The 141,095-nt window shown below is 52.0% G+C and overlaps 3 protein-coding genes across 4 annotated transcripts in view; 1 reads left to right on the forward strand and 2 right to left on the reverse strand.

The window, feature by feature from the left end:
- ELK4 (ETS transcription factor ELK4) overlaps positions 1–18,680 on the forward strand; it is a 21,108-nt gene extending 2,428 nt beyond the window's left edge. Inside the window, exons 2-6 of the mRNA XM_050911372.1 lie at positions 12,798–13,013; positions 14,438–14,839; positions 14,960–15,361; positions 16,552–16,668; positions 17,832–18,680. Coding sequence (XP_050767329.1) covers positions 12,807–13,013; positions 14,438–14,839; positions 14,960–15,361; positions 16,552–16,668; positions 17,832–17,930 — 1,227 coding nt within the window. The 5' untranslated portion in view covers positions 12,798–12,806 and the 3' untranslated portion in view covers positions 17,931–18,680. The remainder of the gene's footprint in view (positions 1–12,797; positions 13,014–14,437; positions 14,840–14,959; positions 15,362–16,551; positions 16,669–17,831) is intronic.
- An 8,499-nt stretch (positions 18,681–27,179) lies between these two features.
- On the reverse strand, positions 27,180–49,516 carry MFSD4A (major facilitator superfamily domain containing 4A). Of its 2 annotated transcripts, none has more exons than XM_050911346.1 (10): positions 49,405–49,516; positions 41,611–41,809; positions 41,237–41,476; positions 35,262–35,430; positions 33,440–33,555; positions 32,191–32,364; positions 30,113–30,260; positions 29,352–29,422; positions 29,017–29,137; positions 27,180–28,317 (listed from the first exon to the last, which is right to left on the reverse strand). In XM_050911346.1, coding segments are annotated over exons 1-10 (1,305 nt in total). In that variant the 5' UTR covers positions 49,407–49,516; the 3' UTR covers positions 27,180–28,252. The 2 variants fall into 2 exon arrangements, with proteins under 2 accessions (XP_050767303.1, XP_050767305.1); XM_050911348.1 differs by lacking the exon at positions 49,405–49,516 and adding an exon at positions 48,293–48,546.
- Positions 49,517–53,300: 3,784 nt separating this feature from the next.
- CDK18 (cyclin dependent kinase 18) lies at positions 53,301–93,435 on the reverse strand. The gene is made up of 16 exons (XM_050911370.1): positions 93,093–93,435; positions 71,956–72,110; positions 65,042–65,187; positions 64,547–64,672; positions 62,325–62,381; positions 61,964–62,078; positions 61,708–61,802; positions 61,535–61,597; positions 61,025–61,148; positions 60,817–60,937; positions 60,379–60,476; positions 59,911–60,016; positions 59,651–59,693; positions 59,045–59,135; positions 58,627–58,704; positions 53,301–58,275 (listed from the first exon to the last, which is right to left on the reverse strand). Exons 2-16 carry the CDS (start codon positions 72,077–72,079, stop codon positions 58,241–58,243), a joined length of 1,422 nt encoding a protein of 473 aa, XP_050767327.1. The 5' UTR covers positions 72,080–72,110; positions 93,093–93,435; the 3' UTR covers positions 53,301–58,240.
- Positions 93,436–141,095: the final 47,660 nt, after the last annotated feature.

Raw genomic sequence — 141,095 nt, forward strand, 5'->3', positions numbered from 1 at the left:
CTTTTCTGACTGGGTCGTCCTGTGTTTTCCCAGAACTGGCAGTTACGTATCGCTTCATGACTTTGTCCTTGCCTCGGAACTTGCAAAATCTGTTTCTAGGTGCCGCCGTCTGATTAACCTTCACCAGAAATCCCGACTGAAATGTGTTTGTTTGACTTCCTTTTTCTGCTGCCTCTTTCTCTTCAAAATGCCTTTGCACGCAAGTTGCTTTTTTAAAAGGTCTTTGCGTATGCGCTTTTTCCAAACCCTGCCTTGTTGCCTGCTTTATTTGATTCCATCCCTTTGTCCTATATTTTTTCCCTTGTGATGTTGTCTAAGATAGGAGCAAGCCCACGTTGGATTGCAAACCCACGGCAGGGGAAGCAGAACAAAGTGAGAGTTGCACAAAGTAGGAAATTTATTATTCCTCTAAAAAAGATGCTTTGGTTGTCAGTGGAGTTACCCCAGCTGACACAGCTGTAGCTGAAGCCCTTTAGGTCCTTTGGATGCTCGGGTGGAGTGGAGTTGATTTGTGTGTGCTGTCCCTCTTCCCCGGCAGCCTGCGCTGTCTTTCTGGGTTCAGCTCGTGCATTGTTTCCTGACTGAGTGCTAAGGAAATACGAAATTTTGGGGTGTGCTGGTAGGTTTTGCTGATGGCAAGCGGAAACAAAGCCCAGGAAGAATCTGGAGTCGTGGTGGTGCGCTCAGAGATGGGGCTCTGTTGTTTGCCTTGCAAAGCATGTTCAGACCCCACTTGAGTCTGGCACGCGTGCTGAACACCGGGTTTGTGTCATCACGTATCTTGTGAAATGTTCCTTTTCAGAGCTGTATCATTCTCCCACTTTGCAAGGAAGCGATGCTCGGTGCCAGATGAGGAAAAGATACTCAAAGAAGCGGCATGGTGTGCGCCAGTCCCGTAGGTTGTTCATCTCCGCAGAGGTTACAGGAGCTCCCGCAGAAACCAGCTGGTTTCGGGAGCGCTCCCTGAGCGAGTTGTGCAAACCCAGGTGCCGGTCCTCTCCCAAACAAATGGATTTAGCTCTGTTTGAGGTACACACATGGAGATGTTGGCAAACCTCCCACGTGTGACTCTACAGGAAGAGTCTGAGAGAGAGCACAGGGCTTTTCTTTATTTTCCCCTTTGTCTTTTTTTTTTTTTTTTGCTTCGGTGTGGGAGAAGGGAGTCCAAGCTCTAAACAGAGCGAGAGGTTAGGATGGAGCGCAGCAGAAGAAAAGAGGGACGGGCGCAGGGAAACGCTTGACCAAAGGCTTGTGGTGTTTGTTAGCAAGTTTGGCTCACCCGAGGAGCGTTAGTTGTGTTTGAGTCATCTGCAGTGCAGAAGACCAGGTAGAGGTGAGGAGGCTACTGCTCAGTGCCATGGGAAAAGGGGCTCCTGAGCTCCAGACCTTTGTTCCTGGGTCAGTGCTTCCTGGCTTGGGCATTCCCAAGGGAAAAGCAATACTGATAATGTGAAATGTTCTGTGGAAATAATGACTGATGCTTTCCACAGGAAAAAGAAAACAGCACATGCTTTCATTTCAAAGGGGCTTTAATTATTTTGAAAGCTGATGAAACTGACTCTGGAGTTTTGTGGAGGATTTTCTTGTCCTTTTTCCTTACCTTTTTCTTGTCCTTTTTCCTTACCTTTTTCTTGTCCTTTTTCCTTACCTTTTTCTTGTCCTTTTTCCTTACCTTTTTCTTGTCCTTTTTCCTTACCTTTTTCTTGTCCTTTTTCCTTACCTTTTTCTTGTCCTTTTTCTTTTCTTCCCCTCCCTGCCTGTGGTCTCTCACACTTTTTTTTTTTTTTTTGAAAGTGGAGGTGGGGAAAATGGAAACCATTCTCTTAATTTTATTTTAAAATGTGGTAGTTAACTTCTGTAAATAAATAAATAATGGTCAGCTTGGTTGAAAACTTCCTCTCTCCCAGTGACAGAAAGCATGCTTGGGGGGAAACCCCTGTACTTCTTCCCTGTAGTCAAAAGACATCTCGATTCCCTAAACTTCCTTACTTTCTCTGCTTTCATCTCCCTTCTGATCCTGTGACTGTGCAGTAAGTGCTGATAAAGGGTTATTTAAAGGTATTGTGAAATGCAAGGTTGTGTTCCCTGTCTTGCTCCCGAGTTTACAAGCCTCCTTTCACTTCATTTGGTTGTCATTTGGCTCCATGAAATGGGACCATCTGAAGGAGGTGACCTGGTAATGGTATGGAATTTGCCTTCATAGAAACAGCATTAACCGGAGCTGGAGCTGCTCAGGCTTCACCAGGCTCCAAGCTACAACCTCTGTGCTTGGGGATGATGGTACTTCCCAAACAAAAATGTACCCGGCTGCGCGGTGCTTTAGCTCGTACCCACGGATCGAGCAGGACTCAAGTTTGTGAGAAGGCAGTCGGGTGAAATGTGCAGAGACGACTCTGTACTAACGCAGCTAACCTTTTACCGGCATGTGTCTAGGAAACTGAGAGCTGCGTGTTTTGGCATGTGCAGTGTTTGACAGTGAAGTGCTGCTTAGATTTTTTTTTTTTTTTTTCCTTCTCTGCCAATGGGTGGGAATCTGATGGCGAGGCAGCGAGGGCTGTTTGCTCGTCGGAGGGACGTGGGAGAGCGCTGCCTTCTCGGCACTTCACCTTCTGCTCCCGATGCCTGATCCAATGGAAAATAACTCTGCTCTCAAACTGGTACGAAGAATGCTTTTTTTGGTAGATCCCTCGGGACTGAGACTGCTCATCTGTAGGCCAAGGCAGCGCACCTTAGCAATAAACAGTACCTGGCTGGGGATGAGCAGTTTCCTGGGGACCTGAGTGCGGGCATGGGCTGCTTTAATGAGCTTTCGGTGTGATTAAGGCTCCTGCTGCGTGTGCAGCCTCCCGTCTGCCCTCCTGCAGCGAGCCCGGGGTCGCCTCTCCCTTCTGCTCAGTCCGGGGAGCACGAAGGCATCGTGCCTTTGCCACCAGCGTGCTGGGATCGGGTGAGCCATGGAAAAGATCCAGGGACAGAGAACATCCACAGAGCCTTGGCTGAACCCCGTGGCCTTCTGCGGGGAGGACATCCAGGTGGGTTTCTTGAACCAAGAGGCCTGGTGCCGCCATGTTCCCCAGGGAGAGCACAAGCGCGTGGTAGTGCCTTTCGCCTAGGAAGAAGTATTTTTAGGTGCAAGTTTCTCGGTATAGGACAAAGCAGGGAGCTCTGCTTACAAGAGCACGTCAGCGCTGGCGTCTGAAGTGAGCGCTGGGTTGTCCCCCGTTCTAGCGAGCCCCGGCACTCTCCTCCCTCGCCTTCACCTTGCTTTGCCTGATAACCTCCCCCGTTTTGCAGGATTTCTCTTTTTATTTATTTATTTTAAAATTTGCTTTGTATTTTTAAAACACTTTAATGTTCCGCAGCTCGCTCCAGCCTGAACCCCTTCCCCTCTCGTGACGTGGCCCGTGCCCCGCTGCGGCTGGGGGACCCCGCCGGTGCGCAGCCCCGCTCTCCCCACGGTCCCCCGTGGACCGCAGGCTAGGGGTTCCGTGTTCTTCGTGACACGCGACACACACGTCTCCCGGTGAGCAGCCCAGGCCTCGGGCTCCGGGCAGGCCGGGGCCGCGGGGGCCGGGCCGGGCCGCGGGCACATGGCTGCGAGCGGCCCGGGCGGGCGCTAGGCCCCGCGGACTACACTCCCCAGCGGGCCTTGCGAGCGGTGGGCGGGCAGCGCCGTCTCATTGGTCGGCGGCGCCCCCGGTCCGCGCGGGGATTGGCCGCCGCCCGCGAGCGCCCCGCGCCCCTGCGGGGCCGTGGGCGGAAGTGTGGGGTACGGCGGCCGCGGAGGCTCCGCGGCGGAGGCACTGGCGTTCCGCGTCCCGCCATGTAACGCGCCTCCGCACCGCTGCCCTTCGCTGCTCGCCTGGCTCCTCCCGCCCGGGATGGGGGCCCGGCGCCCGGCCCGCCGGGGGGGCGCCCGGCCATGAAGGGCGGCGGGGGAGCCGCTCCCAGCACCTGCCCGCCGCGAGGGGACCGCGACGCCCGGGGACCGGCGGGGCTCCTCCTCGGTGAGTGGGGACGGCCCGGCCCGCCCGCGGCGGCCGGGCTCAGCGGCGTGGCTTCCGGGCCGGGAGTGAACGGGCTTCGTCCTGCGCGGGGGAGGCACCGGAGGGGACTCTGAGGAGGCCCCGGGCGGGGGGAGGCAGTCGGGGCTGCTGGGGCCGGCGGTCTGTGAGGGGATCGGAGAGGAGGGGGCTGGGGGCATCTCCGGGAAGTCGCCGCCTCGGGGGCTTCTTTTGACGGAGGGGCCGGGATGGGGCGTCGGGGCCGCGGGACCCCCCCCCCCCCCCCCCCCGGTGCTGGTGTGCGTGGGTGTTTGTGTGCGTGGGGGTCGGTCTGCGTGCGGGGCTTCGCCTGTGTCAGGAAGCCGGGAAACGAAGGCGACGGCTTTGAAGGGCGGCAGCCCGCCCCGGGACTTTGATCTGCGGGGCGCCCCGGGGCCGTTCCCCGCTGCCGCCCCGCTCCGGTGCCGGGTTCCCCGCTCCGCGCTGGAGACGCTCCTCGGGTCGGGACGGAGGAGGGAGAAGCCTTCCCGGGGGGCCCCTCGCCCCGTGTGCGCCTTCGTGGCGTGATTTGGGGTTCGGCCAGGCGAGCGGTCCTCGGGAGCAGTGCCTGAGCGCGGGCTGGAGGTGTTTCCTTCGTGCTGTTACCGGTTGGGACTGACTGCCTGGCCTCTCTCTGCTGATGTGAGATTAGAGCGAGAGACTGGCATCAAGTGGTGGTTTGGTTTTTTGGTGTTTTTTTTTTTTTCCCTTCCTGACTCTGCTACTATTTTTTTTTTTTTTTTTTAAATACTTATGTACTCATCTCTTTGTGAAATGGGTGGATGCCTACCCACATCAATAAGTGAGTCCATGGAGAAAGTATGCAAATACATGCTGTTACACTTTTATTATTTTGTATGCATATACACACACACACATACATACGTGTACCTGTGTGTTATTTCCACAATACTTGCCTTATTTTCACAGACAAACTTCTAATAATCCCCATTGTGCTGCTGCCTGTGGGGGGGTGGAATCCAGAGTTCTGGCTTTGGCGGTGTCGTTTTTAAGTAGCAGTTCCTGAGAAATACAGGAATCGCTTTGTAGGCGAGTGCTCTGTTCAGTGGGTGCAGGATCTAGCCATTAGCATTTCTTTATCTTCATCATATTCAGAACAAACACGATCCCTGCACCAGGCACAGCCTGCCTGACAAAGCTGCATGTTCGTGATTTTTGTCGGCCTGTTTATTTTTAGGGTCTTAGCGCCTGTTTGTAGAGAATAGTTGTTCCATCGTCATAGCAACCAGGCCGAGTGTATTATAAACACTATTAAAGGAAACCTTTTCCATCTTAAATGAGACTTCCTTTTCATAATAAAGTTAGGATCAACATAAAACATTTAACCTTTTGTTCAGGGTTTACTCCATAGCGTGATGTGGAGACCTGACCCCTTACTTTTAAACGAGGATGCTTTTACTTTCAGCAGATGTATTGTGCCCATTGAAGCTAATTTAATCTGCTGTTGGTAAACATTCCCCTCAGCCCATTGTGGTGGCAGATAAGGAGGAAGCGAGTGTAATCTACTTAGAGAGGAGCTTCCACGGAAATAAGTATTTTTGTGGCTTACTCAGAAACAAATCACATCAGTGTCAGAAACCAACCAAGTAACTGATGAAAGGCATTTCATTTTTGAAGTTTACCGTTCTCTCTATTTGTCCTAAACCTTCCCGTGTTCTCTTCGGTCTTGTATCCTATAAAAGGAGAGGTAGAAAAGGAAGATTCTTCATCAAGGTACAGAAAAGCAGGGAAATGAGGTCTGCTGTCCATACAACTAGCTACGCTGGGATGTCAGTCCTCCTTAGCCAGGGATGGAGGATCAGAATGATTGTAGCAGCTGGAGGAAGTACATGGACTGGGGTTTGAAGTCCCCTTATTGGCCGTGTTCAAACAGGTTAAACATTTTTAAGTGTCAGGGTATGCTAGTCAAAACCATATTAGATAAGAAAGTGGGCACCGTTGTCTCTGTATCAAGGTTCAAGAAACCCAAAAAGCTGTTTGGCTCATCTGCTTTTGCCAACTTGAGTCTTCAGCCATACGTACAATGAGAATCCTGATGCCGCTGTTCTCCTTCATGGCTTGTTTTCTATGGCTTGCTTGCTAATACAGAAAGGTGGAGAAGACTAGAAGATACCTACTAAGAAAAGGAAATACTTATTTCTCAGATAGGAGTTAAAAAGCTGAGACAATTTGCTCCTAAAACCCAAAATATTTACTAACACCTTAATTTCATGTCAAGTAACTTAATTTTTAAGCCAAGAACCCAAAATTTATCGCAGCGTTTGTTTTAAGTAAATAAAACTGTCAAACTTGGAGTGGGATTAGGCAATGAAAACTCTGGAGCAGCTCTTATCGTGAGGACATCCTCCAGCATTTCCTTCCAAGGAGCTTCCTGCCTTGATAACCACAGCTTCTCCTTCAGAACAAGCTGATTTTCCTGACTGGTTCGGAAACAACAGTGCAGTGAATGCCAGAGTCAAGGGGAAGACAAGAATTTATTGGAGTGTAGGGTGTGTTTTTCTTATTCTTGCCTGATTTTAGTATTTATTAGAGAAGGTGTAATTTAATTACTACTTGGAAAGCTGCCAGGGTTTGGGATTTTTAATGGTGGTGTTGCAGATGTAGAAGTCTGCATCTCTAGTTTAATTCCTTGTAAACAGTAACTTTATTTTACACCTCTAACAGGCTTTTAACTGGTAATTCACCTGTCTCTGGGAAGTAAGCTAACAAAACAAGTGAGAGTGACAGTAGTTAAAGTACTTTTACAATGCTCTGTGTGTTCTGGAAAAGGACTAAATACCCTTATGCGCTTCCCACCACATCAGAGCATGTCAACAGCTAGATACGAGCACCCTGAAGAGGCTGGTTTTTGGACAGTAGGTTTCATACACGTTGGGCAGCAGGCTCTTTCTAAAATGAACGAAAATTGATAAAATCCTAAAAGTACTAGTTCAGGTGAATCGCAGTCCCAGGATCTTAAAATATTCCATTACTAATAAACCTTTCGTAAAACATTTTCAAGTGCTGTGCAAATGAAATTGTTGCTTGGTTGTGTGTTGATAACCACTTAATTAGATACTTCGTCAGCAACGTTACACCTCTTTGTCCCTTTACTAAAATAAAAGGAATAGGACAGCCATTTAGTTAGTTGCCTGGACAAAGACACTGAAAAACCTGATCTAACTTTGAAGTTAACCCTGTTTTGAACAAGGAGTTGGGCCTGTGACCTCCAAAAATCTCCTTCAACCAAAGTTATTCTGTTGTTTATTTTCCTGGAACAACTGTCAAGGCCTTGTGTCCACAGGAATATTGCACAATGTAGCAGGAGTTATTGTCTACAAATTCCTTCTGTTCGCACACCATGGCCATCTTAAACTATTAAGAAACCGTGGGAATAGTTTTGCACAGTAAAGTCTGAACAGTTCAGCTTCGCTGCGCGTGTGCGGAGCGCTGGCGTGTTGCACGCACAGCACGTCTGGCTTTCCTGGAATTGTGTAAAGGCTTAACTTGCTCACCTGCTGGCCTGCTGAATGTCTGACTTGCACCATTAAGTGTGAGGTGCCCAAGACCATCTCTGAGTTACTGTTGCTGCCTTTTTTGTTTCTTTCTTTTTTTTCCACAAAGTGTTTGTGATCTGAGAAGAGGTTTCTGTGTCACCCTGTGTGTTTACCTCTGCTCTGTGCTGCTTCCAAAGTCATCTTTTGAGATGTCACTTCTGTGTAAATACCTGGACAGCTGTAACCATGCCATTTAAATATGTGGTAGTGATGATTTTGTCCTCTGTGTAACGGCTGTGTGACATCCTTTCTTTCCTTTGCACCATCCTTTGTTTCTGTGTGGGTTCTGACAAGGCTGTAGACCTGACTGCTTTATTCAGTCCATCTGCAGAAGTCGTCAGGCTGCAGATGCTTCTAAGAGGCTGTTGGAACAAATTGAGGTGAAAGATTACTTCAGCTGTTCTGGATGTTGAGTCAAAGCACAGGAAATCTGCCAGAAGACCTTGAAGATGGGGGTTAGGGCAGACCCCCCTCCCCGGTCCTGCCTCTGCTACCTTCTCAGGGCCTGGCTGGCTGCTGCCTTGCTGGGGCATAGCGAGGTGTCCCTCTCCTTTTTGAGCACAAAGAGATGAACACTTGAGTTTGTTTTGCAATAGTAAGTATAGCTGCCGGCCCCGGGAGAGATTACCATATGCCACTTCATAAACTGTTCCTCCTGTTTGCTGTGCCACCCAGTGATTGCGTACTCTCCTTCCACAGAAGGTGCAAAGCCTTGAGGCTCTGTAATCAAATGGATTGCGTGGAGCACGTTGTGGCACAGATGCATGAGGAGAAGTCACCGGAAAAGATACATATCTCGTGTCCTGTCTTTTTTGTAAACTCAAGGCCTCAAACAAAGCTACAGCAACCTCAGACAAAGCTGCAGCAACATGAGAAAGCTCAAGTTTGCAGCACTTGTATTTAGAGTACTGCAGCCAAATTCTGTCAGCTACTCGGTATACTTCAAGGGTCATCCGTAGGCGTCAGAGAAGATCTCAAGACAATAATAGTGCTCTATTTTAGCATGCTCATTACAAAGTATAACTGCCCTCTGCCTCTAGCAACTATTTTTTCCTCATACTCAAATGGTGCAGAAGTAGAAAGGCCGTCGTCATAAGCAGCAGTGTTGCCTCTGCCTAATTCCCTCATTGTCTTTTCAAATGAGACCTTTTTCTTTCTCCATGGACTCTTATAAGGAAAATAACCTTCAGCAAAAAGACTGTTTGCAGTGGTGTGCTTGTAATTATTGGTGTATTCGTCTTGAAGAAAAAGCAATCAAACTACTAGGCTTTTTATGCTGATGGGGAGCTGTGCTAGGAGATTGATGCCCTTTCATGAAAGGAGACGTAGGTTTGAAAGAAGTTGAAATGCGGCTTACAAATCATGAGAGACGTAACATCTCACCATTGTTAGCGTAGAGTGGGACAGTGGGTTCCTGTCCTCATCCTCATTTCTTTAGTTTCTCTAACTAATGGGCCTGTAACGTCTCTGAAGAGCGTGGGGTTTGCTGTATGTCTGAATAAAAAGGACAAGAGGATCTTCTGAATTCCTTCCAGTGTCAATGCAGGAGGGGGACGCTTTTGAGTAAGTGGCCCTGAAAATGGCTATGGTGTGGATGGGAGCCTCTCTACCAGCTGGGCCCCCCGTGCCAGGGCAGCTGAAGATGTTCCGCAAAATGCGGATAGCACAAGGAGCTTGAACCCCTGCTCAGTCCCTGTGGTTGCAAGGTAAAGGCTCATGAAAGGCATCAGCTGCCTTCTGCCCCGGGTGCTGAAGAAGGAAGAACCTTTTTAACATGTTAGTTCTTCTGAAACAAAGAGAAGTGCTCATCTCGCCTATACTGGTTTTAATTTTACATCTTGTGTGATTTTTTTTTTTTTTTTTTAATTCTGCTTTTTCCTGAAGGAGCAGCAGTTCTTTGATGTATTCTTACGCCGTATCAAAGCAACTTTAATAAAAAAGTTAAATGAGATGTCTTGATTCATAATACAACATTGTCTCCCATATACATATTATACTTTCCCAGTTACAGCTTACTCCTGGACTCTGAAGGGGCAAGATCCACCTGTGATCCCATTGCTTTGACCAATTTGGAGGGTTATTTTCTGGCCTTCCCTTTGTCTGTATATAATCTTCAGAAAAAACTCTCTACTCCCAGTTCCATTGAGGTATCTCTCCAGTGTTTTCCTGTAGATGCACGCAATAAATAATAAAGAGGGACAGTCGTTCTCTCGTATGCAATATAACCTATCCATTAACAACTCCAAAGTGCTCTCTGCTCCTGTTCTAGGACAGCCAAGGAATAAGTAAAACTTTTACACCCTGTTGTTGATGTGTCTAACATAAGACTTTTTGAAGTAGAGGGTGCTGAGGATATACAACATATCCTGCAAGTGATGGATGGAATCATGACACCCTAAAGGCTGTAAATGCCAGGAACATCAGTAGTAACTTGATCAATCTAACACTTCAGTACAGTCTGTAACTCTGCCCCTGGGAGAAAGATCCTTCCAGCTGGAAAGCTGCAGTATTTGGGATTTAGGCAGCATGAACTCTTTTTTTTTTTTTTTTTTTTTTTTTTTTTTTTTTTTTTTGGTAAATGCTCCTCAGAACAACATAGCTCATCACTGGGAAAGGTGATTTTTTTTTTTATTTATTTTTTTTTAAATCTTGTATCTTCCATCATTTTGGTCACTCCATGTGTCCTCTGTATTGCTGAACTTTGTTCTGTCAGAGTGCCGGTCTGTCAGCATTGTGCGTCTCCAACTCAGTTCAAAACCAGCTGTGACCTAGGCAGTAATGCTTGACTGTGGTAGAGGTTGGTGAGCTTTGAGATAATGGCAAGGTACTTCTTACTAAAGGGAAGCAGCCCAATGAAATAATAGCATTTTTTCTGGGATAGAAATAGAAATTCTGGGATGAAATCTGCATGGATTTTTAGGAGGAGAAAAAAAAAGCCTTTGCCACTCTGAAATTCTGCTGCTAATCTAATTTCTACGTGATTGCCTCCCATTGCATCAGTCAGCGCTATTTGGTGCAGTGCTGCTTATGGGTTTTTAAAGTGCTGTAGATAAATGTAGCGTGGGAATAATCACTCAACTTCATTTTCCTGCTCTTTCTCTGTTAACACGTATCACTAGTATTGACAGCTCTGCAGAATGGTAGAATCAAGTCCTTATGTCTACACAACACCCCATGCATGTGCATCATCCTGACAGGATAATGAGGCTCCGCTTGTGGTGCTCCGCAGCGTGCACGTCCTCTGTGTTGCCAGTAGGCAGATATGAAATGTTATTGGCAAATGCGAATACAAGTCGGAGGAGAAGTCCTGGAAGAGTTTTAATGTGGTTGCCTGGCCCTGAGTTCCCGTACGGTTCAGCTGGCATGCCACGGTGCAGTGTGGGAAGAATCTCAAAGCAGGGCGTTCAGCAGCTGATATTTTCTTAGAGTACTGAGCAATTAATTTGGGCAAGCATGGAGTTGTATGCATACAGTAATTAACAAGGAAAGCACCTTAGGCCAGCATAATAAGGTGGTGTGGGTGTCCTTCATTTTGAGATTGTTCCTTGTAATTGCAGCAATTTAACTGACTTGATCAATGTAACATCCCTGTGTAGTCACGTAAGCGTGCCATTAGGCAGGTATTCTTAAAAATAGGTTAAATGCAATGGGCTGTGCCCAAAAAAGTACCTGCCCTAGGGCACCTTATTTAAATAAGAATGTGGAGTCCTGTGTAAACTGTCAGCAGTAATCCTTTTACAGGGCTGACTAAATTCTGAAGCTCTGACATGTAGACCATTCTCTTCCTTATATAGGGCTGGATAAGTGCTGGGCAGTAATGAGATTGGAATAAAAGGCTTTGGTAACAAAGATGAACTGGCAGTCCCAACTGAATCTTAAACTTATCCCTGCGTATACATGGACTTCAAACAATATGGGCGTGGGTCCTGCTTGCTGAAGTTGGACTTGATGCCTCTCTTGTGGAGCTTCTGCTTGTGAATAGCAGTTGGTCACTCAGGCTGCAGATTCACTCAGTTGGAAACCCCTGTACTCTTTAGATTTGCCTTTATTGAGGTTTGACGGGGGGGTGGGGTGGGGTGGAATTTAGCACTTATGTGTATCGAAACATTTTTAGTGTAATTCATCGCGATGGTTCTTATTCCAGAGTAGCTGGGTTTGTTTTTATTTCATTGGAAGAAGTTTAATCTGCATTAATAGAAGCCGTTCTGTTCTGGAATAAGAGAATCCGTATGGGATACTGAATTAATATAATTTTATCTGGTTTAATTCACAGTGTATCTTATACTTCCCTTGTGCAGACAGGATTATTAGTGTTCTGCTTAAAAATATCTGTGGAAGTACTGTTTCGTGTAGTCAGATATGGTCAAGGAAAAACGTCATCTCTACTGCCTTGTCTGTCCTTGATGAATTTATACATCGACAGCTTCAGTGCAAGAAAACCACGCTGGAAGTGCGTGAATCAGCTGACAGATACTAGTCCTAGAAAGTCTCAGCCTAAATGACTGATGTAGGTAAGACATGGCAGGAATCGAGAGAAGAGCAAAGGCAGCATTTGAAATCATTTTATTTACTTTCACGTTTATTCTCTTAGAAAAGACAGGGATGATATCTGGAAAAGAAAGGAGATTTGAAAGAGAGGAGATTGGGGGTTGATTGAGAGGGCTGTTTACAAAGAGGCAGTAGAAATGTGAACTGAAGGAAAATTGAGTTGTTCTGCACTGGCATCTTCACGTAGCTTAAGCAGTTACTTGATCTGCTCTGTTTTCTTAAAGCTACCGAGGTTGGAGGTGGGTGCAGGTAAGGAAAGGAGGCAGCGAGTGGGTGGTTTGATTTTTACCTGGGTGCACCTGAGCTGTTTCTCATAAAGCAGTACAAGTCAGAGTGGGTGAACATGGAACAACTTAGAAAAATATTTTTTGGAGAGTGACTCATTGCAACTTACCCAAAGTGACCTGATTTAGTTAAATGAAGCTAAATATAACCCATGTGAAAAGTACTGACATGTGGGAGGAGACGGCAGCAGTTGGCTCTCAGCCTCTCTGTTCTGCAGGGAACATCTTTCACGACTGGTGACTAATAATTTTTACTCTTGCTGGCTTTGGAAATAACATCTCTGCTCCATTACCCCCTTCTAGGGAGACAAAGAAAATGCGCTGTTCCTAATCTGTTGCTTCTTATCTGCCTTTCTGAATTTCAGCTTACTGCTATGGACAGTGCTATCACCCTGTGGCAGTTCCTCCTCCAACTCCTCCAAGAGCCTCAGAACAAGAATATCATCTGTTGGACCTCCAACGACGGGGAGTTCAAACTGCTGCAGGCAGAGGAGGTGGCCAGACTCTGGGGAATCCGCAAGAACAAGCCCAGTATGAACTATGATAAACTCAGCCGTGCTCTCAGATACTATTATGTGAAGGTAACGAAGTCTGTAAATCCACCTCAAATCCTTATCCATCTTACCAGCTTCTGCCTAATGAGCTTTGTTTCCTTTTTCATTCTCTTCAAGGGGATAGGTGTCACTTCTGTCTCCCAGACTTAAGTAAGGTGTGCTAGTTTATGTTTAGAGGGTTTTTTTTTCTTTCGTTTATCATTGTGCTGCATTTCCTTCCCAGTGGTTATTTTATAAGGTTCTGGATAGTTTTGTGCAAAATGTTATCTTCTTTGATTTAAGTCTTTGCTAATATGAATCTGTCTTTGAATACTAATCCCCTTTCCAAAAATACGTGCCCCTGCAAGGGTTAAAATCCTCAACACTCCAGTTTAAGCAACAGAACGATTATGATGATTGAGATGGTGAATATTGCACCACCTTGAGATCTTTTCTGCAACTGTCTCTGCGAAGGGGCTCTCACAATGAGGATTTTCAGTGAAGCAACCCGAAGTATTTTTCTTTTTCTCCATGTATTCAGAGTTGCACCTCTAATGTGGTCAGCGAGTTTAGTCCAGCAGAGTAAAACGCTTCTCTTGTTAAGCTAATGTCTTCTAATAACTTGCGGAGCCTTTCATTAGTGCACAGGTAGTGTCAAAAAGCTGAACTAGAACCACAGTGTGGGAGCCTTACCTTCATTTCAATAAGCCATTTATCGCACAACTGTTACTGTGTGGGTGTACAAGATAAAAAATAAAACACAGTTTCTGAGGAACCTGTCAGTTTGTAGCAGGTGGTATGTTGCTTGGAGTTTATTATTGGGTAGCACAAATCTGACTTTGTACTGAGAGGTCTCGGTAATAATAATTGTACGATAAATAAGAATCTTCTTACATCCAAATTGTGTGTGGCATTTCACTTAGGAGCAAAACAAGTTAAACATATGCTATTTTGTGGTATTGAAATAGCTGATTAGCCTACATTCTGCTGACTAGTTCAGCTACTTTTTTCTTCTATTATCATCTTAATAAAGGTGGTTTGATTTGAAGTACTAGCTCTCAATTCTGCAAACCTGTAAGCTTTAATTCTGCAGGTTCTCCTGTTAGATTACACTTACTGTACCCAGGTCAGTGATCTTTGATGGGGGTAATGGGTTGTTTTTTTTTTTTTCTTAGCTGGTCTTTTAAAATATGTTAAACAGAATTGCTTGGCAGTTTTAAGACTATTGTTAGTATATTTAATGTCAGGTTAAGCTCACCTGTTCTAGTGTTTTGTCTGCGAGCTCTGGCAATGATACTTTGGGAGCATAACTGAATTGCAAGAATGCAGTGTGTTTTTAAAAAAGAAAAAAGAAACAATTTTTGATGAAAGATTACAGGCTATCTAATTCCTCAGTCTATTTTAGGCAGTGTTTGTAGGAAGAAAATTAATCTGAAGAAGGTCTAAATATATATATATCTTCTTACCCACAGAATATCATTAAAAAAGTGAATGGTAAGAAGTTTGTGTACAAGTTTGTTTCTTATCCGGAGATTTTAAATATGGATCCACTTGTCGTGGGCCGTATAGAAGGAGACCCTGAAATGACTGGTTTTGCGGAAGTTAGCAGTGCTCCAAAGGATGTGGAAAACTGTGGGAAGGAGAAGTCTCAGTCATGTGCTAAATCCTCCAGCCGCAATGACTATATCCACTCAGGCTTGTACTCCTCTTTTACTCTGAACTCCCTGAACTCTTCCAGTGTAAAGCTCTTCAGGTCCATTAAGATTGAGAATCCAGCTGAGAAACTGACAGAGAAGAAACCCGCTCAGGATCCAACACCCTCTGTCATCAAGTTTGTAACCATGCCCTCCAAAAAGCCTTCATCTGTCCCCCTGGTCTCTACCACTTCAGCGGTCTCTGCCACTTCCACTGCTTCTGCCACTTCAACCGCATCCTCTCTTCCCATGGCATCGGAAGAAACTCTCCAGACCTTGGAGACGCTTGTTCTACCCAAGTTAACTGTCCCTGAAGCTCCAGCACCTTTGCCAAACTTAACCACCAGCTTCACCCCAACTCCACCCATATCCTCAGTTTCTCCCACTCTGCAAGTTCCTTCCACACCCCCGTCGCCACCCCTGAGCTCTAATCCTGACCTGGACATTGACACGGACATAGAGTCCGTGGCTTCTCAGCAGCTGGAGCAGGCTCAGAGCCTTCAGCATCAATCCCCAGAGCCCAAAGAGCAGGATTCATCTGTGCTGGAGAAGGAATTTGCCAATCACCTCTCCAGATCTAAAAAACCCAAAGGGCTGGAGTTGGCTCCTACTCTCGTCATTACAGGCAGCGATCCAAGTCCACTGGGGATTCTGAGTCCCTCTCTCCCAACTGCTTCTCTTACTCCAGCACTTTTCTCTCAGGTAACTTAATTCCCTTCCTGTTTTGGGTTTGGTTGTTTTTTTTTTTTTTAGTAACAATAGTGGTTATGTTATATTTTAAAACAGTAAGGGAAGGCAAGTGGAAAATGAATAGTCAGTAGATTGTATTTGGAGTTCTGAAACTCAGGACGTCACTCCCATTTTTCTTATAAAACAGAAACTTTATTCATAATCGGTATTAGCTTCCACCCCAAAGTGTGCCCAAGTGGTACGTCAGCTGTACGTGTCTGTACAGCGTTAGCGTGTGGAGGCAAAACCCAAACCAGCACCAGCAGGATCCTTTGTAAATCTTGCCAGGGTGATATTCAATTATTTCAAAAACCCTAAACCCTGCCCTTATCCTTCAGGCTGATTCTGAAAATACTTTAAAAAAGAGAACCATGGAGGTGTCTGTTTAGCTGCTTCCTTTTACTTGAGTCAGTAGGTATTTACTTAAGACCAGAGTATTGTGACTTAAGAGCAATAAGAACGGCTGCTTAATTTGGTTATCTTTGTGGGGGAAAGGAAAGCTTTTATGCCTCATGGAAAATTTGGAAGAGAACTGAATCCAACTAGGCTGTGAAATTGTTCCGTATATATTTAATCTCTTTCCTGTAATAAATTTGAATTAGAGTGAAACTGTTGGGAAACCGCTGATTGAAAACTGAAATGTATGAAGACAGGAAAAAAAATCAAGTGGAGTTGCTCTTTTGGCACCCTTTGAAGTCTTTGGCCAGTGAACCTGGAACATCCAGAATATTCAGAAGCTGGATGTAAATTTCTTTTGTTGTGGCTTACATTGTCAATGTCACCCAGACCATGCCTGTGCCCGCTGTCTGCTCTTCTTAAATTCGTGGACTGAGTTTTCCAAAGTCACTTGCAGGTGCTGTATACTGAATTGCAGGAGGAGCCGATTTGCTGTAGGTTACAGCGGGGTTTGGCAGCTGTTGGGAAAAGAGGGCCAATTGCTCAGCAAGGGGAGGGAGAGCTGGATGGCTGCTGCTGCTGTTGTGGGGTTTGAAGGGAGGAGAAGGAGGTGGGAGGAGGCGGAAGGAGGGAATGGGAGTTCCTGAAATTTGGACCCAGCCCTCCGCAGCTGTAGGAGCTGAGATTATTGTGGCTGGATTTACATGTGCTATGTGTTACTCACAGTGCAGGTTTCACACAGCTGACTATCTTCATGTGTTTTGCAGACTCCCATCTTGCTGACCCCAAGTCCCTTGCTCTCCAGTATTCACTTCTGGAGTACGCTAAGCCCAGTTGCTCCTCTCAGTCCCGCAAGGTTGCAAGGTGCTAATACACTCTTTCAGGTAAGTTCCAGCAAGTTTAGCCAAGCTCTCCGTGCTTTTCAGTACCTTCCTCAGTAGACCTGCAGGAATCAGTTAGCCCGAATATCTGATGTAGAAACAAAATAGTGATCTTTCTGTTTTCTATCCCCTATGTTAGCTTTTGAGAGCGTTTAATTTTAGTGTTTACCCAGTTTTATTTAAGCATATTGTAAATGTTGGTATTTCAGAAATGTTTTAAATTAATATCAGTCTGTGCTATAGTTAGATATATTTTTTTTCTTAGGTCTGTCCTTCCTGTAAAACTTGCCTCCGTGTAACTTTACTGGTTGAGATTTTCCTGGAAATTGAATTTTGCTGCTGTATTGGTTGTTTTAATCATTTGTTAACAGTCTCTTCTGTTGAAAGACATTAAGTAAATCTCACCACTAGTAAGAGGGAAGATTGTGTGTGTGATCTCTGTGGCAATATGTAGCACAGTTCTTTATGATCTCTATGTTCTGCTGTCTTCTGTTGTTTGGAAATTCTCAGCTTCACTGTTTTTAATAAGTATGTTTGTTTAACTAATATATAAGAAAAAATGTCCCCTATGTTTAAAAAAAAAGAAGTCCTTTAGTTGTAATTACTCATGCCCTTCCTTCACCTTCCACTTCGAAATTGGAATAACCACATCTGTTGCCTGAGTCTGCTTAGGCAAAGGGTAAAATTTAACTAGTTGTCTTCTCGATTTATATCTGACATCTCCATGGAGATGAAGGAAGTAGCTTATATGTACCGTGAGGATAGGGAATAAACAAGTAGGCCTGAAAATGCACTGGGCATTTTTCTCTATAAATAGCTGATAATTAACTGAGGAATAACTTAGACCGTGGTTTCCCAACAACCTGTATTAAAGTCACTTACTAGTTTAGGACATAGGCAGTGCTCGGTGCAGAGGTTACAGACTGGGTCCTCCTGGTGACACTGGTTATAATAGCTGGATTGCTGCAGTCTGTGATGCAGTGGCGTTTAAAAAGTAAATTACTTGGGGGAAGCGAAGAAGATTCTTTGAAAGTTTGGGGTTTTTTTCTTTGTTGTGTTTTGGGTTTGTTTTTTTTTTTTCTAGGGGAGCTTCTACATGCACAGATATGAGAGGAACAGTAAATTAAAATGGCCTCTTCCCTAATAATTTTTGTTTTGTCTCTTAGTTTCCATCAGTGCTGAACAGTCATGGCCCATTTACTCTGTCTGGACTGGATGGACCCTCTACCCCTGGCCCATTTTCCCCTGATCTACAGAAGACATAGCACATGAACTCATGGAAGGGACATATTGGCAAGCAAGGGAAAGATATGACACTTATATTTAACCACGTTTTTTAAATGAGCAATTTATAATTCCACAGAGATTATCAACAATCATAGTTTTTGCCATTCCCAAATAAAATGCCTTTTTTGCAAAATTCCCTTTTTTGAAGACCTAGGTTGGGAATGTATATGCAAACGCCTTAATAGGAGCTGAAGCTCCAGTCTCTTCTCTTCCCTCCTTGGTTTGGAAGACTTCACTATGGTTAAAGGGAGTTTTGGTTGGTGTTGCAGTAACTGAGTCTGCACTGATTGCAGTGAACAGTATCAGAGAAGTCTTTTCTCTGTGACTCTTGGAAAAACCCTCTGTTCTTCTGCTTCCTGTGCTTGGCAAGAAGAAATCTAATCACGATCGAAGCTGGCATTCCAGGAAATGCTTGGGAAAGGAGTGTGTGCACTCAGCTTTGCCTTGGGGCCTGATAACTTCTGCAGCAACAAAACAGCCCGCGTCTTTTCTGCTGTAAAAACATCTTGTCTTTTTGCAGGGAGAAATTTTCAAGGAATATTCAATGATTGTGTTACTGAGATATGGACAATTTTTGAATGGCATTGTATACCGACAGTCCAGCCCCTCAGAGAAGTGGTCTGGCTAGCTTCTGGATGCTTCCCTGCCCTCCTTTCGGTGAGGAAGCAAGGTCTGGAGACAAACGAATGGTGGGATTAGTTCCTTTCAGTTCTCAGAAAGTTTGAATGCTGAAGTCCAAACATTTCTTGTGCCAGAGACCTGTTACAAAGCCTGTAATCTCACTGCTAGAAGATTAGCAGGATGGTGGATTTTACATGCGGTTTTGAGGGTGTGTCTGTATTTGGTGAGGTTGCTGCCTGATGCTAGAGTTTCAGACCCAAACAGTGGGTGAGAACACTAACGTCTAAGCATTAACGTTACTGCTCTTTTCCCAGAGTTGAAGTGGAGAAGCTTCTCTTCTGCCAGCTCTTATCTCAAGTTTTGCATTAGATCTATTGCTTCTTTTATTTGAGGAAGCACTCAGACCCAAAATAAGTTAGGCTCAGTGTGTACAGCTAGCTGAGAGGGGTACCACGGCATATCAACCTTATTGTAAATTTGTGCTTGCATTCCTTTTCTTGGTGGCCGTGTGTGTGTGGATTAATACAAGATTAGTTTGCAGAGCCATTTGAAACACTGATGAAATGAAATTTGTAGTTTGATTTTTACACCTCAGGAGGTCTTTTAAGAGAGCTGAGGAATGTAAGAAGAGAGACTCTCCTCTCACGGCTCCTCAGAGGCTGGATGTCGTGGTCTGTTGGTGCTGGGCGGCATGCCCTTCCACTTTGGGCATCTGATGTCAGGCAGCAACTTCTGTTTGCTACTGTGTATATTGAGTTGGTGACGTAAGATAATCTTTTCCATAAAATGCCCACTAGAAAACAGATGGAGACCATCTCTTTCCTTTGGCATCCTCACTGGCTGTCTTCAAAGTTTTAACGAGCAGAGGAAGATTGTACCTTTACAGCAAGAGGAGCTGACAGTGTACGCTGTATATATTGCACCTGTCTTATGGATAAGTGGTGAACTCGAGCTTTCCGGAGTTTCCTTTTGCCACTTTTGCAGACTCTGAATTCACTTTAAAGTGTATGACAATACCCAAGACTTAATAATACTGCAGTGACGTTATCTTTCTATATTCTAGCATTGAACTATGTAAACCACTTAGCATGTTCCTGACGTGACACCCCAGACAGGTGGATGTAATGGAGTTGCTTTTTGGGCATTGTTCATCCAGAAAGTCCCCTGCCCGGTAGGAGGTGGGAGAAAAGAGTATGCCTTCTTTAGGTGGAGATAGCAGGGAGTGAGCTCATGTAGTGAACTGTCTTCCTGTTCGGTTACGTCAGAGGCATAATACTGCTTCGCATTTTAGACATCAGCAGATGCAGGATAAAGTTCCTGTGCCAGTGGCTCTTAAAATGACAATGTGCAATATTGACCTTTTTTTTTTTTTTTTTTTTAAATGCAGAAAGCAAGCTGCAGATCATAATTAAGAGCAGGCATCTGGAATTTTCTGGTTTGCATGATGGCTTATGAGTCTGCTCTAGAAAATATATATAGCTATGTATAAATAGCAGCACTTTTAATGGTTGTTTTAGGTTGGCCAATTTTTTGCCCACCAAGTGTGTGGACTTGAGAGCAACATTGCAGACGAGGATTAGAGTTTAAAAATAATGAGCACTAAAGACTTGCAATTTAATTGCTTCCCTTTCCTTGTCCCCTATGGAGAAAAGCCAAGTTTATTTGTTTAAAAGTTGTGTATGTGCACACATGCACTTAATTATTTGTAAACTTTATCACTTTTAGCATAGGTATGCAAGAGAACCAAATGCTAACATAGCTTGTCAGTTGTGCTTGGCCTGGTTTCATACTCTTCTCCAAGTAGCTTTGTAAGATTGCACTGCCGTAGCACGTTGATGAGATACACATTCACCTTTGGGAATACCTTCTTCAGAGAAAGTTAATATGAAAACGCAGCCTGTGTGTGTTGGTTTCAATCTGGTAATATCCAACTTCCTGACAGATAGCACTGAGGAGATGATTGCTTTTGCTTCTTAAGCACCTGCCTAGGAAAATAAAAGTCCCGTATAGGATTATAATCTCAGGAGGCAGTTGGGAAAGCAAGTTGAAAGGGGAGGGGAGGTGGGAGAGGAGTGGCGTGCTCACCTTTTCTCCATTACAACTTTCAGGTCATTTAAGGTAATATTATCTTGTATATATGCTGCCTCATTAAACACACATTTACTAACGAGTATATAACTGCCAGCTTTTTTGGATCACATTCCTGACAGAGCACAGTGCCGCTGTGACTTCTTGGAGCTTGGTTATGTGAATTGCTGATACTCTACTAGCTCACTTCAGGAGCAGTTTGCAGCTCGTTGCAACTTGTGTTTAATTTAGTGTAGGGAAGGTGGGGGTTCATATAGGCTCTCCTTTAATTATCATGGTAGCAGTCTGTAATATGGGTATAGTACCGTGTTGGTTTTAAAAAAATAATAATGCAGCATTGCAGAAACATTTTATTACATTACAATTCGTGTTGCTGAAGTAGCCATGGTATTGTTGAATGCTTGATAATATTTGCATCGGTTAATCCATAGATGGTGGTAGAATTAGACTGGATGAGCATGGAAGCTGAACATCCGTCTTGCTTCTGGAAATCTCTTTTACATGTCACTGCTGCTGTATAATAGTACTGCAGAGTTAGAAAGCTTGCACTGCTGTTGCTGCGTGTGCTATGTCTGGCGCTTTTTTGAGATCCGGAACTGTCAGGATGCCACTAGCAACACGTGCTGCTAGCAGAAACAATCCATGGAAAGCAGAAATGCGTTGTTAATAGCCTACGGTTATAGAACCATACTTGTTCTGTCTTACCTGTTTTCAGAGAACGTGATCCTAGTAACGAGGGTGATGGAGGAAAGTTGTTTTGGTTTTTTTCTTAACAGCAGCTTAAGTCTAGATCCTTGTTTCAGAAATCAGTCTTCAGCAGTGATGGCTGAATGTAATTCCTATGCACTGTCTTTGGCACATTCAAGTTGCATTTTGCAATAGGTCAGAAGTAATAAATTTCCTTGAATTTGAGAATTCATTGTTTTAACTTAGAGCATCCTAAGACTTCAGTATCCATATACTTTGGTATAATGGAGCGTGCATTATAATATGAAAGGCTTTGGCTGTTCAGTGGTTTGTCTGGGATAATTTCTCCCTCTGATATGTTTTCAAACCTCAGCTATCTAGCAAATAGATTCTTCTTGTTTTTTACAGTGTTCACTTTAACCACAGTGAAGGCTGCTTATGTGCATATCTTCCTTTACACAGCTTTTCAAAATGCAGTGAGATGCATTAATGTCAGATTCCCTCATGACTTCAACTTTCATGCGAGAACTTCTGCAGGTTGAGATGCCTAGCGCATTGATGCAGTTTCTCAGGTGAGCACAGGCGCAGAGTTCTGATCCACTTCTGTTGCATTTTTCTAGCGCTGAGGTCAGACCCTACAGTTCTGACAGTCTGTTGGCTACCCATGGTTTATTCATGTATCTTTTAGTTACCTTCTGCTACTGTTTTATAGCATTTTTGTATGTACTCATGTTTTACTATACAATTTAACCTCTTCCATTTTTAATGCATATTTGTTTACAAGACACATCTCAGTGTTGTATCAAGAGGCTATCTTGGTATTGTCAGCTATGAAAATAAACTACATCAGTAGTTAAGGAACATTGTCAAAATTGACAGGTATTTTAAAACTTGATGTTTGAGTTTTGGGTGTCCATAACAATTTTGTTCTGTTTCGTTCCTTAGTTCTCCTGCGTGAGAAATATACGTACCTTCTGGCCTCTGAGGTCGTGGGTGTGGATAGTTTATTTGTCTTAATAATCACGGAGCATGGTATTGCAAACACACAGCCCGAGCCCCACAGGATCTTACACTCGGCAGATAAGTTGAAAATCCATTAGAATTGCAGTGATGTTGCTTAGAAGCTATTCGGGATGTTTTAATGAGGTATAGTATGTCTTGCCTAAACAGGAATTTTTATGGTTTGATTTGAATTTAATTAAACAGTAATTGGCAATGGCTGCTGTTTAGTCTGAACAGTGTTAGCAAATCTGCTTAATGTGGAAGCCTTTGGCTATTGCCATCAAGTTGAGTGGTGGTTAATATGTGACATGCTAAAGTTGATCTGCTGAAATCAGAGGCTGTCGGATGAAGATTAAAAGATAAAATGCAGTGACAGTTGTTTTACACAGTCCTTCAGGGCTATGACTGCAGAAGGCTTTGTCTTGGATCGACATCTGTGGACACAGCATTCCACTTTGTTTGAGAGAGTAGTATTGACTGCGTAGGAGCCCTTCGTAAAAGCTGATTCTGGACAGAGAAGAATTTTTGAAAATAGAACCAAATCTTTTCCCCATAGCCTGCTTTTAGTCATAAGGATATAATATAGGAGCTACAAAGCCGCAGTAACGGCAGTGCTGCCGTATTTCTGCAATCTGTGTTTATCATCAACAGACCTTCTATTGAAATTTCCTGACTGTCTTGGTGTCATCTAAAGCAGAAAAGTTAGGCTTTGGTTTTGGGTGTCTAGTGGATCTTGAACTGAGGAATACTATTCTTGCCTTTGTACCAAGAACAAACAAAAATAAGGGAGAATATGTTCACTGCAGAACGTTGATTCTTTTTGGAGGATGCAGCTTTGCTGACCGTAACCATGCTTTGCAAAAAAAATGTGACCTGCAAGGTAAGAAAGCTGGGCAGGGCCCAACGTTTCTTGAATATGTATGCTAATGTATTTCCCTTTCGGGATAGCAAGATGTCTGCTTCATATAAATTATTCCACAAAAAAAAGTAAAACCGACTAGAATTTATTTTTGTTTACCCCCTCCCAAAGAATGTAGTAGAAGACTTTGACTGTGGAGCTATTCCAGACATCTGATAAAAAACATACTTTGAGAGCCGAAAACTTGTTTTTAGATGCGTCGTTTAACTGAGTCTGGAATAGCTCTCTTCATGTGAACATGCGTGTGTACACATGCTCACTACCCGAGAGGATGTGTGTTCATTATGTAGTCTGGCTTCCAGATTTGTATCAATAACGCTTACCATGTACACTCAAAGCAAATACTGCACTGTGCAGTTGCCACTTTTAAATGTTTTGCACACGCTGGTGAGGTTTTTGGGGGCTTTTTTTTTTTCTTTAAGTACTCAAATGAATTATACCACAGTGTGGACTAATTAGTTGCCAAAGGATATTTGTAAATGCATCTTTGACATTGTTGTATGCCACATCTTCTAAAAAAAAGTGTCTTAAATGTGTCTTAGAATAGTTTTATGTTCATGGAACAAAAGTTTGGACTTCTTTTTTTACTTAAAACACTTGCTTCTCTGTTGAGACCGTGCGTTGCAGAAGGTTTTCATCTCAAAGTAGGGTTTTTGGCAGGGAGTGTAACAGGATAATTATGAACCTTCGGAAAACAGGGGTCTTTTAATGGAGACACTGAATGAACTGTAAGCAGCGCAGTAAGGAGAGGGGAGGAGAGGTTGGAAGGCGTTGTGTTTGGAGCCCATTTCAGTCCTTGAGCAGTACGTGCAGCAGTGCTGTACTAATAACTGGAAGCTGTTGGTTTTTATTTTTTTTGTTTGTTTGGGTTTTTTTTTTCTTTTCTTTTGTTTTTTTTTTTTTTTTGAACACAGGAAGGCTTTGAGGATGGCCTCTGCATGGTTCCTAGTGTGTGCTGTGTGCTGGGGGGGGTTTACAATACCTGGGTTTGCTCTAGGCTCCTTGAGATGTGTTGTGTTTTTTTTGGCTAGCATGTCTTAAATCTTCAGGCTTTGAAACTGCTTTATAGAATTGTGTTGACTTTTTGTTCTGCTGTTGTTCAGTTGCACAGAGTTTTATATATATGATGTACTAGTTTTAACGTTAATTCTCTGTGAACAGGGTTGAGATTATCCATTGTAGTTTAAAAAAAAAAAAAAAAGTTGTATTCTAAAGCTCCCTTTTAAAATCGTTTGTATTCTGTTGCAGTGTTACCAGATGGCCTTATGTACGTCACAGTGTTTTGTGATAAGTACAGTAGCACATTTAATGCTTATCTCCCCCCCCCTCTGTTTTTATAGCTGAGAAGTATATTCTTAATAATAGAGATGAATAAATGGGAAAATTCTAGCAACGTGTACGGTAAGGATAGTGGTTGTCTCCTCTAATATATATTGGGACAGCTGGAATTAATCTGGGACTAAAATGACTCTGAATAGGGATCGTTAACCAGCATGAGACTTTGTCTTGGGAATTCTGAGAATCTTTGAGTGAGCTGATGGCAGATGTAAATCGTATGCCAGAAGCTTGTAAATCAGAATAGATCTGTTGGCATCACTGCAACTGGTCTAACTTATACCGGCTGAGAATCTGGTCTTTGCAGCTTTTTGTCGATGGCTCAGATAGAGTCGGGGAGGGAGGTTTAAGTTAAATTTTAGAGAACTTAAGCAACCTAATCAGCTGTGGTAATGTGTGACAGTTGTTGTTCTGTTTAAAGTGCACATCTGTTTTGGAAAGTGACTTTCTGATGCCTTTAGTGTTTACTCCTCAATTGAATTTTTAGGTTAATTAGGTTCTTTGCAAATCGGCAAGATGATGTCTGCAGTGTTTTCTATAGTGAGATATGAAGCAGCTCTGACATCTCTACTTGGGGCAGACTGAGCAGACATCCATGTCAGTTAACTTACTCTTTAACTCTGGAATGGATTCCATTTTCCTTTCCTGTAATTTTAATAGAACCATCAGTGGTAAAAATTACATTGAATGCAGCAGAGATAACGTTTTCAGTTACTCTTTCCAGAACAGAATTGCATTTTTTATATATATATATATATAGTACCAAGTCAAGAGACAAAGCAAGTTATGTTGTAGTGAGTGTCTTAACTTCCTACACTGGAGACTTTTTCTAGACACGGTCTTTTAGAGACAACTGTAATCTTACACCACTTTGGTGCTCTCGTTACAGTTGGGTAAACTTGCCTGGGAGAGAATAGCTTCTCAGTCTAACTTTTTTTGAAAATAATACCTTATAATAAGAGTATCTTAATGCCATTGTGTTTTAAAAAAAATGCTGGTATGTAATGCAAGTACATAAATAGCCAAAGTTTTCGGTAATTGTTCAGTGTTACTAGATTTGCTTTTATTTAACCTTCCAAGATAACATATTAGGAAGACCTTCAGCGTGTTGATATCATATTGAAAAAAAAGTCTGATCAACTTGATTATAGCAGATATGCAGTAATGTGAACACATTTCAGGTTTGAGTACAATTTGGAGGCAAAGTGCTAAGAGGAAGTGCACTGTAATGACACTTCAAAGTAACAAATGCTGCTTTTAGAGTGGCGTATTGGCAGTTGTTATTCAGACATAATGAAGGTCGTTCCTGAGAAATCAGGTGACTTTTCTATTGCTTCAATTTTTGTGCAAAAAAAAAAAAATCAATGTATTGCAATCTTTTTTAAAAATGGGGTGGGAATAGTTAAAGAAAACTATTTTATGTAAGAACTGACAGAGGGATTTGCTTTGTATAATGCAAGCTGGCTTTAAAAAAGCATTGTAGCAAATTATTCAAGTCAATCATATGTTAATAGTTATGTGCAACCAGACATGCAAAACAATTGTATTTTTTTAAATAAATATTTTTAACAAAGTTTCTGATCTTTGGACTGTTTTTTTCAGTAGAGGAAATTGAAAGTTGCAGCTGCAGGCCAGCTCGCGCTGTGGTAATGAGGGAGTTCATCAGCCCTTGAGCTAACCTGGCCCTTTGCAGCAGCACAGGCTCTTTCACATCTTGCTTGAATGGAGACAGAGATGGAGCTGCTGTTGCTGGCTTTGTAGTGCTGCACAGTCCTTTTGCCAGATCAATCAGGTACCATTCTCTTCTGGGGAAAATTTCCTTTGGTGTGTAGCTGCATTCTATATATAGTGCTGATAGCAAAGTGGAGATTTGAATTATCAAATCACTTCTAACAAAAGAAATGTTATTCTGGCGATAGCATTATCAATCTGCAAGGACATAATAAGATACTTTTTGTTGTTGTTGTTCATAGCTGACAGTCCCTAGTGTGATAGATACGTAATCTGAGTGGACTTCTTTCAAAATAAACTCCCTCATTGTATTTTTTCATGCTCATTTCCTCTGTACAGGGATGGAGAGAATGCTGTCATGGTGGGAGGGGCTCTATTAATGACAGACTGGGGTTTTTGCTGCAAATCGGTTTTGCAGTACACACTTTTTTCATTCTGGGTATCTCAAGGAGAGTAACAGTGGCATCCTGTGGTGCTAGAGAAGAATTACAGCACATACTGCGCTGGATGCGAGGCAGGAGGGCTCCTGAAGTCCATGGATGAGTTAAGCCCAGAATTCAACTGCATTTACCTCCTTCCTGCGTTGGCCTAATACACACTCCACTTCAGGTATACAAAGTCAATTCAACAGGTCTACTCTCTTGAGACTTTTTCTACAGAACCACCTGTGGGAGCTTGTGAAGATACTACATGGAAGGTAAGATCTACTGCTTGGAAAAATAGAAATGCTAAAAACAGGTTAAGTTAGATTCAGTCTGAGTTTGAAAGCTAGAACTGGTGAAGGTAGTAGCTGATAGTCTTGGCCAGAAACAGCTTAAGTTACCTGAGTCCAGTCATGCTGAGAATCTAGCAATCAATCACCTTTAATTAAACACTGTTTTATATACACACACGTACATATGTACATCCACATACAGCAGTTAAAGCAAAAAGTACATGTCCGATCACTCACTGAAGAAATAGATGTATGTAGCTTTACACTCTTCTAAAGCCAGTCCTTTCTTCGTAGCTTGTAATGGGGCATGCGTGGGTTATGAGAGTACCTTACAGAAGGCACCTGTTATAGTAAGTATTGCACAGATGAAGCAGCTGGAGGCTGGCTCCCAAATACCTCTGTTTAAGCTTCAACTGGAAGCTAGAAATGAAACCACCCTAAAAGACACTGCAACTGTAGCAGCTAAACTAGTGACTTAAAGCAAAACAAACCATCACAACTCATTCTTGACTCTAAAAAAAAAAAAAGCTAATGATTTTAATAATCAAGAGGCCCTAGCATGCTGAATAAGACACTGTCTTAGTGAACATGTTTGATACTGTGTAATATACAAGAATCAACTGTGCAAATACAGATAGGTCCTGCTACCACTGTGCACTTGGTGGGTTCTACCAGTTGTGTAATTTTTCCCCTTTGGAAGTATACATGGAGGTGACACATACTTGAGTCAGTGTTGCACAAAAATGAACTCAAATCCAGTACTGTGCTGTAAATTATAGGGGCTTCTGTACGTTACAGGCCAAAAGAAAAATCTGTTAAGTTCAATGACTGAGTATCTCCTGGCTCAGTCTTACATATGGAACAGAAAGAACCTCTTCCTTCCCACCCTCCATCCTGAACTGGTAAGAAAGTTCATGTGCAGGAGTAACTGTTCTCCCGTCATCCCTGCCATATACTGTAGCCTTTCAGACACGGGGTCGGTCTGACGCTTACAGTCTTCTTTTTGGTACATGTGACGCGGGCAACTTGTGCTTAGCTTGACGCAGTGTTTTAGGATGTTTTCTTGATTCTGACTTACCCAATCTAATGTGCTTTTGATTGCAGAAAACTTGCATGATTCAGTCATTAAATGTGAAATCATCCTTAATAGTAATGCTTAATTGTGTGTTGTTTTATTGCTGGTCTAGGGCTTGGCCACTTCTTTAGCGCTGATACTGTCCAGTGTCATCCATTACTGCTGGTTTGTCAGGTGAGGCATCATCCATATCTGCAAAATTGACATTAGATACTTTATCTGAAGGTACCGATTCTACTGAGCTTTAAGGGAATGTGCATGAGCTCTCCCAAACACAAATGTGGCTATTCTATCACCCGCCACACTAGGTTGTTTACTTTGCTGGTCATGGAAGCAAGGCCTCCATTTCCAGTAACCTGGACAGGTTTTTTGCCCGTCACGCAGTGCTCCTTTTGTGAAAGACTCTTATAAAAAAACAAATAGCGTAAGCAGACTGAGGTGATACATAAGAGAAATCCTTTATCGGTGAGGCTTTTCTCAAGAGCCTGACAGCTGCCTTTGGATGGCAGACCCACTTGTTCCCTGGATTTGAGTCGGGGAACAGTGTAGCAAAGCTTGTGCAGTCTGTACTAGGAGGACTTACTCCTGCTAGCTCTGCAGTAGCACAGTAGTGCTTTCACAGCTAGCCTCCTATGTGGTTTATAGTTCCTCTGTGACCCACAGACCATTCCTACTTTTTCCCTTGCTTCTCCAACAGAAAAGAAAGCAAACCCTGAGTTGTGGCTGCCAAGGCTTTGTGGGCAAGTCCAAGCAGGAAGAGGGGACAGGAAGCAGCAGTAAAATAAACATTTCCTTGCATTTTGCTGAAGTGCTGCACCCTGGTTATGTACTGATGTATATGCCACTCTTCCTCTCATTATAAAGCAGGGCTGAGTGCTGGTGCTTTCTTACCTGACGAGGGCTTGGGGTACATCCTGTGGAAAAACAAGAGGAAAGCGTAGAAGGTAAAGGCCAAGCCTCCAAAGATCATCCCACAGACCAGGAAACTGTAGCTGCCCTGATCGTGTATAATCTGCAATTGGAAGGGGGAAAGAAAAAAAAAAAAAAAAAAAAAGAGCAGACATGTCATCATAAAACTCAAATACCTAATTAGCATTCAGCAAGAGCTTTACTATTTGATAGCTCACAGTTAATGCAGTGCTTTTTCTGGCAGCTGTCCAAAACCAGGACTAAGGTTTCTACTTAGAAGTTCCAATCAGTTGTTGGCATGCCTTGTCTACACTTACCGATCCCACCAGTAACTGTAGTACCATCTCTCCAATTCCGGCTCCAGTCACTAACACAGTTGTGGCACAGCCTGCAAAGAAATAGCGGGAGTCGTGTTGGCAGGGAACAGGTGAAACAGCCAGCAGGATCAGCCTGTAGCTTCTTTAAACTGCTCTCTCATGGATCTCTCCACACAAGATTTACAAATACTTAATGTATATTCCCATCTAATGTTGAGAATGCCTCTTCTAACCTGCAGTAGTGCAGAAAGGTAAAAGCTTAAGCCAGAAAACAGTCTCCTGTTCTGTCACTTGCCTCTGTCGGCAGAGGTGATGTTGCTTCTTGCTGGAAGGATTTTCCTTCTTCTGTATCACTGCCCCAGAGATGGACATTGGCCGAGACCTCCTGTAAGAACTGGCCAAACTCTAGGATTTTCAGTTCACTGATAATCTGGATGATATTTTCAAAACTAGCTCCCTGTAAGCCTCTAAAGCAGACATTCTTGTCAGTCCTCGAGAGCCCTAAAGCTGCAGAAGACTAAGAACCAATCTGGATCCCTGCCTGTAGAAGTTATTAGTACACTGAAGCCAGGATTTGTGCAGTCTGGTTTTCTGACTACAAGCTTGAATAAACATTGTATTCAAAAGCAGATCTTTCTTCCAGGCCTCCTAGGCATCCCTGAAGAGGGAAGGAGTTGCTAGGTGTGATGGTATCTGAGCTCTAGTCTTGAACACTCAACCTGCTTGCAAAGTCTGCCAGGCGTGCCCGAATCCCTGCTCACCTTTGTACTGCAGGATGTCCTCAGTGTAGGCCAGCATGCTGGGGAAAGTGCTGCTGAGAAACAGACCCAGAGATGCTGTCCCCACAAACAAGAAGACGACGCTGTAGGAGAAAATCAGGAGCAGGAGGAAGGTTATCAGGACTCCAACCTGTGAACAACACACACGCAGTCAGTAGGAAGGTAAATGCTGAGTTGCAATAGGCTCTAGATTTATTTTTTTTTGTAGAAAATAAACTATACTGAAAAATGATCATAATCTCTGAAAAACTGAAGTAACTAGCCAAATAAAATCCATCCACCTTTATAGTAAAGAAGTTGGTACTTTTTATAACAGGACTTGAAGTGACTATATACAATTCATCTGTCTCAACTTCATTAGGTAGAGACTTAAGATTGTATCTGAAAAAATACTTTCTCTGCAGCTTTAAATACTTATAGTACTGCTATTTCCATAATATTTACATGTCTCAATCACTAATAAGTCTTATTCAGCATGTTAAGGAATTAACTCACTCTCAATAACTGCTCAGAAACCAGTCACAGGAGTAAAACCAAAGAGCCAACTAAATCTAAACAAGCTTGCCCTCGCCTCTGGCTTGCTGCCGCATACAGGGAGTAGCACAAACATCCACGATGCGCTCAATGAGGCATGGCCCAGAGAGTCAGCAGAGGGAGCTCCGCAATACCGACTCAAGTTATTTTTTCTTAATTGTTCAGGCCCTGATGATGGGTGTGTGCATGTGCCCAAGAGCAATTCGGATTCTAAAGAAATTGAATTCAAACTGCAGTTTGCTACAACGCTGACATGACTGCCAAGAGCTGGTGTATCTTACTACATATAGCAGTACCAACGAGCAAGCATTGCACAAAAGGTTCAATGTTAGTCAAGTGAATTTTTGTCCTTGGATGATACTACTACCATTGCCTTTAAGGGGAAGTGAGAAGGCTTCCATTCAAGGCTGGAGGCTATTCCCTCTTCTCTCCAAATATTAGCAACAGCTAAAGTCATCCCGTACTCAGGTTTGTTAATAGAGCAATCATGCAGTTCAGACAAGTGCTTAAGCCAGTAGTATGCATCAAGGAGATGGACGGGACTGCTCCTATCAGATACCCGAGATGATCTGCTGATGCTGCGCTTTCCCTGCTCCCATGTAAGTAGTGACTATATGCTAAAGTAGGAGATTACACTCATTTTTAAAATGATTGCATTTCATTTGGCTGTAGCTATTGGTATCCAAGCTCAGTTTTTAAAGTGACCAGCAGCAAAGGGCCGAGCTGGCTGCCTCACCTGCCTCCTGTCTGCAAAAGACATCGGCCTGGATCTTCAAAACGTGTCCCAGTGTGAACTGCCACTCCTGTTTTCTCACCAGCCTGTTATATATTCTTGGCCTCGCAATATTAACTGTGAAACTTGCTACCAAAATAACTTTCGGTTTAAATAAATGGTGAATTAACTGCCTTCTCACTTGTTTCTTTTCTTCTTTTTTGGTAAGAAGTGTAAAGGGGAACAACTCCCTCCCTGTTGTCTGTCACATCCTTACATACATCTGTCTTATACATATCCATAAAGGACTCCTTCCTCTTTCTTCAAGTGAATGTGTTTTATTAATTTAAGCAACCTCACATCACATCATTGGTTTCTTTGACAGCTGCTACAGTCTAAGCAGAGCATTTACTGAACTATCTGCCTTCCCTTTCCCATGGCTAACATGGGCATTAAATTCCCTGTAAATGCCAGAGAAGACAGTGTGCAAAGTAAATAAAGTTGGCAGGCACTTTACTAGATGCTTTCACAAATCTAACGTTAAGATTAACTGAGGAGCAAGCTCAGAAAAGCAGTGCAATCAAGTTGTAAGTCTTAGCTACTCGTGCATCGGAGTCAGCTGCAGACATGCAGAGACAGCGATGCAGAGGAAGGCTAACGCAGCTCACACTGGATGGCATGCTTGCCAGGCCCTGCCTGGTGCAAATCTACCCTAGGTATGGCATGAGAGCAGCTGCAGCTCTGCACACCAAAACCAAAACTAGACAGCATCTTGGAGGCAAGCAGAAGAAAAACATTGTAAAAACAGCCTTACCACATTGATGAAGACCATAGTTGCCGGCTTCATTCGGTAGGACACAGGGATGGAGATGAGCCTGCCCAGCGTGATGAATCCCCAGAAGAGGCTGGGCAGGTAGCCGGCCACTTTATGTACCACGGAGAGAGGCTCTTCCACTGCATAGCTGTAAATGAAGCCCGAGTACTCTCCCTGCAGGGAAAACAAAACAGCGTGTCACACTGATGTGATGGTGACTTACAGGCTTCGCAACTTTAACTTCAACCTGTCCCTCAATTATTCACAATATTGTGATAGTGCTGAAGAGCCCACCTATGGATTTGCTACCAAATCTCAATGAACCTTGTTCCCAAGGGTTTGCAGCTGGAGACAGACTTCCACCAGAAATACAACACAGGATTTAAGCTCTCCTAAAAGGGCAAGACCTAACAGCATTACTAGGTAAAATGCATGCTAAGCTCTTATCTGTAGAGATGCTCTCTTCCCTAGGGACTGTCTTGTCCTTTTGGAATTGCATACTCTCAAAACGTATCACATTAAGAACCCAGAGTTGATCATCCTTGAAGGCGGAGGCCCTGGTAAGTTCCCGTATCTGATGGCTGCTTTGTGTAACCCCACTCATCTCTCAGGACCCTATTTAATGCCCTAGTAAGACCCAGCAGTATTTTACCATGAGGGGACTGAGACAAAACTGTTGAAAGAAAAAGAACAGCAACTTGCCAGCCAAGAGCGAGCCTTCCTCGCCTGGACAGAAGTGCCACACACGGCAAACCCCGTGTGACTGCGCCAGCCAGGGACACGGTGTCAGGCCGTGACAGAGACTGCACCAGCCCCGCAGGCTCTCATCTTGGATTTTGAGGGCTCAGGAGACCCATCAAACAAAGAGCCACCATTTCGTATGAAATAAAAGGAAGCTGTTCTTGCCTCTTGGCTGAAGTGAGAAGAGACCTCCACTGCGTACAAGTAGACAACATCAAAACCAGCTCTAAACTGGCTAGGTTAGTAGCAGTAGCAATCTAGCTGCAACACCACAGAGCCTAGGAGAAGCCACAAAACCCTCCCAAGAAGCAGGGCACACATCAGCCTGACTATGATATTAGCTTAGAATGAGCTACCTTGGGAACCAGACTGCTGCACCGGCAGACCCTCAGGTCCAGCCCACTGCACGCAGAGGACATGTGCTGGGTTTGGGCTGTTACAAGTGATTTGGAAGGAAGAAAGCCATATAGCTTTGCTCAGACAAGATCCCTCTATCAACTGAACTCACCACAATCCCATCAGTCATGAAGAGAACAAGAGCCCCAGTGATGTGGACTGCGAAGTAGGTGTAAGAAGCCCCTCTGAAGTTTTTGCTTTGGCAGCAGCTAAATAAGTCATCATGACCTGGTGAAAAACAATGCAAAGCAAACTTAGCCGGAACGTCCCCCTGGGGCTGGGTGGTAGCCAGCCCGCAATGGGGATTTGTTTTGCGCTCAGCTGCACGACAGAGATTCATGGAGGACTGTGAACAACGTGGAGCACCGCTAAGCTCTGCTGGCCCAACCTCTTTCTTTACCTACCTCTAAACTTTCAGAAGGAAGACGGATATGCTTGTGGGCTGCTGTCCACAGACCAGGATCCTAGCTCTCCAGGATACTTGCTACTTCTCTTACTGTAGCTGCTTGTGCTCCTCTTCCCATTTAGGAGCTCCACATTGCTGGCCCCGCTCTCACAGTCAACAGAAACAAGCCCATTCGACCATAGCACTCGTGCTCAGAGCCCCTCGTCCTTGGTACCACCACACAGGAGAGTCCTGCCCAGGATAGCTCACGTTCCTCAGATAAACGTTATTTAACCAAACAAGCCAACTTTGGGAAAGAGAGTGATAAACACAGAGCTAGTGTCGACTCCTCTGAATAGACCACTGGGAGCGACAGCCTGCCAAAGCTGGGGGTCAGGACCCCAGGAATTCCCGACTCTCCCGTCCTCATGCTTATATCACACCGCTCCGGGACGTGCAAAGGGCTGGTGTTAAGGTAACGGCACCTGGAGTCCTGTGCAAGTGAGACAGTTGCTCCTGCATGGCAAAGATGAAATTCTCACTACTTCTACGGGGAAGGAGGGATTCTGCCAGCACAGACGTGTCTGTCAAAGATCGCAGCAGTCAGCATACAGCCTTCCTGCTTCTCTAAGGATTAATCTCAACTGCATTTAAGAGGAAGATGGAGATCTGAAGAACATGAAGCTCCAATGGGTTGTACGAAAACGGGCAGCTGGGTTGAGGAAAGAAACCATCAGTGTCTCAGCTAAGGGAAACGCTATCAGATGAGCACAACCTTATCAGACACCAGAGAACCCACTCCGTTAGGGACACCTACGATCCTTCCCTGCAGCACCTCACCACACCTCTAGCTGCCTCCACCTTCAAGTATTCCCTAAAATTTCCTTTTATTGTTCAGGTAAAGCCATCTCTTCTGTAATAACACTAAACGCTCCTCTGATAACCCTAAAATATGATTACTTCCGAGATTCACTATTTAGCTGAAGAATTTACTTTGATACGTTTCTCAAAGAACAATGTTACTATTGTCCCCAAAACAGGGTGTAGTCGCAGGTTCAAGAGCAAACTATTGCTGGAGTTTAACTTTTCCCCTCAAACAAGGGCGCTGTCCTTACTCCTTTCAGATTTATAAAAATCAGCATTCTGCAGCATGATGACCACTTTTAAACAGCAGAGCCAGCTCAAAACCTGACCGAAAACCAGAAGGAAACGAAGGGGCACAACTTCCACGTGCGCTTAAAAGACTTGGGAGCCCCGGTTTAGTTTTAGGACAGCTTGGAGAAAAGCAGCCTGGAGTCCCAACAGCAGGATACTAATCTCTGTTCAGGGGTTATGGTCCCATCTAATTCGAGGGTAATTGGGCACCAAATTCTCTGTTTGGGTACTTTTGGATTACATTCACGTGCACATTTTGGATAGTTTCCTCCTTAGACAACAGGGATGGATCTCACTTGTTAAACTCAACGGAGACACTCAGAAACACGGCTTTTTCTGCCCCTGCTCATCCCCCCGTACCTCCAAACCCGTAAGAGAGGTGCCTCCAGCTCACCTCCTGCTGCGTGGGGTCTCTGCACAGCGGCGGAGAGATCGTCCTTCTCCGTGGGCCGCGTTTCCATCGCCAGCTCGTCGGCCGACAGCAGCGGGTGGCTGCTGCTGTTGAAGCATGGCACCATCCGCTCCTTGTAGAGCAAGAAAAACACCGCGATGGGGACTGGCAGCTGGGGAGGAACAGAGAGGGGCAGGTAAGCACGGCAAGCCTGGCACAAAACACAGTCTAGTTCCCCAGTCGCAACAGCCTTTCAGGAAGCTGCGCTCAGCATCTGCAGTAGATGTGCCTGAATTAACCTTCAAGAGCAAGGACAGAGGCTGGGAGCCACTGCAAGAGGGACGGAGGCTTGTTAGGAGAGCTAGTAGGGAGGGGGTAGGGGGAAAGCAAGTTGAGAGCAAAGACTCCCGATCCGGAGCACGGCTGGGGCATCTCCTGCCAGTCCCTGTGGGATGCCAGGTGGGCTGGGGACCATTCACCTGGGATGGGGGACAGGGACACTGGAACAGAAGGCACCTAAATACAAACCTCATGAAGCACCATACCAGCCCTTCAAAACCAAAACGTTCTGGTTTCCAAGCATTTGGCCACTTCTGCCCAAAGAATAAAATACTAAAGTAGCTTTTGCCTGTGGAGAGCAGAACAGTTTCAATGGGAGACCTGCTGTGGCTGAAATTCTTTGTGAGGGAAGAGCAAGCTGCTCCAAGACCTGCTTTGCCCATCTCCAGCCATTAGCAGAGGTTGCTCAGCATCTCGTAAGAGATGAGCTCATGGTTCCCAGGCCAACAGTGACAGCACCGCTACAGCCGAGCGGCTTCAAACAGCCCCTCAGTACAGCCCCTGCTGCGGGACCCGGGACTGAAGAGCAGCGAGCCTCCAGCCATCGCCCTCTCGCTTCCTTAGAGACCCCCACACACCCAGGGATGCCGCTGCACTGGCTGCTGCACAGGCTCCCAAGCACACAACAGTCCCACCGGCACCGTTCCCTGCAGTCAGGGCTTTCTGCCTGGTGCTCGCGCACACAGGCACCGTGGGCTTGTGCCTGCCCACTGGATCCATCACGCGGCAGCCGCAGCATCAGGCCCCCCGGCACCGTGCTCCCTCGCTGCCGTCTGCCTGGGGACGAGCCTACAGCCTGCGCGTGCCCACGACTCGGCGGTGCCTCCGAGCCCGGAGGGACTTGCTCTTTTTTTTTTTTTTTTTGGAGAGAAAACAGAGGGAAGCAAATGAAGCTGGGTCTGCCCCTCGCCAGCCCTCCCTTCTCCTCCTGCTGCAACCAAGTGGTGTTTATTCTGCAACAAACTGTGGGAGAAAGCCAGGAAATCCTAAGTGACAGCTCACTCTCCAGCCGCCGAGCGCTTGTTTTCTACATGTCTGTGAGCAAGTGTGAGCTCTAGCTCCAAATTTCCTGCCTTTTGTTGGCTCGTGGCATGATTTAAATGTATGGAGAATTCCCCCCGTCGCCCTGCCTCTCTTGCCTGAATTCATTTAGGAGGACTTCATTGTTCTGGGAACAATGGGAATAGGAACAGTTAGTTCGGTCCCATGGAAGAAAAACGCATTTGCTTGATAGTTCTAATCCTTCCGGAGGTCAGGACCAGATTTTATTCTTCTAAATTGCAGATTTTGCAAAAAAAATACCCACGCAGAGGGACTGGCTGTACAGATAACTTCTCCGGGCACTTCCAGCCTTAAGCAGCACTCGGTGCCTGTGCAGAAAAGGGCCCCAGCTCTGCACTCCCCGGATTCCCAGTCAAACTGTAGGCATATCCCTGCTCCCCAGATCCTCATCTCTAAAGCAAGCAGGTCCCTTTCGCTTTATCCAGACTGTACCATCTTGAAGCTGGCAGCACCTCGGGTGCACGAGCGCTCTGACCCCATCAGCCGTGAGCTGGTTGCCAGCGCTGGCCATTTCTGGTAGGAAATGCCCAAAAGCTGGAGACTCATCCACGGTCAAGCGCAGCCCTCACTCGTGGGCTGCCACCACAGCAAAGCAAGCTCAGGCAAGGGGGGAAAAGCAAAGGATCAAGCTCAAGAGACAGCAGGTTCCCAGGGCTGCATCCTGAGCCAGCCCCGTGTCCTGCACACCGGCTGGCAAATTGCCTTGGGGACAGTCACCTGTGGCCACAGGAGGGGCTGGCCATAAATCCGGCGTGTGTACAGGGGATGGAGGAGCAGTTCAGTTATTACACGGGCAGATGGGGAGAAGCAAACAGAGCCGAACACCAGAGCCCTGCCAGGGCATATTTCACCAAGCAAAGGGGACAAATCCATCCCGGATGAGCAGCCTGCCCCAACCACAGCACAAGGACAGCTCAAGGACTGTCCCTTCCCCTGCCCACGTGAGCACGGCCACTGCCACGAGCTGCTGGGCCCCTCTCCCCATCCGCAGCTCCCATGTGCTGGAGAGGTCGGGTGGTGACGAGGAGCCTCGCTGGCCCCTAGAGCCAGGACACATGCCAAGACACACAGGGGCAGGGCCACCGTGCTTATGACAGGATCTTGCTACTCGGCTGCTAAAGCAGCTTCAGTTTTCTTGGGGCCGACACCTCGGCTGCCCGGGCTGCTTGGCACGAGGCAAAGAGCTATCAAAGCCTTCCCACCCCGCAGGGAGCCCAAACAGCAAGAGCTAGAGATGAGCCGCAGCCACAGCCCCTAAAATAAGGACACTGGTCCTCAAAGCACCACCTTGCCCCGCAGAGTCCCCAGCCACACCAAGCTGGACACCTGCGGTGCCCATCTCTGAGCAGCCCTCCCTCTTGAGCAGGCAGAGATTTTGGTGCCATAACCATTTGCTCAGGGGCTTTCTTCCCAGGGCAACCCTGCTTTGCCTTTTTCAGCGGAAGGCTTTTCTTTTTCCAAGGCGGGAAGAGGAGGCACCCGAGCATCCCGCCGGGAGCCTGCACGGGCTGAAGGGCAAAGCGGGCAGTGAGAGCCCCGCTGCCCGGACCCGGCGCTCCAGCTCCGCTCGCCGAATTGCTGGGGATGTTCCCCTCCCCCTGGCAGCTTTTAACCATTATTATAAACTCAACAAGTTGCTGCATCACGCAGTTAAGCGTGGGTATAATCCAGGCTCCTTCCCTCCAGTTTCTATTTTGGTCTCTCCCCCCAGGAGCACGGGACTGTTCCCTGCTATTGTATCCAGGCTACTTTTAAGCAACCTAAGCACAATGGAGTGTCCCACACTTCCCCTGGGAAACCACCTTCCGGACAAACACATCCCTCTCGGAGAAACATTTTCCTGATTTCCAGCCCCTTGGAACGAGCTGGATGATGAAATTTCCGTTCCGTGGGAAAACTGAATTTTAAAATATGTTTTTGTTCCAAATCTGGATGAAAAGCCAAAATTCTCTCTTAGAATGAAACATTTTGGCCAGGAGTCATCCAAGCACTTCATTTCGATAATGTTGAACTGTTTAATTTTACCAAAGCAAAAACATTTTGCTTCAATAACATCGAAACAACTATGCTGTCAGCTTTACACATTGCATCTATGCCAAAGTCAAATTGAGACATTTCCACTTTAAACAAAGCAAGAAATTGAAATGAATCATTTCAGCTTGTGTCTTGTCAGGATACACACAGCCCTGTGAAAACTGGGATGGAAATGTGTTTTTGACCATTTTATAACAAAGTTGCTGGCCCTAGTTTCCATTTCTATAGCTTATTCATTTCATCCACTTCCCTGGGGTTTTAAATACCAATTGTCGTCATCCTTCTCTGACGTTTACACCTTAAAGAAGGGTCAGCAGTTTTGGAGCTGAGCTACTCACAGTATCTCCAGCCAGTGGGTTGGGTTATTTAGTTTAAATAAGGAATCAAGTCAGCTCCCTCAGCAAGGCTTCGGGAAAGACAATAACAGCTCGGCTTTGGCAAGGGGACACGCTCAAGAGCTGCGTGTGCAGCGTACATCCAACTCCCTGCTCCTCTTATGTTCGTTACCTAACCTTCATCCCAAAAACCAGCAGTCTCCCAGCACCCCGGGACTCCCTGCCGTATCCCTGGTGATCCTACGCAGTGTGTGCACACATGTGCAAACCACCCACACGTGCAAACAGCACTTGAGCGTGCAGCGATGCACAAGCCCAGCTCACGACCTGCTATGCATCAGCTGCTGGGCACAGCAGGACTCAGCCTAGGGTCCCATCCTGCTCCCAAAACATCCATGGGACACTGCTAGGAACAGAGAGGGGTCTGGCAACCATCAGTGCTCCAGATAGCAGACACATTGTCGTATTCAAAGCAGATATTAAACGCTGCCTTCAAAACTAAATTAGTTTGCTCAGGATTGACTGGCAAAATAGATAACGCTCCGGTGTAATTAAAAGCACATTTCCCATGGCATACGCAGAGTCAGAGGTAATTAAAGCTGGCTTCTCCTCCTAGGCAGAGAGCATTCTTTTTGGTACTTCTGCAAAGAAACTCATTACAGCATCTGCCCAGCTATTTCGGTTGCCTGTTCTCCTTGCCTCAGCGAGCTGTGCGGGCCTCGGTCTAATGAAAGCCCCTGGATGAGGTGCACTGGGGTATGTTTTAGTTATTCAGCAAATGGGAAGACCAAGAGCACAAAGAAACCTGTTCCCTTTGCCTAGCGCAGACGGAGTCGTGGAAGATCAAGGGCTGCTCGTTGGCCTGGGACAGGGAGAAGGAGCACCAGCGCATCCTTACGTTTTCGGAGAAGGGCAATGGCTGCACTTGCACAGGGAAGGGGCAGCGGGTACCGGGGCTGCGGGGCAGACAGGCGGGGAGAGGTCCTTCTGGCAGGATCACCCTTCGCTTCTCCTACAGGAGGTCTCCAGGTGAGCGAAACGGGCACCAGCTTGGCAGTCCCTGCCCTGGCACGCTCTTTATAAAGAGAGAATAGAGCACCTTATGGCAAGGGGTACACAGGCTGGGCTCTGCTCTGCTCACAGGGGGAACCTCGGGACCCCTGCCAGCAGGAGTGCCCATGCACGAAGCATAACCGGGCGCTCTACAGGTTCTGAGCAGAGCTGCCCTCAGCATCAATCCCGGCACGAACAGCACCACTCGGCAGGGCCGGCGCTGGCTGCAACAACACGTTCCGCTCTTATCGCTCCAGATCTACATGGACAATTACACACACGCTCGCAGGGCTCCTGCCGCCAGGGAAATGACAGTGGCAGCTTAGCTAGCTCTGCTGCAGAGGGACTGGGGATGGGCACGACGACGGCCACGACGACGGCCACAGCCCAGTGAGCCTGTGCAAGGGACCAGCTGTACTGAACCATGCTGGGATTCGGGTATTAACTGGGGGGTAAGGAACAGGGCTGCATTTCAAAGAAAGCCCACAGCCTGCAGGCAAGAGCAGCTTGCTGGAGATCAACTTTGGGACTCAGCAGGGCAGAGAAAGAGGATGGGCACTAAACCCCATCTCTCTCACAAAGGAAGGGCCACAGGGCTTTTACATCTGCTGCAAATCACCACGGAAACATAACAAATAGGTAGAGATGCCCCAATCAAGATTCCGGTCCCAGTAACTCAGTTCATCGATGGGCGCTTTCCTACGAACATCACTGCAAATCGCCCGCCCGCCAATCCATCCCCACCCCACCGAGCTCCCCCCTAGACCGACCACAGAGGAAGACCTTGTGGCTCTGAGTTGCAGTCAGCTGCTATAACTCCTGCCCAGGGGGATGCCGAAGGTACAACCCGCTTCCAGAGAGGTCAGACTAATCCCCGCAGGACGGCACATCGACCCTATCGCATCTGACGGTGCAGTGACCGCTGGCTCAGCTTCGCAGAGCCCTGCCCTCCTGCCCCAGGCATCTGCTGGGAACTGGGCGCTTAGCAAAAAACGAACCTTTGCCGCGGAGCAGCACAACGATCCTCATGCCTCCTTCCATCGCTGGGACCACCTAACAGGCACCAACACCCCCCAAACACCACAGCCGCCTGCAATGCCAAGAAGCAGGGATGTCCCTGGCAACAGCTCGGGCCACTCCGGCTGCAGCACTTACATTGATGAGGGCCATGATCCAGAAGGCGTAGGAGACGCGTGTGACCACCATGCCTTTCATCGGCAGGTCGTAATGAGACAGGTTGCCTGGATGGTGCGGGACCAGGGACTTGCGGATGTGAGGGAGGTTGCTGGAGGCGTTGGCCGTGGAGTTTGAGAGGATGCAGTTGGTCTCCGAGAGGAAGGGGTCAGCTATCAGCGGGCTTAGCAGCGCTCCAAAGCCCACGAAGAAATGAAGGGCCTGCAAGAGATGAGACACGTAAGTGGAGCGGGGGTTTTACTGCTGCTCTCTGCAGGGAGGCTGGCCAAGCCCCTCACTCCTCTGCCTCAGAGGAGGAAGCACAGCCAGAGGGGAGACGTGGGCTCCATGCTCACCTGCAGGAAGATGGCCGAGTCCTTCTGGTAGATCTTCACCAGCTGCATGTTGGAGATGGTGTCGATGCAACCCATGGCCAGTCCTGCCACAGCCATGACCACAGCCAGGACCACCACATTGTGGCACAGAGGGATGATGGCAAAGACCAAGGAGATTGCCAGTGACGAGGCAAAGAGTGCAAACAAGGACTGAGCCAACCTGAGACAGGGAAAGAGGAAAGACAGGACAGAATTACTACCATGAGAGCAGTATCCACACCACAGCCCTGCCTCCCATTTTCAGCCCCGGGTCAGTCGGTGGTGCAGGCATTAGCAGGAGGTGCACCCACAGGCTCCAACTAACTCAGCTCCAGCACATGCTTTTCTGACAAGACAAGGGAGATGCCACACACCCTGCACCCTCATGCCTCCACGTCACAGCCGTAGCCAGCCCAGGGCACTGCCATCTCCTGCATGGAGGGTGATGCCTCGAAGAGGCAGATCTTCCACCCAGCTTTTGTGGAGAAGAGTAACCATCCCTTCAAACCTGTGTTCTGCACATTTCAAGGCAGAATAAGGCCTGAGAATCTTCCCTTGTTAACTGGGCATGGGTATGTGCAGGCAAGGCCACACCACGACTTCTGAGCAGCTCCAGGGCATTTCTCATGCGGGGCTGTATTGCACGAGCAGGCTGAGCAGGCATGAGAGCTGCTGGGCAATCCCAGTTCCCGGCAGGGAGAGAACTGCTGGCATCCACATCACTGTGTCATCCCAGACCTGCCTGCATGTCCTGTCCCGCCTCACAGGGAGCACTGGGGAGCTGCTGCAGTTCCCTCTCCGTGCCCTGTGCCGTCTCCGTTCTGGCAGCATCATCCCTTCCCCTAGCACGACGGGGCGGGATGCAGCACTGCTGCCGTTCCCGGTGCAGGCGGCCACTTTCCAACCCATGCGGTCCGTCGGAGAAGCCCAAGGGATGTGTGTGGTAGAGGTAAAGCTGGTGCATTACATCGCGAGTCTGGCAGCAGCACAGGCAGGCCTGCCTGAGGAGGCTGCTCTCAGTGCGAGCCGAGCACTAGCCAGTTCGCTGGAGAACGGCGCCCAGGCTGGCACCGCGCTGCTCCGGAGCTGCCAAGTCGAAAGGCAGGAAGGAAGGAAGGAAACAGGGACCAGACAGCAGAACACCGAAACTAGCAGAGAGATGGGACTATCAAGTCACAGCAGAGAGTAAGTAGCAAAGGCACGTCCCCTCCCCACCCTGGGCTCCCAAACCCTGGCAGAAGCCCGTTGCAACAGCCAGCAGCTTGCTACAATGAGTTGCTAATTAGCAGTTGGGGTCTGCTGCTGGGGGACGTGGGGCACAGCCATCCGTCCCCAGCAAAGCACTGGCAACACACAGGTATGTCCCCAGCATAGACATGTAACCAGCAAGCAAAACACCTACATCTCTGCTTCATGCTCTGCCCAAGGGAGGAGAAGGCTACAAGGAGGCAGGGGCTGGAGGTGCAGCAGAGAGCCTCTGCGGCTGCCGGGCACCACGCTACCAGCCCTCCTGCCCTGCCTGCTCGTCCAGAACGGCCTGGCCTTGGGCATGTCACTGTGTTTCTGCGCGGCCCTCATTCATCTGCAAACCCAGAGCGATTTGGCCCTCCACATCCTGCTCGTTGCTTACACTGCACTTCAACAGCACCGGGGAGAAAAACGGGCCAAGGGCACGTCTCCTTTATTCTCCTGCCCGGTGGCACAAACCTGGCTGTACCAGCGCCTCGGTGTGCTCCCAGCCCAGCCTCACTCACCCATCAGTCAGAGGATGTTGGAGGAGCTAATATTTTGCAAAGCCGTAACTACGGATCTTCCTCTGACAGCAAAATGGGGAGCCAGCGTGGGATTTCTGGGGGAGGGAGGGAGCAAAGCGAGATGTGCACAGTCACGGCAGGAAAAACAACTAGCAAATGAGAGAGAAGCAGCTTCGAGCCTGGAGAGACGAGGCAGCACTCTCCAGGGTACAGCAGGAGGGAGAGAGGCAGAGGCACCAGCAGCTGGCGAATCCGAGGCCGGGAGCGACAGGGAAACACACACCGAGACATCCCAGAAACGCCTCTTCTCTTCTGCAGCCCTAGCAAAACAACCACAGCACCGCTTGCGCTTGGCTAGGGAGCACGTTCATGACTAGAGTTAAACATTAATTGCAGATGATGTTATGTCCTTAAAAAGCATTAAAAAGATCACCTCACTTTTCCCCAATGAGCAAAAATTCCTGCCTCCAGCCATAAGCTGTTAATAACACAATTGCACCTCCCCGCAAACACCAGCAGCCCACAGCCCAGGGTGGCACGCAGCCCTGGCTCTGGCATTAGGGGGGACCAAGAAATCGCTGGCTTCCCATGCCAGATCCCCAAGACGTCGTCGAAGGACACTGCTCAGCACCCAGGCAGGCACCGAACAACCAGCTGGGGGATTTCTTTAGAAACAAACCTCTTTGAAAGCATCCTTAAATGAGGTACGCCGTGACTTTCAGAGGGGGTCTGAACCCTGTGTCTTGATGATGCGAAACCAATGCACCCCTCCAAAGGGCTTAAAAAGCAACCCCGATGTTATGCCATGCTGCGGTTTCTGACATCGCTGTCCTCCCCATCACTAACCGGTCCCCACGTCCCCGGCTGAGCGGATGCACAGCACAGCTCTGCGCCAGCTGTGGCTGCGCCCAGGGCAGGCTCCGCTTCAGCAGCGTATGAAACGAGTCTTGTAATGTGAGGGACTCTGTTTCAGGACCACCCAGAGCATGTCCTGGCTCCATCACAAGGCTTAAGGGAACGTCTGCGGCTCCCCCCAAAGGTTTAGGCTGATCTCCTCTATAGGATTAGGATGGTTAATGCTATCCTGTAGTCACAGCCAGCAAAGCTTCCCTGCTCCTTCCCACACAGTGTATATAAACCCCCACCTCTGTGTTCCTGTTGCAGCAGGCACTCTTCAACTTAAAGTATGTTTTTTTCCCCACCCCAGGGAGCATTTTCTAAGTCCCTCACATCAAGAAGAAAAGTGATAACCAGGCTAATTCAGACTTGCAGAACTGATAATTAAAAACCCAAAGCCGTAAGGGGATGAGGTGAGGGCACAGAGGAAGGAGGCGGCATGGATTATCCCACATCTGCCTTCAGGTACCCTTGTCTCCAGCAGGAAGCACTGGCCAGGCTTGGGGAGCATTGCCTCCCCCGAGGAGCTCAGGCTCAAGTCACCGCGCTCTCTGCTCTCTCAGCAGCAAAAGGCTTTACTTTCCTTTGCCGTGAGAAGAGTCCTGCGTGCACCAGCCACATGCTTGAACAGAAACCTTCAGAAGATGGGAGTCTGAAGGGCAGGGAGAGAACAGGGTCATCCCCTCTCAGCTGACGTGCTCTGACACGCAAGGTGCCCAGGGGTAAAGATGAAAGAAGGGTAAAAGGGTCCCACGTCTTTGAGCGGAGCCTGCTCCAACGCAGCAACAGACCTGCCAGCCCTCTCCTCTCCTCTGCTAACACCAGCGGGACTAGCTCAGAGCTGACCCAAACGCTGGGGGCAAAAGTAAAACATACAGGAGGACACAAAAATGCAGTTTCTGAATTTCAAAAAAAAAAAAAAGCAAACTGGGGCACGCACGCTCGATTACTCTGGTGCTTCTGTCACAAACGTGTGTAGCACAGAGGGAGCGTGACTTTAACTGCACAATGCAAGCTTAAAATCCAATGAGGTGGGAAAGGAAAAGGGGAAGGCAAGGGAAGAAGAGGGAGAGCGGCAGGGGATGCAGGTGCACAGAGCTCACCCCTCGAGTTTGCAGTGCCAGGCGCTCAGGGGTGGATTCACTGAAGACCTCACCTCCCACTTGGGTTTCTGAGTCTAGGCAGGGTTTCAAGTCCTCTCAGCACTCCCACCCCAACGCTACTGGCTGGATTGGCAGTCTCACAACATGTCAGGCACTGCTGAGAATCTAATCCAGGTAATACCAGGAAACAAGAGTCTTCAGTGTGTTTCACACAAAGGTGCGCAGGGCTCCTTACAGAGGGCATCAGCTGCTGCCAGGGCTGTCTTTGCTCGAGGAACCTCTACCAACACCATGGCAGCACTAGGGTTTGAGCCAGGGCATGCGCTCCACCTAAACCCCAACTCATCCAAATACCCTGTAAAAAGCTGTGTTCTTCTGAAGCAGAGCTTGTAATTACAACCCAGCAAACCCCAAGCATGAGTTACCAGAGAGCAGCAGCCTGTCGTGAATCTGAGTGTGAGCTTAAACAACGCGCCTTGCAGCTACGTGGGGAGCTGCGCTTCCCACAGTGCCAGCTTTGCACCTCCCGACAAGCCTGGGAAAGGACCACGCAGCAACCCCAGGTCTCCAGCGCAGAGCACCGCAGGCGACAATTGCGTTTCTGCATCGCTCAGGGAAACTCGCAACGGCAAACTTTCTTCTTCCTTGAAATCTCACACAAGAGGGAATTCTGGAGCTAGTTCTGGCAGTCCAGGCTCGCGCTGAGTTACAGAAGGGACGGATGCCATCATTATGCTCTGTCCTCCCGGTGCTCCAGGACTCCAGCTGGGCCGAGAGAGGAGAGACTACGACCCAGCACTCAGCAACTGCTCTGGTGAGAGGAACCAAACCGTTATTTAGGTCCCACCACCCACTTCTGCCGCAGAATCCAGTAACACTGCTTTCCCTTGCGAGTCCATCATTCAGAGAAGACAGCTCAGACCAATACATATTTTAATCAAAAGTAAGCAACAAAGTCTATGTTCCTCAGGCATTAGAAATTAAACGCAGCTTGCAGCCAGACCCTGGCTCGGCTGGCTTGCAGGCAGGCGACGCTTTGGGATCCTCTACCAGCAGCTATCCATCTCCTCACCAGAAAAGACGAGCTGTCCAGTGCTCCTCCCTGCCTGGCACCGGGGCCAGCATAATTTGATTTATAAACCCGCAGCATGGCCCAGAACTGGAAATCCTTAGCAGGACAGCTCAATCTTGTCTGTCCCTGAAGAGGGGATAGTACAGGAGCTCTCAGAGTCTGAACAGTCAATATTCTCATCCAAACCCACACGTTTGCACGCCGCACCGCTCCGAGTAACCTCCTCACAACACTCGCAAGCTACAACTATCCGAAACATGCCCTCCTGCCTGGCAGGGCTGCCGCTCCTCAGCGGGGCTCGCAGACACTTTGCAAAAGCCCATTGCTCCAAGAGGCTGCAATCACAAACACATCCTGGTTCACAACCACAGCGAGCAACAAACACGCTCTTTTCCCCAACGTGCTGCTGCAGAGTTAAAAGTTTGGGAGTCTCGGAGCACGAAACCCCAGGCGGGTCTGCGTAAGCCACCAGCCAAGGGCAGGAGCTTTGGGTAGGAAGCTGACCGCAGGAAACAATTCTGCATTTTCCTTCGCCGCTCCTTCAAACAGACGTGAAGCAGACTGGGGGCTGGCAAAGGCACTGCCTGCTGACCCAGCACTCTCGGATCCCAGTCAGACCCAGGGCAAGGTTCCCACGTGCCGACCCCATTCCCCGTGCACCCCACCTCACACCTCCTCTCCTGGCACAGCCCGACAGAGAGCAGCTCCTGCTGCTCCACGAAGCCTTTGGGCTCTGTCCGGACAGGGGGACCAGGTCAGTTCAGTGTACCAGGATGGCAATTTAACAGGTGCTCCGATGCCATCTTCGAGAGCCAACACTCTCCACAATTCGCAAGACAAGAGTTTAACAAAACATTTTTAAATTGGCATTTGAAAGCAGCGAAGGATTCATGCAAAATTCTCTCATATACATATCAAACATATACATATGTATGATTTGTATATCAGACACACACACACGGAGCTGACACGTTACATCACTGCCTGAAGAATTAGTGACAATGTAAATAATCAGCTGATTCTCAGCAGAGCATAGCTGTCATCAAGCCTTTAATCAAACGCCTGTTTGGCGATCTTCAGGGTTGAGCCATCGTGTATTATTTATTTTAAACACATCCTGGACAGAAGGCTCAGTGCAAATCCCCGTTCGGCTGCGCCCAGGTTTCTCGCTGGCCCATGAAGTACGCTGCTGTCCCTGGCCACCCCGCGCGGCCGAGGCACTGCCCCTGCCCTCGTCCCCCGCCGCAGCAAGACCGCGAGCACCGCTGGCATCTCGCCTCGTGTTTGCCCAAACTCCTGGGGAGCACGACAATGCCTCAGTTTCTGACACTGAGGTTATTAAAACAGGCTTCCAATAATATTTTTATGATAAACAATCAGGTTAAGGAAAACACCCTCCAGGAAGTTCTGGCTGTAACTTCACGCTAAGGCTATCTCTGTCCTGAGCTCCAGGGGAACTGGCAGCTTCTCTCCAAGGGTACGAAACCGTGCAGAAGAGGAGAGCAGCAGCTCGCAGAGCAGCTCCTGCCCCGCACCTCCGGGGAAGCCCCCTCCCTCCGAGCCGCTCAGGCGAGAGGGCTGCAGACCCTCCGGGACACACACGGAGCGCTCCACTCGAGCAGGGTTTTCCCACGCAGACCGCAGCATCCCAGCTCAGCCACGCAAACCCGGTGGGAGAACGCGGGAGGGAAGCGAAGCCCGGGGGGGGTGGGGGGGGTGTTGTGGGGGGGTGGCTGGCGCTGCCCACCCCCGGCCCGGGAGGAAAAAGGGGGGGGGGGGAGGCTGCGGAGAGCTAAGCCCACCCGCGGGAGGTGCGATGAGTTTGCCAGGCGCCTTACGTCCTCTTGAAGACCCCTCCGAGGCAGCTGCCGAGCAGGAGGCAGAACTGCTGGGAGAAGAAGACCCAGGTGATCTGGGAGAGGGAGCTCTGGGTCTGGCAGCGCAGGTCCAGCAGCGTGGGCCCCAGGAAAGCGATGCAGAGGCCGAAGCTGAAGAAGACGCTCCAGTAGGTGAGGGTGGGCTGCAGGTTCCTCCGGAACCGCGCCGACACCCGCTCGTCCCACCACATCCTGGGCGGCGGCGCGGGGCGGCCGCGGCGATCCGGCTCCCGCGCCGCCCGGCCCGGCCCCCGCTCGCTGCCCCGCTCCCGGTCCCGCTCCCGGTCCCGGCCCCGCCGCCGCCGCCGCCCCGCTCCTCCTTTGCAGGATGTGGCTCCGGAGCCCGCGGCGCCGCGCCGGGCGCTGGCTCCGCCTCCGGGGCCGGGGGCCGCCACCGCCTCCCGGGGCCGGGGCTGTGCGGGGCCGGGGCGGAGCCCCTCTCCATCCCCCGCCGCCCCCCGAAGCCGCCCCGGTGGACCCCGCTCCACCCGAGGCAGCCGGGCTTCAGCGCATCCCTCCGGAAAGGAGCCCGAGCGCACCCCCCCCCCCCCAGCATCCCCGCGGGGTTTGCATCATCTTGCCAAAAGTGGGGCAGCCCCCGGCCGCGACCCCGCTGCGTGGTCCACGCCTCACGGCACGAATGACACTAAAACTACGGCCACAGCAGCAAACCTGATGCAACAGAGAGGACAGCCAAGCAAGGAAGCCCAGAAATCCCCTTTCCCTGCTGCTGACCGCCTCTGCGGCCTCCCGTACCCGTAAATAGGTGCAGCCGTTCCAGACACACGCAATTAAAGCTGCCCCTTCGCTGGCTGAGAAGCACAAGATGGCTTGGGGGGGCGGGGGGAGGGTGCGTGGTTTAAAGTCGGAGTGGTTGATGCTGACGCAAAAGGTCTCCTCTAGAGGATGGATTTATAAATATTTCACCTACTTTAGCTAGGAAGACTAGCAAGTTTTGGAACACTCTTTCCAGGCAAACCAGAATCGATGGAACTCGGCCATCACAGAGGGCTGGCTCCAGGCCTGCGCTCCAGGTCCCTTCCCGTGCCAGCGGACCCCGCACACGTACTCACATGTCCTGTGACCCGTGCCTCAGGAATGCTGCTCTGGGGCTTGTAGGTGCTCATTTCCACCTGGACACAGCTTAATGTTTAGCTAATCCAAATTGCATCCGAGTCCTTGTTCTTCCCTGTTTGTGGCATCCGCTGGAGTCTTCCCAGAGTAAGGAGAACAGGATCACGTCCTCTTCCACCACCAAAGTGAACAAAGTGACTGTGGGCAATGGCATAGAGCAGGTGGGCAATAAACCCCTGATTCTGATGGAGGGAGAACTCCGGGGGCTGGCAGGCATCTGCACCTGAAACCATAAAGTAATCAAAGAAACAGCTCAGCTGCCTGGAGGGACGGAGCAATGTTGTTATCCTGTTTTACTGATGGGGAAACCAAGGGCTAGAAAGGAATGAAGCGCTTTGCTTACGGACACGGAGTGAGTCAACAGCATGGCCGGAAATTGGGTTTTATCATTACATGATAAACCGTCTTCCTTAATAGCCCGGATGGCAGGACGGAGGGGAGGGGGAGGCTGATGCACAGGCCTGTGAGCCACAGCCTCGGGCTCTCCCTGCCAGGCAATAACTAGCTTTGAGAGGCCACGCCACTGCAGACTACCTCAGCTTCTCCTTCCCCATCTGTAAATGGGGACAAAACAGCACAAGGGAGGAAGGATTGTGACAGTAAAGGCCTTTCCATCAAAATGCTGCTGGGAAGGTCATCTCCTGACCCTCTTTCTCCATACATCTCCTTGCGCATGGAGCTGGGGTTACTTGATGAAACAGCAGATTCTTATCTTCCGCACACGAGGTGCCATGCCCCAAGAAAACGGCTGACAGGGCTTTACCCGTGGTTCCCCTGGACCACATTCTTGATCTCAATCTTGATCTTGGTTCTCCCTTTACTGTACGGGGAGTCATGAGACCTGCACTCTACTCCTGCCTTCCATTACAGCATCACCATCACTTGATAGCATCAGCTCTCTGGGCCTTGTCTTCCCCAACTATAAAATGGCTGAGCAATGCTTTCCCCACCTTTGCAGGTTCACTGCAACCACTCCCAGATAAAAAGGCAGCATCCAGTCATCAGAGGTTACAAATGTTGGTACAACCCCTACCCCAGCTACAACAGCTGACCCCACTTTGCTAAGCGATGGCCTAAATGCCAGCACACTTGCTTCCAGGAATATCAGGCCATTTTATCAGGGTTAACACAAATCATGCAAGATATGCTTGCAAATAAGAAACGAAGCGTAGGTGGGTTAGTCAGCATAAGAACACACAGATCCTTTCTGGCTTCACATACTGAAACCCAGATCCTCAGAGGTAGCTCATAAAAATGCAAGCCACAGGACTATGAGTATATGCAATACCAGAATTAGCTTCACGAGGAGGCACTTTAGGCTGTTTTCCAAACTGAAATCAATGTTGTACTTGCAATGAATTAAACACCCACATTTTTGCGCTTGCTGCAAGCTGCAAAGTGAAATCATGAATGAAGGAATAGCAGAGCAGCATGATTACAGACAGCAGCGTCAGTCCATGCGTGCCATTGCTGCTCAAAAAGATCCGACAAGCATTTGAGAAATGCCTTCCTTTTGCTTCCCGTGCCCTCGCACGTTCCTGGGGCAGCAAGAGGCACAGCAGGGTTTTTTCACACTGTATCAGTTAATCTTTTCAGCCAGGGGAGCAATTACTTCTTTAACATGATCGGTCCTGCTTTGCAGTGACGACTCTATACAGCCTCAACCCAGAAGCCAGATTTTGTTCAGATTTGCTGTTGTGATGCTGGCATCACTTCTCTTAGCCCAGTCTCAACGCAGTGGGGAAATTCAATTCTAGTAATAGGTTTTCTAAAGGTTTCCTCAAGGCGGAACCAGCTGAGGCCCCACGGGTGGGCTTGGGACAGCAGGCACCCGGGGACAGGCTCCTTCAAGGCTTTTGCCAGTGTTTGGGTTGGCAGCTGCGGCCAAGGGCCTGGGGCTGAGATACTGTCGAATGGTTTTCCCCCTGACCCCCTTTTGCCAAGAGACCACAATGGGCAAATCTGGGCTGACACCCTCGGAAACCCCAAGACGTTATCCCAGCAACCGCGCGTGCCGGTGTGATGGGTCGAAGAGCTGCAGGCGCATTTGGAGACGGGAGCACCGATGCCTTTCAACAGCTGTAACTCAGCCCAAAAAACCCACCACCAAGCAAGCTTGAGCAGGTAAGAAAATAACCACCCTGAATCGCTGAACCTTACTGAGAAAAGACGTGATGCTTCTTCCAACACAGGGGAAACTCTCCATACAATGGGTTGAATTATTCTTGGCTGCATGTGAGATGCTCAGCAACCCAGCATGAATGGGCCGGGCAGCTGTAATGGCAGCACAGGAGAGAGATGTTCACCTCATGTATTTCGGGGTCAAGAGTTTCAAAACACGGCGTGTGATTTGGAAAGCTTGGCTCCACTTCTAGGTCAAATATTAGCCTGAGATCTTGGCCCAGTTATTACAGATCCTGTAACACTTGTCTAAAAGGGGGAAGCGCTCACCTACATGTTTTCCTACCGTCCAACTGAAATAACGCACACACCCACTCCGATTTAGCTGGAATCAATGTGCTTCCTCCTTTACTGCTCTAAAACTGTGGCAGAGGAGGGCGGGCCGCAATGAAAGGACCAGGCTGAGCCTCCCGAAACGCACCTGTAATTTAATGACACACAAATAATCTCGTTGAGGGCAGCAGGTATCGTCCCCGCTTTGCAGATACGCTGAGAGACCTGGGGAGCGATGGGTGACCTGGCTTGAGCGTCCTTGTGAGGCAGGAGGACCCCCCTAAGGGACACGGAGCGGGGAGGTCACGGCTATTTGGGTGTCTGGGAACATCCAGGTGCCGGTCGGGTCCGCAGGCGGAGGATGTGGGCTAGGATTGCTCGGCGGCATTCCCCCAAACCCAGCGCCGGCAGCTGCTGGGAGACTGGAGGAATGAGAGCGGCAGATGGAGGAACTGGTTTGGCAAACAGCTTGTTACTGGGGATCTGCCCACACCCTGCCACTCAGGCAGGCTGGGCGCTGGCTGGAGGTGCAGCCCAGGGAGGGGGATGAAGGGCATTGCCCCCTTCCCTAAACCAGCCGCCCATCATCCGTGGGCTCACACCACGGGTCTGGCCCCGAAGATCCCACAGGTCCCCCCGTACTCCATCTCTGGCTCTTCCCAGGTCCCCCGGACCCGGGTGGCTGTAGCTTCTCTTCCGCACTGATGGGCCAGAGAGCAGGAATATGTGAAGGAGATCGCCGTGCTGAATAGCTCTGATCTCAGGGAGATTCTTAGCTGCCAGAGCTGTGGGAAACAGGGCTCCCCTGTCCCTGCCCCAGCTCTGCCCTTCAGTTGCTTTGCAACCGTGGGCTGGGCATGTCAGCTCTGTGCTTTATTTGCCCGATAGGCTTGTGGCAATATTTGTTTAGGGCCTTAGGGTCCCTGCAAGGGACCACAGAAACATTTCCCTATTGCGCACAAGTTTCTGAGGTCTTGGGTTTCAACCCCCTGCAAAGGTCAGGTAGTGGGAAACTCCTTTTGCACTAAGTCTGCCTCTGGGAGTTTACTACAGCCAGCTGAAAAACGCCCTGCTAGCAGGAGTGAAAACGAAAGGCGTCCTGGAGCTGCACAGAAAGCTGCTGTGGGGAATGACTCTGCGGGAAGGCACAAAGACGGCACGGCACGGCACGGCATGGCACGCTCCCTGCCGTGGCCCGGCAGCCTGCCTCCCCTGCACGCCCACCACGGAGCAACTCACTGCTCGGGAGCCTGCCAAGGGACCTGCGCACCTGGGACGTCAGTGCTACCTAGCTGAAATTCAAAAACAAAGCGGATCCTCCTCCTACCAAAAAAAAAAAAAGAAAAGAAAAAAATTATATCCTGTACAAAACTATCCTGTATTCAGTAAAGTTTATTGTCCAATCTTGGCTTTGGAGCGTTCACAATACAACTGTAATATAAGCCTTAGCAATAAAATGAGCACATCCACAAAATAGTCCATGTCACATCTGAAATACAAAAATTGAAATATTCTTATAAAACATTCAGACACAAGACTGATAGATGGATACAATCTTTTATTCTTTTTTTTTTTTTGTACCTTTCCGTTTATTCCAGAAAAACTTTCTATAAAAAAATCATTGCTTCTTTTGGAATAAATCTTTAAAATCATTTCTTTTAAAATGCATCTTTCGTTTGTACAACACTAGTTAAATATATTATTGGTATTCTGCAAATGAATCACACCAGAGAACATTCACAGTATGTGTATCCTGGCCGCTTGGATCTATTTTTCCTGCTGTAGGACAAGCATGATGCTGAGGATGAAAGAAGGCAATGAAGAAACCAGAAAGTGGGTTTCATCGCGTTTGTGCCCAGGCATGGCTAGTGGGGAGTGCTAAGGGGACATCCAAACGCATTTCTTACAAGACTCGAGCATAGAGACAGGACAGCGGTGCGGCACGGCTGGACGGTCAGGCGGGGAGCCGCAGCTTTTGGCAGGCGAGATCGTGTCACTTCTAACCTCCAGTATTTCAGGATCAAGACCTGATGGCCCTTGCGGGACCCGCTCAGCCATCGCTGGCTCCGTGCTCTGAGCAAACCGGGGCTTGCGCGGCTGCAAGACTTACGCTGGTGAAAGCAGAGTTTGGCCACGTAAGGCCAGGCAGGCTCGCACCCCCAGGTCCGGTCCCTTCCCCGTGCCCTGGGACACACACACTAAACCTTTTACGTTACTCAGTCCAGTGGGTTAGACTCTTTCTCTTACGTTTTCCCACCTGCCTGTTCCTAGCCTGCTCTGGGAGCTCTGGCTCCTGTTTTATGCTAGCCGAATTTCTGACTGAAGATAAGTCATGGGAAAAAAACCAAAACAAAACATTTGAGAAGCTCGGGAAAATGGCCTTCTAATCACTTTTTTTTCCCCATCATGTGTAAGGGAGAGGAAAAAATCCACTTATTTTGTCCTTAGTCTCCAAGATACAATGTAGTTTTGTTATTTAAAATCTTAACATAGATCTGGCAATGGGTTGGGCCAGGAAAGGCGTGTGCGTGTGTGTATGGAGAGAGTGAAATTAAATAGCTCTGCCTGTAAGTTTTATTGTTGTCCTGTAACACAGACCTTGCTTTACACATTACTTTACTTACGTTTCTTTAACTAGCTATCAGCTGGAGAGACGAAAGAATACAGCCTTTCCTGAGGGCACAGCCAAAACTCCATTTTCCACCAGAACTGGTAAAAAAGAAAAATTGCAAGAAAAATGTCTGGAAGACAAAGCAACAGTTTCCTTTTGTCCTAACTCCCCATCTGCGAGGAGGGCCAGCTACTCCACAAGGCGGTGGATGGGAGAACCCACGAAATGAAAAAAATGCCGGAGAGCCGCAGACATTCCCAGCATTTTACTTTAAAAAGCCAACTTGAGAGCCGGCTGGCGCTCCAAAAGCTGGGGAAAGCCTGCCCGGGGATGAGCTGCCGGAGCAGGCAGGGAGCGATGCCATCGGCAGCAGGAGCCCCGCTGCAGATTTCCTCCCCTTGCAGGCAGGGAGGAGCGGGGCATCGCTCTGCTCAGGGCTTCTATAAACTGGGGCATCCAAGAGATCTCTGTCCTCATAAACCCAGCCGGACCCCACGGTCCTCAGGGAGACCGTAACACTATCCAGGAGATGGAGAAGGGGGATTTGGCTCCGGGCTTTAATCGCTGCCAACCTGCAGCTCCTTTTCTTCGCAGCCGGGAAGGCTTTGGCGGGCAGCGTGCTGTGGGAGATCAGACGCTCGGGGCTCTGCCAGCCGACACGTGCAAGTGCAGCAGCGATGGGAGCTTGTAAATCAAACCTTGCTCAGCGGGGCACCAAATATTTACACACACTATCGCTCTCCTGAATAGGAATCAAATATGCACTAAATGCGGTGGAACAAAAGGGGTTATCTTAAATTCGGGCTGTTAGTAGAGCACAGGGCTAATAAATAAGTGTCTCCTTTCGGGAGGATTTGTAGGAGGAAAGGCAAAGGCTACGAAAGAATAAACAGCAGCTACCAGGCCCTTTGTCTTTGCTATCTGATCCTGGGTAAAGCAGTCCTGTCTACACGGTCATTGCTAGGTCTTTTCCCCAACGTTTCTCCCCAGCGATTTCCGTAGGTGACCTTGTCCTTCAGAAGGAATACCTCTCTTACAGGAGGAGAGCTGGGACCACCCCGTTCTGGTGGTCTGGTGTGGTCTGCCTCCATCCTCCCGGCGGGAAAGCGGGACGGCTCAGCTGGGCACCCTATGCCCCAGCGCGCTTTATGCCCAAGGCAATCTCAGTGCAGGGGGATGGTAACGCCAAGCAAGAAAACTGCACCAAGACAGGTCAAACACGTCCTGAATGGGCTTCCCAAGAGCGGGTGGAGGGGGTTCCTGCTCCCCCGGTCCGATCTGTGCTCAAGGACTGCAGGGGGGGGCTCTGCCCCCCTGGGCACGCCAGCATTCTTTGCCCCATGTACCTGACGGTGCTGCGGCAGGGGCACAGGAGACACTGCGTCCCTGAGCTGGCCTGCCTGCTGAGCTGCTAATTCCTGATGGGAGCTGGCTGCCCTGGGAAGTGCAAGTGTGCACCACAGATCCCTGCCATGCCAGGGAAATTCCTGTATAAAATGCCTTTGTGAAAGAAAAGATGACAGTGTGAGAGTTCAGACTTACTCCAGCCAACACCTCCCTTTGTGAACCTCCCTCCTGAAAAGCCCCATGCAGCAGGAGCTGGGTGTAGGAAACCAGGCAAAACACTACCCTGACATCGGGGTGAAATGCGTCACTGGTGGCTGATGGCTATTCATGCTCTTCCCTATCAAATGGAAACAATAAATGAACTATTCAGCCTGCTGTATGCTGGACATACCAAGAAGGGAACTGAGCAGGGATGGGCAAACCTCAAACAATGCAGACGTCTGGATGCTTGTCTAGGACAAACCCGAATTAACAGCTTTGGTCTGATGGGGGAAGCTCAGAGGGTGCATCGAGCATTGGCACAGGGAGGAGTTGCCCCAGAAGCTCTGGGGAGCTCCGAGGTCTCTGCATTTATCCTCACGCTTTGCATTTTCCAAGGATCACAGAAGAAATGCCGCACAGCAAAGCAGAAAACAGAGTCCTCGCTCCCTGCTCGATGGGGAAGCAGCAGCATGGAGAGTTACCGTCCCCTGAGCAATGCCTCCCAGGCCGGGAGCATGACAGGTTAAGATATCAGCACGTCCTGCCAGTCCCCGTGCCAGGCGACAGTCACAGGACCTGCCAAGTCCAGAGTCTCCTGGTCACATCCATGGGCTGGAGGACTGGTGGGCGAGAGGACTAGTCATCCGGTACAGCCAAGAAAAGGATGTGAATATTATACAGTAGAGAGACTTCTTGCAACGCTCACACACTTGAAGACGTTTCAGGCTGTTTGCAGGCTGTGGGGGAGAGGTGCAGCAGGACCTCTTCGCTCAGGATGGGTTTGGCACGTTCCTGAAGGGTACGGAGGGGAAAATGCACCAGGAGCAGTCCTCGGCCAGCAAAGCATGCTCAGATCTAAGCACGCACCTCAGTCCCACAGCATCGATCTGAGTCAGGGCTGGTACGATCTGGCATTGGCTAGAAACATAGAGGCCAGGCGAAGAGGTTTGAGGGATGATTTGCTTCTCTCCGGGTCTATTTCTGGTCCCCACAGCTGAGCTGTGGGAGGTTTGGCACCTCTCCCCCTTCCTCTGGGTAGAAATGCACTGAGGTGGGTGTCTGCAACACTTTGGTACGGAGAGGCTGCGCGGCTCGGGCTCTGCCACGTCGCACGGGGCTCACTGACGGGACGTGGGGGGAGATGTGCTCCTGAGATGCCAGCTGGGAACCGCGTCCTGCCCCTTGTGATGATGGCAGAGAGGGTCACGGGCTGGGGGGGTGGCAGGCTCGGTGATGAGAAAGGGGCTGCTCCATCGGTGCCTGGGAAAGGCTGGCCGAAGGGCTCGGCGCAGCAATGGGAGGCAGCACGGAGCCACTGCTCGTCTGTCCCCGCTTCTGCACAGCCCTACCAGCAGGTACCTGCACCCTGGGTGGGCTCAGCCAGCCCTTGCTCTCAGCTCAGGACATCCCTGGGGAGCAGCCAGCTGACTGAATTGGGAAACACAATGGTGGCAAGGAGGGGGAGATGCTGGGGGAAGCAATGGGAAGCAGCCTCCTCCCAGCTGCTCCATCCTTGTCAGGATTCGGGTACCAAAGATGGGGAGAGAAAAAGGGGTTACGTAGGCAGAGGCAAGGGCAAATCAGGGAGGGCTGCCCTGGTTTTTGTGCTTCAGGTGCACTCTCTCCAGTGCCAGGCTGGGTCGTGCCCCCGACTCGTAATGTAGCCGCAAAGTGTCTCCCCAAGAAATAGGGGGTGCAGAGCAGGTTGTCTGAGCAAAGGTACGTTTTCAGAAATGTCTGCCTGGGCCAAACGCTACGATCCACAGCCCAGCTTTGGAGATCCCACTCTCTGCTCACAAAACCTCCCCGTGCCCGGCTCACCCCTCGAGGGCAGTGAGCGGTTCCATGGGGCAGCACACAATCCTGCGCTCGGGGCAATGCCCAGGGCAGCTCCTCACTAGAGCACCTGCACCGAGGGTGGCAGCTCACGTCTGATGGGGGCAACGTGAAAACAAGAGGGGAAAAAGGCCACAGGTCCATCAACAGCAGCTGCTAGGGGCTGTGGGTGTGGGGACGGGCAGGGGAGAGCCTGTGGCCAAGGGTGCTTCAGCATCGTCCTGCTCGAGTCAGTAATTCTGCGGTGGGTCAGGTGGGAGTGTGTTGCCGTCTCCTTTTTCAGTGCTTTGATCTCCATGGTGACAAGGGGAACACAAGATCCAAGTTTAAAATATACTCTGCCTCCTGTTCTTCCCTCGGGCTGAGGAAGAGAGAGAGAGAGATGGGTCAGAGAGGTCAGACGGCGAGCGGCACTTTGCAGAGAAGCTGAGCCCTGCGGTGCTCTGGGTTAGGAGGTTACGAGCCCACAGCATTCATGGAGGGAGCTGTGCCTCAGGGCACCTAGATCTGACTTTGGTACCACGGTAGGTGACAAGCAAGGATGCCCCAGGGGTAATTTGTGGACTAAAGCAGGGATCAGGGATCAGGGATCAGGGATCAGGGATCAGGTTTGGCTTTTTCCTATGCAGGACCCACTGGGAGTAAGACCCCAGGGCCAGCACGGTCCGTGGCACCATCTGGGAGAGGTCAGCATGATTTTCCCCAGTCCTACCTGACTGCTGAAAGGCTGAGCCTCGGTAGCCAGGGTCCTTTTGAAGCTGGATCTCCTTCAGGGAGAAGATGGAGACATCTAGGCAGAGGGGGCAGAGAGAGAGAGGGGTCAGTCCAGCTGGCTGAGCCGGCAGCGGTCTGCAAACCCGGAGCCAGGAGGGACGGCAGTGCCCAAGTGCAGCACTGCACCTCATCAGAGCTTTTCTCTCGCACTCCTACTCCTACTCTACGTTGTCCTACCCAAATTGTTTCTTGCTTTCGCAGCCACCAAGCTCCCACCCCAGCCTGCTGCAGGAGCACCTCTTGAGTGAGCAAAGACAAGAGGCATCTGAAGAGACCTGGCTGCAAACCACCACCCTCGGGCTGCACAGAAGCTCTTTGCTCCACATCCCCCAGGCAAGAGGACAGCGTGCACTTACTGTCAGGCAGGAGGTGCACCCGCTCTCCCAGGCTCTTGAAGTAAGCATGCCGCAGGGCTGCCTCCGCCGAAATCCGGCCTTTGGCTTCATACTGCACAAAGCCCCAGAGAAAGGCAATTACATACAGTCTGCTCCTGCGAGATGGCATTCAGTGGGCACAGAGGCCCCATACAGGGTGTGTGCACATTTGTGCACCTATGCGCATGTAAGTGCCCAAGCAATTTCATATGCTGCGTGGGTGACAGTGTCTCCGAACACTGTGCACACCACGGGGGCGTGCAGGCGATTACCAGTGCCATTTGCATGTGCACAAGGGACAGCACACGCTGTGTGACCATAGGAGTGCACCGGCCATGTCGTACCTTACGGATCATCAGGTTTGTGTCCTCTCACTTGTGTGAGAGTACACAGGGTGAAGGATGGTTCACCGTCCTTAACAGGACGTGGTTCGGGATAGCACCTACAATGCCATAGCTGCAGGGCCATGGCTTATTCTGCAGTCACAGCTCCTCTCCTGCCTGGCTCCAAAATCAGTGTGAGGGCAGCCAGAGTACCTTCACTTCAGCAAATCCCTTTGCCATCCACCTGGACTGCTCTACCACTCACCAGAAGAAGGTTCATCAGCAAGTCAATGCCTTCTGAGTCCAGCCTGAGAGAAGGAGGAAATGAGAAATGGAGCATTACTGCACCCAGGAGACATGGCAATCGTCAATGCAAGGGACAAGTGGCAGCTGGGACCTCCAGTGCACAGCTGCATTCAGAAGCTGCCAGCACCACACGGAGGGAATGAAACGGGTCTCCCCAGGCTCCCGTTTACAACCAGCGCAAGCCCACCATGCCTTATGTGTCCTTGCTCAAGGAGGTACCTTGGGGCGTGATTTATTAACGGCTGGGCTCGGTACTGCGTGAAATTGTAAGCCTTAAACTCCTCGTTGGATGTTATTCCAGGCCAGGTGTCTTCTGTTGGGGTTCCTGGGAGGGAGAGAGAGGGAAACCTGTCATGCTCATTTGGCGCAGAGAGAAAAGCCTCATGCATGCGTGTGCCAGCGTCCTGCCCAGGAGAGAGGGCACGAGTCTCCCCAGCAGGCTGGGGCTCGCCTGCGCATCCCACGGGGCAGCCGGCGAGGAGCTCCTCGCCCTCACACCTCTGCTGACTGCAAGCCTGGAGGGGGGCTGCGGGCAGCCTCTGCCCACGCCTGCCCACGCCTGCCCACGCCGTGGCAAGGCTTTGCCAGCGGGCTCCCTCCAGGCTCCCGAGGCTGCGCTTTGTGTCACCGCTCCTGCAGTCAGCCACTGCCCTCGCGTGGGGATTTGGGAGACAGCAGAAGACTCACCCAGCAGCCTGAAGATCAAATGCAGCTCTTCTTTCACGGTGGAGCCGGGGAACATGGGCCGTCCGGTGACCATCTCGTAGTGGATGCACCCAACACCCCTAGAGCAGCAGCAGAGGCCCTGGGATTAGTGATGGAGAAGCCCTGTGGACGCCTCACCACCCCTTGGTCAGGGTTGAGGTTCCTGGAGAGGGAAATAAGCCCCAGGAGCTGTGTCCCTTCTCTGCTACAGGTAACCATTCACCCCTGATGTGGACAGTGTGCTCCAAAGACCCTGCGCCCCAGGGAACACAGAAAACAGCATGGCCTCTGGGAGAGCCCACCACCCTCTGGTGCAACCAGCACCACGGGCATGTATGGTGCTGCACTGGCAGACGGATGGAAATGCCTGACCCACCGTCTCGAAGACCCCGGGAAGCTTGGTTTGGAGCCGTGGCTCACCACATGTCGATGGGTGTGGAATATTCAGTAGATCCCAGCAGGACGTCGGGGGGCCGGTACCACAGCGTGACCACCTCATTGGAATACGTTTTCGTAGGGACTGACTTGGCTCTGGCTAATCCTGAGGACGAAAGGGATGGGCATCAAGGAGCCGCACCTAGCTGCACCTTCTTGCAATGCTGCATCTTCCCCAGAGAGGCCCACCTACCGAAGTCAGCCAGCTTGAGCTCTCCTCTCTCGTTGATGAGCAGGTTCTGGGGTTTGAGGTCTCGGTGCAGGATCTTCCTCCCGTGACAGTAAGCCAGACCACGCAGCAGCTGGAACATGAAGATCTGTGGGGAGGAGACGGGGCTGGCATTTAGCACTGGGACATGGGCACCAAAAATGAGTCTGTTTCAAGGGCTCTCAAACTCATGGCCCCTCGAAGCTGGCCTGGGGTGAGACGCGCTGTAGACAAGTGTTCAGGCCCATCACCAGCAATCCAGAAAAGGGGCTGAACAAAGTCTGCATGCACAGTAATTTTATTTAGGGTGGCAGTGACTTGAGAAAAGCTGGTGGAGCATCACAGCAGGCTGAAAAAGGTCAAAGAAGAGTAAGAAGGCTGAATTGAAGAGAGAACGGCTATTCAGCCTCACCCAGACCCTGGACTGCACTCAGGGTGAGCTCCCCGCATACGGGGAGAGGCAGGGGTACGGGGTCCCAGGCAGCACCACCTTACCTTCACGTTGTGCACGCTCATCAGGTTCCCACAGTTATCGAGGTACTGTTTGAGGTCGTTGTCCTGCAACAGGAAGCACACGTCAGCCTGTCCTTCCCTCGGCCCCCATCGCCCACCCGCGGAAAGGCAGCCGTCCCCCCTGTTCCCGCAGAAAGCCCCCCTCCGAGACCCACCAGGTACTCGAAGACGAGGGTGAGGGAGCGCTCCGTGTGGATGATGTCGTGCAGGGTCACGATGTTGGCGTGTTTCAGGTTCTTCAGCAGTGACACTGCAAGGAGAGGAGACGGCAGGTTGGGGCAGCAGGACCTGGGACTGCTCTCTGCCTGACTGCAGCTATACGTGTCTGCCTGCACCACCCGTCCCAAATCTGCCCGTGACCCGGCATTGCTCATGAGGGCTGTGATGGGGAAAAGCCTCTCCTGCTCTCACCTTCCCGTATGGCCGTGCAAGGTGCCCCTTCCTCGTGCTCCAGGCGGATTTCCTTCAGGGCAACGAGGTTTTCAGTCAGCTTGCTGCGTCCCTTGAAGACAGTGGCATAAGTGCCCTGGGTGGGGAGAGAGAAAATACAAGCCATGCAGACCATTTACCAGGGTGGCACAACACTGATATACTCCACAACGTTTGGAGGAAGGATCATTTGAAGCTACAGGGCCAACTCTGAAGGCCACAGAAAGACTTGGTCTAAAAATTGCTAGATATTGAAGAAATTTGGCTACAGTCTGCCCGTTGCACTTCAAGCTGCCCTTCTAACTTAATTTAAATCCTTACAGGGGTTTCAGAGTCTACTCACCTCTCCCAGTTTGTCCAGTTTAACATAGGTTTCCAGCTTCCCAAACCCAATATCTGACTGTAAGAGAGAAAGGAAAACATCACTGGGAGGGATCTTATCCGGGGATGGCTTCACCTCCGGGGGGAAGGTCAAGGACACCGGACAGTAACAGCTTTGGGGGCAGATCAATCAAGGCAGGTGTTTGCATGCAGAAGCCCAGCTGATCCAAGCACATAAAGTCCACTCCTTTCCTGGAGAAGCCGTGCAGGCGACCCGGCAATCACAGTCAGAAAACCTTCGCAACCAACTGGCTGCTTGAGCAAAATGGGTGGCATCGGCATCCCGTGCCCCAGGGCGGCCACAGCCTGCACGGCTGCCCCTTCCCGCTGCCACCCCTGCAATCCCCTTCTCCTCTCACCCACCACCCTGACACGCCACCAGCAGCGGCCGAGTCGAACAGGAGCTGTGATCTGCAAAGAGCCGATGCCCTTTCTATCAGAGAAGCCTCGTGGGATCCTGCTGCTGATGCCCAGCCCTTTTCTTGAGTGCCTTCCTACGTCCTGGTCTTTACTGCGACTCCATTCATTTCTCTGTGTGCTGTTCAAATCAAGCGTGAAAGGGACATTTTCCCGTTTGGAACAGTAACTCTTTAACGTATTGCTGAGACCTGCTCTCGTGTACCCAGTGAAAGAAGGGCAACCACTGCAAGGCCACAGATTTAGGTGTCACTCCTAGCAGACCCCTGAAATTGCAGTTTTCTGCGGGGACAGACACACCTCCTCAGTTAGTTTGGATTATCTGTGTGCCAGGGCAGGGGATGGTTTCCAGCACAACAGAGCCCAAGGCCCAGGGCAAATCATTGCTCCTTAAGCTTAATAAACCACTGTCATTCTCCCACAAAATAGGTTTGCATCGGTGTAGTCCCAGACCAGCAGCCAGCTCTGAGTCCAGCCCAGCTAAAGGCCCCCCCACCCAGCAGCACTGCCCCCTCTCCTGAGCCAAGGGCTCATGCCATGCCGCTTGCCATCAGCAGATGGAGCTGGATGGACAGCTGTCAATCAGCAGGCAAAGACACGGCTGTGCAGGGAAAGGGTCCCCTGGGAGAGGCACTGAAGGAGCCCCCTGCACTGTGCCCAGGGCTCTGCCTGGAGAACCAGCAGCCCCAGGTCTGGGGTGCTCTTGCAGCCTCCCCTGCTCACCAGGTCTGCCCCACGGGCAGGCTTTTTCCTTGCAACAGGCACTGGCCAGACCACCAAGCTCTCACAAGCTGCCACACGCAGCGGGGAAGCTGCTTTCTTGCTCACGCAGGCTGCATTTGGACCGGGAAATCCCAGGGGAACACAGCGGGTTTTTTTACTCCATTTTGGCTTCCCCAAACCCTCTGCGTACCCTGGGAACAGATGCGTCCTGAGCAGGGAAATGAAGTGGCTGCTGCAATCTGCGGCGCTGTACACCCCCCAGAGCCATACTGCGAGTTTTGCAGGAGCATGCCTTATTCATGAAGGGGACCATGAATATTAATGGCACATCGCTCTGGCTGCGTCTATTTTATTGATTAGACAGAACAGGCAGGTAAATGCAAGCTCTCCTTTTCTCCTCCCTCCCCCTGAATAAGCATGCCAGTTCTGAAGACGCCTGCTGAGACCTCGCTGTTGTATCTGTGTGGCACTGAGCACTCCTGGGCAGCAGGATACATGCTTGCACATTTGTAAACAGGGCACCGGGTTTTTGCTCCTACATATGCTGATGCTCTGCAGTAAAGAAACTGAAATGCCAACACTAATGCAAAGGCTAATTCATTATTTATCGGCATTTGCATTTCAACTAGCAGAGGCTCCAGCACTTGCTAAGCTGCAGGAGGCTTTCCACCTCCTCCCGTTTGGAAGGAGCCAGGCCAAGAGGAAAGTCAGGTACGTGCAGAGGTGAGTGAAGGCATGTGCAGGCCTGGGGATTTGCACAGCAGGATGCAGATGGGCACATGCAGGAGTGACACGGGGGAAGAGATGCGTATGTGCATGGTGGGGGGAATGCGTGCTGCTGGGAGCGTGCAGAAAGGGATTTGCACGGGCAGGGATGTGTGTGCGCGTATCTCCATGACACACAGGGGGTACCCGGGAGCTTGCACAGCAGGGCCTGACTGCATGGGTGGGTGGCAATCAGCACGTGCATCTGCTGGCTGGGACTTGCGTGCATGAAGCGAGATGCTGTGCCCGGCACTGCTTGCTCTGCATGGTGAGACTTACGAGGGAAGCCCGTCGGGACATCCTGCTGAGGGGCTTGGGGAACTCCGGGCTCTCCATCTGCAGCTTCTGCAAGAACTCGGGGGGCAGGCGGATGTCCATGGGCAGGGAGAGACGCTTGCTGACATCCTGCGGAGAGGGCCAGAAGAGCGGGTAATGAATGCATCTGATGAAAGGAGGACTGTACAGAGACATTCAAGGGGAAGTGCTCTCTAACCAGAGCTGATATTAATGCCGAAGCAATGGGGGCAGCATCTGTGGGACCCTTAGTCAAAGGAAAAGGGAAGGTGTGTGTGCGTGCGTGTGCATGGGGACACGCACGGGGCTTTGTCAGGTACCATGGGAGTCATGCTGAGGGCACCCAAGAGGACGTCGGGGCTCGTGTCTGAGACTGCCAGGTCCCCACGAATCAAACACGGGCCCTTCCAGCCAGCAGGCAGGTGACAACCAGAACTTGCCACATCCCTTCTGCCCGCTCCAGCCTGCAGCAGTACTTGCCTCCATGGAGAAGCGGCGCTGGTTGTTGTTGCGGTAGCGCACGGCCATCGGGGACTGGCCTTCCACCTCAGAGGGGGAGATGGGGCTGGTGTCTGCTCGGAAATCCCTGCCAAGGTGTCCCAGCTGCAGGTGCCCTTGAGCCAGGTCTGAGGACAAAGAGAAAGGAGAGCAAGCTGCTGGAGTGGTAGCAGAAGTGCCAAGGCCCAAGGCACTTGCTTTGGAGAAAAGAGAGTGAGAGCAGGGCAGGGAGGTCCTGATGCTCTGGGGCCAGGGGAAAGTCCTCTTCCTATATCCAGGAGGCAGAGGGAATACCTGCTTTTTGCTCCAGACTCCTGGTGCATCGCCACCCACACAGCTCTGCTCAGCAGCACCCCAAAGTGCCCTCGTGCAGCCCCCTGCGATGAAGGTCTCTTTTGACAGACGGGGAGGGGGAAGCAGAGAGGGGAACTGCTTCACACCCAAGGCCACCCAAGATCTCCCACATCCCAATCCAGGGCTCAACCCGCCAGGCAGCATTGCCAAGCAGCTCACCCCTCTGCAGCAGCACCACGGGGTTTTGCAGGGCTGAGTATTCATCTTAACTTCCCCCCCTTATCTTCACTAGCGTCACATTAGACAAAACACGGTTTGCGCTTTAGGAACTCCTAGGCGCCTGACTGTGGCTCTGGATCCCTCTGCACTAGGTCTGTACAAAAGCAAAAGAGAAAGAGAGCCCTGCCTCTGGGGAGCTTACAAGCGCACGTACCTAATCTGCCTCAGGAACCACCAAAACTAACAGACATCAGGGTATTTTCCTCCAAGGATGTGACCGTTTCTCAGAAGGTGTTTGGAATTAAAGGCTGCAGAGTCACTTATTGCAAAACAAAACACTCCAGGCTTTCCTGCCCCAACCTGCTGCACTTAGCCGGACACACAGTCCAGAGAAGCACAAAAGCTCTCTTGGAAACCAAAGCAGCTCAGAAAAATAACTCTTCTCTTGGGACTCCAGGTGTGAACCCTCACTGAGCCCAAGAAACCCTGAAAGGAGCAAGAAATCAGAACAAAGCATGCCATTGAGCTCCCTCTGGTCTCCAGTTTGAGGCTTGCACTTAAACCTCCTCACTCTGTAATTAACAGCTGGTTGGCAGGAATATTCTGGCACGCATAGACCCAGACAGTGGCACAGCAAAACACTGATGAGTTCAACGCAGGTCGCCTGGACCCCAGCGAAGTGGATTCCCCCAATTCACACGGATGCTGTTCAGGAGGCGGCGCTAACTGGGTGTGCTGGGATGGAGAAGGCAGGGCTAACTGGGTGTGCTGGGGTGGAGGAGAACCACCTCCCCAAGGGAGGGATGCATCTCCCTCTGAAAAGGTGTGGGGCCAAGCAGGGACGACCGTTTTGTTCCCTTCCCGGTGGCCATACAGCTCTCTCCCTTCTCGTCTAAACTTTGCAGCTAGGCTCCAAGTTAGCAAGGCCTCCAGGGTCCAAGGGCCCTGCCATAAAGCACCGGTGTCCTCCGTGCATCCAGGCACCCTGCAGTTATTTCCCCAGAGCAAGGAGGAACACTGCAAGAGGGAAACTCCCCAGGGAGGACCTGTGATGTCCCAGGCTGAGCCACTGAGCCCTGCCCCTTGCCAAGCCCGTTCTCTGAGCTGCACAGAGACAATCCCCCGCTATGCCTAATGCAGATTTCAGCACACCGATCCCAGTGTGCTCAGGCAGCCAGCGATGATCTCATCGCTGAAGACTGGGAAGGGAGGGCTGGCTTTCACGGGGTGGTGAGCAGGGCTGGGACCTGGCTGCAGTTTGCTCATCTGATGGATGAGAGGTGGCAGGCAAGTGACCTGGGAAAAAGATGCGGTTTCGTGCCATGGTCACTCGAGGACCAGGGGACCTGCGGGCTAAGGGATGCAGGGTGTCCTCGACAGACAGCCCGCACCTCAGGGATGGGTTCAGCCCATGCCACTGGACTCGGGAGCATCTGAAACGGTGCCAGGAGTTTTTGGGCAGACAGGCAAGAACAAGGCACAGAGTCACCCCTTCTCCCAGGACCACTGCGGGACTCTGGTCCCTGTCCCTTCTGGCCATCTGTTTGTGCAGGAACAGTTAGGCAACTTACCCTGAATTAACCACAGGTATGAAATTAATGTGGATCAAATAAACTGGATCAAATCTTTTTAACTTGCTCGCTTCCTAAGCAAATTATCTGAAATAAAACCCAAAGGCCATTTAAAATCTGACTGAACGGAGTTCAACTAATCCACTTTAAATTATAGTTTGGGTGAATTTGTGCTGGTTCCCATAGGCAAACAAGCCCAAAGTCTTGATAAAAGATGCAGCCTGCCCTGAAAGGTGCAAACCAGCAGCACTGTCTCTCGAACCAGCAACCCACCAGGTAGATTAGTGTCAATCTCTCCTCATCTACAAGAGCATAAAATGTAAAGCCAGAGGTAAGACGCCAACCTGGACATTCTAGCGCATACAAAGGGGAATGGGATGCGCAAAAGATGCGAACTACCACAGGATGGGAAAAGCATGTCAAAATACACAGAAGACTTGCAGAGACGAGGGGAAAGGTCTTTTGGCTGCCCTGGGGCCAGAGAAGGCAGGCGGGATGGGCCAGTCCAGTCCATCCTGTGTTGTCACCAGGTGCCCGCAGCACCCGGAGATACCCAGTCCCGCAGAGATGCTCTCGCAGGGCTGGGGTTGCCCCCGTGCTTGGAGGACCTTGCTGGGTGCTCGCGGGAGGAGACATGAAGCTGTGGACATGCAAACGTGAGGGCCTGTTTGATTCTGCTCGGCATTTCATGTGGATTACGGTGAGCCCTGACACTCTGCAAATAATGAGGCTGCATGGGATATCAAAGCAAATTAAAGTGAGACCGCAGACACAGCGGCTGCCTTTGACGAGCCTCCCGCCTTTTTTTATAAATATATTTAAACACTGCCTCTGCCAAAACAAGCTTTGATCTCCCAAGGAAAGGGGCCAGAACCCTTCACTGCTTGCCTGACTTACAACTTTTAATTACTTTGCTAAGTGTGAACTCTCCTCTCAAAGCTCTGTTACACTCACGAGGCAGGGCTGCACGCAGATCTTGGATTATTCATCCTCCTTCCTCCCCCTCATCATCACTTCTTTGTGGCCTTGCACTCCAAAGGGCAGATCTAGCTCTGATTTATGCCGTTGCAAACTGGGAGTTACGCAGGCTTTGCAGCCCGAATACTGAGACCTTATTTGGCCTCGGAGGACGGACCAGGTAGTAGCTGTTTTGGGGCAAAGCCTTGGCATAGATATGAGCTGTTGCTGAACACCACCAGCTCTTATCAAAGCAAATGGGAGACACCAAGACCTGATACCTCTGAAAATCTGGTGTATGGAGAGGAATGTGTGACTGGGGAAGCCCAGGAGGAAAGGAAGGAGCCTCCCTGCCTTCAGCCTTAATGTGAGGCTGGAGCAGCCATGGAGAAGGTTCCCCATCTCCGAGGATATGGAGATGGTGCTAGCCTTTGTCAAGGATATCAGATATTGCACAGAGCCCAGCTTGGGCTCTCCTTAACCCAGGGGCTTTCTTCCACCTCTGCCTCTGCAGCTGAGCAGCCGCCATGGCCATGGGTGGAGGGGCATCGGACGCCCCGAGGCAGGCTGCAAGTAAGTTAGGCTCTGACCACAGGCACCCCCTTTCCCTCTCTGCATTGTCAGACTCCGCCAAGGTGACATTGCTGGTGACGGGATGTGTCCAGGCTGGAAAGCTGTTTGCTTTTCCATTTGCCAGCTCTGCTTCTCTCAGGCCTCGTTTTATCAGCCCCTGTGGGTGAGGTCATGAGAATTACGGGATGGAGAGGACAGAGCTGGGGATTTCCCACCGCACCACCAACAGATGAGGCAGGTTTCTACCCACGAGAAGGCCTTGCCTTGTCCTGTTGCCAGAGTCAGAGCAGCTCTGCACATGCTCTTGGAGCATCTCATGAGAAGGTCTTCTGGCCTCTGCATCACCCTCCTCCCCAAGGACAGGCGGAGGCACTCACAGCCACCGAAGTGTAGGATTTGCAGACTGCCATGACCTGTGAATGCTGATAACCTGTGATTTCTGATGCTGGAGGGAAAATAAAAACTGCAAGCAATTCCCTGAGGAGCTGTGTGAGGTGATGAAAGAAAAAATGATGTGCTGATCTCTGCTGTGATTAGCACTCTGTTCTGGAGCCAGTGATCACAGTGCCTGAACTGTCATGGGTCATCCACTCACCAGGAGAGAAAAGATCACTGCAGGCAAGCCTGCCTGCCATGCAGACAGCAGAGACAGCCCCAGGGGCTCGTTCAGAGATCCTGAGCAAGGAAGGTGAAGCCTGAAGCAAAGCAGTTTTATGGGGAAGAGAAGCAGCACAAGAGTGACTGCCACGGCTCTAGTCTCAGCTCTGCTACCAGCTTTCTGCACAACTGTAGCAAAGTCGTTTTGCCTCTCTGCACTTTGATTTCTCCATCTGTAAAACGGAGGAGACCAACACCTCAGAGAGAACTGAAATCAGAGCCCTCTCCAGACCAGGCAGCTCCCTCGAGGTCCACACCTCACCACCAAACCCTGCAAGAGAGCAACTTGCATATAAACCCCCTTCTCACCCCCTCCAGCACCACCAAAACGATCCCGTCCCCCTACACATCTGAAGCATCACACTCCCACACCATGCCCGAATGCCTCCTCACCCCGGGGTGCTGGGGCTCGTGCCCCCCCCCAGCTCTGCCCCCCGGCACTGATGCCTCCAGCTTCCCCCGCCGAGCCCCCGCCGAGTCCTCCTGGCACAGGGCTGTGGGCAAAGAGCTCCCAGCCAGGAGGGGTTTATTAAACGGCCGAGGAGATGCCTCAGACAAATGTGGCTGTCAGGGCTCTTCATAAACAGCTCCCGCAGCCCGCAGGAGACGGAGATTAAGGGCACTGTGGAGGTGACTTCTCGGGGTTGTTTACAATCCCCAAGGGAAACTTAACCAAGAGATCTCGGGCAGGAGGGAGCGGGCTCGGGGTGGTGGGTACAGCGGGGCAGCGCGTTTTGCCTGTCCCGTGTGGGAGAGGGCTCAGGTGCAAACTGGGAACCGTGCACCAGGGAGCAGGGGGCACGCAGGAGGGAAAGCTGTGGCAGGGGGCCAGGACGTGCCGCATCCACGCGGGGAGGGAGGTATCGACCCGTGGGGGCTGGCACCGGGGCAACCCATAGCAGCACATGAGGAGCCGTACCCCACTGGGTGATGCTGGCAGACCCCGAGCCCAAGATGCATTCCCGGGTCCAGGCAGGAGGATCTCCTAATCATAGCACATCACAGTCCAGTACTTGTCCAGCCTCTACCCACGGGGTCAGGAACACCCTCGGTCCTGGCCCCAGGCTCAGTCTGCTCTGCCTTTGCTCTTATTCTTTCCTGGCTACCTCAGGAGCAAGACCAAAAGTGGGGTGGAGGGAACAGGCAGATGCTGCTTGCACGGGTTTGCCATTCAAGGGCAAAGGAAGAACCGTGACCAACGCCTCATTAAAGCAAAAGAACGGGGAAATCGCCTCTGACAAAGCCTCGGTTTGCACAGCGGAGATAACGAGCCCAGGCTCAGGCATCCCAGAGCAGAGGTCCCCCAAGGAAGACAACAGCAGGAGCAGCTGTCAGCGCCCAGGACTTTCTTAGCCTTGCACCATTTTATCCCCACAGCTTCTGCACATCTAATTAAGGGCTCAAGTCTAATTATAGCTCTCGCTGCTTGCTAGGGTGTGAGGGGAGGTGTGTGTGTAGGAGAAGGGAAGGAGGCCGTGAAGGGATGCTGTTCAGGGCAGCCTGGGTGTCTGGAGGGATAAAGAAGAGCGTCAGGAGCTGCAGGAGTGAGGAAAGCCAGCTCTAAATTAGGTTACTGCATCTCTTCTTTCAAGCAGGTTAGCTGGCAGAGAGACGATCCCTCCCTGCTGGGGCAGATGCGAGTGCCAGGCAATTACATCACGGCCTCAGCCCCTGCTCGCAGCAAAAGTTTCTAGCAATTGTGGCTGCAGGGTGAGGGGAAAAAGAGCTTGAACATGACCTGAGTGGAGCTGAGGGCACCGACACATGAACGGGCTGGCCCGTGGCAAAGCGAGTTGTTTTGGCAGGAGGCAGCAGCAAACGCATGACGTGATCGCCAGGAGCGGTTCAGCCTTGCACCCGCAGCAGCGAATTTACCCCTGGATGAATCAAGTCTAACTTTATCAGGTTTCCAAACGCCTGCCTGTCAGCGGCTCTGCCTGCTTGTCCATGCACGGCCGCCTTGGCGTGATCTGCTCCCGGTTTATGCCTCAAGCATTGCCTCTCCCTTGATATGCCCATAGCCAGAGACAGCGGAGCCTGCCCCAGCCTGCAGTGAGGCGGCTGCTCTGTTTGCAGAAGGGATGTGCTCTGTTCTGCTCATGGGGGTGTTAACCCTCAACCTCCCTGCTCCCTGGGACCTTGAAAACGGCACCCCAGGAGAAGGCTGTGGGTCCAGCATGAAAGGACGGTTCAGCGAGCCCCAGATGCTCCCCTGAACAGAGAGAGCAGCGCCTTTGGCTTGGTGGAAGTGTCAGCCTGTAGCCCTGGAGAGGGCTCAAACACCACGGTCACTTTTGGGCAGGCAGAAGGCGATCCCACACTTTCACACTACCTTAACCACAGATGTGTCATTCCTCTCTTTTTTGTGCAAATACCTTTCCCGCCTATAAGGCTTTCCTTATGCAAGTATAAATCTCTCTTCAGATCAGATTTAATGACAAGGTGTTATTAATCCTGCTGGATAGATGGGGAAAGCAACACAGACAAAGGGACAGTAACTTTCCACACATCAACACACCCAGAGAAAGGCCGGGGGGGCTGGAGCAGAGATGCTTGCTGGCAGTGCTGACCCCAGATGCTCCTGACCAGCCCCAGCACCGCCGTAGGGGCCCGGGGGCTCCTTACCTTCATTCCTCCGGTTGTTGAGCTGGTTGAACTGCTCTGTGAACTCCGTCAGTGACTCCTCGATGGTCTCCGTCCGAGGAACTGAGAGTGAAAACCTCCGCTTGAAGTTTTTCATCTTGTTCATTTTACCTTGTGCTGCGAGGGATGGCAGAGCCCTGCGGGGAAGGGGAGAGAGCAGGCTGAGAGGGCTGGACGATGCACAGGATGGGTCCCCAGCCCCACAGCTCCTGCTCTTTGGGGCTGGCAGCACCCCGACCTGAATTTCCCCTGCTGAGGATCTGCAGGGGTCCCTGGGGACATCCTCTTCTCTGAGGCACCGCTGCTGTGTCAGAGCAAAAGAGGAGCCACGTGGTCACCAGCGGAATCAGGTCCCTCACGTCTTTAAGAGCTGACTGTGGTCAAGAGGTGCAGGGGGCTTTTTCTGAGCTAGTTATCAGAGATAACTAGCCCAGGGCAGGGCTGTGCACACTGAATCACGAGTACCAATACAGGCTGCACCTTACAGCATCCTTGGAAACTCCAGGAATGCCTGGAACAGGGAAAAACAGGGTAGAAATAGAAGGAAAGCAAGAAAGAGTAAACAGCAATGGAAAAGATTCAATACCACACTCCTCCCTGTACAAGGAGGCACCTCTCCCCTGGCAGTTTGGTCTCTGCTTTGCCCTTGCAAGAAAGACTTCCTGAGCCAGCAGCAAAATGCTGAGTGGAGCCAGTACTGGCCAGGGGGGATCCCCAAGAGCCACAGCAAGGGGAGATGCTTGGAGCTCACAGCTTGCTCACAAGCTCTTGAATGACTCATCCTGTACAGGCATTAGAATCGCCTTAGCCAGGGATCTGATTAAAGCAATAAAACCCTTAAAAGAAGAAAACCCTCAAGGGGCACATGGCGAAGCACGCTGAGTCTGAGCAGCCACAGGAGCAGGCTGAGGGAGCTCGCTCTGGGCGTCTCGGAGCCACACGCTGCTTTGCCTTTCCTACTTTGGCTCTTGCCAGGCCTGTCTGTAGCTCAGCAGCGCAGATGGGACCGGGCTGCAAGAGATCTCTGTGCACGGTTTGGTCTTTAGCACCATCCCCGCTGCACTCAGGCGTTATTCCTCCTGCCGAGCACAGACCTAGCAAACAGCCAACGCTCCCCGCTCCCTGGACCTGCAGACATCAGTGTCTCAGCCCCAGCCAGCCACAGCTCTGCCCCTTCCAGTCCCAGGCCCGAGGAGGTTTGGGTCTGTCCCTCTCCCCTTCCCAATCTGATGAGCGTAGGGCTGCTCCTCCACCAGCCTTCATCGTCTCAGCCCTCTAAACTGTCTGGTGGGGGATCTTCCATTAACAGCACTGGACTCCTTTAATGCTACTCTCACCCGCCAGCCCAAGGGGGGATCTTAAGGGGAAAATCATCCCCTGGTACCAAACAGGCATCAAAAGCTACAGAGAGCGGTTCTTTCCTGCACCGACACACACATCCCGCGACTTCTCCTGCACCCCTGGAGCGGGTCGGCCCCCCTGCTCCTGGGTGTCCCTGCTACAGCTGAGCAGCCCTCTTCCCCGGCTCTCCCCACTCCCTCCCAGCCCCCTCCGGGGTTTATCAGCACAAACAAACGGTGATCACATTCCAGACTGATGCGATCAGACACAGCATCCGGGAGCTAATGCATCACGTCGCCAGGGCAACGGGAACACTTGGGTTGACATGCCTGCATCTGAAAGCTTAAAAGATTATCCGTCAGCAATATAAACACTCCGTTTGGGTGTCTGCCACGCTCTGCTGTGAGGCACGGCACCCTGCTGTGGGTGCAATCCCCTGAAAATCCCTGGGATTCACCTGAATCCTGGGGACTCACACCCCTCAACCATCCCCACTCATCTCCCACCTTTAATGCTGCAAAAACCTAAAGATGAAGACTCGCCAGCAACGCTTGTGTACCTGGAATCAGGGCTGGGATAGCTGGCTGGGGGTGGGAAGGGAGGCTGGAGGCTGCTTTGAGTTGCAAAGCAAGGCAGGAGGATGCTAGACACATCCACTTCAGGCTTCAGACATTTAAATGTTTTCTCAGCACTACAGAAACATGCTTTGACAACAAAGATGCCGGCACTAGTGAATGCAGCATTAGCAAAGTCTCCATGCTGGTGCTTTCCTCATGGCCAAGAATAAAGTCTCCAAGCAGTGCTGTTCCTTCCGAAGGGAAGGCAAAGCTTGACACTTACTTTGGAGACCATTTTCCCAGCCCACGGCTCTGATCCGGCTCCCTACCTTGCAAGCTAAGCAAGTTTTAACCGAGGCACTGCGGGTGTGTGGAAATGCCGCTAGTGTTGCAGGCACCCAAGGAACTAAACAGACCTGAAGTGTTCTGCTCCAGCTGTGCATGCTGACACTGCTGAAGCGGCACTAGTAAAAGCTACAGAGGCTCCTGTGCTAGGCACTGTTTTGCTCCCAAACAGGAAAAAGGAGCTCAGGGGAAACCCGTGATGCTCCCAGCAGGTACATCAGAGGCTCAAACGAAAGACATCTTTCCACAGATAAACCCCAGTGATTATTCTTTCAAATGAGGGCATAAGCAAGTTTCCACACATCTCTGGTGAAGGTTACACTAATGAACTGCACTCTGGTAGCATCCTGAGCGACCCTTGCACATGTCCATAACACAGCAAGTGCAAGGACACGCTCGCAGCAGCAAGTGCTGCAATTACCTGACTTCACATCCACCCGAAGATACCAGGCTGCTTTCACCAGAAACTGGCAGGGAAGAGAGAGATTGCATGAGATTGCCCCTCGCCAGTCCCCCAAGATGCTTAAATCACAGCTTGGAGAGGAAGGCTCTGTGTTTAAAGAGAGATTTAGCAATGCTGTGCACCCCTAACAGCGGATGAAAGAAGTGTATCCAAATCGTGGATAACACACTTGCAGGACCAAGGAGGACAGATCCCAACCCTGAGCACCATCCCCTTTCCCGCCCTTTTGGAAAGGGCACCCTGCCTGGGACTGGGAGGGACTGGGCTGGAGGGCTGGGGGCTGCTGCAGAGCCGCTCGACCCCCTCCACGCCTGCCATGCCCAAAGGACAGCAGACACCCTGCCGTGCTGGGGACAAAGTCCCACCCTGGCAGGGAGTGGCACGGGTCGGTCAAGACAGCAAGCCACACGGCAGGACCAGAAGGTCACGGCAAGGTGCTCAGCAATTCCTGCTCTGACAATCCCCCGTCAAGCCAATCCATAACCTCCAGAAGGGCCCTCCACTCCAGGACTGGGAAAGATACAGGGAACATAAAAGATACTCCATCCTTAGGTGAACGAGGGAGCGGATGAGGGGCAGGGGTCTTTCCATCTCCCTCCCTCTCCGCCCACCCTCCTCAAAACGGTGCAAATGCTTTAGAAGGCAAACGGCTTCGCACTGACACAAACTGGTGCTCCACACGTTGCAGTCTGAATCCTTCCCCGCCTTGCTACCTACTGGAGTGCCAGCAGCTCCAGGCTGCTAAATATAAACCTCCTCGGAGAGGAAGTGGGGTGGGGGTAAAAATAGCACCGACATGCCTAGCTACCTCTCCTGCTCTGCACAAGCCTGCCCTCTACTCATTATCTTTATGGCTCTGTGCAATTGTGGCTTCTTTTACCAGCCAGACCTGGATCTACTTGGCATCTGGTGATGGAGTTCACGTTAAAGTGTTTGTCAGCTGGAATTTATGGGACTGTTCTTGTCCTCAGCACTCCACTCCTCCCAGAGAGGAATTCATCCTGTCCCCAGTGGCCGTTTGGATCCGCGTGCCCTAAAGCTGGGATTTGCTCCCCTCCTGCAAGCACAGCATCCCGCGACCTACATGCTAGAAGGCTGCAGCACATCACCTGGGGCAGGTAATGCGGGGTCCCCGGCGGGCACCCCTCCCCGCACGCTGCCCTGGGCAGCACCCCGGGGTGCGGGGGGCTTCGTCCACCCTCCGGCTGCATTTCTTCTGAGAGAAGGCATCCCCTTTTACAGCTAACCGGAGCAGCCCAGCCCTCTCCCATGGCATGGATTTCAAAGGAAGAATTGCTAGCGACTGCCTCTTGTTTCCCACCACGTTTCGCAGGACTGTACTAAAGGAAGTGGAGGCATTTATTGACTTTCTGAGAGAAAGTGACACTTGCTAAGCAAAGCAATGACATCACTTGTTTTACAGCCTGAAGGATCTCGAAGGGAATTACACCAACTCCTGAACCGCAGTCATCTCTGGGATGGAAGAAGCCGGCTGATTAACAACATGCAGAAACATGACGTTGCATGGTAGAACACGACGGGAAGAAGCAGTCTAAAACAGCAATAAGGAATTTAGGCATCAACAGGCAAAAATGAAATCACTCAGGTTGGAATTTGGCCAAGGAACAGGGATTAAAGCCAGCAGTGTGAATGATCTGCATTTACTGTAATATAGTCAGATAGTAAATACTTGGCTAAAACACTTCAAAGAGCCCAAAGCTGAATCCCGTCAGGAAAGCTGATCACATGATCGAGACAAGATGTTAATGATTCTTTAAACTGCATTCAAAGCCATATTCGCTGCACTAGCAACAACTGCGCTCACTATTTTTCAGTGAACTATTCCCACAGGCATTCGGGCTGTGACTATCCACATGAATCTCTCTTGCATTTGTAGAGCAAAACCCGCTGGCTCTCTGCTGTGGAATTCAAAAGACAGGTATTTTAGGCACAGACAAGCCATCATCAGTGTATGAAACTGTCCCCTTTCTCCTTCAGCATATTGCAGGGGCTCGGAAGCAAGGCTTTCAAGCAATAACCACTTTATTGCTTTTCACAAATGATAAGTGGCTCCATTTTTTTCTTACCATTTTAACAGACTCCTGCTCCCATTTCCCAGCTGAAAGGGTGGAAGGCTTGGAGGGAACAGTATGCTTTTTTTAAGCTTTTTTTTTTTTTTTTTTTTTACCCCCAGAGAGATTAACAGTTGTGTGTACAAGGCAAAATGAACAGTCCTATTCAGCAGTTACGGCTCATGCTTCTCGCTATTAGGTAGCATTGATTCACTCCTGCAAGTATCTAGAGAAATGGTGAATTCTGCTCGTAAAGCCTTATTTGCTCTGCAAACACAGCTATCATGCAACACTGCATGTGGCTACAGGGCTAAACAAACACAGAATCGAGGCACCAGTTGAATACGTGCCCCTCCTCACATCGCAAGGCATGGAGACAAAAGTCAGACCCAACAAAAGCTCACCAGCGTAGCCCATGTGCCAAGCAGCCCTCTGCACCGGCCAGCCGCAGGTCTCTGCTTTGGCCAGCTGATGTGCTCCCTCCCAAGCTCCAGCACAGAGGAGGGGCAGAGAAAAGCAGCATGAGCTGCCAAGACCGCTGCGCGCAGGCGATGGGAGAGATTTCGGCCCCTCCACGGTGCACATTCCTGTGCAAACAGGAGCTCAGCACAAGCCGAATTCCTCCTCCGCTCCGAATTTCCTCAGCAGGGCCAGAGCCGGCTCCTCGGGAGGTGTACGAAGGGGGACGGGGAAAGATCTGAGGCTGTTCTGGGGAGTCAGAAGGAAATTACCGCACGCTAGGGATGACTCTAACATACACCGGGGCGATGCTGAATTTTCTGCAGCAGCTGGGAATCCTACTGGGGCAAGGTCGGAGGGGCAGGGAAGGATATCAGCCCCCAACCACCAAATGAACGTCTCCCCGGCTGCTCAGCTGTCAGCATGAAATCCTCCCGGGGGTAACAAGCTCCCAGCCGCTCCCTCCCCATGACAGATGCTGCAGAGCACAGTCCGAGTGCCGGGGTAGATTAGTTCAGATGGACAGAGGCTGCTCTGAGCTGCAGCGAGGACCGGCACGGCCCTGCAGAGCCGGGGCCGCATACTGCTCAGCCTCTGGGATGGGCAGTGGACCCTGCTCATCAGAGCAAGCGGTTTGCACAATTACTCTCCCCAAAAGGTGAGTGATGAGGGGAGAGAGCAAGGCCAGCTCTCCTCCCTCCACATTTGCCTCCCGCCGCTCAGCTTTGCTATTCAGGGGGCCTGACATTTCCCTCCTACACAGGGAGCAAAGCCCCTGCCAGGAGGTCAAGATCCTGCGGAGAAGGGAGTGCAATCAATTCCTATTAATCTACAGGAGCCCTGTAGCAAACAGCAAGACCATCATCCCAGGGCAGGGACTGTGCTGGGCATGATTGAAAAGGGAACTTGGGGTCCCCAGGGAGTCAGTCCATCCCCGCGTTGCAATTTTTTTTTTCTCCTGTACTACTGGCTTCCATGATTACAACAAATGCAGTGCACCAGGAATGTGATTATGGCAGCCAGGAGATCACTGTCCTCCCTTCTCACGTCTGCAGTTCAGAGGAGGCTTGGGAGGAAAAATGATCCTGTAGCAAATGTGCAAGACTGGCTTCCACTCCGGCTCTGACCCTCTCGGCATGCCTCGGTTTCCCCAGCTATAAATCAAGAATGACGACGCATCCTTCCTCCCTTCCAGTTTGTTTGCATTTTCCTCGGTTGTGAGACCCTTGGAGGCAGAAGCCTGGTTTGTGGGGTGTGCAGCGCCCAGCACACCAGGGTTTCTATCCCTCATTTGCAGCATTGCAATTATGGCTGTGGTAAGCTGTTGTTAAGAGACAACAACACAGGCAAAGCACAAGCCACATGGAGCACGTACAGATCTCTGAGACTCAAACAGACACAAAGATAGCCTGGGAAGGGTGAACGCTATGGAAAACTTCCTGCAAGCCCAGCCTCTGGAGACTTTATAACCTGTATGTGATGCACGGGTGAGAGTGGGAAGGAAAGCCGTTTTGCTAGATGCGCATTTCCACTCTCGTTTGTCCCAGTCCTGACAATGAGCCCAGTAACAAGAGCACACAAAGGAGGTTTGTTCTGCCTTTGTATATTTTGCCTTTCTCTGTGTCCACAGCCCTGTGCGGTGCAGTCAGCAGTTCTCACTTGGCTCTTCCCTTCCCGGCTCTTGGTGAGATCAGGGCAGCTCCGAGGAAGGCATTAAAATGACTGTCATTATTCCAGCAGCCTCAAAACACTAGGCACTTATTCCTCAGCCGATGCTAACCTGAGAAAAGTGTCCAGTGTTTGGCTGGAACAACAATAGACTGCTAATAGCCAGTTTGTCCACCACAGACATCCCAGTCACGGGTGGGAGCTCAGTGCTCACATTGTCTGCTGTGCTGAGCTGCCCTGAAGGTGATCGTGTCAGTGTTTCCATGGTACGTTCATCGTCTTCAGGGGATGAGTGGTCCGGACTCGCAGCCGCTGTAGATCAGCAGATCCCCTGCTCCAACCCATCCATCACTGCTGGTTTGCACCAGAAGGGCAGGCAGCGGGGAATGAGTCTCAGCAAAAGTGCGTGACTTTTCTCCTTGGAGCCCAACACAACTGCGTTTGGCTCCGAGACAGACGCTCCCTTTGATACTCAATTTTGCTACGGCAGCTATCTAAGTTATTGAGACTTAATTTACGGTCGCTCGGGAGTTCAGGGCGTGTGTCCCACTGGCAGCGTTCACCGTGATGGCAGCACTGTCTCGCTCATACGGCGGTGCTAGACCACGACCCAGGAGACCTGGGCTGTAATGTGACGCTTGGGAGCAAAGAGCTGCGCTGGGATTGCTGGGGCAGCAGCACTTTACAGCTCAGGTATGCTCCCGGAGGTGCTGCTGATCGGCTGCATGATATTTAGCAGTTCTCTTTTCTATGACTCACTTTCTCCTTTCATCCTTTTATTACACAGCGGGCACATCCTTCACAACAAGCATTGCACTATGTGTATACCAAGCTCCTAGCACAGTGAGTAGCTACTGCAGTATCAACACAAGTAATTACTGAAGAGGAACCTTACCAGCACAAGCCAGCCTGGTCCTTGCCTTTTATGACACTCAAACGATTATTGAATGACAATTAACTAACACAATCCAAGCTGCATCCGAGGCAGACTGGCTCTTCCTGCTACACCGCAGGACCTCGCTGCGAAGCCTGCCTGCTCTTCACGAGCCCCCTGGAGACCTGACGTCCTGTGCTGCCCTCTCCCAGCATCACCTCCCCGTTACCTGGCTCTCACGTCACACCCCAAAAGTGCCAGAGGCTCCTGAATATAAAAGCACAACCAAGAAAGTGTCCATGGATCCTGCTGAATGAAAGACACTCCAGAAAGACAAACCACGTGCTGCCATCCCCGCAGCTGGCAGCCAGCGTTCCCAGGTGGCTGGGAGAGACAGGGAAGAGGGTGCCAGCTTCCAGCTGCCAAAGAAAGTCATTCTCAGTAACACAAAGCCTCTTATTTTCTCTCCCAGGAGTGTTTAACCTGTGGCTGAGGCTGTCAGCACTTGCCTTTCCTTTATTGCTAGATGGGAAGGAGGATCCACGTTACAGGAGAAGATCCCTGGTGCAGGAGAGACCAAGTCCCACTCAGACTCTCCCCCAGCAACATCCCAGCACACCCGCAGCTCCGTGCCGCCGGATGAAGCTGTGCAACGCTGCCATCCACACGCTCACACAGCACGGGGTATGTAGGGTCTGCTGCCTTCTTAATTGCTGTTTTCTTTCCTCCTTTTTCTTTTTCTTTTTTTTTTTTTTTTTTTTAATTAGAGCTTTCGTTCTTTCCGCAGCCCACACAGAGCTCCCAGAGCTGCAAGCTCGTCTGCGATTGCCACGCAGACAAGAGCTCACGGAAAGCCAGGATTCACTTTCCCTGCAGTGGTCAGGAGGAGCCAGGAGAGGTTGTCTCCCTCTCTCTTTAACAGAAAATACTGGAATTTTCCTCCTGTGACCCATGGTTTCATCTTCCACCCAAGGCCTCTCTGTCTGGCACGTGAGAACAAGGCTGAAAGGAAGGTATCAGTGCAGAATGAGGACTGGGGGCAATTCATTTCTTCAGCTGAAATGTGGAAGGCAGACACAGGAGTCAGCTTTGACCTGCTGCCCAGGGGTGTGATCACAGCTCGGCTGGCATCACCCTGCCTCAGCTCCCCAGGGACAGCTGAGCAGAGGGACCACACAGTCCTGCTGCCTGGGTCCCCTTTCTAAAAGCATTCCTAGGGAGGGTATTTAAAGAAACCGAAATTACATCCTGTACACCCAACAGTCGCATGGAATTTGTGAAATGCAGCTACCTCTGGTGCAAACAAAAGGAGGGGGACAGCAACCAGCGCACAATGAAAAGGTGAAGAGAAGAAAGCCAGATCCTCATGAAAAGTCTTACCAGAGGGACCCAGGTATCAAAGGAACTTGACAGGACCAAATTTCCCGGAAAAACAGAAAAAGGTTTTAATATAAACAGAAGCACAACATTTGTAAGAAGCAGCACCACCACAAGCACTCAAAGCAATTAAGAGCTCGGCTCTTTGCCATGCATTTTCTAGGAGACTAGAAATGCATGGAGTCCAGCTTGCCTTGCTCTACCCTGATAAACCGCACTTACAAAAGGGTTTTGCAGTTTTGCTCTACAATCCGTAGACACCTGGATTTCTAAGCCACCCAGCCCTGGCAATGGGAGGAGGAGCTGGAGAGACTGCACAAACAGCTTCATACGGGATTAACGCTCCTTCCTCCCCCAGCAAGCTCCCAGCTCAGATCCAGCAGCTCCTTGGAGCCAACACTGCTAGTAAACCAGCCCCTCACCGCCCTCGGACAGATCTTTCTGCAGCAACAGGAAAAGAAATGAATGAAAGGGGACGGTGTTCCTGACCTACTTCTCCCCACTCCAGCAGAGTTTACAGTACCAGCTACGGACTGGGTTTCTCCCCAGGACTGTGCTCTGGAGCAGCGGTACCACTGTTCGGCATTAGGCACATAAAACTCTTTGCAGCAGGGTTTCAAATCTGTTTTATTTAAAGCTCTGGAATAGTCACATGGTAGTAAGGTAGTGAGCAAACACTGCAAGTCTACTTCCCTGCCAAGGATTGCACTAATCTGCTATTTAATCTTAAACCAGTTGTGCACCCATCCTTGGAGGGCTTTGCGCACGTGTGTGTATGTATTTCTCCCTCAGATGTGAGGGAAACGCACCCACACAGGTAGGGAGCATGACAAGCCAATGCTTGAGGAATCAGAGGATTTCAAAGCACAGCACAACCTGTAATTACTTTTGGCATCCCTGTCTTCCCCATAATGGGAAGAGTAATGCTGCAGCATCTTTTATCCGGACCCTTCCTTATCATGATTACCACAGTGGTGCTTCGAGCCCCAGCCGGGTGTGAGATGTGCAGGTGGGCATCCGTGTGATCTTTCTGCCTTGGCTTTGCTTCCCAGATCCAGAGCCCACACCTCGTCCTCACGATGAGAGAAGGGATTGCTCAAGTCCTCACTCCAGCTGGTGATCAGGGACTTCTGCTCTACTAAGCTGCTGTCAAGGCTGGAGGAAGGCAGGAGATTTAAAAAGCTTCCTGAGCCAAGAGGTGGCTGCCAGGGATCCCAGTGTGATAAGAGCACTGTTTTGAGGCAGCGAACTTGGCAAGGGCTCTGTGTTGCTGCCTAGATGCCAGGCTTTGAGACACCCTTGCATCAGCATGAACAGCCTCCGGGGACGGTTCTCCCTCGCCCCTGGCCCGTGCACATGCACCACCTTGGAAGCCGACAGCGCTTTGCCTGCCTCGGGGGGATGCACGACTTGTGCCCTGCTGCTGCAGACTTTTAAAGCTGCTCCTGCACAGACGGATTTCACCTGCTCTCCCGTCCCCCGTGCTCTCTCCCTTCTCCCCATTTCAATGTTCAAGTTTTTCTCCATAATCTGAAGGGAGCCAAGTGTCCCTGCCATTCCTTCTCTGGCTTCTCAGATCTCAGCGTTGATACCGCCGCCAATAACACTACACTCCTTATTTCTGCACATGAAGCATTTCCCCTTTGCAAAGAGCCAGGGGTTGGGCAACGCAGTGAAAACCAGACATTGTCTGGGCCACATGCAGGGAAGGAATAATGCAGAAACAAACACCAAAAGAGATTTTCACAGTAGCAAATGTCTCAGGGAACAACTAGTGAAAGCAAACGAAGCGGATCCTCAAATAGTCCTGCTCCACTTAGGATTTGACTAGCACAAGCCACATTAAATGAGGGGCTCCCCGAGATGTACGGCAGCTCCTGAGATCCAGGGGTTGCCAACCAGCTTGGACGTGTGTCCATATGGCAAAAACCTTCTCAGTCTTGCCTCCTCCACCAGCTTCCTTAGAGAGCTGGGAGAGCAGAAAGACAGGAGGCTGGTCTGAGATGCAGACACACTCCCTCCCCTTTGCTCCTCATCCTGATGTCCTCCGGTGTACCTCCCTCCCCCTGGGCAACCCAGGACAGGGATGTGCTTGCAGAGCAGACTGTCCTGCTATGTCCGTGCTCTGCTCAGGAAGCTCTTTATCAGGTATTTTGCACTGGCAGCATCATTTTCCTTCAACACAGAGATGCTACAAGGAGGCTGTGGGATCGCCCAAGAGCCCAGCCCAGGCCCTGTGATGGTGCAAGCTCTCCGGGATCCCAAACCCGGTGAGATGCTGCCTTCCAGGAAACCTCTGTCCCTGAGAGAGCAGCACACACTTGCAGGGCATCCTCAGCCATCCTCCTGCACTGCCTGGAGACACCGGCCTCCCTAATATCCTTACCCCGCCGCAGCTAAGCACCACCATGACTATGACATTTTCATGTTAAACCAAACATGGACACGTCTGGATACCAAATAGAGACATCCCAGATGAAACATGTATAAACAGATTAAGCATGCCTCAGTGCCTGCAAACCTCTGCTCACTTCCCTATGGAGGGCAACATTTCATGCATATCTGGGAACTCAGCAAGCGCACACTGTTTAGATAAACCTTGTTCCTTGTTAAACTGTAAATAACATCTGTTTCGCCAAGCCAAGCCCCAGCTCGCTGCTCGGTGTCCTGAAAGTTGCAGTGTCAGTCATAGGAATGGCAGACAAAGCAAGTATATTTGGTGGTTTTTTAAATAAAGAATTCATCTCTCTTTTTTTTTTTTTTTAAAGCTCATTTTTCCACTTCTCTCTTCACTCCCAACCCACCTCCCCCCTGCACTTTAAAAACTATCGCAACCCTCACTGCATACTGGTTGAGTCCCCCACACAGCTGCCCGCAGCTCTGGTGTCCTTGACAAGCTAGATGGGTTTCTGCATGAGCCTTGGAAACTGGGGGAGATAACAGAGCCCAGCAAGAGATAAACAGAGTGAAAGAGAGCGAGGGAGAGCCATCTCTTGCAGGAAAACACATGGTTGGACTCACCAGTCCTTGGACACTGTTAGGAAGAGATAGGTGCTGGGCTGCAACACGCGTTGACCCGTGGCCTGCAGTCCATTGCCCTTTTGTAAGACATCAGAAGCACATCTGGAAATAATTTCAAATATAGTTGTGTCCCCCCCCCCCCCCCAAATCAAAACACAGACGTATTTCCATGTGGTTTTCAGTAACAGGCCACAAGAGTCAAGGAGACTCAAAGCTCAGAAAGCGAGACGGAAAGGGACTACATCAAGCAAGGCTGTTCAAAGCTCACTCGGTTGTATTCAATTCTACTCCTCTCCTGCCTCGCAAGCTGATAAGCTGTATGCTTCACAGGAAACACTCGAGATAAGAAAGGATTATAATCCTGAGACCCAAAGAGACGAGAGATTTGGCCTACGTTCACACAGCAGAGCATCAGCCGAGCTGAGGTGCCCCCCTCTCACCACCGCACCAAATTCTCATCTGGTTTAATACTGGTGGGCTTGCTTGTACACGCTGCAACTAACTGCACTTGCAATGCTGCTATCATAGTGCGATTAGTTGCACAATTAATCGTTAATAAGAAGGGATTAAAAGGGATTAAGTACTTAAATAGAACACATGCTGCTAATGGTAATTTATAAAAACACGCCTTCTCCCTCAGATACTGTGTCATGTTTTCCTGGAATTAAAATGACTCAATTGGACCTTTTCTCTGCACCTCCTGCCCAGAGGAAATACCTGTTTCCATCGCTGCGTAGCTGCAGCTGGGGTCTGAGAGGAATTCAACAGCGCGACGGGCACCTCTGCACATCCCAGCCGTGGCTCTCTAGGGACAGGGCAGCAACAAGAGTGACGGGAAAGCTCCTCACTGCTACTGCTCTTTCCAGGGGCTTTGAGAGTTATTGCTAAAGCAGGAGGATCATGGTGGATGGGAGGGATGTGAAGGTGGGAGGTGTGTGCTGGGGTGTTGTGATGGTTCATTTAATGGAGAGAGTAGCTTGGGGACACAGAGGCACTCTTTGCATTTTTAAGTTGGACGAGGCACAAAACAACCCCTGGGTATGACAAAAGGAGCGTTAAACCCACTAGTTCTGCCTCCTCCTCGGACTCCCAGGCAGGTAATGTTGCTTCTCTGTCCCACACACACCAATTTACATTGCAAATGGTGTTTGCAAATTCCTGCCTAAATCCCAGGTACTAGGAAGGCTGCCCAGGTGCTGCCAGACCATCCCCAGCCTTTCTGGGACCCTTCCAAGGACCTGAAATGGCTCCGAGGCACCTGGGCAACGCAAGGACTGCGGGGCTCAAACTTACCGCTCCTGCTGCTTCAGGTCCCTGTGTCCCTGTCTCCCTTCGGCTACAGGCACAGCAGCAGCTCTTGATGCTGACAATGATTTGTGACGGCCCCGACGGCCCATCCTCCCCCACCTCAAACCCACGTCAGAGAAGTTTTCTGCCTTGAATTGAAAACCAAACCGGCAGAAAAACAAACCCCTTGGCTCCTCTGAGCAGGGCAGTCTGAGGCATCCCTTAGAGGTTTCTTGCCTCAATCACACAAGCCTACAGTGAGACCTGGCCCTGCAGAGGTTTCCTCTGCACTCGGCAGCATTTCAGCCTCTAGCTCTTCCTCGAAAAAGAAAATATGCCAGCTGATGGTCTAAGGCGCTGTGCAGGTTCTTCCCTTGAGGAAGAACTGAGGCTGAGGCTCTGTGAGGCTGCTGTGAGGGGTGACATGGGCTCTGCGCTGTCGCTCGGGTCCCATGGACCCCCAAAGACAGGCAGCTCTGCTCAGCACACCCATCCCGAGCGGGCCGTGGGGACCGACTCCATCGCATCCTGCGCAGGAGGTCCCTGCAGCCCACGGCACTCCGGTGCGGCACTGCTGGCAGAGCAGCTCCCTGCCTGTGCCGAACCTGCTCCTGGGATAAACAGAGGCTTTCAGTCTCCAGGGCTGCTAATTCACCTCCTCTGGCCAGTGCCATGCTCAGGAAATACACAATATCAATGCCTTTATTGTAGAGGCAGATCGTGAGGGCTGCAAAGGCTTGCCCCTAGATGTGGTCTTCCTCGAGCAGCATGGGGAACATTGGCAGCCCTGCAAAAGAGGTCCTCCTCGCAGCCACAGTCCGGGATGTAGCTGTTCCCTGTTCTGGACTAACACTGGCCTTCAGTCCCCTAATTGCAAACATGAAAAGCAAACAACGCACAGAGGTATCCAGCCACAGGCTGACTCGTTATGTCCCTTCTGAGAGCTTGATGGGCAGGGCTGTAAGTCAGATACCACCACGACTGGCAAAATACAAAGGACAGATAAGAAAAGGCTGGGATTTGTGAGATACGGTTTGTTCCTGACTGCCTATACTTCCTGTATCCTGTGGCACAGTGATTACTGTGCAGTAATTAGTTAATAATTACAAGCTGACCAACCCTCAGGAATATATGTAGCAGAAGGAGCAATATATGCTTCAGGCTGAATGCAGATTTTCCTTACTGCTTCTCCCTTGCACTTACATCACTGCTCCAATTCAAGGCATGGAGAACAGATGCCAGAAAGGTTATTATGCCTACAGGAACACAGGAGCAGTCCCTCGCCCTTCTGTGAGCACTGTTTGTTCAAGGATAGCCAAGCATTTCACTAATACCAACTGTACCTCAGCCTAGCTGTGAATTTTGCTATTATTCCCCCCACCGAGACGGGAAAAACAGAAGTGCAGAGACGGGATGGGACTCATCCAAGGTCAAATAGCAAGTCAACAGCACAGCCAGGAAAAGAGTCCGGGAGATCTGGCCCTGGATCCTACCTCCAAACTACCGCTGCAGCACTGTTTCCTTTGGTCTGTTGTTTATAGATCCCTGCTGCCCAGATCTCCTGTATCAGGACTGGATCCTGAATTTCTGAAGCACACTCTCTACCAGGTCACTGGCGATGCTGGTACTGCAGAAATGAGTGAGTAGTTTCTAGTTCTCTATGTTATCAGGGTGACAGCAGAGATGACACAAGCACACATTACAGAAGAGATCCTACTACAAAACTAGAGAGGATTTGTGACAATCACGGCCTTGGCTGCTGGCAAAATTGCCATGTCTTGTGCTGCTGTGGGTCTACTGACTTCAGCAGAGCAATGCTGATTTACACCACTTGAGTACCTGCTGAAGTAAGGCAGAAAGTAGAATTTAACCTACCAACATGGGCAGATGCAATAGGAGGATGTATTTTCTGGGTGAAAAGAGATCACTTCAGCTGCTATTATACTCTTCAAATCAGATTTTTAAAGTCCAAAATAAATTAAAAAAACCCCAAGTGCTATTGAAGATGCCTGTAGGTCCCTGGCTGCATCTTTGGGTATCTATAGATCAGCAGCATTTGCTCCAGCACAGGCTCGGTGCAAAAGCTGCCAGTCTAAGAGGCTTTCCACCAAATAATTCAAGTCATGCTAGAAGGCATAAAACCAAGCTCCAGGTGATGTTCCATGCTGGAATACAGAAAAAAAACAACACCAATGAATTTATATGCATGTGCATGTTCACAAGCGCAGAGTTAAGGCTCCTGTTCATAAACCTTGTCAGATTTAGCAACTAAAAAAAGATACGGCTTCAAGAGTGGGCAGTGCTGGGGAAAAGCGGGTGCGAGGGAGAAACGACAGCGGAGGGGGGTTGCAGCTAAATCTAACTGGGATCATGCATCATAACCCCTGAGTGACCAGCACATTAACACTTACCAAATAATTAAATAGACCGAGTAAAAATAAACTATTTAAATCAAAATAGAGAAATAGCAGAAATAAATGGAACGTTTGGAATGTTTCTGCTTCCCAAAAAAGGCACATTTTGATTTCTTCAGAGGTTCCAGTGTTTATGGTCAGCTTCAACAGCCTCTCCTTTTTAATTTAGCAATTCAATTAAAAGTCACCAAAACAACAGCAGCACCCCAGGAAACTGGTCAAATCCAGCCCCCCACACCACTCCAAAGGCCCCGGCTGGGGAAATTTGGGTTGTTTTAAAGGAAACAGCTGAGCATTGCAGAGGTTGGGGAAGAAAGAGAGGGAGGGGGAAAGGGTTCATGTAGCAGTCTTCAGTAATAAAAACATTACTGCATGGCAGGTCATGAGCAAAAACTGAAAGGGCGCCCAAAAGACAAACAAAATTCATGTCCCCCCCAGCCCACAGCGAGAGACGGGCTGTTAGCTACAGACCAGCATAAACCAGCATATGTTGGAGAGAGCATCAGACCTCAGGGCTGAGGTCCAGTGCCATCAGTGATGGGACCTTGCTAACACCAGGAGCATGCTCCTTGCCTCTGTTTCCCACCTGATAAATGAAGATGAGAGTACTAGCTCAAGGGTGGTGCGAGGGTGAATTGTTTGGGTGTAATTAACAACATTAAAAAGTCACAAAATAATTGGACTGAATGCACCATTAGCTGGCAATGAAGTGTCTTCGTTAGCAGCACCCTTCCTTCCAGGCGCACACAGAAGCTGCGCACTTTCCCCTCCCCATGCACTAACGAAAGGGCAGTAAACCCAACACCGCTCCATCCTGTTTGCTTCCTTCTCTACCCATCACAAGCAGTAACAGCTCTGATGATACCATGTGTTCCTGCAACGCTGGCAGAGGTGACTGGCACCAGGCACCGACAGCTCCGTATCAGAAATTTGCTGCTCAAATACTTCATTCTTTTTGTCATGGTAGTGCCTGGTGGCCCCCGAGATTGAGGACTCGCTGTGCAAAAGGCAGCGATGAGAGATTGTCCCTGCTTCAAAATGCTGCTGATTTAAATCCACAAAGGAAGATAAAGGGAAGCAGAATACAGGGCCAGGCTCACAGCAGGTCAGTGTCAGACCCAGGCTGTCTGTGCACAGCCTGAGATGCTCTGAAATGTCTCCACCTGAGCTGCTCTGGGAGACCTGGTTCCCAAAAAGCAATGAGCATCCATCTTTGAAAACAGCAGGTCAAACATCCCTCCATTCCTCAGTGTGAACACTTCTAGAGTTATTTATCCTCCCGGCACCCTGCTGTGGCAGGGACGGTACCTGATGTAAGACGTGAGCACAGAAAAGCCACAAACAAAAACAGAAGAGCTGGTGCTGGCATCTGAATCCAACTCTGAAGCAAGTGCCCCAAAGCCTGGAGCATCCTTCCACTTCATGAGCTGTATTCCCCCAGCTCCTGCCTACATTTGAAACTGTGGTGCATTATGCATTCAGCACAGGAGTGAGAATTTTAACAAGAGCCCAGCTGCTGCTCAGGTGTGAAAAGAAATGGTCAGATTTTCAGCAGAGATCAGCCCAGTGGGCAGGCATGCTGTGCTGAAGATACGTGGACATTTCCCAGTGGGAATGCGGCATGCCTAGCCTGCCTGCAAAAATCTAGCCTTCATTGTGGTGGCTTGGAGTTCATCCCTAAAACAGCGAGGAAACCCAGAAGGCAAGAGAATACAGATCTCAAGTTGTGATTGGAGATACAGCAAGAATAAGCCACACGAAAGGAGAGAAGCAAAGAAAGAACAAGAGAGAGGAGAGATTGCAGCGATGTCAGAAGCACAGATGAGCCCCAGCTACCTCTGAAGGCTTGCTAGCTCTGCTCTGTGGCTTGAAAATAATTTCACACCAGCTTCTTTTCCAGCCAGGCTGCCTAGACAAAGATACGAGCTAAGATTGTGAGCGACTGAGCAAACAAGCAGCAGATGAGCAACACTGGCTGCAGGCAAAATGCTACCTGAAAAGAAACCTTGATTAGAAATGTAAAGAGAGAGCAAAAGATGCTCCTTCTGATTAGAGATCGACTCAGCAAAGTTAATTGTTCACCAGATTGTAATCTGGGCTTTCGCATCTACATTAATCAACAGGTTGCCTTCTGCTATCACTTTTCCCTTTACAAACAGCAAAAGCAAGTGAATTTAGAGAAAAGCAAACCCAGCAGGTCAAACCTCTGCATGGACAGACTTCGCTGAAAGCAGTCAAAGGGCCTTTTTTTAAATAGAGACCTTTTATTGTTTTTCTACCTGTAAAGATGTAAACAGAGACCATGTCATCAACCAGAGCTGACCTTTCAGGGTTTCAGTACACTAATTGCGCAGAGCAGAACTCACTCCAGGCTGGGCTGGGATCTTTTCTGAACTCTGTAGCTGGCCCCAGAGTCAAGATCCCATCCTGTTGCCTGGAGAAGCTGCTTTAAGTTTGCCTCAATTTCCCTGAGCATGGAAGGCGAATTTGGGAGGCTCTTACTGAGTATAAACCCTCCTGGAAACTCTTACTATTATTCGGACATGACTCCAAACATGTGTCCCAGATTTTCTGAGATTCTCAGACCGCCTGGCCCAAACCTCAGGTCTGTATGGAAGCCAGAGGAATGTCTCACGGTTTACAAGGCTTGACCAAACATTAATTTCTCTCCAGAAGGCCAGACCAAGGGGATGGTCCCAGTGGAAACTGCAACGTGGATATTTTAATGCATACACAACATACGGAAAGTACATATACAGGTTTCTGCCTCACCAAGTGGCAGGGTGCAGCACAAAGGACAGAGGGAATGGAGGGATCCTCCTGGACTTGGGAGATCAAAACTCAGTTCCCTGTGCTACCACAGGCTCCCTGGAGCACCTCGAGCAAGCCATTTTGTCTCTCCACTTTCCCATATGCAAAATGAAGCTGCCTTCATCTATCTTGTCTAGTTACAGTGCCAGCAACAGAAGGCAAAAACTGTCTCCTCCTGCACCCGTGCTCTTGGCACAGCAGGGCTGTACCCCAGCCCGTGCCTAACTGTGACAAACAAGACAGCAACAATGGCAATAAATGCATACGAAAGGCAGCAGCTAAAGATTTAAAGCAGCTAGTTTGGAAGCCAGTAAAAAGCAGCCGGGCACGTCAGCTGCATTTCAGTCACCTGTAACGTACGAATATGTGACACCATCACTTCACTCTTTGTCACTCGCCTGCCAGCGGAGCCTGTCTGAAGGGTCCATTCAAGGGACCACAAAGAGGGCTTGTTTAGTGAAAGGGACCTTCGCAGCATTGAGACAAGTATTTTAGTGCTTCCGCGCCTATCTCTGCCAGCATCCCAAAGCTCTAGAGATCTCAGGGAGCAAACCTCCGAGAACAAAGCAAGGTCAAGTGTTAACAGATGGGGAACTCAGACATGGGGATACGGTGACGTGTCCAAGGTCAGACAGAACCCGTGGCAAGGCCAGGGACAGGGTCAGATCTCCAGAGTCCTGTTCTTTAGTTACAAAATTTCCTCTCTTTTCCAAGCAGGATAAGAGAGGAGGAACTCCCAGCCATTGCTGGGGAGGTTGTTCCACTACTCATTTATTAATTGCCCTCATTCGGACACGGTACCAATACTTTCCTGCATTAGTGTGTAAGTCTGGGCTCTTGGAAACATATCTGTGAAATCTGCAAAACCTCCCATCAAAAGTGGTCCCGCCTGGAGAATGGGCACCAAAACTTGCACAGAAGTCTTCTGGCATGACAAAGAGAGTCTAAAAATCAGCAAACTGTGAGCTGGATGCCTCACACGTACACACACACAGAAGAAGTTTCATGGATGGGGTGCCAGCTGGTGAACCAGGTGCCCTCCTCCTATGCCTGCCTCTGTTCCTCCTTTGCATCAGGCTCTTGGACATGTCACGTCCCATCGATGTACCTGTATCTTCTCCAGGGAGGAAAGGATGCTCTAGACTACAAATGCACTTTGAGATCTCAGCGTGCCGCCACTGATGTGTTCCCACCGACACTAACTGACCAATTATCTAATGGCCTGGTGTTTGCATCAAGGGAATCTTTTCAAGATCATGGGAACTGGTTTTCATGACCTCTCCACAGACGGGATGACCCAGATGCCCTGTCAATGCCCCGTGAGGCTGGAAAACAAGACTCTGCTTGCATTTACCACATTTCAGCTGTGTGTTAGCACACGTTGCAGATCTACATGCTGCCCCATCACCAGTGAGGAGGAAATTAATCCTATTTCCTTGCAGGAAGAGGGTCCTGTCCGAAGGCACTTGCCCTTTCACAAATCCCATCCGGAGGCACTAACTTTCTGCCTGCCGCTTGTTCAAAGCGCTTCCCCTTCAGGCGCCTTCTCTAACCCCCAGCACGCACACATCGCGCCATGAATTTGGTTGATGCAGAGCACAAAAACCCCAGTGCCAGCAGCCCCAGGCCTGACCCTGATGCTATCTTCTTTTCAGAGCTAATGCCACCATGGTGCCCACCCGCCAGCATCCTCATTCCAGTTTGTTTTCATGGAGAGAAGAGCCAGTTTATTAAAGCCTGACTTTACAGGAGCTAGTGCTGGCATGGCAGGGAGACCAGGTCTCAAAGGGTGGTCTTGTCTGGGGAGCTCCTTGCCAGTGAGGAGGGGGACAGGCGTTCTGGGAGCAACTTCTCCACACCCCTGGGAACCTGTCAGAGCAACAGGAGTGTTGGAGAGATGCAGCTGACACTGACCGCCCCAAAAAAACGCAGCGCAAGGAGAATGCCATGCTGCCGGCCAGCCAGCAGCAGGACTCCAGCCTGAGCAGGGGAACCCACCAGACAGACCCTGGGTGTCAGCCCCGCTGCAAGCCCCCCTGGAAACTTTCACACTGGAGACAGAAGGGTGCCCCCCAGGTCCTTCACAGAGGGACCCATGCCAGGGGTGCCTACCAAACGGCGCATGCTGGAGAAGTCGATAGCGAGTGAAGGTTGACCAGGGCTCCCTAAACCACGTTTAGGACCAAAACACGCGCAGGGATCTGCTCCACCAGGGAACAGACAGGTATAAATTCTTGCTGCGCTCGGTATAGAGCTGAGCCCTCCCTCACCGTGTCTCCAACTTTAGCTATCCCCTCCCCTCCCACTTTCTGCCCAGACAGTCCCAAAGGCAGCGACGGCCCCCGGCCAAGCGCTGCCCGGCCGGCGGGGCTGCGGGAGGGGAGGGCAGGGGGGCCCCCAGCCCGCCGCCGTGTTTACCCCGGCACTCACCGGCCGCCGAGCAGGTCGCTCTCCCTCCTTCCTCCTTCCTGCCGCCGCCACGCCGGGTCCCGGGGAAGAGCAGGGGCGGCGCTCCGGGCGCCGCGGGGCCGCACCGGGGACGGGGTGGGAGCGGGGCCGCTGCCGGTGCTGGAGCAGAAGCGGTGCCGGAGGAGGGTGGGGAGCGGTGCCGCTGCCGGTGCTGGAGGGGAAGCGGTGCCGGTGTCGGAGAGGGTCTGGAGGGGTACCAGCGCCGGAGCGGTGCCGGTGCCGGAGCCGGAAGGGGTTGGAGCGGTGCCGGTGCCGGAGACGGTGCGGGTGCGGTGGTGGTGCGGGACCCGGCGCGGTGCCGGAGCGGTGCCGGCGCTTCGCTCGGTGCGGCGCTGGCTCCTCCCCGCCGCAGCCCCGGGATAAGGAGCCCGCTCGGTCCCGTTGCCCTCGCAGCCGGCCCGGGGCCGTACCGGGACGGCCGGGAGCGCTGCGGGTAGGAGCCGGCCCCTGCTCAGGCTGCACGGCGGGGAGCCGAGCCGCTCTGCAGGCCGGGGAGCCGCGCACACCCACCCACCCACACCGACCCCCCCCCCCCCCCGATCCCAGCCCCAGCACACAAGTCAGGGGAGTTCCCTCCTTTGGCTCTTCCTACTCGTCCTTGAGGCTCTTGGCAGATGCGTGTGAGCGAGGGCAGCCCGTGAAACCGGGGGCACGCTCGGGAGCCGGCGGGGACCGTGGGCTGCCCGCGTCCCTTGGGCAGCCTTGGAAATTTCAGCCTCTGTCGCTCCAGTGGGGTTATGTATTTAGCAGCAGCCTCACCGTCCATTCCAGCTATTTATTGTCTTATAGTTAGCCAAACATTCTCAGTTTGCCAAAAATAGACCAGCCATGGAAATAAATCAGGCTGACTGGAGGTGCCAACATTGTCTGTCTGAAACGAATTAATTTCTTATATCCCCAGCTATATTAATCCTCGCCTTCCCTCTACAGACCATCCTGTCTGTCAGTAGAGTTTTTGTAATTAGTGGGCATTATGCCTAAATCTGGGGGATGTGCAGGAGGTTTAACGTGGCGGGGGAAGGCAGAGGGATGCCAGCAGGACACCAGGGCAGAGAAGGAACAAAATCCGTCTACACAGAGTATGGAGAGCAGGAACCTGGAGGACATGGCAGAGCTGGTGAGGAGGAGGAAAGGAGGCACAAGCTCTCTGGGTGGAAATCCTGTCCCAGGGAAGCATATAGGATCTTCTTTCCAGACATCTGAGATTCCACAAGGAAGACTGTCCAGAAGACACAAATTCGGGCTTCCTTAGTTCTGCTGCTGACAGAACTCCTTTTTCCCTTTTCCTTTTTGAACGTGGGAGTCTCGGGGGACTTGCTGACTCTCATTTCTTATATTAGAACCATCAAGCTTGCTGGGAGACACTTCAAGGAACAGGGAAGTGGTTCACAGATGGCATTGCAGAAGCGTAAAAGTTGAGCCCCCCCGGAGGAGAGGGATGTTTTACCAGGATCCATTTTGTTTGTTCACTTTAGCCTGTCCCATGGCAACACCCAGCCAAGACTTGAAGCCCTTAGTAATGCTTGTCTGCTCTGTGAGCAGGGTAAAACATTTGACACCAGCTCTTCAGTCAACTTTAGTGAGCACGTGAGCAAAGATTCGTCTGAGCACACAGGGCTGAACAAACGGGCTCTGAACTGGAACTGCCCCTCCAGAAGCAGACGTGGAGTTCAAGCTTGAGGCACATTGCCCCAGCTGGGGCATGATGACTTTGCAGCAGGGGTAAGAGCCAGTCCTCTGTGACACAGGGCGAGCAGCTTGTTTCTCACTGCGCTGAGCAGCCTGTTTCTCACCTGCACCATAGGGATTTGCATCCTTTGCTCTGCAGGGCTCGGGGAGGAGCAGCAAAGGATAAGACCCAGAGGCACGATGTGCAGGCTGGCTCTTGGCTCGCGTGAATGACTGCCCTCCCCTAACCCCTGGTCAATGAGTACCTGGTCATGTGGGCTGCAAAGTCAGCGGCAGCTCCGTGTGACATTAGCCATCACGCTCCCTTTATGCCACTGGCTGCATAAACTGGCACGTTTTCCGCAGCCCAGTGGTCCAGCCAGGCTCTGGCATGCCTCTGACTTCCATACTCATCCATTTCCTCTATTTAAAGGGGAGATATCTCCGGTGGGGGAGATGTCTCGAACACTTACGTGCCATTCCCAGCACAGTGCAGCCCTCGGCATAACAACTGCTGCCACATGCTCCGTACCACAGCTATGAGGCCACCTGGCACTGTAAGTCCATTTTATAACAGAAAGCAAAGGAGATCCCCAGCAAAAGCTATGGGTAATTAAGGAGAGGAAGGCCCCAAACTGGAGACGGACAGAGAAACCAGCTCTAAGAGAAACGGATGTGCAAGGGGGAAGAACGTTACAAGCAATTAGTGGACAGAGACAGGAGCTCAGTGGCTGTGTCACACAAGCTGCTTATTGGTGCGTAACATTCCTCATAAACATAAATTACAATAATCAGCGTGCCAAGGAAGGGATTACTGTAAGCCCGACAGGGATGGCTTTGGGAGGAGGATGTGGAGAGGGAAAGCACCCAGCTGCTGCAGCCCGCAGGGATTCCTAGACGTGCGTGTTCAAAGGCTGGATGGGAGGGGAGGTGCATTGCGGTGTGCTGGATGTTCCGCAGCATGTGGGACAAGAACACAGTACATCTCCCTGGCAGACTGACGTGGTACTAACGAGACTCTACGCTGTGTAATGGGGCTGGGTCCGTTCCACCAATAATAGCCCAAAGCAAACTGTCCCTTAATGTGTGCCCTGTGAAGGGCAACATGGGCTGAGGTCGCTGGTGTTGAACTTGGCACCCACCAGCGGAATCCTCTGCAATCCTGAGCAGTGCATTTGCAAGGCAGTGCCTGCAGGGCGTTTTTCAAACATGCCAACTTAATGGCTGAGCAAAAGGCAGGCATGCTTGGTTTTTGTGAGTTTTTTCTAAAATGACTTTGGCTTCTGGGGTGTTTTTTTCCCTTTTGTATTGTCACAGTGAAATCACATAGCCTCATGGAGTTCCAGGGGAAATCAGGTGTGAAAATGGGCTCATAGTTAGGAGTATTTCATTCAAAAATGGGTCTGGCTGGGAAGCTAGAAGACTGCATAAGTCCATGGTTGTGATCACCTCAGCTCATGCTGGGGGAGACTTTGCTCAGCAAATCCTTCTCCTCCTCTTCCAGTTATGCAATTCCTAGCATGTCCCTTGCCTGGTGCAGCCAGGGGAGTGCTGGGTTGCGGCCCACAGCTGCTCTCCCTTTTGATATAAACTGCATCTTTTGAAGATAACACAGGCTGTGCTTCCTCACCCTGGGCCCGGCTGCTGTCACCTTCCTGCAAACAGCACCGCAGCCTGGCTGCATATTTGGCTGGAGAGAGGAAAGAAGGGGGAGGTGTGAAGGAGAGAAGGCGGCAGCAAGCAGAGAGTCAGGCCTGACAGAGACTTGCACGCTCGTGTCTGCCTCTATCCAAAGGGGCACGGCTGGCTGGGTGCTGTACCCGAGCAGGGCTCTGATGCGTATAACCCGGGATGATGGCTCTGAGGTGTTCATGCCATTGGCACAGTCCTAGGACTTCCTCCAGGTAGAAGCAATCCTGTTTCTGCTGTACACCAGGAGATCACTCACCCTCTTCACCCCTCCTGAAAAGCTACCCCCAGAAACACACCAGCCAGCACTGCTGAGCTGGGCTCCTTTGCTAAGCCAGGGGAAAATTGTACCTCTCTTTCACAGGCTGCAAGCGGCATGCGGGCTGGAGTGATTTTCAGGAGCAGCAGGGAAGGCAGCAGCATCCTGAGCAGCATTTTAATCACAGACCCAAGGGGTTTGCTAGGGCTGCTCCTCTCCAGAACCTTCCTTGTCAGCAAACACCGCTGCAGAGATGTGAGAGAGGGACCGCGGGATGCCGAGGGGTCAGCACAGCCTCGGGGCGGTGGGGAGAGCAGTTCCAGCCCCACAGCCGACACAAGGGCAAGCACAGGGTGCGAGACTCCGCTGTGCACCCCTTGTCCCTGTGCAAACCTGTGCAAGGACGGGGCTACAGGAGCACTGCATGGACTGACACGGAGCTAGAGCCCAGGCAGCGCCCATCTTGTAAAACTGCGCCCTGCCCCAGGCATGCTCCCTGCGTGGCTCCTGGCCAGACACATTAAATCCTCCCGTTTCTCCCTCCCATGGTGAGGCCCCGGTGGGGACACTCCATCCAGTCCCGGGCGCCAGCTTCGGGAGAGAGGAGGGAGAGTGCCCAGGGCAGCTTGGGGGGGACACAGACCTGCCTTAGGAGGAGACCAAGGCAGTTCAGGCTGTTCGGCCTCGAGGGCAGAAAGCTGAGCAGAGGTGATAGCAGTCTCCAAATGCACGAAAGTGAAAGGGAGCAGCCTGTCCTCCGTTACAGCCGTGCCAAGCATCCTTTGCAGACAGGTGTAAGAACACATAATTTTTGGTGTAAGCTGCTAGCCCCCATTTAATACCCGTCCCCAGACTGGGAGACAGCCCTGCCCGCCTGTCCCACTGCATGTGCCCTGTGCAGCACCCTGCAGAGAGGCAGGAGCTCACCTACGCGGTCCAGGCTGCAGGGGCTGGAGTCAAAGCCTAAGTGGGAGTCATTTGGATGTGCTTAGCAGGGAGCCGAATGGAACGAAGATGTCAAAACGCACTAAGCAATGCATGCCAGGCCCAGTAAGAGCCAGTTAAGAAAGATACAGCCTCCGAACAGTGCTCTACCCAGTAGGCATCACTGTCTCCCTAGAGAAAGGTCCGGAGCTCTGATCTGCAACCCAGCGCTCTCACATAAGAGTCCTGGCAATCCCAGTAAATATAGGAAGTATATTAAACCTGACAGCTTAGACTGGAGCATTAGAGAAACAGCAGCAACATGAATGTGCTTGACTTCTCAAGGAAACGCAGGTCAGCTCCAGGGGGGTTTCACCTGTTTTCTTCCTGCAGCTCCTCCGGCCTCATTCCCCTGCCGCACAGAGCGGTGTCTGAGTTGCAGATCCCTCCAGATCCCCAGCAGCTCACAGGCACGTTTTCTCCACTACTAAACTCACATGGACATGCATGTGTGCTGCTCCAAGGCAAGCGGCTGTGTGTAGGTCTGCAGGGAATATTTTACAGTCACTGCATCCAGGCAGCAGTTCCCTTCCCCACTGCCCTGACATTCAATAGTAACGCAGGCACCGAGTCATGGAAAGAAAATGTGTTCAATGCCTCCCCTGCCCATGGACTGCTCTCCCTTGTGCACAGGCAGGCATGTGGAAATCATTGCCCGGAGACCAGCGCTGCATTTCAGCAACAGAGTGCTTTAGTTTAAAGGGTGGCTGCTAAGTCAAGGAAAACTGGCAAATGGGCTCCATGCTTAACTGCCCAGCCCGGCATGTCAGGATCTGCTCATACCGAGTGCTGGAGAGGTCAAAGGCACCCACTGCTGTCATGGGGAGGGTGGCTGCTGCTGCATCACAAGGCTCAGCGTGTGCCTGTGACTGTGCACGGTGCTAACAAGGGGTGCAATGGCTGTAGATCCCCCTTATTTAACAGCACTCCCCGCAAGTTACATCTCTGTTGGGCATCTGCAACTCCACTGACTCTGAAAATGTAAATGGGCAAGACGAAAGGAATATTGTTATTCCCATTTTACAGGCAGGTGAACCGAGGAGCAGGAGAAATGGAGACAAGTTCAGATATCCTTGTTAACGCGGACTAGTGCTTGTTCCCAGAGCTGAGGGAGTTCCTCGAGGTCCCACTGCAAATCTCCAGCAACATTCATAACTGAGCCCAGATGAACTGCAGTCTACTCTTGTCCCACACAAGAATTGACTCCCTGCGAACACCAATCGCCCTGAAACTAAACTCAGGGTAAATCACTGTATAAGTCAACATGCTGCATGCTGCGTGACACAAAATAAAGTCACCATCCACAAAGTACAGTTGGCCAAAGCACAGCTGACCATGGCAACCATCAGGCCAATTTCAAACTGGTGAATCCAGCAGCATCTCCTCTTAAATTTGCCCATGGAGCATCACCATAACAACAGATCTGCCAATCCACACCAGAGATTCATGCACTTAGCAACTAGGAGCTGCCACATTATAAAAAGGTAAAAATTATGCACAAAGTATTTCCTCCACGATCCCACTGTAAGTGTGCAAAACTCCAGCAGCATGATGGGCAAAGCCAGAAAAATGCAGAGTACGATGGATACCAAAATTTCTCCCCCAGCAAGTAGCTCTGGAACAAAAGCATCCATTGGCCTGCCAGTGGTATCACTGGAAGGTGAGTTTGGCCTTTGGTTTTGGCATTTCACTTAGGGCTGCATGCACCCTCCTCCCTGTTACACAGCAGAGAGAGGGAGCCTCAACGCAAAGGTAAGGCTGGCACGCAGAACCAGGGCTGACACCCCCTAACAACACTGATCTTCACCCAGCCACGGGACCTGGAGAACCTGAGCAAGACTGCTCTGCTTGAAGGTGTCCAGGTGGGTTTAGCAGTTGCTTCACAGGGGTTAAAGCATCTCAGCTCTGCAGAGAGGAGCCCAGGCGCCAGCGCTGCAGTTCAAAAGTAACCGAACGCCGTCCCTAAAGGAGTTTGCTCCTGTGAGCGGACCTTGTCCCTCATCACCCTGTGTGAAGCAAGTGCGGGGAGGAGATAAGTTATTTTTTCAGAGAACAATCCATCTCTCTCCCACTGACTCACTGACAAGCTTCCCCTTTCCAAGGCAGTTCAGGGGGTGAGCTGTAGGCTGAACAGTCAGTCCTCTCTACTGGAAAGAGGTGAGTAAGTGCACCAAGGGCTTAAATCTCCGCTTCCTCTTGGGAGCAAGGAGCACCGGGGTTAAAGTACTGTAGGGGAATGTACCTGGGCAAACCTAACAGACCAGATGCTTCTCTTTGCCAGCGTACACCAGAAACACCAGCAAAGTGTCTGGTGCTTTCCTGCTGACAGAAAGTGGGAGTCCCTACTTGGACTGAGACCAGCCACACAAGAAATACCCAGTGATTAAGAACAGAGCATCAGACGGGGTTTTCCAGCCCAAACCAGTAAGACCTTTATTAGCAGGATGCAATCCTTTGGCCTAGGCAGTGCAGGAGGTCTGGCTGGAGAATAAGGACTCTTCTATCCACTGGGATGGATGGATGGATGGATGGATGGATGGAAAGGGAGGAGCCACGGCAGCGGGCTGGCACTATTCAGCAAGAACAGCTTGGGTGGCACCAGAAAGGGACTCCCTCACTGCTGACTATGACAGCCTCAGGATACTAAGCCAGGATTTGCTGCTTGCCTCACAGTCTGTTAGCTATTTTCAGCCCAAATGAGGAATCCAACCCAGCTTTGGCTTCCCAAAACATTGATGCAGGCAGAAACTTCAGCAGGCGTTGGAGAGATGATAAATGTGAGAACATTTCCAAAAAACAAAGCCAAGAAAGGTCTTGAACTGCAGTGCTGGACACATGCACGGTGGAACACAGAGCAAAGCATCTCTGAGAGGGCAGGAGTGGTAGGGATATGCCCAAGGAAGATGCTTGGCTTAGCTGGGAGTGGAGTGGGCGCAGTCCCACCTTCACGCATATGCCGGCGCTTGTGCCAGCCGAGCTCACGGCGTCTGGGAGCCGCTCCGGCCCACACGGGTCTATCGAGGCCCCTGGAGCTGATGTTCACCCCACACTGCCTGCTAACCAGTCTGACATCCCCCACCTCTGCTGTTATAATTAGGGAATTGGAGCAGATGGCAGCAGAGTTAGCTGAAAAGAGGAAAATCTCATACACAGCTGCCACTTGCTGTGAGCAAGTCCTTCCCTCTTAGGCGAGTCAGGAGGATGGCAGCTCCCGTGATCAGAGGGGGAGCTGCTGGGGCAGGGTGCTGCAGCAACAACATCCCCAAAAGACTCCCAGCTGGGGGCTGGGAGCTGCTGGGAGGGCAGCCACGAGCACCGCGGGCACGGGGTGTGAACCACAGCGTGGTCAGCGACAAGGCACCCGTGGCACCGCAGGAGCCCCGGGCTCCCTCTTCCTTGCTGCCCCGGAGGGGCTGTGTGAGCTCCTGCAGGTCCATGCACCTCCGTGTCAGCTCCTGTCTTCGTCCCAGCAGGCTTTATGGAAACCTGCACTTGAATACAACACTGCTCCAGTCTTCTGCCTCCACAGTAAACATTTGCACGCTGCTCTGTGCTGCTTCTCCCCTGGGCGAAAACAAAACTGGCTGGTGCAGGCAGGGCAGACAAGGACCTTGCCCCCTCCTTCCCAGCTAGCAAACATATGTGCATCGGCAGCAAAGGTTATGATGGGCAGAGAGAAATTCCTGGAGGTGAGACTCGGTGGCAAAGCCTTGCAGGACAGCCTGCACCTCAGGGAAAACCCTAGGCATCCCAGGGATAGCATACAGCACTGTGCAGGCACAGCACAGGTCCTGCTCCAGGCTGTGCAGGGGAGGAGAGATGGGCTGCCTTCCCCCAACTGGGGAAGGGCTTTCAGGGTGCAGCCCAGAACTTGCTTTAACTGGTGCTGAGGCATCTGCCCAGGAGAAAACCACCAGTGGGCTGGTGGCAGGCAGCTCCCTGCAAGGCAGTCTCTGGGGAGAATCTACAGCACAAGCCTCTTCCTAGCTGAATGCACCTATTATTTCATTAGCGCGGTAATTCCCCAGGCAGTAAGTGCTCTAATGGCATGTTGAGTCTCCTCTTCTGCTCACATGCTGCACACCTGCTATAAACACAGCCTGAAATCATCTTCCCTGACAGGCTGCTGAGAAACTTTCCCGCTGACTTCTTCTGGCTGGAAGAGGCTCAAGATTCATTCTGACAGATGCTGAGTGCTCTGTGGACGGGGCGGCCGCAGCCCAGCACGCTCCACGGGTCTCAGCCTGATCCTGCCCTCAGTTGTTCTAGTTTTCTGAGCGCTGAGCCTCCCCAGCACAGTGAAATCCCGGGTGTCTGCACAGCATGCCTGGGAGCCAGGGCTCCTCACCTCAGCATCCCATCCACAGCATCATCAAAGGGCTCCCAGGACCGTTGATGCTCTGCGTGTAGCTGCAGGGAAACACTGTCTTTGCAGTCATTTCTAGCTCTGGGGTAGAGCATGAGGTCGTTCCATTGTGTACCAAATAACTTGACCAGAAGCCTTTCCAAATCCTGAAGCTCAGAAAAAGGACTCTGGAGGCTCATCCAGTCATGGTGCTTCATGCAACCTAGATGCTCTGAACCAGAGCAGGATGCCCTAGGACTGGAGGCTGCACTTGGTCGTTTAAAGCCCTGCAATACAGTCAAAGAGACCACCTCTCCCCGGGCTCCAGCAGCATCCAAGAGGCCTCACAGCAGGACTTCAAAGGGCCCCGCGTCTCCTCTGCCAGATGGAGCTGGCTGGAAGCGGCGGATGGGATGGTAGAGGCCTGACCCCGTAAGGGCGCACTGTCAGCGCAACCCTCAGGAGGTTTCAGAAATCAGAGCAACCCCGACGCTGCGCTTTGCTCTCCCCTCCCCTGTGCCGTGCCTTGGAGAGATCCAGCACCGACCCACCATCTGCCAGCACAGGCATTCCTGTAGGCCAGCCACTGATGCCGCTACTTTTGACTAACTAAGGCACTTCCAGAAAAAAACCTGAAATATAGGTTTAAGGCAGGACTGTTCTGGATAAATCTGCTCTCTTGTTGTCTCATAGATTAAATCAATTAGCACCACAGAAAAGGTCTGCATTTGCAGATGCTGAGGCTGATTCTCCTTGTGCTCATGCTGATTCAAGTTGGGAATAAAGTCTATAAAACTACTTTGATGTAGAACTGAGAGTGAGAGGAAAATACCAGTTCTGTTACCCAGCATACAGCCTCCACTCTCTTGGTTTAGTGCTACTCAAAAGCCCCTTGGGTATAACCAACTTATTTTTAGCTGTTTACTTATTAAACAAACACAAGGGAAGGCTAAATGTCAAGGCATTTTTGCATACCGAGCTGGACTCTGCACATTTATTCTGTCACATACAGGGATGCTGGACCAAACTACTTCTCTGCTCTGGAGCTGGGGGTGGAGCAGAGCCGGCCAAGGAATGTGGGTCCTGCCTAGAAGCTGGTGCTGCTTGTAACCCCCCCTGCAAACATCTGGAAGCCAAGCACCTCCTGACTGTGGGATCATCTGTCAAAGGAGTGCAGCACCCATTTAGCTGGCTGCATATATGATCTCCTCCCTGGTTTTTACCATATTTAACCACTCCACACCCACAGCTAACAAGGAAACATCCAACTCCAGTGTCACAAGCAGAGAAGAGGTGAAGGACTTGCCCAAGTTCGATGGGATTTTGTGGAGGAGCGGGGCACTGAACAGGAGCCCTCCACAACAGAGGCGAATCTCAGTGCCGCCTCACTGCTGCCAAGTTCTTTATCCTCTCCGTGCCTCACTTATAAAATATTTCAGGGAAATGTGTGCTTTCAGCACAGGCACTGAGGTTTTGCAGGAGAGCGGAGTATCGTTGCATAGGCTGATGGCCATAAGGAGTGATATTTACGGGGGCTCTGTCCCCAGCCTGCTTTGTGCCGGACCCTGGCTGACAGCGGCCGAGCTCTCTCGGCTGAGAAAGCACCAGTCGGCATCTCCTATAAGCTGAGACAACTTCCCGGCAGGCTGGTGCCTGGCATTCAGCAGCATGCCAGTGATTCCTGCCTGGCCGGGAGGGCTGAGCGGGACGGAGCCGCTGTCTGCTCACCGGGCTAGATAAGGCACAGCTGATCGGCCGTGACTCAGCACCCCGAGCCCGTGTCAGGCATGATGAACAAGGGCTGAGCGCGACGCCGTGCCAAGTGGCAAACCCCGCTCCTGGCTGTGTTACCTGGCCACTGCCGAGCCCCCAGGAAAGCACTGGTCCTCCCACGCAGGGAGAGGCAGGTCCTGCCAGGCTCGCAGCCCTGGGGCTACTGGTTGGACTTGCTGGCCCTGAGCAGCAGGACATGGTGCGTGGGGAGGCAGATAGACAGGCATCTGGATATCTGTGTTGGCCCTCCTGTGAAAGGGCTGCACAGAGCTGCCACAAATCCAGGTGTCCAGGAGTTCTGTTTAGAGGAGGAAAAAGAGGAACCCAGTCATCTCTCCGGGATCTCTGGGCTCAGCATCTGGGGTCCAGAAGTTACACACAAATGACTACCAGGCAGGCCATCTGCATGGAGCAAGCATGGAGGGTCCAGAGCATGGTGCATGGCTCCGTGCAGTGTGTGCTCCTGCATTTCTGCTTCTGAGGTGCAGAATAAAAGACATTTTTCCCTGGGTAGTGGGCAGCTAACATCATGGATAGCTGCAGGAGCCTTTTCCTGGAGAAGGGGCTTTTACCCTTGCGACCTGTGCCCCTACTTGATCCCTTCTCAGCTCTTCTCTCCACGACACAGCCACCCCTCAGCTCCTTGGTCGTCCTGTCCCCCCCTGCTCAAGGCAGAGGCAGGTTGCCCCCACGTTCCGAGGTCATCGCAGGAGTTTTTGGAAAATGCTTCCACCTCGTGGCCCTCTGGAGAAATGACTGGCTGGGAAATGCCAGGCTGCACCCATGCAACCCAGCTGAGACAGACAGAAACAAGGCCATGCCACCCTTTCTGCTCGCTCTGTTGCCTTCACCCAGGCTGAACTGGGGTACCCAGTACCTCTGTTCAGCCCTGGCACTGCCTGGGTGCTGCCGGCAGTGCAGACCACCCTGTCAGCAATGCACACACCAGCCAGGGAGCAGGCAGCGGAGCCCAGGCTTCCCAGCGCGCAGGGACCAGCACTGGTGTATCCCGCAGGATAAGCACGGACTTCTCCAGGGCTGCCCTGCTGCTGCAGGGCTGAGGAGGAGTAAAAGCAGCCCATGGTCTGTTAAAACACCGTCCTCCCAGCCCACATGTGCACACACGCAGGCACACAAGTGCTTGCAAAAGCTCAACCTGGGGTGCCGGAGCTGCCGAACCCGTTCTGCCGGGGGACAGCATCGCCGCTCCTGGTTCCCCTCCAAAATCTGCCTGCGCAGGCAGGTGGGGTGGGGAAGGAGTGGAAAAGCCTTGAGCGCACGGTGGTAAGCGCCGGGCACCTTGTGACATTCAGGGCTTCACCATGCAATCTTCCCCGGCCCATGGGAAACGCTGCAGGGAGGGGGGATCACACCTCTGTGTGGGTCCCCATCCCGCTTCTGCCACCAACACTATCTGAAACACTGGGCAAGTCACTTCTGCTCCACTGTGGGAGCTACCTGGGCTTTAATGCTCCAGGAAAAAACCATCAGCTTGCACACAGCTTTCCTGCCAGGACACAGAGGTTTTGGCTGGTTATTGCACAGGATCAGGGTGACACATCCGCAGTTTTCTTCTGGGCCACAACTGTTACACTTCACATTAAATGTTTTTAAGACAAACAATCCCTCTCTTGCAATTCTCGGGTGACATCTCATTTCTCCCATAAACAGCCTCTTGTCCTGCTGCCCGCTAGCGGGTGGATTTTGGAAAAACACTTAAAAACCTGGCAGCGCTTCCCCCCACGTGCTGCTACAGGAACCAGGTGGGCCTTTGTAAGAACACCGTGGTTTAGGGCAGCTGTATCTCTCTGAAATATCCCCAAGGATGGACAACTATCCCTCATTTCTGCCCTCTGTGGAGCTCAGCAATTGCTATAGAAATCCAATTCAATATGTGTATTTTAGAGGATGTAACCACTCTTTTAGAAACAGTTTTCTCAACATTAACTATAGCTGAGCTGCAATTCTCCTGTAGCGTGCAAGGCTGTAAAACTCCTGGAGCTAGGAACGCATTGCTCGACTGTGCCTGTCCAGCAGCACAGTATAACCGTATCACCGATCACATGAGTATCAGATTTCTTGCACTACACTGCAATTTTGCGGGAACTCACCATACTGCTCATCCAAGTGCTGTGCTAATGTGATCTGCCCCTCACAAGCAGCATCAGAAATGCCTGTTTGTCAGCAGCTTTACCTGTTCTTGGAGGTTTGCCTCTAGCCAGGGCACCAAGGTCTTTAACTCCAGGAAGCAGTGTCCCAGGGCCAGAGGTGCTGCCAAAATCTTCATCCTGTGCATCAAACAAACAGCAAAGCCCTTAGTTCCCACACAGCTAATAGAATGCTCTTGCAACCTTGGGGTCTACAGAAGAACAAAACAAACAGACAGCATCTGCTGTCCTAATGATCCCCTCTTTGCCTGAACAAAGGTGAATGATTCAGTGTTTGCTAGGTATGAGCGAGACTCAGCTTTGTTTTGTAACAGCAGCAGCATAAAGTGATTACATTTTTAGTAGTTTTTGCTTTTGTTGAAAAACAAAGTCCATGAAGATGGCAAATCCATTTGCCATGCTCCGTATGTGCAAAATGCAATGGGATTGTTCCTTCTAGCGCCAGCGAGAGGACCAGAGTGCCATGGCAATGCTGCAGTGAGATGGCAGAGCTGGATTAGAGGTGGGAAGCGTGCGCACATCCTCAGCGAGGCGGCAGCTGCTTCTCCACAATCGTTCATCGGCCACAACCCACCAGGCGAGGGGCTCCCTGCTCTCCGTGCTGCCTCGGCACAGAGAACCACACGCAGAAGCGGTAGGGCCTTGCTGATACGAGATGGAGTTAAAGCGGTGACATTCCTGCTGTCACAGCCAACGCTGCACATATTAGAAACCTTTCAGCAGAAGAGACAACCAGGCTGCTCGTTGCCCATTTGCTCTCAATCACGCAATCCCCGACCCAGTCTCAGTTTGAACTGTCTGCAGAGTGAAAGCTATTCCCATGAGGAATCAGTAATTAATGCAGAAGAGTGAACAAACCTGCGGCTGATCTGCAAGCACAATATATGTTGTTGGAGATGGTGTCTGTTACCCGAGACACAGCGTGGCTCCTTGTAATCATGCAGGGATTTGTCAAAGGGGTGGACTAATTTCTCATGTTATTAAAGACCTCAAATTTTGCAAGAAAAGTGGCTGGGGTTGCAGAGGAAGCTTTCCCAGCAGGATCCAAGTGAAACTCAGCGACTCCTCCTGTGTTTGCAGAGAGCCTGAGAGAGCAGCCCTGCAGAAAAGCTGGAGTCTCGCGTTGTAACTGATTTAAACGTTCAGCTATTTCCCTTGGCAAGATCGATCCCGCACGGGGCTGACATGTAACAGGTAGGCAGGGTTTGAAAAAGGATTATAGCCGTGCTCCTCGTCCCAGCAACAGATCTCACCTGCCATAACGTGGGGAGAGGCAGCTTTAAAGGCAGGACGCTGATCTTGCTGTCCTGGCTGGGGCTCAAACGAAGAGCTCCCCGTTAATGAGAAGGAAGTAGGGAGCGGTGGAATTGGGAAGTGCTGTCTTCAGCCCATACGGACAGTTGGCACGTAAGGATCTACCGGGGGTTAATGAAAGGCCTGCTAAAGCGCGATGAGAAACCTGCCAGTCGCCATACGAACCGCCGTCCCGAGGAAATTAAAAATCACGCACCATATGCCGCGCGGCATGGGGAGGGAGCAGCGTTTGCATCTGCCCGGGCGGCCCCGGGAGGGGGCAGGTGGGATGTGCGCTGCTGCGGGGGGGTCATAACCCGGCAATAACTCGCCGCCTTCCCCCGCCTTCCCGGCACCGAGCGGGGAAGGACAGTGATGGGGAAATAAGGGGAACCGAGGGGAAGGATGACACATGTTCAGCCCAACCCAGTGGCAGAGCAGCCGGAGAGGCAGAGCCAATAGCTGCTTTTCATGCTCAGTGAGTCCGTCCACCTCCACCCCCCCTCCTCGAGTCCTTAAGTTGCAGCTTTTAACTACCTCGGTGTTCAAAGAAAATATGATGCTCAGCGTGAACAGAAGGAAGAGCCTGCTGACAGGTAGACAGCATGGACACTGATCCCGGCAGGGCCGGCTGCTGAGAGAGGTACGTGCCTTCCAAGGCAGGGATCCGAAAGCAATCACATTTGGGATGCAAACTCAGAGCAGACTTTAATTTTCCAGCAGGGGGAATATGGAAATCTGGCTCCCTCGAAATGATTCATCCCCCCTTCCCACCACCGCCACCTCCCCTCCCCCTGCGTCCTCTCCCCATCCCTCCCAGCACAAAACACTTTGCTGCAGTCTCTCCATCTGGGTGCCTTAATGTTGGGTGTCTTAGCGTTCCCGCGTGTGCCGAAGTCGGGAGCGGAGGCTAAGCGAGACCTGGGGAGAGCAGCAGGAGAGAGCGGGTGGTACCCGCGGGGTTGATGGGCTCTGGACCCCGGGGCACTGGCAGGTTGGCTTGTGCCAGACGCTGAGCAGGGATCCCGGCTGGTAAGAACCGTCCTTGGGGAGCCAGGCACTGCCCTGCTCAGCATGCGGGCGCTCGGGATGCAACCAGGGGCTCACCCAAATGGGTGCCTTTCCCCCGACAAGCATCAGGCGCCCGGCGCTCCCAGGGGAGGGAGGGAAGGGGAGGCGGGGGAGGCAGTGAAGCAGGGACATCGGCAGAGTTAGGCTCCCCTCTCCTGGGGCTTTATGCTCAAAGAGGACCCTGAGCCAGCACTGTGTTCATCTCACCTAAGGCCCCTGCCCTGAACAGGCACTGGTTTGGGGAGAGGGAAGGAAGAGAGGCCTGAGTGAAGGATGCCTCTTAGATGCACTATTGCTGGTTGTGCAAGCCAGGGCTGTTGTTTGCTGTGTCGGGGGAGACCCTCTCCTTTTGGCCGGGAGGATATCCGACCTGCTGCTTGGCTATTGCAGCTGAAGGGTCCCCGACAAACGTCTGGGTGGCACTTCTCTGGGGAGGCAGAGGGAGGTGGAGATGACACCGGTGTGGCAAAATCCCTTGTCTGGCGGTAGAAGAAAGTGTCTTCTCTCCCGTTGTCGTGTGGGAGGTGTTCAGGGCTTGCTGCCTCCAGGATTTCTGTGTAATTCGGTCTCACGTTTATAAACACAGAGCTGTTTTCTCAGGCACGTCAAGGAGTATTAAAAAGGGGGGAGTTGTGGGGATCCCCCAACCAGGGCTAGCAGGATCTGCCTGCCTCCTGGGTAGCTTGGAAGAACTTTTGTGGTCTTGAGAAGAAGAGAGCAGCCAGCGCGTGCATTCGCTGAACTCAGCTTTGGTCTGCCCCATCTCCGGGACGGGCACGGGGCAGGGTGCTGAGACCAGGGCTGCTCTCAGCCAGTGACCCTGTTTTCCTTTTCCACCCTCCCTGGTGCCAGAGCCGGTTCCTGTGGCTGTGCCTGTATAAATATTGTCTAACAAACCCTTTCTGGAGATGATGCCGTCAGGTGGCGCTTGGGAATAAGCAGCGTCGCTGTGGGAGTCCAGAGAGCAGACACTTGTTGCTGCGAGCTGCACATTGCACGGGGAAACGTGGCACCCAGAGCCGCTGGCCACCCGAGCCCACGCCTCCGGCCCTGCTGACACAGAAAGGGAGGAAAGACTTTCTGCAGGTGCTGAGAGGGATGTGCAGAGCAGTCGTGGCTGCGGAGATGGGAGGATAAGTGTGAAAAGCTTTTTCTCTCAGCTCTGGCACTGAAAAGCGTGATTTTAATTATAGACTATTTCTTCAGATTTAGCCTTGTCTGGCATGTGACTTCAGCCCTGTAACCTCCTTGGCAGGCTTTGCTTGTGCGAGTGGCTCCATGCACGCAGTGTGACACGGGTCTCTGAAGGAGGCTGCCCAAGCTAAAAGTTTCTGTGCAGTCTAGAGAGCTTTTGTGCACTCGGGAACACTTTTCTGGTCAGCCAGATGCATGCGGTGCAGAGCAGGACATATCTCTTTTGTCTCGATAAACCTGCTGCTCCTGAAGTGGGGCTGCCCCAACCCTGTAACGCCCAGAACAAAACCTGCAGCAGGGCCAGCCCAAACCATCCCGAAGGCCAGAGCAGAGCTGGGCTTGGGCAACCACCCATCCCAAGGCACAGTGTGAAGTTCACCAGGAGGGTCCGCACATAGCAAGGTCCCACGCAAAGCTCCCCAGGCCAGGACCGGCTGCGGGAGCGTGCAGCGAGGCACAGTGCTGCCCGGACTTACCTGCCCCGTCCCACGTGCCACCTCCCCACACCACGGGAGAGAATCGGCCCCAGTGCTGGGGGACGGCATCAGGCAGAGGCAGCTGGGTGGCAGCCAGGACCGAAGCAGCTGGCCACCTTCCAGTCTGGCGATCTCTGTACTGTGCTGCTCTCCGCTTCCAGGGTCAGTGAGGGTTTGCCACCCCCCAGGGCAGACACAGCCCAGAGCACAGTCCAGCCCTCCTAGCCTCAAGGATAAGCCTCCCACTGACTTCAAAGACAAGGCATGCTTGAGAGGACAAAGAGAAGCATTGTAACTGATAATGGTTAGGGACATTATTAGGTACATAAGTTGTTTTCGGAGATCCCAAATGCAATAGCATTTTTGCAGCCTAGCTTAAGTGTACAGAGAACAGACAGAAGCTGAGGAAGAAAAGAGCTGCTCAAACTAAAGTAAGAGCATCCACATCAAGCTTTGCATCCAGTTTCACTAAACTAGATCCAACGCAACTTCCACTTGGAGACAAAAAAATCACAGGCGCAATCCCGGCTCCGAGGCTAGACAAGACAGCGGGGACCTGGGCGCAAGAAGCTTGCCTGCCATGACTGAGCCGTGCAGCAGCTGAAGGAGCACATTTTGGTGCCCTCAGCGTGGTGCAAACCACGGGACAAGGCCGCCTTGCTCAGGCAGGGCCAGCTCTCATGGCTCTCCCACCTCTCCGGCGTGCCAGGCAGCTCATCCCAGGGGTGCGAGCAGGCTGGCGGCATCGCCTGGGCTCTCTGCGGAGTGCGATGTTACCAGCAGCAGCCCCGGTTCCAGTGCAAGGGAGCACGTCCCCTGTTAATCAGCATTTAATTAAAGGACATGCTGACATTTGGAAATCAGAAACAACTCTCCTGTGTGGGCTGCCTCTCTCTGCTGCTCGCCTCTTCTCTGAATCACTCCCTGACATTTTGCCAGATTAGGATGTGACTCTCTCTCTCCCTCCTTCCTTATAAAAATAAATTGAAAAGGAGATGCAAAGCCACCGCTGCTCCTGAGGGAGAAGACGTAGGGGACAGGGTTTCGCTGGGGAAAAACTCCCGTTACTACTCATGCTGCAATGGTGTCCTACAAAGACCCTGACTGCGGGGCAGGTTTTCGTGTGGTAGGCGCCGCAGGGATGCTGAGGCACGGAGTACTCACTGTGTTGGCATGGGACAACTGGTTCTCCCTATCCAAACCCACGCAGAGAGCCGTGCAGGCATCTCAGGTCCCCACACCAGCCCCCGGTGATGTGCCTGAAGGAATCAAAAGCAGACGGTGTGAATGCTCTGCAGGGGAACAGGGAGTCCCTGCAGCGGCTGGCCCAGTGGGGGCAGGTTGGACCCTTGGGGACCCATGGGTGGGGTAGGACGGAAAGCCAGGGCCAGGGAGATGTTCAGCATCTCGGCCTCGGAGCGGCCCCGCTGACAGCATCGCTTCTCAAAGCGGGAGCGACCGAACCCAGGCTGAGGGCAGGACCGCTGTGCCCTGCCGTGTCTGCACGGGGAAAGGCAGGGCACCCTCGCCCCCCTGCAGCCAGGCATGGGGGACCCCTCTCCCCACGTATGGACCCATCTGCCCCCCAGGTGGGACCCCCCCTTCCCCTCACATTCCCACCCACCTGACCCTCGTGGCCAGACCCCCCTTTTCCCTTCATGTTTGGACTCACTTGCAGCCCCCCGTAGCCCCCTGCCTCGCGTGCATCCCCGCCGTGCAACCCCCCCCGTGCCTCCTGCGTGCACCCTGCGTGTACCCCCGCCCCCCCGTGCTGCCCCCCCCCACCCCCCCTAACCCCCCCCGGCTCCGGGGGTGGGGGGCGATCCCTCGCCCGTCCCTCGCCCCTTGCATTACACGAGCCGTAGCAGAGCAGCACCCCGCCTGCGCCGCGGTGCCCCCCGCCTCCCGCACCTTCTGCTGCTCTTGAAACGGGGCCAGCGATTCTGTTTCCCTGTTAGCCCATGCCAGAGCTGGTAAAATGCAAACAGCAGTGAGGGATGGGGGAGGAGGAGGGGTAGTGGGGGGGAACCCTCACCGTTCGCTTCCCCTTGGCTGCTCATTTCAACCTTCTTTCAAGCAGAAATTACTCACATTAATCAAGAGTGAGAATGTGTTTGCAGCCCTGCAGATTTGGCAGCACGGAATCAAATTCCATCAGTAGCAGCAGGAGGACGGGAGCCTGTATCTCTGCTGTGCACAGCCTAATAGAGCCATTGCCAGAGGAAATTGGATCTGAGAGCTCCCCTAAATTAATCTACCCTTTAAAAAAATGCCAAGAGATCTACATGACAAATGAGTGTTTGCAACGGAAACTGATGCAAACATCCAGCACATCAGATCAGGATGGATCTGCCCCTTGGCCAACATCTGCACGGGAAGAGGCACACGAGCAACCCCAACGCATATGGGTTCCCTGCAGCCAGGGCACGCAGCGGGTGGAGGAGCCCCGACGGGCAATTCGGGCCACGAGAGCTGCTGGGACAGGGGAGAGGTGTGAAGCAATCGCTGCCACTCGGCTGCTGCAAGAAACCCCTCTCCTCTCCTCCTCCCAGCAGGCAGGAGAGATGCCAGAGGCGCGGAGCTGCCTGCATCCTATGCCGGCACGTGCAGCCGTGGCTGTGCCACGGGGCAGCGAGGAGCATCTCCGGAGAAGCCCAGCGAGGCAGAGCCGGGGCCTGGCAGGAGCACGGGGCCGTGGGGCAGCCGCAGGTGCTGCCGTGCCGGCTCCTGCCGCCGTCGCACCGTGGCAGCGGGGCAGAGCGGGGCAGGTGGAGGCTCCCGGGGTTCTGGCTCGCGCGCGGCATGGAGCTGGGGCGCAGGTGCCACAGCTCGCTCCGCTTTAATAGAGCTGCTGCTGCTCCAAGGTGATTGCTACTTTATTGGCTTATTTTTAGCCGCGCTGCCGGGCTGAGAGTAAGATGGATGGGTCTTGTCTTGGGCGAGACTTTTGTTTGCAGTAGGAGCCCGGGCATGGGGCGGGAGCGACTGCTTTGAAAGCTGCCTTGAAAACAGCCGGGCGAAGCTCCCCGGTGCAGAGCAGGGAGCTCGCTGGGCCCCTGCTCCTCCCCTGGGAACGATCCGTAGGGTGGGCATGGACCAGGCTGCCTGCTGCTGGGCAGTTACCTCCAATGAGGGACCCCCAATACAGTTTGCTTGCAGCATCCCCCAGTAAAATCCAAAGACCCATGTGGCGGTCAGGGTCTTGTCTGCCCTGAGGGTCTCCCATCCCAGGGATCTGTCTTCTCGATGGTGTTTCTCGGGAGCAATCGGACAGCAGGAATGCCGCTGAGCCCCCAGCTCTAGGTGCAGCCAGGTGCTCCCCCGGGAAGGGCTGATCCCTGAAGCCAGTCCAGGCAGCACCAGTTGGGTTAACCCCTCTGCACCGCACACCGCCTCGCTCTCCAACAGCTCTGCTCGCACAGGCATGTCCCCTGCACCCCTCTGTCATTTTTCAACCGTGGACAATTGAAAGCCTTAGCATCTTTGCTCTGCTCTCAGCAGCACCCGATGATTGAATCTTGACCTTTATTTCCTAGGTTTATTAACTCCCTGCCCCTGTATGTGGGGACTGAGCAGGGCCAGGCGGCGATGAGACAAGGAGCATTTCCAGTGCTGCCTCGGGACTGCTGGGAGTTGGCACCAGGGAAAAGCAACGCCTGGCTGGGCTGGGTGCAAGGGCTGGGTGCGTTGGGCACAAGGGCTGGGTGCATTGGGTGCAAGGGCTGGGTGCCTTGGGCACAAGGGCAGGTGCTGGGTACCGAGCACTTTGGCCAGGCTGGTCCGAACTGCGTTGAGGAGCTGAGCAATGTTCATAGCACAACCCTTCGCTTCTCTCTGCTCCAGAGGAATGTCCCTGTGGAGGGAAGTGCCTTGCTCTGTGCACGGGCTCTAGGACACTGCATGTGAGTTCGGTTTGCAATCTAAGTGGGGTTGTGTGATTGCAACTGGGCAAATAAGGCTTTCTGTGCTGATTTTTGTTCCCTGAATAGATGCCCTTCTGTGGGGTTCCGTTGCAGGAGGTTTGTTCATTTGTCTACAGAAAATAAGCAGCCAGGTGTCAGGGTATTATGGCAAGGGGAAAATGAAATACCTGGTAACCAGATAAGAAAGAGTGGGAACTCGTTTAAAAAATCATCAAGCGTGTGTAGACAGTGTGTGGCAATAACTGGGTGTCTCTGCCCCCCCCAGTACCATGGGGACCCGTGCTGCCCAGGGAGCAGTGCCCCGGTGTGCCAGCACTTGTGTGCGGCACACAACCCGGTGTGCCGGCGTGCCCCGGTGCCCGCCCTGGCTGCGCGGCTGCCTGCCGGCGTGGCGGGAGCTGCGGCCAGCGAGGCCGCAGGGAATATTGATTAGTTTTACAGTGTAACTTGACAGAGCCTATTCTGGTGATGTAATGAAGACAGATGATCCCGTCCTCTCGCCGCCGTGCTTTGGGGAAGGGGAAAATTATTCTCTGCATCCTGGAGGGATGCTCCGCAGGCCTCCGTGCCTCGCTCCTGTACCTCATCTAATTTCCACCTCTCTCGCTGTTTTTTTTCTTCTTTCCATCCTTATGGCTCTCTGCCTTCCCTTGTCCCAGCAGCCCCACTGTCTCACCCCACCACATGGATCTGGTGCTCAGGCTGGGAGGCAGCTGAGCCTAGTCCAGACCCTCAGGGGTGCAGACCTCACCGCTGGGACGAGCTGGGAGAGGACTTGTTGCAGATCTTGGCTGCTCATGGTGGAAAGCTCTCCCGCTGGGGCTCGCCAGAGCCAGAGTCATGATCCAGCCTTACGCCACAGCTCACCTCTCCCTCCTCCTCCGCTTTTGTTCCCTGTCTCTTGTTCTTCACCCCCTGCCTTTGCTTCCCCCACGAGCGCCCATCTGCACGTGCGTCTCCTCCTCAGGGCTGCTGCCATGGACGAGGCAGCCCAGCAGCCCCCAGCATCCCGGCTGCCAGCCCAGCTTGCTGCAAACACATCCCACCTCCAGCATGGGGGGAGACCTCTGCAGAGCCGCCCCGCTGGGAAACCCTGTGCGTGAGCCGAAAGCCTCATCCCAGGACCTGTTAAATGTCAATTAAGTGCAGCTCTGAGGTTGATGAGCTCCTTTCACAGCCTGATCTGAGCATTTTGGAAACAGCAGGCAAGGGCTTTTTCCTCCACTGACCAGCGGTTGTGAATCCATCTTTACGGTAATACCAGGCTCAAGCGTTCACGTGCCAGAAGGCAGTTATGTACAGTCATAAAAATGATTAAAATTGGTCAGGGTTTTAAAAGAAAAAAAAAGAAAGCTCATATATTATCAAGTCTTTATTTCTCTTCTAGCTTTTACCCTTTAGGATTCATGTTTTCAGGCTTTTCTCAACAAACAACACAGTTGGAAATGCTAAAGCGTTTTTATATAAGAGCTGAGAATCCTCCAGAATCACAGGGCTGCGGGAAGAAAAAAAAATACCAACTGCTGTAATGCATGAGATAGGATCTCCAGAGCTGCCAGCACCCTCTGCAAAGTAACCATCTCTACTACATCTTCAGAAACCTAACGAGTCTCATTGCTATCTTCCATCAGATCCGAACCCCATTGCTTCACAGACCTGATGTTCAGAAGGGATCCTCTGGTCTGACCTGATGCGGGGGTGATGCCCAGCAGCTCCCTCACTCCCAGCTGAGCTCCAGCCTAGGAAAACCCCCAGTCCTGGAGCGAAGATTTCCGGGGATGCAGAGCCCCGGTGATAATTGCAGCCTCTGTTTTAAAACTTTGAGCCTGTTGAGGCTGTTTTGGGGTGGGATCTCTGGCATTCCCATTGATGGCCCTGTGCACCATCCGGCCAAGTTCTTTACACACATAACATAAATTCTTGTAAAACCAAGGGGGAAATCGCCCTGTAGCAAACACGTGCTGCCTTTCCAGCCTCATGAGTCCCTTCGGATATTCATGGCAGAGTGATTACTCTTATTCTCAGCTAAGGGAACTAATTTCATAAACGGTGCAACTCTACCGCAAGCGGAGAGCTGGCCGCGGCGTTAGGGAGGAAACCACAGCGCCCTGTAATTTTGAAGAAAATACATCTAAAAATAAGGCATACCAGATACCTGCCTGGCTGTTACTGGTTGCAAACACACTACAAACACAACAAAGAACATGTTGCGGTCTGCAGTCCTTCCAGCGGCACTTCACCAGCCCGCTTTTGGGATGACTTTTGGGGAAGAGCTTTGGAGGGCCGATGGGAGGCAAACCCCAGGCAGTGAGGAGCACATCCTCGTGTTTCGCAGCCACCTTTTCCTCCTGCTCCCAGCTCACGACTTCAGCCTAACATCTGGCAAAGTTGCGTACCACAGGCAAAGCGAACATCGCTGCTTATGGCAGGCCAGGCTGACAGTTCCTGTGAGATCAGCCCCGCGAGCATCATTTCTTGGTGATAGCTCGCTCACAAAGGAAAGAAATGGAAGCAAATCTTACATGACACATTTATTTTTGTCATCTATTTATTAGCTCAGAGCAAAAGTCCTGCTGCGCTGCATTATGGGGATTATGCAAATGAGGGACATCAAGACAATTAAAAAAAACCCAAGTGAGCACAACGTCAGAGCCGAGCAGATGCTGAGAGACGGCGCAGCCCTCCCTGGCCGCTCCTGGCCTGCCGCAGCCCGGCGGCACGGCTGGACCGCCTGCTCAGGCAGCCCCAAGCCCAGATCCAACGTGCCCCCCATCCGGATGCTCCTGCTCCTCCTCCAGCTTGTGCAGACAAGCCAGCCGAGCAGGTCGTTAGGCCCACCAGTTAATGAGCTGCCCGACACATCTCCCAGCATGCTGCCCTTCTACGGGGCTTCAGCTGCTGCCCCTTCCCTGTTCAGGGGAAGGATGCGCGGGGTGGACCCTGCTGCATCCTCATCCCATCGCAGGCGCTTGCTGCTCTCACCTAGACCGATGCAGCCAAAATCAATGGTTAGACTAATCCCGGGCAGAATTTGGATTTACAGGGTCACTGAGGGGGCTACCCACAGGGCAGAGAGCAGATAGCATCCTTGCCCCCCGCAAGGGACCTCCTGGCTCCCCACGGGAGAGCAGCCCACCGCCCCGCATCCCGGCACGAGGGGACCTGGCGCAGGGTGAGGTAATGCCATGCTCATGTTCGGTCGGGCGCTGCCACGGGAGGAGGATCTGGTTCGCTCCACGGGTCTGAAGCCTGGCTAAATCCCCACTGAATCACCCGTTGTTACACTGACAGCTTGGGATTTATGAGAGCTAAAGTGGATGGATAACAACGAGCAGGGGGGGGGGAAAAAGGGTCCAAAATCCGACTTGTCTTTGCTTCTGCAAACCCCAGAGGACTTGGGATGTGTGTTTGGGGATTTAATCCTGCCTGAACCCCTCTATTTTGAGACGGAGGTGGAGGGAGAGGTTAAGGCAGCTGAAGCGCATGTTGATAGCTGCATCCAAGCACAGCTCCTGCCCCGGCAGCTCCTGGAAGTGGAAAAACGCTGTTTCCCAAAAGCCTGTGGAAGAGCACAGGCAGGCTGGCGCTCGGAGACACGGAAAGATGCAGGGAACAGCCAGGGAAACACGCTTCCATCCTCACTCCGCTAATTACACTCATTAGGGAAGGAACGCTGCCTCCGATTTCGAGCTATACCAGCTATTTTTAATTTCCCTGCCTGCTGAAAGCGCACACCGGAGCACTCGGGTGGTTTTTTTTTCTGGAAAAGGGTATTTCTCCTCCCAGGTCAGAGGCTCTTTTGTGTCTGCCTGGCTGGGAGACGGGGCCGAAGACAAAGCAGAAAGGGAGAAAGCGGGAGAGAGGCGAGATGGGGAGAGCCAGCATCCCTGCCCCGGGTGGGGGGCACGTGGGGGGCTGTGCCCCGGGGGTACCGGGCATCGGCGGTGGGCTCTGCGGGGAATGGGAAGCTGTCGGCGGAGCGGAGCAGCGGGGATGCAGACGTGTGCGCGGCTCCGCGACCCAATGGGGAGAGCGTGAGAGACGGGAGATAATTTATGCACTAACCTCAGATTGGGGTTGCGGGCGGCCGTCCCCAGCCGGCGTGGGAGGGAGGCCTCTTCCCATCGCCCCTTCCACCCGCCTCCTCCCGCCCTGCAACCACACACAGCCACACAATCCCCTTACAATTAGGAAGACACCTATTCAGCACCGCTCTGGCATTGCTGGGCTTTTGTTCCTTCTCTTCTCTGCTGGCAAAGCTCTTCTTCCCCTCCGCACGGCTGTGTGCAGCGCTCGGCGGTTTGTGAAGTTGCTTTTCATAATCTCCACCAAAGAATTGCAGTCCCGCTGAAGTCCCGTGACTGAGGCGGCAGGGAGGACAGAGGAGAGAAAAAAAAAAAGGAGGAAAAAAGTAAGACAGCATTCTTCTCTTTTCTTTCTTTGTTTGAAGTCTTGCCTGGAGGAGTTGTGCGTGTGAGAGAGCGAGGCAGTGAATAGGAGCGGGTGCACAGGCTGCACGGTCAGTGTACGGTGGGCATTCGTAATGAGCACATGCAAACCACACACACGGGCACCGGCATCCATCAGCTCCTGTGTGCGTGCGTTACCTGTACAGCTCCCCCGGGGACTTGAACTCTGCGGGCACTGCCTGCGTATGAGCATCCCAAAGCAATTCAAGTCCTTTAGCTGTTTATTGTATATGTTGAAAAGGTGTTTATGTATGTGTATTTGAATATATACATTTACATCTGTTCACACTGTGTTGTAGCTAATGTGTGGCATTTGCTTGCAGTAGTTACATTCTTGTGGGTATATATGTGATGAGCTGAAAAAAATTAAATTCTTTTTGTTTTAGGTGAGAATAATCACCAACTGGACAAAATTTGTCACTATGTGAATGTTGGTGAAGATGTGTGTATATACATTCATGTATATTCACATTACTTGTGTTGACACACAATTACATGCAACACATGGTAATGTACTTATCAGCTAAATTACACGTGAGCTCTTTAACTGTTGGATTTCAGTATGAAGTATGCACTCGTATGAGTGTTCCTGCATATGAATATATGTTCATGTACATATATGATAAGTTTTTTGTCCTACTCAAGTACCACACATGTGAAGCGGGGGGTGTTTTTGTAGGACTGGGTATGTGTGTGTGTGTGCAAACACTTTTGCATTGTTTGTAACGTGTATAAAATCCGTGCATCAGCGCCCGACTGCAGGCAAGGAGAAACTCTGCCTGGTGCAGAAGTGTATTTTTCTTTCTGATGAGTGTGAACTGAAGGGCGAAGAGCAGATCTGTCAGTGCTTGTGCCTTGCTGAATATGACTGAATCCTGTAAGAAAACAGCATGAAGTGCCGGTGTGGTCGGAAGAGCTGGGTGTGCTGGTGGAACTGCATTTGAGCAATCCTTCCTCCGGCTGCAAACTTGCAGCTCCAACACCGGTGCTGGGATTCGGCACGGCGGAGAGGGAGGCTCTCCGGGTTCTCTCCGATGAGGTAATCTGAAAGAAAGATAAGGGAAGTGGTGCATGTATTAACCTGAACGGTGATGTCAGTGAGGGAAAAGGAAATTAATTACTTTCAGATCGGAATTGCCTTGATTTCGGTGTCATTTGATTCCTGCCATTATTGCAGACTTGCTGGGGTACTGAAACCAAAGGGGCTCTGGCGATGGGGTCCTGAGGGCTGGCAGGCTCTGGGGAGACCAAATGGTTCCCAATGGCTTGTGCGGTGATTTGGGTACCGGCGTACAGAGACCCTGTGTGTGTGTGTTTGTGTGTGTGTGTATGTGTGTGTGTATGTGGAAGTGCCTGGGTGCACTTGCGTGTCTGGACTGCGATAGCCCGTTAAGGAGAATAATAATTTTTCTCTGCTGGAAGCTTCAGTGATAGCGAGGAGAGGGGAGGGTGGCAGAGCCCCCCGAGCCTCCCTCCGAGGAGCGGGCTGGGGGTGCCTGGAGGGACCCCAGGGGATGTCCCCTCCTGGTTTTTGCAGATGTCCGTGTGTCCCCAGGGAGCGGTGGCAGACCTTCGGCAGCTGGGCTGGGTGGGACCAGGGCTGGGACGACTCCAGGCGGAGAGAACAGGCTCCGGTACGGGCTTGGGGCACCTTCACACTGCACTTATGGGTCTCCCCATGGGGCTCATCTTCTCTCCAGGTGTGGCTGTCCCTTGGGAGGGAGCAATGCGTCCCTGGTGCCCTGTCCAGCAGGGTGAGCAATGGAGGAAAGGTCTCCAAAGTGGAAAAGAGACACTTTCTGCACCAGAATTTCTCCTCATGCTAATAGGTGTCACATTATGTCACGAGTCCCCAGTGACTTGTCAGCAGAACATGACAAATCACTGGTAACAGTGAACAACAGGGCCAGCAGGAGACGAAACACAAATATCTCATGTCTGCATCACCTTGGACCTGACACAGAGGATGCATCCACGATGCTCCCCAAACCCCGCCACTCAAGCCTTACAAACCTACCTCTGGGCATGGATGCCACTGTTCCCTCTCCAGGGGCTAATCCATGTGCTGTCTCTTATTCCAGCCCCACGTTTCCTACTCACAGGGTGCACTGCCCTTGCACACTGCCTGTTGCACCGAGCTGCCGACGACAGCAGAGGACAGCCCATGAGCCGGGGTCAGCCCAAGCTCGGCTTTCAGGAGATCTTCTCTCCGGGGCTGCCAGCTCAGCATGACCACAGCAGAGACCCCGCAAAGCTCAAAGCAAGAGCAAGCTTGAGATCTTGGTGCCTAGACACGGGCCACCAAAACCTGGGAGGGTGTGAATAGCTGCCTGAGGCTTAACCACCCTTCTGCCTTGCACACGCACGGGCGCACAATGGCAGCTCCCATGTGGGTAGACCATCAACCCGTCCCATTTCGATCCCAGTCACCCCAGCTCTGGCTAATCCTCTCTAGCCGGCAATTGGGAGCATCAGCGGGGGCATGCGGGGAGGGTCACCCCAGTCCCACAGCTCTGCCAGCATCCCTGCCTTCATCTGCCACCTCTCCTTGCCCCACCGGCCTCACTTGTGCATCCAGAGGGGAATCCCCAGTGGGAAGCACACCAGTGTCCTGCATTGCAGCCAGACGGGGTTGCACCGGACAGCTTGGATGGGAATATCTGCCAGGAATCCTCCGTTGCATGTGCAGGTTAAGTCAGGGGGGTTCTGGGGGGTCAGTGCAGCCGCTGGGCGAGTGCAGGGATCACAGCGTGGGGCAGCGGTGTTTGTAAAGGAGGTTGCAATTTCTCTTGTTTGTGCCAGTGCAAATCCCGCGTGCTAGCAAGGAAAAGGAGCCTCGGTGGATATGGGTGATTAAACCCTCTTCAAACATGGTGCGAAGCTGTGGTGTGAGTTCCAGCTGAGCGCTGGCGGCTGTCTCTGCTCCTGTCCCAGGAGGGAGCTGGGTCTGTGGCTTTATAGGAGCTGTTTCAGCTTGTGCATGTGATGGTGAAGCCACATGCAAAGGGGGTTTGGGGTCTGGTCTGCGAGGGGAGGGGAAGGGCACCTTAGCAGGTCCGCTTCCCCCAGCACCAACTGTCGTTAGTTGACTCAGCCCTGATTTATGATGGTGGGAGACGGGTTTATCTTTTTTCTTCCCAAGCTTGTGCCCAGAGTGATGTCCCTGAAATCGCTGGAGTCACCTGAGGCAGGTTTGGGCCCACGGAAGTGTCTCCCCAGGGGAGTCAAAGGGGCCACGCTGGTGCAGAGGTGATGGTTATCCTGCCTTCGCTTTCTACCTCTGGACAAAGTGCCCCTGTACCCCCACGGGGCTCTTTCCTTGCCTTCCCCCTCTAATTCCTCCGTCTCTTTGTTCCCTCTGCTCTAGTCACTCCTGATCACTGAACCGTCCCCTTCAGCCCAGCAGTTTCCCTCTCCCTGCATTACCAAGTCCAAGTTGCTGGAGATCTGAGGGGAGCAGCGCTCGCCCTCCTCGCATGCCTCCGAGCGAGGGACCAGCCCCTGTGCCGCGCGGGACGGCTTGGGCTGCAGCCCCCTCCTCAGCTCCTGCCTTAGAAAGACCATTGCTCATCAGCCCTGCTCGCTCCTCCGGCAAATCTAGACAAATTCCCCCCTGGCTACTGCAGCGTCTCCTGCCTCGCAGCCCAGACTTAATTACAGCTGGGGCTGCGGGAGCTGAAATATCTGTGACCAGGAATGTGCTAAAAGGCCCGGGAGGATCTTGTTAGCGAGTGACTTACCTGGATTCTTGAGCTGCATTTGCCCTCTCTTAATGGGCTGTGTGGCAAATTGATGGCTAGTTTGCAGGAACAGATCTGGGTCATTATCTTGTCCCTTCCCTCTCTGCCTCTCTCATCCCTCCACCTTGAAAAAAAGCCGGAGGAAACAGCAATGCTCTGTGGTGTGCAGTGGCACTGAGCAGAGGCAGAGCGGAGGGGTTTGGGGTTTGGCAGGATCATATGGGCTGTGACCCGGGACACACAAGTAATGGTCTTGGGGTCCGATGGCCAGACGTGCCCCTCCAAGGGCAGCTTGGTTCAGGTGCAGGGCCTCTGCTGAGGACTGATTTGTTGGTTTGCAGAGCACAGAAGCACCAAGAGGTCAAGCCAAAATGAATTTATTCTTACTTTTTTCGGCAAGCTGAGAAACAAAATCATCCAGGGTTGGAGAACATTTTGCCTTACCTGGAGAAAAACCTTTCATTACATTTCCAGTCACCTAAAATACATATTTTTGGTAAGAGTGGAGGAGAGCTGGAAGCGGCATGCTGTTCCAAATGGAAAAGTGGGAAGGAAAGGTTGTGACTTCTCAGAGCTGGTTTTGTACCCAAAGCTAACTGGTACAAACTAACTGGATTTGCAAAATATTCCTCCTGCCTCAAACTTGCCTGTTCCAGTGAGAACATTTCTGCTCACTAAAGCAACCTCAGGCACCCATGGAAAAGCCAGTCCTGTGGGAGCCCGGTGCTGGGCTGAGCTGTGCCGGGGCAGCCGGAGCCCAGCTCTGCACACCCCGTCCCCCTCGGCACCTCGCCAGCCCCCGTTTTCCTACACATGTCCCTGGGTTAGGGAAAGCCAGGCCCTGGAGCACTGGTACCCACTGGAAGGGGGAAACACATCTCATGGGCTGCCAGGGTGTCGGGGAGAGGCTGCGTGAGCAATGTCTGCTGTCCTGGAGAGGGCTGGGCTGAGCATCCCTATGGGCGTAAAGCAAAGTGCAAAAGTAGCCAGAAAATGCAAGGATTTCTTTCCTCTCCTTAAAACAAATCAGACCAGTTTTATGCTATATTCTGTGTTTTGGAAGGAGCGTGTGATTGCATGTGCACCTGCAAAATTAAGATTATTTTGACCCTTCCTGAGTCTGTGGATTTTCTGTGGCTGCCAGCGCATCCTGTGAGGCGAGCCCGGGCTCCGTCTGGTCCCTCCTTAATGCAATGCTGCAGCGCTCGCAGCCGAGCGGCAGCTGCTGTGCACAGGCTGCGATGCTGCGATTGCTGTTGTTGCTGCAAACATGGATTTGTTGAACACATCTCTCCGGCATGTCTTGATAAGGGTGTTGTAGACAGCGTGGTCTCATCGTCAGACGCCTGCTTTGGGGAGCGACAGGGAAGCAGATCTGCGTCGCTTTCCTGAGCTCACCGTTAAGGATGCGCTGCATGATCTGGGGCGTCGCTCAGCTTACCTGGCCTCCCTTTTTATTGCCTGTAAGAGTTGGGGGATTTATATAGCATTCTGGAAAGATTTGGGTTATATCTGTTTTGTTAAAGCAGCTATCAATCCAAAATCAGGTGATGAGAAAGCTGATTAAAATCCCTAAATAACCCCAGTATTACCCTATCCATGGGACGTAGAAGTGACAGACAGCATGCACCTTTAGCTGTACAGAGCACCGATGCAACAAATGCTTTTGAGCCTCCTCTTCCCCAAGTAGATGTTTCTATAAAGCCAAAAAGTCCAACCGTAACGACTCGCAGGACAAGGTAATGCATGATGAAGACTGGGAAATGACATTGTTACAATGACAAATATTCTCCGAATACCCAGTTCATGATCCTGGGCGCCTTACAAATGTGATTAGTAGATCTAATCTTGCTGTGCTGGAGCCAGTTGTCAAGACAGCTTGAAAACGGATCGTTGCCCAACTCTGACTTCAACTGCTCCCCAAACTCTAATAGTTAATGTTTAAAAACTAAACAAGAGTTGGGTCCCGCACGCCCTGCCCTGGGGCATGAGCCAGCCTGTAGCTGGGGAGAGAGGGGCTGGGGAGGGGGGAACTGCAGATGATCCCCTAAAAGAAAGGCTGATTGCACCTTCTTGGGATGCAACTAGTATGGATCTCTGTGGAAAACAAAATCCTTTAGGTGTACCCAGCTTGGTCAGTCTCTGTTCTTAAGTATCTATCCATCTGTCCGTCCATCTGTCCATCCATCTTTTCTGTTTCAGTTGTCGGGTATGTATTATTTCTCTCTACCTTGCAGCGGGGCTGGAGGCAGCCCCGGAGAGTCTCTGGGCATGTCTCAGCTCTCCCCGCACCCGAGACACGGGCAGGGAGCTGGGGAAGGAGGGGATGAGCCCTGGGAGAAGGCGAAGCAGCACTATGAGCCCTCGGCTCCAGGGAGGCTTCCTCTTGTGCTGTAATTTTGGGTACTGTCACGTTGGGTACTGTCATGCGGGCACCTCAGGGGCCTGCCTGCTCCAAAGGCGATGCCCACATGTGCCTCTCTGGGTGCCGGTGGGAGCTGCCAGGCGCAGGGTTTTCTGCAAACCAGCTGGAAAGGCAGGAGAATAAGATTTCCAAAAGCACTCAAGTGCTTTTGGGTAGCTGAGATGGTTTCCAGCCAGGTTGTCCCAGCATCCCAGTGCCCCTGGCTCTCCAGGGAGCGAGGCAGGTAGGTTGCTGAAGGCAGCAAAGCACTTTTTAAAGCACTGTTCTAAATACTGTGAGTCTCTAAGGTGTGTTTGATGCCTTTCCCCAGGATTTTCTGGGGGATCCTGGCGGGGATGTGGTTTCAGAGCAAGCTGGTGCTGCTCAAGCTTTTGCATTTTTGGGACAGCCTGGCTGGGGCGAAGGCTGCGGGGACATCGTGAGAGAGTCCCCAAGCTCCTGCCCCCCTTCCCCACTGCCCAACCTGCCCAAATGGCCCCCACCTCCTGCAAACCAGCGCCTGGGACGAAGAGCACGGGGGAGGCTTTGAGCGTATCCAAGATACAGCGGATTTGGGCACCCTGTCAAATGTTCTCATTGTCTGACCCTTGTCCAGACGCCAGTAAAACCCTTTGGGAAATTCCCCCTCCACCCAGCGCACCGGCTTTAATTACAGAAGAGGAATGCGAGGCGCAGAGCCCTGCTCCTCCCGCCTCTATGCTCGGCTGAGCGCTGGGTGCCTGCACGTATCCCCCAGAGTTTGGGGTCTGGGAGGGTGGCGGGTTTGGGGGACAGAGCGGGGAGGCAGGGGGCCGTAGGCAAGGACAGCAGCGGAGGTGGGCGCTGGGTGCCCGTGCCCGGTGCCGGCGGGACGCTTCCCAAACCCGGTGTGATGAGTGGGGGCTTGTTGTTCCCCCCTCCCCGTCCCACTCTGGCAGCAGTACCCGAGCAGCAGGACATGAGTAATATACATCCCACTGGGGGAGTTAGATCAAAGGCAGTGAAGTAGATACAAGAGGTTTCTGCTTCACAGACCAGAGAGGCTGCAGTTCAATAGCGCCTTTGTTACCGGCTCTCTGGAGCCAGGGATGGAGAAATACCTGACCCCCCGCTCCCTCCCTCCGCTCCCGGCCCCTCGGTGCACAACCATTTCAAGTATGCGACCGCGCAGCGAGGCTCGGCGGGGACGTGGGGACGGGGCGCTGGGGACGGCAGCAGGAGCAGCCGGCAAGGGAGGCATCGGGCTTCAAAAATGAGACCCCCCGTAGCCGGCCGGGGCTCGGAGGCAGTGGGTCAGCCGCCCCGGGCAGCGCTGGGCACCCGCTTCCCTGAGCATCCCTGTGGTGCCTGGGTTTTGCTGGCGGGGGCCAGGGCGGCGCAGGGAGGAGAGGACGGTGCGGGCGATGCCACAGCGGCTGCCATCCCGAGGCCCGTGCCCGCTGGCATGGTGCCCTTCCCGCGGAGAGGATGCCACGCTGCCAAAGGTGAGGTCAGCCGTGCTCGGCCGGCGGCTCCGGGCTGTCCTCGGGTCCCTGCGGTGTGGTGTGGGGCTGGTGGTTCTCTGACGGGCATGTGTCCTCGTGCTCCAATGCTGGGGAGAGCAGCCTGGCACTGGAGCTACCCTGCATTGGGTGCAACCTCCTTGGGAAGGTCTTAGGTGCCAAGGCAAAGCCACAGGGCCATATCCCAAAGAGCCTTTAAGTTCGGCTTGACAGATTTACCCCTCGAATATGCGATGCGCAATGAAATCGGGGCTGTCTCCTTAGAGCACCCCTGGGACCAGGGGGTGGGTTGGTGCTGGAGCCGGGAGGCAGAGACCCACGTGGGGCTCCTGGCATGCACGCAGCACCCACGGGCACACGCCGGGGTATTTGCCGGCAGGCCTCCTCAGCGCTTTGCCTGCACCCAAGGGCATAACGCCGGGGCCAACCGATGCTCCTACAGAGCTCGGTGCGTCGGGCTGCCCACGGGTGTACCATCCTGTGGCTGCTGCCCGCAGAGCGAAGGGGCTGGGAAGGGAGTGTGACTGTGTCAGAAAGTGGGGCACACGGTGGCCTTTTTTTCTCACCATTCATATATAGGAGTTAAAAGAGGAAAGACCTTGGGAAAACGCCAGTTCAGAGCTACCCGTGTACTTCAGAAGTTTGGTTTGTAGGTCAAAGTCATGTTCACTGCTATTACAAACCGCAGGGTGCAAAATCCTTCCTACTTCCAAACCTGGTTGCTGTATAGTTTTAGAAACATTGAATTTCCCAAGGATTCTTGCTAGGGCAACAAGAAAGGGAGTTTCCTAGACTCAATAGCAGAGCTGACCTCATCAGCTCCTGGCAATTAGCAGCCACTGTTGCTGAACGAGCTGGCGTCCTGGCAGGGGAAGAGAATAAAGGCAGAGGCCAGCGCTTTCCCAGGGACAACCTGGGCAGTTTTGGTGCCACCGGAGGAGCTCCCCCAGGTGCGGGGAGGTGCAGAGGCTTTTGCTGAAGAATAAGGTCTGTGTCCGGCTCTCGGAGGAGCTGCTGGAGCAGCTGCTCCCCATGAAACGCGTCACCTTGTCCTGAGATGCATCTTTTGTGGGCACGGAGACGGAGGCTCCCTTGAAAAGGCGGCAGGGGAAGGCAGCAGCAGGGGAAGCGAGGGGGAGGCGGGTTTGCAGCCAGACCTTTCTTTAGCCCTTTGTCTCAGCCGACAAAGGCGGGTCTGTTGGATGCACCTCTTGCCGCTGAGCATCCGCCGCCTCTGCAGCCAGGTGAGCTGCGGGGGCAGTGGGGCCAAGGGAAGGTTTTCGGTTCCGAGTTCTGCTGCTGAGCGACTCTGTGACTGTGGGCAAGTCTCTCGGTGGCCCAAAGGGTCCGATTTTCACAACAGCTATACCCCAAGGCGAGCACTTTCCTCCCTTGCTTGCAAAAGGGATTTACCCTGTGGGCTCCTGGGCTGCTGCAAGGGAAGTGGCTGCCGAACAGCAAGGTGGTCTTCTACGGAAAGGGACACTTGATCTGCCGGCGTAAATTTGTGCTGCTCCATTTGCAACCAGAGCGACTATCTGGTTTAAAACTCAAGGTTTGTCAGGTTTATTGGGATCTTTCAAAGCAGCACAAAAAGATGTGATGGGAAATACCATCTTACTGACAGAGATAAGGCGTAGCTGTGGCCGGGACACTGGGAGAGTGAAAAGAAACCATTTCATTGCCTGCTCCTTGGGCATGCTGCCACTGATTCAGGCTATGGCATGTTGTCTTTTAAGCATCACCTCTGCTGCAAGAGACTGTTGTCCCTGCAACCACAGTTCATTACAGCGTTCGGAGCAGAAAAGGCAGGGTGCTGGGTCCTCCTCCCAGGGTCAGGCCACTGCGCTGGAAGGTTACTGCTGAGGGGACAGACATGGCAGGTTTGGCTCTCTCCTTCCTAACCCAGGAGAAACCGCCCCACGACACCGTGGTGCTGAGGGGTGTTTTGGGTGGGAGGTTCCCCTATTTTTGAGGTCCCTGTGCGGGGAGGGAGCGGGTTGTGCTCCCAGCTGGGCACAGGGAGGGAGGACAACTTCGATGGAAGGGTTACTTTTTTTTTTTCCCCTCCTTTCCCTTTTTCCTTTTCTTTCCCCAAAGACTGCTGGCTTATCCTGGGTAAGCCCTCTGCTGTGGTCTATGGCTTTTTATTCCTATGTGATTGCTTTTCCTAACTCATGTAGGGCGAAAAGCCATGGGCTACACAGAGGAGGGACTCCACCTTCCAGGCACCTCTGCAAACCGCACGGACTCCTGATCCCTTTTTAATCACCCATATTTATTTGGTAACAAATAACAAGTGAAAGGGGGCATTGAAGCCTTGCAGGGCCTTAGAGGTTTAGCAAGACGGATGGGGCAGGGGGTGGCGAGCAGAGGGAGAGACAAAGGGGGACGGGGATGGCGGGGGGCATGGCCTTTCAGGCGCCATCGTCCCCATTCAGAGCTGAAAGGGTGCTCGGCGGCGCCGGGTGCTGGTGAAGGGGGCTGCGAGGGCGGCGGGAGCGGCTTTTCTTTGGCAGCGAGCTTTTCTCACACGGTTCAAAGCATCCCCACCTGCAGCCCCGCAGAACAAAAGCGTCAGGCAGAGACGAAGGGCATTTCCAAGGGCCACGGCCGCTGCCTTAACCCGGCACCGAAACGGCTGCCAGATGATGGCAGGAGCCCTTTCTGCTGTTGTCGGCTCCCCCAAGCAGGGGCTCGCAGGGGGCTGAGAAAAGCCCGGGCACCTCCAGCCCCATCTTCCCACCACGCCGTGCCCCTTCCAGGGATGCTGCAGACCCAACGGGTTGCACAGAGCCTGGAGCCACCCGGTTTGCACCAGGCAGGATCTGTCCCCGCAGCGCCCACGAGGCCACGGCCAGCCCAGTGCCACGAGGACGTTGGAGGGGAGGCGGTGGCCGGGAGCATGTGAGAAGGACAGGTTTAATTATACAGCGGGACTTGGCAAATTTGCACTTTTTAAATGCGCAAAGGCAATGTCTGTGAGCACAGCAGCCTTGCAGAGCTGGGCTGGACGGGGTGGGAGAGGAGGGTGCTGCTGCAGACCCCACCGCTGCAGACCCCACCGCTGCAGATCCTGCCACTGCAGATCCTGCCACTGCAGTCTCCATCACCACAGACCCCACCACCGCAGACCCCACCACCGCAGACCTCGCTGCCCCCGTCAGCACCCGAACAACAGTGGGGGGTTACAAATCACCCTCGCCAAGCAGGAAGCGAGCAATTTCTCTATTCTTTTTTTTTTCTCACTTCCTGAGCTTTGAGTCATTAGGTGTCAGGCTTTCAAGTTTATTTCACCAGCCTGGAATGCATCTTTAAAAATAATAGTCATTGAAAAAAATGAAAGCTGAGATTCAGCTGTAATCCCATGACTCAAGGAGGTGTGGAAGGAAGAAAATCATGAAATCCCATGAGTTCCAACAATGAAAGCATGAGAGCTGGCAAGACTGTGGCACATAAATCATCAAAACTAAACACCATCAGTCAAAATGAAAGGAATTAAGCCAATCTCGCCAGGCTGTTTTAATTATTTTTTAATGAAGATTTGCTCATTCAGAAAATTCACCCATGACAATGGCCGCCCCGAGCCATTCACGCCGAGCAGGGCCCATCCCTGCGACGGACACGCATGGCTTGGCCTCGCCGCTCCCACCCCGGGACTGTTCCGGACCCAGCACAAGGCCGGGGATGGGGAGCCCGGAGCGAGGGTGCCATTAACCGCCAAGAAGGGGAGAGCAGGGCAAATTAACCAAAAACAGCCGAGGAGGAGTGCCATTTTTGCCATTCACTTTGTTGCAACTCAAAATGTTGCGCTGGGAAGTAATGAGCAAAATCCGCTCTGGATGGTCCCGGTGGGTTAGTGGGTGCTACGCTGCGGCAGCTCCCCAAGGGGAGCACAGCCCCGAGCCCCCCAGCAAAGCCCCTGCTATTGCCACAAGCATTCCTGCAAGCACCGGGGGAAAGAGCTATCGGGGAGCGGGGATGCTGGTGCGGGGGTATAGACCCCGTCCCTGAGTGGCAATTGCCTGCTGTGAAGAGACCGCGGAGGGATGCAAACACCCACGCTGGAGCGGCAGCAGCCCCCCCATGAATATTTCGGTGGCTGTTGGGCAAAGTGGCTCAGAGCAGGATTATTGGCAGCCTGTCTGCACTACGCCGACGAGATACTCCACCCCTGAGACTTGCTCTCACTACCTTTTACGCTATTGATTTTTCTTTTAGCAAGGCAGGCGTTAAGCAGGGAAGAAACGGAGGGAGCACGAGCCACTGTGTTTCTGTGGTGCTGTGTTCAAGAGCAGCCGGGAGAGGAGGAAACCAAGTGGGCACGTTGGTCGGGGTGTCTGGTGGTCAGGAGCCAGGGCCAGTGACTTTCTGCCAAATCCCTTTCTTGTCCAGCTCCAGTACCCCCTGGCATTGCACAAGGGCTTAAGCAGCGAGATTTGACTTGTGGTTTTCAGTCTGTTTGATCCTCCCCGACCGGGGCTTGCAGGAGGCGAGGGGGGAGACACGCACGGGACAAGTGTTTCGATGAAAGCCCTGCCATGCAGAAGGCATTGGCAGGGACCCCTGGAAAAGGTCCATCGTGAAGAGGAGATGCTGCCAGCACCAGGTGAGCTCTCAGCTTGTCTGGCATCCACCTCCCAGCAGCAGCTTCAGTCACCTTTCAATTAGCGTAGCCTCTGCCCGCGGCCCCGTGCGGCTGCGATTACTGCCCACGTCCAGGGCCAGGCAAAGCAAAAACCCTCAGCTGCCGTGCTTATAAATCATTCACAGCATTAAATAAAACAGTAGATCAGGTTGGCATTTTCAAAGCATCTTCAAGAAATTAGGCACCCACCTATTTTTAAAAAGGCAGCAATTGAAATCTCATCCCTGGTCCAGAGAAGCGAGCCTGAGGAAGAGCCACTGCAAAGGCGCTCCCGGGCAGCTCCGTCGCCAAAAGCACCCGGCAAAGGAAGATGCCGGAGCAGTCGGACCCCTCTAGCAGTCCCCGGTCCTTCCTGAGCTCCCAGGAGCGAATGTGCAGAGCAGGACAAGCCACTAATTACAGATAATAACTGCCATTTATGAGTGAGGCATCCACCGTCCCCGGCTTCCTCGGGGAGCTGGGTGTGGAGCTCCCGTATCCCAAAGCTGCCGGTGGGTGAGGCACAGGCTTGTCCTGCGCTGCCCCGCAGGGAGGGGAAATCGCAGCCGCATGCCCCAACACAGAGGCCCCACGCTGCCGTATCGGCCCCCGGACATCCCTCGTGGCAGCAGCCATAATTTTGGCTTCAGGCGTGCGAGGGCCACCCGGCTCGTGCACAGGGCACCAGCTCCCGAATACTGCCGGGGCAAGCGGGGGTTTCTTCCCGCATCACAGCGCACGGGCTGGGGTCGCTGCCCGCTGCTGCCCGCGCGGGGCTCGGGATGGGGTTTGCCTCTGTGCAGCGTTGATGGTGCGCTGGAAGAGCAGCAGAAGCAGCACCAGCTTCTTGCTGGGTCACCCGGCCCCGTGGATGCTGGTCCCAGGAGATAACTCGGGGAGAGAGTGCCCATTATTAATATTTTAATTACAGCCAGATGATAATGAACTGAAAAGCTGCATTTTTTAATCAAAGCTGTGATGGCACCCAGCCCTAATGGGACACAGTGGGACGCCCAGTGCCTCGCCGGCAGCACCTGGCCCCCGGGAGGGTTGGTGCACGCACGGGGCTGCGGCACTGGGACCTCCTACGGAGGGGATGATGCTCAGTGGGAGCCCGGGGAGATTTTAAAGCTCAGCCCTTGTGCAGGGTGCCCAGAGAAGGACAAGGGCATTAAAAATCATGCAGCAGCCCACATCTCCAACAGGCAGACCTGCCGGCTGGCTGCGTGGGCACGTGTGGGTCTGTGCTTTGCATGAACGGCTTCCCCAGGGTTTGATCCGTGCCCGGCTAAGTGATATTATCGTTGGGTATTTACCCGCCCTTTGCATCAGAGAGTTCAGTTCCTCGAGTGCTGATCCCACATGAAATCCAGGTCACTTGGCTGCACCAGTGCTTTTGAGAAAACCTGCCCCCAGTTAGCTGGCCGAGAGCTGGAGGAGGTTTGCACGGACAGTTCACCAACGAGACAAAAAGAGACAAATCTGGGACTTGCCGGGAATTATTTATTCAGCTCCGCTCTCGGCGGGGAATTACAGATGCACTGGTTGTGCCACAGAGCACCTTCCTCCTCCCGTCTGCTTGGAAATGGGTTATTTAGTAACTGGTGAGGCCACCGATGCTGAGTCAGCCCACAGCTAATGAACATCCTGGCTGCCCATTTGAAATTTATTGCACCTATTAATTACAACCATTAGCTGCAGCCAGTGAAATTTTTATAATGAGGACCCTTGCGACTTTGCCTTCCTAGCAGCAAATTAACTGTGTGGGGGGAAGAATCAATGGGATCAGCATACTTTACAGAAGCGATGTTTTAATTAGCGATTCTCTGCAAACATGCCAAGCAACAGCTTCTCCGTTCATTATCTCTCCTTAAAGGGATGGTGCTTCTTTTCAGGTTAGTTTTATCCCGGTCTCATCTCCTCTGTTGTTGGGATTCTAATGCACTGCTGCTCATTATAGAAACTGCTTTGAAGTTGATTTTATCTTAGGTCTGGTTGTAAGCAGCGAGATGTCCAGGGTTTGGGGCGGGGGGGGGGGGGAAGCAACCCTAGGAAATAATGGTTTTGAAAGCTTGGCTGAAAAATAGCTAAATTGGATGGATCCTGTGGCTGTGAGGAGGAGGGGGATAGGGAGTGTGGGAAAGGGGTTGTGTCCCCACAGGGACAGGCTGCCCCAGCAGCGAGTCCCAGGGATGTGGGACCTGCACCTCTGATAGTTAAAAAAGAAGGGACCGAAAGTCCCAGGCAAGGCTCCCTCCATGCAGGGAGGGTCTGCATCGCACAGAGCTGCCATGCTTCAGAAGAAAGTCTCTGCAAGTCCCGTGAGCACAGCGCTGCCACCCCAGGCGCTCCTCCAGGGACTTTTCCGAGGGTGTCTGCTCAGTGGATTTTAGAAAACCAGGCTGGTGATCCCCAAATCATCAGCCACTCCTGAGAATCTTGGCTGTAGAGGTGGATGGACTAGCTATCATGAAAGGCAAATGAAATGAAATTTCTGGGAACTTTTCTATGTTTCATTACAAGTGATTTAATTCCATTTGGTTCCCTGCAAAAATATGGGACCAATTTCCATTGCAAATGATCTCATTTCCCAGGAAAAAACCGACACGCTGGCGGCAAAAGGCAGCTTTGAAATTCAGGGTTTAAAATGCAAAACTTAATTTTGTTTTTCCAACCAAGTAGCTAAAAGCATTCTCAGAAATAGATGTTTCTCAGAAATAGAAAAGCTGGGGCAGGTTAAGAAAACCAGCCGAAACGAGAGCTCCTGATGCCTGAGCCCCCCTTCCCGGGTCCGGCGGCCACCGGTGTCACCTGGCAGCCCCAGCCCATCCCTGCAGCGAGGCTGTGCTGAGCCCTGCCTGCACCCCTGCCTGCATCCCTGCCTGCACCCCTGGCTCGTCCTGCCCAGGACCTCGCCTCCTGAAGCTGTCCCGTTTCGGCTGCCGGCCGTGCTGCTGAGAGCTGCCCGGCTGCCCAGCGAAGCCCAGGGAAATAGGTAATTGCTGGGCTAAGGAATGGGCTCTGTCCAGCTGGTTCAGAAAGACATTTTTTAGGGCTCAGGGAAAGTGACATTATTAAAGTGAGCATGCTGATTTCAGACAGCTCCCAATTCATCACTGTGACAGTGACAAACACGGCCTGGGGTTATGCAGTTGACTAAAGAGAATTCTCTAGCTTTACATTTTTAATGCTCCTCGCATTTTCTCTGCTGCAGTGGAGTTTTATCCAAAGGATCTTCTCCCTTGAATAGAAAGGGCAGCATGGGTCTGTGAAGCATGCCCAGCCCTTGCAAATCAAGCGGGGCTTCTGTCATCACTACGCAAGCCAGTTCATTTATTTTTTAATTATTCCTTGCTCCTTCAGGATCCTTTTTCTACCTTTTCAAGAAGAACAGGAGCGTCAGCCTCAGCTGGGCTGCCTCTATTCTCCGGGGCTCATTCATCATTGTCTGCTGCCTGAATGGGAGGCAGAGGGTCAGCCTGAAAAGCCTCCACGTTACAAGCTCCTCTAAATATACCAATAGCTCCCTAATGGACACTGGGGTCCCAGCCGGACCGCCCAGGCTCTCGGGGCGGCTTTGTGTCTGCAAGGGGGGCCGGCCGGGACGGACACGGGGGGACGTGGGGTGGCATGGGGCAGCGGGGACGGCACCCACAGGGACGGAGAGCTGCTCAGCCGTGGCTGCCTGGGAGGTCTGGTGCAGTGTTTGCCTGGTTAATGTGGAGAGTGTTAAACAGTGGGGACCGGTGCTGGGTGGGACCCCTTGCACGGGCGAGGAAGGTGTTTGCCAAATCTGGGTTTGGCAGTGCCGGATCAGACTCGGCGTGCCAAACCGGGGTGCCGGCTCCCAGAAGGTTCTTCTCCCTTCCCGTCATCCCTTCCCCGCTGGCAGTGGGTTTGCTCCGCTCCCGCTGAAGCTGTGCAAAGCCAGGAGGGCGCAGGGGCCAGGAGGTGAGCGGCCCCCCACCCCGGCGGGCTGGCCCCCCCACAGCCCCTCCGCACCAGCCATTCCCTCCAAAATCCCATTCTCAGGCTGGTAACAAAAAGCAGCAGCACAAAGAGAGACGCGGAGACCTGCCGCTATGCTGAGAAGCCATTCAGAACGGGAGACTCATTAAAGAGCCTGTTGTCATTATTTGCGAGCTCCAGAGGTAGCCTTATTTAATTTGGGAGCTACTAGACAGGTACCCAGATGGCTGGGGAGGGGGGGCAGTGGCAGAAATGAATTAAATGGGATGCCTCTCGCTGCTGCCGTTCGCTTTGTGCTGCAGCTGGGCCCCTTGGAAAGGGGGAAAGCGGAAAGGCAGCGATGTGGCATCACCCCCCTGCAACATCACTGCTGGTGAAGAGCGCGTGGAGATGGGGGGCCATGGGCCCCACTTGCTTTGGCTTTTTTCCCTGTTGTTAATTTTCTCCCAGCCATCCCTGCTGTGAATTAGGGCTGCTCCAAACTCTGCTGGGGTTGCGGGCTGCAGGCAGCGGGCTGGGGGCTCTCAGCAGTGCCCGGCTGTCGGGGAGGTCACTCTTTGCTCGCTACTGTCAGTGGCTGTGAGCCTTGGGCGGTGACAGTACCTCCTACGCTGAGATTTCCACTTGGTCCTCAGACAGCTTGAGCATCGTGCCCATTCCACAGATGGGTAAACTGAGGTCCGGAGATGTTCCCTGTCCATGCTGGTGCTGACAGGGAACAAACACCAAGCTGAGGCTCTGCAGGGAGCCCCAGGCAATGACTGTGCTGTGGGTGCTGTGGTCTCTCTGCTCTCTGCACGACTTGAGGATGGCACGGTCGTGGTGGCGAGGATGAGCCTTGCTGGGCAGTGCGGCACTGCGTGGGTTGGGCACGGTTCGCTTTGAGCGCCGGCACCGCCTTTTCTGGGGCAGAATTAGAGCTGGTCATCTGCAAACTGTACAAAAGCTAAAAATTAAAGTAGGGAGAAAATGAAGGTTTCGTTTCAGATAGTATTTCTGTGAATATTTGTTATTTATTTAAAAAAAAATCAGCATTCATTTGCATAATTACACTTTGCAGCTGTTGGGCCATAATGTGGGCTGTGCTTTGGGGCATTATTTTATCCGTTGAAAACGGACACAAAGAGAGTGAACTCCGCTCTCAGCTGTGCCTCATTGTGCCGTAACTGCTGGTGCTGCCTCTGCGCCGGGGCGCTCCCAGGGCACCTCACCTCCCGGGCCCTCGAATATGCATTAGGCGCTGCAAGCTGTCCCCGCGTCTGTCCCGATTGTTCGCTGCTTTTGAGGAGAGGGGTTGGGGGGGGGGAGTTTTAATCTCCTCGTCTTTGGCTGGGTGGGGAATTTGGGAGTGCGTGGCTGGGGGCCTCAGATGCGGGGAAGGAGGGGGAAGGGAGGTGTGCGCCGGTGCAGGGTGATGTTCCAGTTTTGGGATTTTGGGGATCTGTCCTACACCCTCTGTCCTGCCCGTGCATCCCCCGTGCATCTGCAGGAGCTGCCCTGACTCCTCTCCCTGTCCCCATCCAGGTCTCCCGGGGGTGCTCCGACGTCTCTCCTGCTCCAGGTGATGCCCCAGTTCACCTTTGCTTGCTTCTGCGGGCTCCATGGCTTCTGCAAGATGAAGAGGAAGAAAGAAGAGTCCAGCGCGCAGCAGGAGACGGCAGTGTGAGGAGCAGACTCGTGTGTGTGCCCTGCCGAGCCATGCCTCGGGACCCCGTCCCCTTCCCCTCGGTATGCTGGGACTGCCGGGGGTGACATTTGCTGCCTCCTTTCTTCTCGCCTCTCCAAGGACCAGCTCCCCCTGGGCATCACCCTCTGCCTGCACTGTCTCAGGGTGTCTCAGGGGGCTGGGGGGCTGCTCGGCCGAGCTGCTGTGCCTGGGATGGTGCTTGGCAGGGGAAGGGGAGCCCGGGGCTGAGCAATGGTTTTGCTCATTGATCGCAGCAGCGGGCCGGGGAGAGCATGGGAGGAGCTGGTTAATCTGCTCTAACACACTTATCCTGCAGCTTCTCTCATTTTCTCTCCCCTCCCTCTTCCCAGATACTTGCATGGCCAGGGGAGAGCTGAAGCACGGGAATGACCTTGCCAAGAGGCAGAAGCAGATGCTGTGGACGTTATCCAGGTGCTGCAGCAATTGTGCCTGGACACCCAGCCCGGCCGGGCGCTGAGCCCTCGGCACCGGAGCAGTCGGTGTCGGAGGGACCTTGCGTCCCAGTGGGGTAGATTTCCCTCCTGAGCGAGCCAACCTGCCCTTGCTCCATCAAGTCTCAACAGACAGAGCTGGAGGGGTTTTCAAAAGCTGGGGCCAGACCTTGTCCTTCCTGGAGTCATAGTGCCGGAGAGGCTGGGCCCTGGCTGGTAAGTTGTCCTGCTGCTGCAGAATTGGCTGAACGTAAAAAACAAGCTGGTTTTGGGTTTGGTTTTTTTTAAAGTCTGTCTCAAGCAAATGCCTGTGACTCCAAGAAGCCATTCTCCATGCCTCGGCCCTGCCTGCTCCTGCCGGTGCAGCACACCAGAGCATTTTGGAGGCACCAGATACATCGACCCTGCTCGGACGCTGCTCCCTATGTGACCGGTGCGGACTGGGAGCTCCCGCACCACGGGACCCCCACTCCCTGCACACCTGAGCCATGAGGCTCAGCGGGAGGTTGTTCTTGTTTGGCAAACGGGCCAAAATCCCTGAGCTCAGGGCACCTGACATTCACTCCAGGGACATTTCTAGCATCAACATGTCCTCCAGAGCAGAAATCCTTAAATTCTTCCATACTGCGCTTCCCTTCTCCTTATGGAGACCTCCTGAGCCTGGGGCGAAAAGCGATGCCTGGGGCTGCGGGGCAGGAGCCGCTCACCCCCAGGGTTAGTCCCGCTCCTGCCACCGTGGTGGATGAGCACTTGCCTTGCGCCGTGTGGCTGTCCCCACGGTCCCCCTCTCTCCCCCACCCTGTCTATGCATCCTTCCCACCCACCGCTGAAGCCATACGGGAGCTCCCTGCGTGCTGCGCCTTCCAGGAGGCATCTCAGACAGACATCCCTGCTCAGATACCCTCCAAACAGCCCCAGGCTCTGCGCACTGGAGAGCTGGCGAGTTTCGGTGAGCCAGGGTCCCCTGGGGTTTGGGGACCGCTGTCAGGGTCTCGGTGCTCGGTTCCCCGTCCCTGAATGCACCTGGCATTCGAGATCTCATTTCAGGCACCAGCATCTGCAATGGCCCCGGTGCTCCCGTTTGCAAGACGTGCTGGAGAGCAGCAGGGACAGCCCCTAGGAAAGGGTAAATGTTCGGGGGCAGCCGTGCCCGCTGCCTGTCGGCACGGGGGGTGGTATTGACTTGAGCAGATTGACACCCCCGAGGACCCCCCACCGCGGGGGACGAGCACACTCAGAGAACAAATCCTCCCGCTGTGATTAACTGGCTTGACCTTTCCAGGGTTTGTCCAGTGCTTCCAGACCAGATTCGCGCTCGGCAAACAGAGCTGTATGTGCCACTGACAGCTCCCCTTCGGAGGAGATTTGTTGGCTCAGCCAACATCCAGAACCAACACGGCTATTATTTTATTTTCTGATCCGAAGGATTTAGCACAAAACCCTGAGCCTGGCCAGGAGCACCAATAACACAAGGTGCAGCTGAGGAGCTTTAAATCCTCTCTGCTGGGTGCCCATCGTCCAGGCTGCGGTGGGAAGCAGCTGACTGGTGTGGGATGTGCTGCTCGGAGCCAGCTCGGAGGTGGCAGCGAGCCGGGACCGGGCACAGAGGCACGGACTGTGCGTGGTCTCTGCGTGTCAGACCCCGGGGTCGGGAGGCTCAGGGCACTTTGCTTTTTCTCCTCTTTAAGCCCAAGTGATGTGAGCTGTGGATCCAGAGGTGCAGCCCCCGGGCAGTGTTCCCAGCCAGGTATTTCCCAGCTGGGCTCCAGGTTTTGGCACGAGAGAGGGCACGTGGTGGCACGTGAGGTGCCCTGCGAGGGGCCAGTCAGGACAGCGGTCCGGCTTCCCTGTCGTTTGTCACAATCGAGCTCAGCAGATTTCAGCCTGGCACACAGAGGTCAGTGGAAAACACTGTGGTTAGTGCCGGCGGTAATGTCTCCTCTGGGACCTCTGGGGCTGCATCAACCTTTTACTTAAGCTTCACCGAGGAGCTGCTTCGCCGAGGCACCAAGGATGGCTGAGGTTAATGCTGGTGCACCCACGTTTTGGCTTGGTTGACGGTGCCCCATTCCTAGGGGGACGCAAGCTGGGTCCCTGCTAATGGTGATCCGAGCAGGCATCACCCTTCTGAGTGCAGGGTGGAGAGCTGGGGCTCTTCGGGCAGCAGGCGCACGCTCCGGGGAGACCATCAAAAGCAGAGGTTTGGGAAAAATCATGGGCAGCTTTGCTCAGTCAGGCTTTACAGAAGCTGAGTTATTACTGTGGGGTTGAGGGGGGTTGGCCCAGTTCATTACTGTGTAACCTTCGCTGCTAAACCTCTTGGATTACAGATCCATCATGGTTTGGCAGTTAAAGATGTGCAGCTAACGGCCGCCCCGAGATTTCGCGTCTAGGTGGAGGCTCGGCATTGCACTGAGAGCAGCCCTGGAGAGGAGGCTGGTGCATGACAGGATGGTGCTTCAGCGGCTCCCGGTTGTGGTGGGAGTCCCCCAGGCTGGTCTGGGATGAGGTGGGAGCTCAGCTGGAAACACGCCGTGCTCACGCTGTGCTTGCACTGTGCATGCTCTGCATACATTGTACATGATGCACGCACAGTGCACACGCTGTACGCAGTGCACACGCGGCGCCGTGCACAAACTATGCACATGGTGCACACACAGTGCACATGCTGTGCACACGCTATGTCACATGCTATGCACGCACCACACACACCGTGTGTGTGCAGCAGCTCTGTGCCTGTTCAGGTTTTCCCTGCGTCTCGAATATTCCTGTGTCCAGTGAGGGGTTCCCAAGCCAGGTGTTTAACGAATGTAGCACGTACAGTTGAGACAGGCAGACACTCACCCGCACCCATTATATGTGCATTTGAAAACACAATAAATGAACCAAGTGCAGTATGAATGTTAAAGTGCTCGAGCTACAGTTATTTTTAAAAAGAACTTCCCACCTCCTTGGATGGATGTAGCTCTCAAAGCAACAATATGTTTTCCACCATGGCTCCGAGCAAAATGGTTTGCTCCTGGATTGACCTCTATTGTGTTCATAAATGGCTTGTGGTGCTTTTTGATTCCCCCATCATAATGACTTGACCTCTAGATTTATGGCTGAAGGTCCTTTCATCTGCACATTGTTTCCCACCAGACTCCAGCCTGGCGCTTTTCTGTAGCAAACCTGCCAAGAGCTGAGCCCTGCGCCGCTCGCCCCTCCGAGCCGCCCAGCCAGCTTCCACTGACAAATTTGCAGTGGGCAAAAGCAAACGTTTTTTTCTTCTCTTTTTCCAGTGGCAGCATTTTAATAGGGCAGCGTATGCTTCTGAGACTGCAAAGCCTGGGAAGCTGACAGCTCTTGTCACAGTACACTCTCTCCCTGTCCCTCTCTCCCCCACGTTTGCACAACCCCTGGCATTTTTATAAACTAAGAATTTGCTTATTGTTCAGGATTTCCTCTTGCCCTCCCAAGTTCAGACACCCTGCCTTTGAGTCTTCCACCTGGCTTTTGCTTCTCCACTCCAGAAGCAACTGCACCTGAGCGATACTGTAGTAGATAGATCTTACTAATGTTGGTGGCAATGAGCTATAAGCTGGAGTCGTCCGTCCAGTGGTTTCCAAGTGCTTTTCCAAGGCTTTTCTATCTTCTGGAGAGAGGAAGGAAGGGAGGTGCAGGGACCCCCCACGGCTGAGCAGTGAGTCTGAAGCTGAGGTTGCAAAATCGCCCGTGTCCTGGCTGCTCACAGGCATCCTTGGGGAAAAGGGTGCAGTAGAAGCGTGCGAGATGTAATTTGTCCTCTCCGTCACAGAGCTGGCTCAGCGTACAGCTGGGCTGTCGGCAAACCACCCGTTACAACACGAGCTTTATCTGTACCGTGGGTTCCCAGGGTTTATGGAGAAAGCCTCCACCTCCGTCCCTCCTCAGGCAGAGGAGAGCCGTGCTCTCGAAAGATGCATTTGTTCCCACCAGCAATAATCCTTCTTTAATCCTATTACACTAAGGAAAGCATCCAGCTTCCCTCGAAGCGGATGGTGGGATGCACGGAGGAGGGCGGCCCCTCTCACCGCAGGCTGCCATGGCCAGGTCCCCACCGGGGTTTTGGAGGGGGATGGCCCATGGCTCGGCCCCTTCCTATGCACCCCGAGCTTTTCCTCCGGTGCCAAAGGGCTGGAGTGAAGCCGGCAGTGGCCAGTGACACCCCTGCATCAGCCCTCGAGATGGAGAAGTAACGTTGTCTGAAATGAGGAGCTGCCTGTACCAAGGGTTCAAGGTCTGGAGCTGAT

The sequence above is a fragment of the Gymnogyps californianus genome, chromosome 27 (genome assembly GCF_018139145.2).
Source record: "Gymnogyps californianus isolate 813 chromosome 27, ASM1813914v2, whole genome shotgun sequence".
In the NCBI taxonomy this organism is placed as follows: domain Eukaryota; kingdom Metazoa; phylum Chordata; class Aves; order Accipitriformes; family Cathartidae; genus Gymnogyps; species Gymnogyps californianus.

Bases quoted from the DNA above. Each gene is read 5' to 3' on its own strand.
- MFSD4A (XM_050911348.1), bottom strand. From the start codon at position 48,522: ATGTGGTGGGACGAGCGGGTGTCGGCGCGGTTCCGGAGGAACCTGCAG. The intron at 41,810-48,292 runs GTAAGGCGCCTG...TCCCTGTCTCAG, and splicing joins GGAGGGGTCTTCAAGAGGAC to GTTGGCTCAGTCCTTGTTTG. The intron at 41,477-41,610 runs GTGAGCATGGAG...CATCTCTTGCAG, and splicing joins ACTCGGCCATCTTCCTGCAG to GCCCTTCATTTCTTCGTGGG.
- CDK18 (XM_050911370.1), bottom strand. From the start codon at position 72,079: ATGAACAAGATGAAAAACTTCAAGCGGAGGTTTTCACTCTCAGTTCCT. The intron at 61,803-61,963 runs GTGAGAGCAGGA...CTCTCCTTGCAG, and splicing joins TTGCACGGCCATACGGGAAG to TGTCACTGCTGAAGAACCTG. The intron at 60,477-60,816 runs GTGAGCCACGGC...CTGCTGCTCTAG, and splicing joins TCCACACCCATCGACATGTG to GGGTGTTGGGTGCATCCACT.